This window comes from Sarcophilus harrisii, chromosome 1 (genome assembly GCF_902635505.1).
Source record: "Sarcophilus harrisii chromosome 1, mSarHar1.11, whole genome shotgun sequence".
In the NCBI taxonomy this organism is placed as follows: domain Eukaryota; kingdom Metazoa; phylum Chordata; class Mammalia; order Dasyuromorphia; family Dasyuridae; genus Sarcophilus; species Sarcophilus harrisii.
The window spans coordinates 134,828,980-134,973,158 of record NC_045426.1 but is presented as its reverse complement, the minus strand read 5'-3'; the positions used below and the strand labels follow the sequence as shown (position 1 = coordinate 134,973,158).

General features: G+C 36.0%; 2 protein-coding genes across 3 annotated transcripts; one reads left to right on the top strand and one right to left on the bottom strand.

Moving 5' to 3' along the window:
* Positions 1-25,192: 25,192 nt before the first annotated feature.
* On the top strand, positions 25,193-51,765 carry HMGCS1 (3-hydroxy-3-methylglutaryl-CoA synthase 1). 2 transcript variants are annotated; one of them, XM_012541413.3, is made up of 11 exons: positions 25,194-25,334; positions 34,143-34,203; positions 42,178-42,635; positions 42,955-43,080; positions 43,525-43,689; positions 44,227-44,392; positions 45,737-45,907; positions 47,703-47,809; positions 48,887-49,012; positions 49,224-49,387; positions 49,932-51,765. In XM_012541413.3, the coding sequence occupies exons 3-11, from the start codon at positions 42,188-42,190 to the stop codon at positions 50,019-50,021; spliced, it is 1,563 nt and encodes a 520-aa protein (XP_012396867.1). In that variant the 5' UTR covers positions 25,194-25,334; positions 34,143-34,203; positions 42,178-42,187; the 3' UTR covers positions 50,022-51,765. The 2 variants fall into 2 exon arrangements, with proteins under 2 accessions (XP_012396868.1, XP_012396867.1); XM_012541414.3 differs by lacking the exon at positions 34,143-34,203 and having other exon boundaries at positions 25,193-25,334.
* Positions 51,766-55,491: 3,726 nt separating this feature from the next.
* NIM1K (NIM1 serine/threonine protein kinase) lies at positions 55,492-130,083 on the bottom strand. Its single transcript, XM_003759906.3, has 4 exons — positions 129,488-130,083; positions 74,074-75,098; positions 60,280-60,548; positions 55,492-56,903 (listed from the first exon to the last, which is right to left on the bottom strand). Exons 2-4 carry the CDS (start codon positions 74,360-74,362, stop codon positions 56,154-56,156), a joined length of 1,308 nt encoding a protein of 435 aa, XP_003759954.1. The 5' UTR covers positions 74,363-75,098; positions 129,488-130,083; the 3' UTR covers positions 55,492-56,153.
* Positions 130,084-144,179: the final 14,096 nt, after the last annotated feature.

Genomic DNA, 144,179 nt, shown 5'->3' with positions numbered 1-144,179 from the left:
GACAAAGTCCAAACTTTTGCTTGGCAAAGATACCAAAATAATTTACCATTTCCTTTTCTAGTTTTCAAAACTCTTTTTTAAAAAACTGGGTCAAATATAATTATTTTCTTTGTAATTCTGTAAATTTTATTTTATGCATTCAAAAACATAATTCTCCTTTGTACCAACTAGCTGCCACCAATTAGAAATTGTAATGGGCTGAAGCTCAAGTTGATGCACTGAGGTCCTAAGCACGTGAGGTTAAATAGTAATTGGACCATACTCTATTAATATATATGCTTGGAGAAAGAATGGCCCCCACCCACTCTTTGTGCAAGTCCTGATGTGTTATATAGGAAATGATGTAGGGACAATTTAGGTGGGTGGAGGCAGAGGGGCAGGAGGAGAGGGAGAGAGAGACTGCTAGCTGGCTTCCTGTCACGGCTGCTCACATCGCTAATTCCCCTTCCCCTCCACAGAGAATAAAGATCGAAGATTTTCCCTTAACCTGAATTCCTGACTCTGGCTGATTTTAAAATATGCAGTCATCACAAGAAATGATAATACTCCTGATGGTTTCTGGATTCTTGCTTAATAGATTTAGTGATTCTTAGTTTATATTATTCTGATTTTTAAAAATATGGTTCCCAAGCATGAAAGAATCTGATACCTAGAACCTTCTTCCTACAAGGTCTATAAGCTTTATCAGACTCCCATGGGGGTCCATAATACATTGAGAAGGTTAGGGACCCCTGAACTAGATAATCTCTTGCAGTTCTAAAATTTTGTTATTTCTAGGTCTTGTTACTTATTAATGAGATTTTTGCTCTTCCTGGTGACCCAGGCCACATAGCTGGCAAATCTCTTGCCAATAATTATTTTATGTTAAAAGAGTCATCAGTCAATCAATCAATCCATAAGCACTTATTAAGCATGTATTGTGTTCTATGCATTGGGCTGGGACTTAGAAATGCAACTATAGGAACCAAACTATCAATAATTCTAGGCATGAATCCAGCATCTTGAGAACTCAGCAGTATATACAGTCTCTTTCAATTTCTGTTTCCACTTTACACCTCTATATTACTATCAAATAATATGACTTGAATCTAGACTATTTTTTCCTACTAGAGTCAACAGGAGGCAATAATGAATTATCCAACACAAGTTCAACCCTGCACGTCAGTACCTTTTACTACCTGATGGTTGGGGCATGCAGTATTACTTGGAAATAGAGTGCAGTTAGCTGGTGTAGTGGATAGAGCACTGAGGTTGGAGTTTGGAAAATTCCTCTTCCTGAGTTCAAATTCCAGCCTTAGATATTTCACTAGCTATGTGATCCTGGACAAGTCATTTCACCCTGTTTGCCTCAGTTTCTTCATCTTTAAAATGGGCTGGAGGAGGAAATGGCAAAGCACTCCAGTATTTCTGCCAAGAAAACTCCAGATGGGGTCATGAAGCACTGTACAGAACTGAACAACAACAATAAAGTCCCTGCTAGAGGTGAAACACATTAGAAATTGCTGTGGTCAATATATATAAGAATATATAATATGTAAGATAATATATATATAATATATAAGATAATATATATAATATATAAGAATATATAAGAAGTTTAATTGAGTTCCAAATCTTCACAATTTAAAGGAGGATATGGAGGTCAGGTTCTAGCATGGAGTAGATAAACACAAATAACATCATATTATAGGTCAGAAACAGAACAAGAACAAGAACAAGAACAAGAACAAGAAGAAGAAGAACAAGAAGAAGAGAACAAGAAGAAGAAGAAGAAAAGAAGAACAAGAAGAACAAGAACAAGAAGAACAAGAACAAGAACAAGAAGAAGAGAACAAGAAGAAGAAGAAGAAAAGAAGAACAAGAAGAACAAGAAGAAGAAAAGAACAGGAACAAGAAGAACAAGAAGAAAGAACAGGAGTAGAAGGAGGAAGAGGAAGAGGAGGAGGAGGAGGAGGAGGTTTGCAGGACATTTACATATTTTATCTCTTTTGATCTTCATAATTTTGTGAAGCAGATGTTATTATTCCCATTTTATAGATGTGAGGCTCAAGAAAGCAATATTGCCATCAGTTAGAACTGACAATATTCTTAAGGGCTATGGATTCTTGTTTGATAGCTTTGGTGATTCTTGGTTTATATTATTCTGATTTTTAAAAATATGCCTCCCAAGCAGGAAGGACCTGATACCTAGAACCGTCTTCTTGTGTTAAATCAGCAATACTGTCTGATAGTTACCAATAGATATCAGTTTGAACAATAGGGTATACAGAGAGTCATAACCTAAAACTAAAACATAACCTAAAAAAAAAAAAAAAAAAAAAAAAGAGTGAGGAATAAAGGAGGAAGAGGAAAGTAATTAAACAAAAATAGTTAACACATCTACCTACTTTGCCAGCAGATATTCCCCAACTATAGTCCCCAATTTCTGTAAGTAAAAAGATAAAAGTTGGAGAGTGCATTTTCTCCTATCTTTTCAGAAATAAACTTGATCCTTATAATATAAGGCATGGTTTATTTGGTTATTGTTCCTTCTACTTACACTGTTGTAGTTATTGTGTATTGTGTAAAAATATTCTTTTTAATTTTACTTTGCACCAGTAAATTTAATTCTTCCCATGCTTCTTTATATTCTTTGTCCTCATTCTTATACTGCAGTAATATCCCATTATCATCATGTGTCATGCTATGCTTATCCATTCCCAACTCTATTATCATCTACAAAGGCATTTATGTCAGAGAGAAATAATATTATCTATACTGCAAAGAAAAATAAACTTAAAAGTATTTGTTTCTTTTTATTAAAAAAAAACCCAACAAAACAAAACAATAGGTTACAACTGCCAATCAGGATAGTAATTAAAAGACTAGATGTTGATTGATTCCTCAATCAGCTATATCAGTGGAAAGAGGGAGAAGGGATGTTATTTTCCCTTGGCCCCTTATCTATTTTTGGGATAGTACAAAGAATTATATTGTTTCTCCTCCAGTAGTAAGATAGCAAGTAAAAAAGCAAGCACTCTCATGTTTTTTCCCTCCTCAGAGATATTATCTGTTGATTTTATGGTTTAGGTGTTGTTGTTTTTTTTTAACTAGATACAGATGGAGGAAGTGTCTTGAAGATGTGAATGAAACTGGAGACATCTAAAGCAGGCAAATGAGGACAAATGAAGAGGAACTGCTATTTTATTTTTCAAAATATTTTAGCTGAATTTTTTTTAATATTCTGTGATATAACTGAAGTTCTACAAAGAACTATTATTAACCTCATTTGGAGTTTTCTTGGCAAAGACACTGAAATGGTTTGCCATTTCCCTCTCCAGCTCATTTTACAAATATGGAAACTGAGGCAAATGGGGTTAGGTAACTTGCTCAGGGTCACATAAGTAGTTGGTGTCCAAGGATGGATTCAAACTCAAATCTTCTTGACTTCAGGCCTGTATCTCTATCCTCTTCAATGCCAAAGAAAATCTATCTTTTCTCCATCCAAGTTCTGGCTCTCCCGGATCAGGAAACCATATCAATATGATTAGAGGCTGTCAGAAAACTGTGACAAAGAGAGGCACAATTTAAACCTTGTCCCTGAGATAAAGTTCTGTTTGCTTTCTTTTTTCCTCATCTTTCAGGGAAGGAGTCAGTACCCAGGTAGCTAGTAAGCTTGTTACATCCTACCTTTTTGTGGCAAGGTATGAAGAGGTATCCCAAGCACTTGGTAGTCAACATCTATGTGTTGCAAATTATTGTGGGTAAGGTCAAATGGAAATCTTTGCAATGACACAAATCTAAAAGTGAAAGGTATTTCTTCTGCAGAGGAAGGTATAATAACTTCAATATACCAACTCTTTTAACAATGATCCTCTGTGACTTGTAAAGATGAATGGTACCTGGGATCTTATGGTGAACTACAGGAAGCTGAAAGAAGTCTTCATGCTCAACATTACAAATATTCATGACCTTGTCAATATAGGAGACTGGGTATTTCAGGATCAGGGTAAGTGTTATGGGATTACTGACCCCACCAACACTTTTCCCCTCTATTCCTGTGGCTGAGACAAGTTAGGAATAGTTCACTTTCACTTGGGAAGGAATCAAATATAACAATAATCCTTACCTAGGGCTCCCTGAACTCTCCCTCATATTGCTACATTCTGTTAGGGAGAGACATGAAAAAAGCTTTTCTTTCTAAGTGCCCTGATGTGTACCATTGCACTGATGAAGAATGTTGTCCAGGTTGCATGAAGTCATAGTAGATCAGGCCCTAGGTCAAATGGAATGGACACCATGAGAGACATGCATCTCTTCAACCTAAAAAGGAAGCCTAGAGGCTTATTAGAATCTGAAGATTTGGGAAAATTTATATTCTCCTTCTGGATATACTGATGGCTATTGACCTAGGTATTTTAAAGCTGATCTCTTTTGAAGGGGACCCTGAAGTAGCTACAGGCTCTTGAAGATCTAAAGCAGGCCATTGGGCAGTTTGAGATCCCTATTCATAAAGGCCAGGCTGTATGCATGTTTAGTGGGTACTAGGGAGTGGCCAATATAAGTGACCTTTAGGCATCCGGAGTTTCAAGCTCCCCAAATGGCCTATTACCATACCACTTTTGAAATGCAGTCACTAGGAACAGCTAGATGGCAAAGTACATAGAGTACCAGCTCTGGAGTCAGGAGGACCTGACTTCAAATCCAGCCTCAGACACTTAACATTTCTAAGCTATGTGACCCTGGGCAAGTCACTTAATCCCAATTGTCTCACACACACAAAAAAAGAAATGCAGTCACTAAATTGTTACTGGGTCCTAGTCGTTATTAAATAGACTTGATATAGGGTCATACAATTATCCTTTATCCAGAGTTGATTATGAGTTGGGCAATGTAAAAAAGTCCTTATAACAAGATGTGTAGGACCTCTATACATTCAAAATTCTGTGTACCTGAATCTCTTTATTATCACTGCCCTCATAAATAGATTATGATTATGTTAAAGATGGTGTCCAAACTTTGATACTCTTCCTCCTTTGCTAATTTAATGCATTCCTTTCCCCCTCCCAGGTGGACCTGTCTCCAGAGGAATAACATTTTGCCTGATTTACCCATAACTCTAATCACTAGGAGAGAGATACACTTTGGACTTCAGTGACCTGTCACTGAATGAAGATCTTGGCAAGTCCTCCCAGTAGGCTGAGCCATATCTTGAATGGTATGGTATATGACAGAGTCTCAAAGGCTGGGACAGAGTAAATCTTCATGTATACTGATTCTTAGAAATTGTTTCTGTCATGTGTTCTGGGGCCTGGAAAAAACAAGATATGACAAAGACACTTTCCTTTGGGGTCAGAATTAAAGGAATAAATTTGCCAATGCCTTCCACTGCAAACCATTATTTGAAGAATATGTCAGCAATTATCCAAGACATGATGCGTACTAGTAAACAACCAGATATGAATTATCATAACAGTGACAGAGTTTGAGAACTGCATTCATTACCAACCTGGACACAGGAGCTGTGATTCCATGATGTTCTGAGGGTGGAATCACATGATCTAATTAAGGATGAGACCAACTCTCATCTGGGCCAATTTCTGGCCAACTGGACTCTTGTCACAGTTGAAAGATCCACTAGTTCTCAGTGTTCTATAACCTATACCCAAATAGCAAATTGGCCCTCTTAAATCTAAGTCAGGAGGTTTGTTCTTGTTTATTAACAGCTGCATCATCATACTCTTGTCATAGGTCACATTCCCCACCTCCCAGAAACTATGTCTATTATAAATTAATGCTGCTCTTGAAAGTGGAAGGGCTTTTGGATCCAGTCTCTGGCTTTTTTTTCATTCTTTTCTTGGTGCTAAGTACTGTGAGCTTCAAGATCCTTGCTCCCTCAAAGGGTTTCATACATAGCATCCTAGGAAAATAGCTCAGATCTCTGTCATATAGCAGGCTTCCTTTCCTTTGGGATGATGTATATACAAGTTCTTCTCAGAAAGGGCTTGGGAATGAGTGGGAACCAGAGGTGATAATGTTGGGAGGTATCTTGCCAATATTATGATTAAACTAACGTAACATTATGGCGAATGTGTATTTGCCTGGAAGAAAGGATTTCCTTATCTACTTCTTGGCAGTCCTGGGTGGTAAGCAAAAATTCTTTTGTACTCCTTGAAGAATGAGACATTCTCTGGACAGGCCTCTAAAAAGACGACGATATATCATTCTCCTGATGTGGCTCTCAGGAAGGGGGGGAATATTTGAAAGGTGAACCAAGGATATTAAATGAGTAGAGAGATCCATATCTAATTATCAGGATGGGTCAAATATAGTTCATAACTTATTAGTCTCTTTAGTACAAATTAACTTGCTATCTGATGATGTGTGCCAGAGATATCATTTGTGTTGTGGTGCTTATATTCCTTGTACTACTTATCACTATCTTATATCAAGGGAATCCACACTGTGAACTGCAAATAATTGATATCATCCAAGTACATGGAACATATTGCTCAGATCTTAAAAATGAAGTTTGTTGGTATAAAGGAATAAATAAAAAGCCTCCCTTACATGGTTTGGGACTTTTAATGACCTACATTGATTTTCTTTTTAAAATCTAAAATCTCATGAAATCACAGGCAATTATAGCCAAACTTTAAGGCTTTATTGGAAATGTTTAGTCATTCTAATTAACTGACTCACGAGGTATAAATGTACTCACTGTTTGTCGCAACTGCTTTACAGGCTGCCTGAGCAGCAGATGTATCTTCCTTCTCTGATCTGTCAGCTTTCTCTTAGCAGGTAGTTGGATTTTTTTACTTATTTGCTTATTCAATAAATTATTGAATCATTTATTATTGGGAGGAAGGAGATGAGGCCAATGGAAGTGACATAGTTAGCATGATAGTTATTTTGGTTTAAATATTGAAGTTGGCACATTTAGGTTCACTTATGAGCAATGATTTAGGTATTGCATTTCATTTCTCAATGTTTTAGGTGCTTGGATGTTCTAACAGGCCCCCAAGTAGTTAGGGAATTCATAAAAAAGTAACACTCTTAAGACTTGAGGTTTCCCACATTAGGCAATTCTCCAATGCTCCTGTATGACTATAGACTCCCAAAAATATTTCCCCCAAGTTCTATTTGTTTGTGGATTATGTCTCATTCTGATTTTTAATTCGGAAGTATTTTTAGCAAAGGACAATAGGAAGTTCTCTATAGCTATCAATCAATCAATCATCATGTAATTTATTAAGTAACTATTTGCCAGGAACTGAGTTCCTAGATGATGAAGATAAAAGAACAAAAACAAAATAATCCCTTCTTAAATTCATGTTTACATTTTTATTGGCAACTATAACACACCTATTTGTAGTTTTTTTAATCATAATTTATTTTTATATGCCCTTCATTTCTAAATAAATCTCTTACTTAAGTCCTGCTCCATGAGTCATACCATGACAAAGATGTTAAAAGACAAAAAGTTCATCCAAACTAACAACACATTAGCCATGACTGATGAGTATACAATAGTCTATACATATTTCCCTGCCTTTTTGAAAAGAGAAGGGTAAATATTCTCAAGTACATATTCTCAACTCTTCTCTTGAGGCCAAGATTGCTCATTTTACAATTTAAGTGTTTGGTGACTTTTCAGTTGTCCTTTACATTGACACTGTTGCAGTTTTTGTTTTTGTTGTTGTTGTTGTCTGCTTATTCCACTCTGAATTCCACTCAGTTCATAAAAATCTTTCCATGATTTTCTGAATTCTTCATGCGTTTTTTTTCCTATATTGCAGTCATATTTTTTTATGTACCACAATTTGTTTAGATATTCCTAATCATGAGTCCATAAATTGTTTCCAGATCTTTGCTAACACAAAACGTTCTAGTATGAATATTTTGATACTCATGAGACCTATCTGTCAGTGACTTCCATGAGGTATATGTCTAGCAATCAAATCTCTTAATAAAGAGTAAGGACATTTGGTCTTTTCTTTAACATAATTCTAAATTATCATCTGGAATATATGAACCTTTACCAGGAGGACATTAATATTCCTGTCTTTCTGTAGTGTGCCCAGGGGTGTAAGATGTGTTTGGGGAAGACTAGTACCTTTGGTATGAGGGCCACTTTCTACCTTTGTTGTTCACCTGATTCACGTCTCATCTGTGGCTCCAAGAAGCTGTAGCATACACAGCAGTCTGGTAAACCATTCTGGCAGACAGGCTAAATCTGATTGAGGGTAACTGAGGGGTCTCAAACCCACTGGTTACTTATTTATTTTTAAAACTTATTTGTTTATTTTAACATATATTGCTTTATGAATCATATTGGGAGAGAAAAATCACAGCAAAAGGGAAAAACCATGGGAGAGAAAAAAAACAGAAAAAAGAAGTGAACATAGCATGTGTTGATTTACATTCAGTTTCCTTAATTCTTTTTCTGAATGCAGATGGCATTTTCTATCCAAAGTCTATTGGGAATGCTTTAAATCACTGAACCACTGAGAAGAACCAAGTCTTTCATAGTTGATCATCACACATTCTTGCTGTTTTTGTGTACAATGTATTCCTGGTTCTGCTTGTTTCTGCTCGGCATCAGTTCATGTAAATCTTTTCAGGGCTTTCTAAAATTAGACTGTTCATCATTTTTTTATAGAACAATAATATTTCATTACCTTCATATACCACAATTTATTCAGCTATTCCCCAATTGATGGGCATCTATTCATTTTCCAATTCTTTGTGACCACAAAAAGAGCTGCTACAAATATTTTTGCACATGTGGGTCCTTTTGATTACTTATTTCAAGGAGATATTTACCCCAATTATGTGAAGACTTCCCCTGGGAGAATGGGTGTGTGAAAACAATTTGTCCTAATGGCCACGAAGGTCAGCTGAAACAGGCTGTTGTGGAGTACTTAAGAATCGGTTACACATCAAAGACACCAAGGTCATTCACTACATCTTGAGCTATCACCAGCTGTCTTGATTCTGTCCTGCCACTGGACAGTGATGACTCTAGAAGAGAGAGAGGCTGATGATTTTGTGCAACTCTGCCTCACTTAGATCTAATTTATACAAGAATCACCTATACCATTTTACTGTTTTTACCTATCTCAAAGTCCTGTGGCAAAAAGTAATGATGATGAAGTAGCAGATGAAGAAACATTGGGAGCTGTAGTCATAACCCCGAACATAGCCAGCCAGATCACAAGGTTATCTTTTTGCTGGAAATAGCAGTGGGATTCAGCAGCCTCCTGGATGTCTGAGCAGCCTTTTAAGGATTGCACTGCTCAATTCCTGGTGTGAGGAAGAGGCTAGAAAAAGAAGTTACAAAAGAACAACTGGAGGAGTGAATGTGGTCTGGAAGATGAGAAAGGCAGCCCCACTTACTTAATGATGATGAAGAAAGGAAATGAATGGTGGTTATGGGATGAATATATTATAGGAACCTCAAGTCTTACCAGTTGGGTGACCTGCTTCCTTTTCCTTAGGGTTGCCTACTTGGATCACTGCCCATGACTTTTCTCCCATTATTGAAGTATTACTCTTCCCACTCAAAGATTCCTTTAGTTAACTCTGTTACTTATGAATGAAAACCAACACTCTGAATGGTCTCTTTAAATTTTGCCTCTGCTTCAACCCTGCCCTCCCACCTTATTAATATAATTGGATAGAAGGAGGAAAGTATATATATATATATATATATATATATACAGCTTTTTTGAAAAATTCATTGTCTGCTGACTAATAACTTGTCTCCTCTTTCCCATCCTCTTAAACAAAACAAAACTATTGCAAAGCAATTAACACAAATTCTTCTTTCTTAGAAACAATCCATTTGTTCACCCTAAAAATGTTTCTTTATTCCTATTAAAGTAACATAATTGTTGTTTCTTTAATCTATGTTTCTTAGCTATTTAGCATTTCACTATTCTAGTTGGCTCTTCTAATATCATATCCTGGAAATGTCATTTGAAATATATTAGTGTAGAAGTGCTTAAACCTAACAATTAGTTCTTGATTCCTTTCAGTTCTTACATGTGCATTGATTGTGATTCTGTAATTCTATGATGCATACCAATCAACAAACAATTATTTGTTAAGTGCCTACTATGTGCAAAAACATTGCCAAGAACCAAAAGCTAGTGTTTGGAAATGCAACAGGGAGTTTCACAATACTCCTTCCATCCAACTATATTAATAAGAAGGGAAGGCAGGGTTGAAGTAAAGGCAAAGTGAGCTTAACAGTTAAAAATAATTAAAGTTAAAGCTCTGTTGTGATCAACAAAATTTAAAGCAACCAGAGCCTTGATTTTCATTAATAAGTAACAGAATTAACTTGCTGAAGTTGGAAAAGAAACCCCAAAAGTTTGGGGTCATACACTAGTTTGTTGTGTGGTGTCTCAAAAAAATTTGCAGGTTTGAACCTATCTCCTTGCCAAGGGCCAAAGTTTATTGTAATTGTAATGCTATTACAAGTGGACTGAATTCTAAGAGAATTCAAGAGAGAAACAGAAGGCAGGAGACATATTTATCCAACTTTCTATCATTGACATGCTAATTCTACGGTTCAGGAGTGGTCACATGAATTTGGTTATCACTGAAAAGATTATCACTATTGTCTCAGGAGTTTGGTCCATGGGACTATCCTGAAGCCAGAAGCTATCTGACTGTTAAGGACCATGCCTAGGTGAAGGGGCAGGTCAATTCTCCGAAAGCCTCCATAGCTGTGAATCCATAACATTGGAAGGAGTTGCAAAGCAGCTTTTACTGACAGGTGTTGCTTGTGGACTGGGAATGAAATAAATTGGAGGCAGAGGGAAGAGGAGAGAAATCAGACAAAGCAGCTGCCTCTCCTCCTCCTCTCCTCCTCCCCCTCCCCCTCTCCTCTCCCCTCCTCCTCTCCTCCCCCTCCCCCTCCCCTTCCCCCTCCTCCTCCCCCATCATCATCATCTCACATGAAGAGAACCATTCTACGGGTCTGAGTTAGACTTCCAGAAGCTACTGGTAGATGTGACCCATGTCACAACTGACAGGCAGCAATGAATTAAGGAGTGGTCTATTCATAATCACAAAAATTGCTGCTCTTAGTTTGGGAGTATGGGAAGTCCCTGAGGCAAACTCCAAAGCCAAAACATAACTGATTTAGGAATACTAACTTATTATTAGAACAGAAGCCTCTTTAAAATCAGGGGACCACAAAAATCATATTACATCAAACTGAAACTAGATGTTACCTCTGGGCTTGGAATTGAGAAAATTGAGTTCAAATTCAGCCTTAGAAACTTACTAGTCATTTAAGCTCTGTCTATCTCGGTTTCCTCAACTGAATCAGGAACTGTAGTTGTTTTATAGGGTTGTTGTGAGAATCAAATGTGATATTTGTTAAACTCTTAAATAGTACCTGGTACATAGTAGGCCCCTAAGTACATGTTTCCTTCCTTCCTTTCTATCTACAAGAAAAGAAAACTTAGAATTAGTGTGTGTTTTCAAGACCAAAAAAAAAAAAAAAAAAGTTGCTTCTAAAGTTAGCTTATTGACAATCTTTGCTTTTCAGCTGACTTTATTTAAAATCCTGAAAATACTTCCTGTGTTTAAGGAGTGGGAAATGGCTTTAGGATATGCTACTTATTTCTTTTCTTCTATCACTGTGAGACAAATTCCTCTGAGGATATAAATGGAGAAAATCTCTTAAGATCTCTCTTAGCAGTTCTCATTTGTTTAGGAATAGTGTCTAGTGTCCCCCTGTTTTAGGGTATGAGTTTGGCTTCAAAGACTGTGCTTGCTTGGGGATCTGAACTAGGTACTAAAGTTACAAGATACAGCTGAGTTTTTGCATTATGCTGCTGGATAGTGACATAACAAAGGAAAGCATTCTGGGAAGTCAAAAAAATCAAAAAAAAAAAAAAGAAGAAGAAGAGGGAAAAGAAATAAAAAAGAATGATTTTCATTCATTTCCTTCCTCCACTTGTCCTTCAACCTCAACAATGATTCCTTTCCTACTTTAGTCATTATGCATACAAAATTATTTCCATTCACCAGAACATTGAATCACCAGCCAATTCTATTCTATTTGGCCTTCCATCTTTGACTAGGTGGGCATTTATCTTAAGTCTTAAAAAGGAAAGAAAGAAAGAAACTGACAAGAAATGAAGAAACAAAGAAAGAGAAAGAAAGGAAAAGAAAGAAAGAAAGTGAAGCAGGTTGTGGTCCCTTTAAGAAATTATTCCTTTCAGATTGATTTATTCCTTTCTGATTCCCAAACCCTCCTGGCTGATGCATTATCAATTCAGGAAACTAGGACCTTTGATTCACAAATCCTAGTCAAAAGCATCCCTCTGAATTCCAATAGGAGATCTGGACTTGTCCCAGCCCCCATCAGATGTGAGCCAACTTGGGACTCCACCGATGGGTCCCCTTTAGCTAAATCTCTCATTATAAAAAGAACCAAACTAAAATCCTCTCTTTGCAGAGATTCCAAACATGCTAGCCCTATGCTTGGCACACCAAGGGTCTCTGCCCACTGGAATACTGTTTCCAGTGCTATCTTCTCTTTACCCTCACCTATTTCCTTATCCAGACTTTAATCTTACTTCCAATCCCCATAATAAAACTCTTTAATTGATCTAAGTTTTTGGGTCTGTAAATTCCTTTACAGGGGACTTCTTGTGCCACCAGAAGGGAGTTCCCCCCAAACTCCCTACCCTTGTGCCAAATTCTGAGGGATTGCAGGGGAGCCAAACCCTCCATTTGATTCCCTGAACCCCGAACCTGCCACTAGACCTTATTTAACTCCCTGACCACCAGAAACCCTAATTTCATTTGGGTACCCCAAATCTAAACCTCATCAGAAGGAAGGAAGGAAGGAAAAAAGAAGGGGAAAGAAAGAAAGAAGGAAGAAAGGAAAGGGAAGAAAGAAAAGAAAAAAAAAAAAACAATGTGGAAAGAGACATTTTTTAATATAGTCCAAGGGGATTCTCTTTTTTTTTTTTTTTTTTTTTGCTTGACTATGGCTATTGATTACAAGGCTATTGTTTTTCTTTGCTTCCCCCCCCCCCAAAAATAAGAGGGTGCTAATAGTGTGGAAGGAAGGTAGGAAGAAAGAAAGGGAAGAAAGGAGGGAGGGAGGGAGGGAGGGAGGAAGAAAGAAAAAAGAAAGAGGGCAATTTAAGCACTTAAAAAAAAAGCTTTTTTAGAAAAGAAAAAAAAGTCAAAAAGGAAACCTATTAAGCCAGACAACTTTGATAGTTACATTATCAAAAAAAGTTACATGTTACATTACACATTCAAAAAGATAAGTTAGCTGTATCAATTTCAATCTCTTATATAATCATTTTTTTCTGTCCTAGTTTATGGAAATGCTGCTTTTATTTGGTGTTTGTTAAGTCAAAGTAAAACATATTAATTAAAACTTTTACATTAAAAAAAATTTTTTAAACAATCTGCTATGGTATGAAACACATTTAAATGTTAAGCCATTTGTATCCTTCACTGTTAAAAATACTGTCTCCTGCAGCCTGAACCAGGGGGCACTAGTCTGTCTGTAGAGAAGTCTACATAATCTGTGTTTCTTCCTGTTTTCATGGCATGGGCCACATTTCTAGTCTACTGCTCTATGTTTCATAACATTTCATTGGCTAGGGCCTTTCTGGAAGGACATACACATCAAAGTTGGTTCATGATCATCATCATTAATGTAAGAGTTGGACAAACTCATTTCATGGATGAAAAAATAAGAAGAGTCAAGAAGTATTCATGGAGGGCTCCATCATGAACTTTTCACAGGGAGATGTAATAAGAATTCAGTATTTGGACAAATGGCACAGACAGTGCAATTTGTGCAGCAACAGATTCAGAAAATGGGCTATCTCTTTCTCTCCCTGAGGAGTGAGATTGGATAACTATGTCTTTGAATAGTAACTTTTTTGGTCTACAGGAAATACACTTTCAAAAAGTCCACAATTTCACAAAATATCTTGTCAATGGTGATTAACTTTAGCCCAAAACATAGTACTTGCAGTTTAGAAGACCATTAAGAGAACCTGGTCTGCTTCCTCTTTTGTTAGAATTTAAGCTTCTCTAGGAAAGGGACTGACTATATCTTGTGAGATGCGGTGGGTAGAGTGCTGGACCTGGAATTCAGAAAAACCTGAGTTTTAAACCATCCTCAGACACTTATTGGCTATGACCCTGAGCAAGTTATTTAACCTCTGTCTGCCTCAGTTTCCTATTCTGTAAAATGGAATACCTACCTCCCAGAGTGGTGAGAATCAAATGAGATAATATTTGTAAAGAATTTTATAATCCTTAAAACATACTATATACATTTTAGGTCTTATTATTTTCACTTAGTTGCTAAATGAATGAGATACTGCTTGTGACTGACTTCCCTAGTTTCTGTTATACACACTGGCCTGGATCCCAGGTTGATTCTCTACAGCTATCCTCAAATGGAGAGCCTCTTTGGGATAAAACTTTGCACAATCTGTCTAAATGTTATAATTCCTAATATGGAAAGAGACAAAAGTGGAAAAAAACAATGCACCAACTTAGTCTAATAATATATATGTATTATTTCACCCCCATAGTCCTCCAGTTCAACAAAAGAGGGAGTGGTATTTTTTGAACTCTTCTCCATGACCCAAACTCTTTTGAAATTATAATTACAGTGTCCTGTTTTTAGACCCATTGATTTTACAGAAAAGGAAGCTGTCTTAAAAAAAAAAAAAAAAAGAAAGAAAGAAAGAAAGAAATAGTAAGGAGGAGTCAGAATTCAAGTCCAGATCTTTGATTCCATATCCTGAGAGGATCTTTTATGTGCTCAGATTCAACTTTCCAAAATGTATAACAAGATCAGAAAGTGGCAGGATGCCATACAAAAGAGAGTATTTCTATTAGTTACTAATAGACTAAAAGAAGCTATGTCCTGGTTCACAGGAGGTGAAAACAGAAGCAATGTTCCTGGTTTGCGGGTAAAGGAAAGATAGAGAGAGGTGTCCTGAGCTGAGAAAATAGGGAAAGGAAAGTGAAGGGATACGATTTTTAATTGTTAATCACAATATCAAGGCTGTTTAGTTCTGGAATCAAGGTACAGTATAACAAATAAATACTCTTAAGTTATGGATAATCTTTAGATAATGTGTTCTAAGGTTCCACTGACTATCAACTTCTCTGAAAATATATCTTCTTTATCTAAGACAATGATGAATGATCCACTGACTGAGTAACTTTTAAGGTTCCCAATGATTCATTAGGTCAGAAGAATGTAGATTTAGCGCTCAAAGGTTATCAGGACCAACCTTCTCATTTTCCAAGAAAATAGAAGTCTGCACAAGGACAAATGGCAGAGTTGGGATTCAGAGTCAGATCCTCAAACTAAATCTAGTTATCTTTCCATGTAGAATGATACCTTGCTTTCTATACTCATTATTATTACATGACTTTTGTTTGTATTCTCACAGATAACCAGTGAGGTGATTCCAAAGTTCACAGTTCTATAGGCACAATCTAACTAGGGAGAGAGATAGAGTTTGTTTTTTTGTTTTTGTTTTTACATACTTTCTTTTTGTATATACATTCTGCAAACTATACCTGCTCATGTGTTTCAAAGCTCATGTTTTTTTCATTACAACTAGTATGCCCAATTTGTAGGCCAAATTATGTCTCTTAGATATTTTTAAAGCCATATAATCACAGAATCTTGGAGTTGGAAGTATCTCAAAAGTCATCTAGCAAAATCCATACCTGAATGAAAATCTTCTTTAAAGTCAATTAATTGCCCTAACCCTCAATTTACTCATTTGTAAAATGAAGGGCTTAGAAGAAATGCGTTCTAAGAACCCCTCCATCCCTAGAGTAATAATCCTCTAATATTTGACAATTGCAGTCATTACCTGGAAAACCTTTAGTGGGGGAGGGGGGAGTCACTACCCCCCAAAGTAATCCATTCCACTTCTGGATAACTTAGTCTAATTCTGCCTCTGAGTTATTTGTCCTTCATTGACCCTACTCTAGTCTAGTCTAGACCAAATTTAATATCCCTTTGGTATATTGTTGCACCGTTATCAATCATGTCAGGCTCTGTGTGAACCCATTTGCGGTCTTCTTGGTAAAGATAAGGAAGTGATTTGCCATTCCCTTCTCCACTTCATTTTCCATATGAGAAAACTGAGGTAAATAGAGTTAAGTACCTTGCCCAAGGTCAGATAGCTAGTTAGGTGTCTGACAACGTATTTGAACTCAGGAAGATGAGTCTTTCTGACTCCAAGACTGGTACTCTATCCACTGCACCATCTAGCTGACTTCCCCTTTGATATGACAGTCCTTCAAATTAACAACTATCATATATTAATTCTTCTCTTCTCAACCATCCCCAGTTCTTTCAGCTGAGGCCTATATGAGGTCTCTTGTCCTTGTCTTCCTCCTAATTACTAGTCAATCTTCTTCAAGAGAACAGTATAAAAGATGAGGAAATGGTTTTTAGGTTCCCGATAGGCAGGATTTAGGCTATACTCTGGACCTTTCCACAATGTTCCAGCCACATATTCTTCATAGAAGATTATTTCTATTCAAAAATTCACACCCTCTGCCCCTGATTGGATGACTCCAATTAGAACCTCCATTTAAGGAAGATTCCTGGTCCAATCAATCATCTTATTTCTCAGCAGATTATATTCAGGACTTCATCATGCTTCTGCACTGGACATACCTTCCCCACTACCCCCCCCCCCCAAGCTTCTTTTTAATGTGTTATCTTCCCTCATTAGAATGTGAACATAAAGCTCTTGAGAACAAGGACTAATTTTAATTTTATTTTTATTTGTATTCCCAGTGCTTAGCACAGAGCATGTGGTAAGGTGCTTAATGAATGATTGTTAAATGACTGACAGAATGTCTGGCCTTAGTGTGTATCCCAACAACGCTTTCTTAGGGATACTGAGTATTGTGTTATTTCAGAATCTTGGGACATTTCTGGGTGAGGATCTGTAAACTATCAGCATCCCTCAAAAGGATCTGATTCAGGGCAAAATATGATTGATGCCCTTCTGGTTTGAAATCTGCAAGTTCTTGACCTGGTTTGGGGTCTGAGCAACACACTATTTAGCTTGCCCTTTGCTGAAATTTCAGTAGATCGCCGCTAGACTCAGCTATTATTAGGCAGCTGGAAGAAAGCTCTGGTCATTCAGGGTGGCAGAATCCCCTTTGATTCTGGCTTTCCTGCTCTAGTTATGACCTTTTATGCTTCAGTTTGGTCTTGAAGCTGGAACTCCTCCTGGGATGCCTGTTCTACTTTGTTCCTTGGGTCATACAAGCTGTTGCTTGCTTCTGAATTGTCTCCTTGTTCCATATATAGCTCAAGATCCTTGATCATTCTTTAATTTGAAATGACACCATTAGAAAAAGGTTCCCCCTTCTCAGTCTGCCCTAATTGTGTGACCAGGAACTGGAGAGTGAGCAATATAGGTGTCTGTAGTTCCTCATTCTTGCATTCTGTGCAAGGCTGGGCCCTTCTGTTCTAGATTAGGAACTTTTTTTTTTTTTTGCCCTGTCTTATTCTGGAAGGTTTTTGCTTTGTGAGGCCGTTCCTGTCTTGAGCCCATAGCTTGGTGCTGTTTAGGATTATGTTTCCTACAATTCAATTAAGCTAGTTGGTCTATTTTATATTATATCTGACTCTCTACCCTTGTCTGTTGCTATTGCTTCCCAGTACTTAATAACATGTTAAATTATCTGTTTCATATACATGAAGGTTAATTTAATCAAAAGGTCACTTCAGTTATAACATTCTATGATTATGAAAAATAGCCTCTGATCTTTGGAAAATTAGGTAGTACAAATTGTTCCTCTATAACATCTAGCTAATCATGTCCTATTTTATGCTTGTAGAGTAAGATTTTTCATGTTTTTTGAAGTGTAATTATCTTGTAAAAGTCCTAAATGCACTTCAACTCAAATTCAATCCAGTCTACCTCTGAACATGATTTGTTGGTTTTGTTTTTTAAAAAGTTTTGTTTTTTCATTTTCAGGCTGCCAGCCACTGAGCTATGAAGATCCATTAGTTCCTATGTTCATCTGCTCTCAATTTCTCTTCCATCCACTCTGTTCATTTTTCTCCCCAAATCTTTACAAGAACATTGTGAGAAGGATGGTAAACACCATGACTAATATATTAAAAAGAAATATTGTTAGAGATGAGCCCCAGGGGAACTGTCTACTTCCTTTTAATATTTATTTCTTCTTCTATCTGAGTCCTTCTTTTGGTAATTCTCAAGTTAGGAGAGTGAAAGGAAAAACATCCAGTTAAAGTGGAGAAGGAGTAGAAGGATGGATTGTTAGGAAATGTCTATTAGGCAGATGGTGATGGCCCAGATTATCATGGGCCTCCTATTCTCATTTTTTATTGGAATAAAAATCAATTCCTTTTTTTTTTTCCTGAAAAAAAAATTAACCAGAATCTTATTTATTCATTCAAGATTATGCAAAATATATCCATTCAAATTTATACAGAATTTTAGAATTTTCTCCTGAAAAATACTAATGACTCCCAACCAAACTGATATAATCTGTCAAATGAAGGAACCTTCTCTTTGCTATCATTCAAGCACTATATAAAGATGATAACACTATTTTGTACAGATAACATAGATTTTCTTTTTCTCATACGCTTTTATTGCTAAAAAAAAATTGGTATTAAAAATTGATGATTTATTCTAATCCAATCCAACAAGTATTTATTTGTTCCCACTATGTCTAAGACATCAAATTAGGCTCTAAAGATATTAAGACAAAATTTTTTAAAATGGTTCCTATTCTCATGGAGTTTACATTCTTGGGAGGGGATGCCAAAGGGTGAACATGTAAATAGTTAAGTATATATACATGATTATTTGAAGGAGAGCACTAACAACTAGGGGAATCAGAAGATTGCATATTAATGGGTCCTTGAAGGAAGATCAGGCATTCTCAGGGGCAGAAGGGAGTAAGTAATGAGGTAAGAGATACAAAGTCACTTTAGGAAACAGCAAATAGGGTAGTCTGGATAAAACAGAGAATTTTGAAGACTGAAATAATGGTGGTTCCGTCAACAGAAAAGGGAACTTCAGAAGAGAAACTGGCTTTTGATAATGAGTTGTTTTAGAGATGTTTAATTTTGAGATGCCTAGATGACACACAGTTGGAAATATCTACTTGGCAGTTGGTAATAGAGGATTAGCAGTCACGAAAGAGATTAAGACTGAATGTGTTACTACTGGGCTTATATCCCAAAGAGATACTAAAGAAGGGAAAGGGACCTGTATGTGCACGAATGTTTGTAGCAGCCCTTTTTGAAGTGGCTAGAAACTGGAAACTGAATGGATGCCCATCAGTTGGAGACTGGCTGAATAAACTGTGGTATATGAATATTATGGAATATTACTGTTCTGTAAGAAATGACCAACAGGATGATTTCAGAAAGGCCTGGAGAGACTTACACGAACTAATGCTGAGTGAAATGAGCAGGACCAGGAGATCATTATATACTTCAACAACAATACTATATGATGACCAGTTCTGATGGACCAGGCCATCCTCAGCAACGAGATCAACCAAATCATTTCTAATGGAGCAGTAATGAACTGAACTAGCTATACCCAGAAAAAGAACTCTGGGAGATGACTAAAAACCATTACATTGAATTCCCAATCCCTATATTTATGCACACCTGCATTTTTGATTTCCTTCACAAGCTAATTGTACAATATTTCAGAGTCTGATTCTTTTTGTACAGCAAAATAACGTTTTGGTCATGTATACTTATTGTGTATCTAATTTATATTTTAATATATTTAACATCTACTGGTCATCCTGCCATCTAGGGGAGGGGGTGGGGGGGTAAGAGGTGAAAAATTGGAACAAGAGGTTTGGCAATTGTTAATGCTGTAAAGTTACCCATGCATATAACCTGTAAATAAAAGGCTATTAAATTAAAAAAAAAAAAAAAAAAAGAACTAATGGAGTCACTAAGAGAAGGTACTGAAACAGAAGAGGAGACAGGATAAGACCTATGGAACACACAATTAAGAGGATGGGACACAAAAGTTGATCCAGCAAAGGAAACTATAAAGAAACAATCAGCAGGATGGAAGAAGAATCAAAGGAATATAGTATTGGAGGTGGGGGGAAAAACCCAACAATGGGAAGGGAGAAAGAATAAGCATTTACATAGTACCTACTATGTGCCAAACACTGTGATGAGTGCTTTACAAATATTATCTCATTTGATTCTCACAACAGCTCTGCAAAATAGGTGGTGATTATTATTGCCAATTTACCATTGAGGAAACTGATGCAGCAGGGTTAAACGACTTGTCTAGGGTCATGCAGCTAATAATGATGAGGTCTAGATTTCGGGGTGCCTAGTCAGGGAACCAAATGATGAGGTTAGAGTTCCTGGTGGTCAGGAAGTTAAATGATGAGGTTAGTGTCAAGTTTGGGATTCAGGGAACCAATGAAATCCTCCTAGGATTTGGTGCAGGGTAGAGAGTTGTGGGAACCCCCTTATGGCAGCACAGAGGTCCTTTGTAAAGTAATTTACAAACCCAAAAAGCTAGACTGGTAAAAAGAAGTTTATTATTGGCCATTGGGAAGTCAGCCTTTATTCTGCATGAATAGAAAGACTGAATTCCTTGGTGGCAAGGCCTGACAGAGAAGTAAAGTTTCTAGTAAAGAAATCCCAACAAAGAGATATAAAGTCTTGTTAGGGAAATAGGTGAGAAAGATAAAGAGGGGATAACATTGAAAGAGAATAACATTTCAGCGGGAAAAGGGTTCCTTGGCATATCATGGCATGGCATGGCATGTTAGGTCCTCTGCAAAGAAATGAATTTAAAATTGCTGCTTTTATAAGGAAATATGAGACAGAAGTTTCAACTGAATGACATTCCCTCAATGCTATCACTGCCCCCAGATCTAGATGAGACTCCTTACCGGGAATGGTTTTGAGCCAACAATAGGGATCAATAGAAATTTAGATCTCCAGTTAAATGAGATTACTTCAGCTAGTCCCACCCAGATAAACCACTTTATCTTGATTCCCTGGGTCTCACAGAGGCAGAGTTCAAGGAGAATCCTTCCAGGAGCTTCTCAAGTACTCCTCTCAGTCAGTAATATCTAGTGTCATATTTGAACTCAGGTTTTCCAGACTGCACACCCTGTGCTCTATCCTCTGTGCCAGCTAGAGAATATTCAGAAGATAATGATCAGTAGTATAAAACATTACAGAGATGTCAAGATAAAGACTAAGAAAAAAGCTATCAGATTTAGCAATTAAGAGAACCTTGGAGAAACCTTGGTAACCTTGGAGAAACAATTTCAATGCAGCCTACCAGTGATTGAGAAAGAAGGTAGAGATAGCCATTGCAGATGTTTTTTTTTCCTATAGGTCTGACTTCGAGGAAGACAATTTTAGGATGATGTTTTGAGCAGTGATGGAAAGTTTTAGAAGGATATAGCAAGACTTTGGTATGTTTTGGGACAGCATAGAAAAAGTCACGAGATAGAGACTAAAGTCTGAGACAGGAATTCATTGAGTTCCCTGATGAGACTGGGAGGATTAAAGACATAAATAGAAGGGGCAGTTTTGTTAAGAAAAAGGGCCATCCCTTAGTTAGAAAATGGAGCAGAGGAAGGAATAGATGATATTTTGTGGTTCTGACATAAAATATAAGGGAAAGTCATAATAGATGACCTTTGTTTTCTTGGAAATTTAGGAGGTAAGATTCTTTGGGGGCAAATCTTCCCTTTTCTGGATAAACTCCTTGAGAAAACCATTTACACCAGATCCCTCCACTTCCTTTCTTCATATTTACTTCTCAACTTTTCATGATCTAGATTCCAACCTCATTATGTGCAATTGTGATTCTAATCAAAACTATCTTCAGTCTAGAAGTAAAGTTCAAAGCACAGAGTTCAAATCTGACACTAGATGTTACTGACAAGGGGAGCACTTGAGAAACTCCTTGAAGGAAAGATTCTCCTTTAACCCTATCTCTGTGAGACCCAACCCAGGGAATGAAGATAAAGTGGTTTATCTTGGTGGGACTAGTTGAAGTAATCTCATTTAGCTGGAGATCTAGATTCTAATCAAAACTACTAATGATTTCTTACTTGCCAAATTTAATAGCCTTCATAACATCTTCTCAAAAGCACCCTCTTCTCTCCTCTGACAATCCCAGGGCAAGTTTTCATCATTTCACATCTGAACTACTGAAATTGGTGTTTGGTTTCTCTGCCTTAAGTCTCTTCCCTACTCTCTCTAGTCCCTCCTCCACTCATCTGTCAAAGAGATCTTCCCAAAACACAGATAACCATATTTCCTCCCCTCCCCCTGCCCAATCAATAAACTCATGGACCCCACAATAAAATCTAAAATCTGGTTTGGTTTTAAATTCCTTCATAACCTGGACCCTTCTTACCCTTCCAGGATTCTTAACACTTTACTCCCTTCTATGTACTTTGATTAAGTGATATTGGCCTCCTTGTTGTTCTTCAAACATAAGACTCCATTTCAGCTTCCAGACAGTGTTTTCACTATTCATCCAGATCTATGATGCTCTCCATCCTCATCTCTGCTTCCTAGCTTCCCTGGTTTCCTTCAAAGACTAGCTAAAATTCTATCTTATGCAAGAAGCTTTTGCCAGTCTTCCTTCACTTTAGTGCCTTCCTTCTAAGAGTACTGCTAATTAATCATGAATATATTTTGTTTTTACATAGTTGGTTGTATTTTATCTTCCCATTAAATTGTAAGTTTCTTGAGAAAAGGGACTGGTTTTTGCCTTTCTTGCATTCCCAATGCTTAGCATAATGACTGAGAATTGAATCTGAATGACTAGTAGTGTACTGATTGACTGTTGAGTGGAATGGCAAATTGGGTAGTAGAGAAGACTGGAGAGGAGTAGAAGTTAGGAAAACCTGTGAGGACTGAAATGTTAGTCATTAAGAAAAAAATAAAGTAAATGCTGTGAGGTAGTTACGACCCAGTTCAAAAAAACTTACATGAATTATGCCCATTTGGCATGACTGTGTTTCACTCTGATCTTATTCAGTAGACAACAATGTCTTATTTTTCCTCAGTAAAAGTGTAGCAAAAGGCTTTGCTAAGGATGAGAGATTGGGGAAAGATGTGATGTAAGAAGCTGGAGGACAAAAGAAGTTTAAAATTGTGACTAATGGCCTTGAGGCAGAGTCAATTAGGAAAAAATAAAAAGAATGGCATATAGCTGTGAAGGCCCAGTTAAGGTTAGATAATATAGACACCTAATGTATTTCCACACAGTTGTATGACTTGCTCCAGCAGTGTTCAGCATCATGAAAGAGTATGCTTGGAGAAGTCATGATGATGAGACCACTAGTAACCTAGACCTAGGGTTTAGCAAGGCATGAGGAGATAAGACAAATGGACAACAACTGGAAGATAGCACAGATTTGAAGTAGTTAAGGGAATAGGGGAGAATAGGGAAGAAAATGAGGTTCTAATAAAATTATGAACTGGAAGGAAAGGGATGGTAGAGTGATTGAACATCAAGGTAAGGAACCAGAATAAGTCTAGTAAGATACAATGGAAGGAAAGGACAGAGGGAGGACTCTGGACATGAGATAGATTCACACTGGGAGAATGGTAGCAGGGGAAGAAAGATTTTGTCTAGGGATTAGAAGAGAAAAAGGTGGTAGTTGCTAGCCATAAATAAGGGATGTAGAATAACTGAGGCTAGAATAGAAAGTCATAAGTCTTAAAATGGTCTACCAATTTGCCATTGCATCAGTGAAAAACCACTACAATTAGTTTTTCTCCTAATCAATTCTGTGGCAAAATTTACAATCCTTCCACTGTTACATTTGATCAATTTGTAGGTGAGGTGACATGTAAAAAAACAAAAACAAAAACATGGCTAATAGATGCTTTTGTGGATATGATATAAAATACCTTAGACAGTGAACATAACTTAAGTTTTAGTCCCAAGAGAGTTATTGAACTAAGAAAATATTAACTAACAAATGTACTAAAAGCTTATACTCAAAGAGAACTGTGCTAGGGGAGAAGAGATAGTTTGGTTAAGGCCTGGTCCTTAATCTCATGGAATTTTTTATGATGTGGTAAGAGGAATGTGGTATAAGTATAGAGAAGATACCACGTTACATAATCATTGCATCAGATAAAAATCAATCTACCTTACTGGGCCTTGTTTTTCTCGTTTTTAAATTTAAATTTAAACGGTTGGACTAGTTTTTTCAAAGGACCCTCTTTGGAAATTTGAGAATTGGTCTCACTTCCTGGAAGCTCGTGAAACTTTGAGAGACAGCAAAAGTGTTCAGAGACAAGAATCCCAATAATTTCACACAATCTCCCTGTCGTTTTAACCTAAAAACCAGCCTCTCTGTTTGGATTCAAGTTTTTCCAACGTCAACTCCCTTGTCCAAGTCCCTGTGATTTTTTCATAGAAATATGTTTGCAAGGAAGCATCCCCTGGTCTGGGAATCTTTGAGTCGTCGGATCCTCTCAATGCAGAAGCTCTGGCCCCATCTCTGCTTTAACAAGAGGGCTCAGGAACTTACCCCATCATTGAATCACAGCGCCCCAGAGCCGCCACTTATCCCCTTTTATACACAAGAAACCCTCCTAGGAGAGGTCTGGATTAGAGTAATAGTAATAAGCAGAAGAGAACTGTGGCGGCAGGTGCTAGGGCCATTCTTATCCAGCTCTGGGCAACCGACAATCTAGAGGTTTCATTCAAAGCAGCCAAGGTTTCATCAATCAAGAGGGCGAAGCGAGCTCCGGTTGCCAGGCAACCTGCCTGACTCCCTGGCGGGGACAGGACCACCCCCTCCACCCTCACTATCTCTCCCCAGCGGTGGGACGCATAGTCGCCATTGGCCTCCAAAGCCTCGCGCCGCCCTCCCATTGGCCGGAAGGCGCTCTCTCTCTGCTCCCGTTGGCTCTCGCAGCCTCTCGCCGCTTACCATTGGCCGGCCTGCTCTCGGGCCACACGACGTCACTCCCTCACCCCATTTCCTCTGCTGCCCTATCCTACCCCCGCCTGGACCTGCCGTAAGGGGAAGCCCGCGTGAGACCACACCCCCTCCCGTTCTCTCTGATTGGCGAGAAGGGGCAGGGGAGGCGGGAGCCGCCAGACGGCTGAGCGAGCTGCGATTGGAGGCGGGGGCCGCCGCTCCGCCTTCCTACCGACTCTTAGTTATGAGGGAGTTGGGACAAGCAGGCAAGCTATAAAGGTGCTGGTGGAGGGGGAGCCCCCGCTCACTTTTCTCTTCGTGTCCCGTAGCGTCCGGCTCGAGTCTCCGGTCGCTCCTGGGTGAGTTCCTCGGGCGGGGTTGGGAATCAGCCGAGGGCTAGGGAGGGGATCTAAGCCGGCCCGTGCTGCCGCCGGGGCGGAGGAGAGGGTGGCCAGTGCCCTTGACTAGGCCCCGGGGAGCTGCGGGTGCGAGCAGGGGCGCCGGGGTCAGGCTGCCCCGGGGAGGAGCTGGGGGCGGCCCACGAGAGCCTCCCACCTGCAGCCCGAACGCAGACAGCCTGTCGAAGGCGACGATGCGGACGAGGTTAGGGGGAGAACGAAAAGCCAGCGAGTGAGGATGGAGGGAGGAGTCGCCGCAGAAGAGACGGGAGAGGGACCAGATGAAGGGGGTGGGGTCCATCCTGCAAGTATCGGACGCTTACTCTCTGCCGGGCAGGGGGCTGAGTAGTTGCGGAAGCTGGAGAGATGAGGACGCGATCAGAAATAAGTTATTAAGTGGCTACTATGTGATGGGCTCGGAGAGCGCCCTTGGAGGACCAGGCTTAGATGGAGAGATGGACGGATCAATCAATAAGTAATTGTTTAGTACCTACTACGGCCAAGTCGCCTTAGCTGAAGAGGTAGAGGGATCAGTCAGCAAGTATTTATTAAATGCCCGCTATGAAAAAACTCGTCACGGTGCGGGCCCTGCAGAACGAGGCTTAGCTGGAGAGATGCAGCCATCAATCAATCCGAGTCATTGTTTAGAACCTCTTAGGTACCAGCTGCTGAGTTAAGTGGATGGAGAAACTAGACGTGGACGCAAAGATCGGGTAGTCGGCAGATGTTCTTTACGTGCTTATTGTATGCCAGCTACTGTGCTCTCTGGGCGTGGTGAGTGTGAGAGAGAGAGAGAGGAGGAGGAGATGCTAGCGAGCACAAAGAATGAACCGATCACCTGCGTAAGGAGCTTCTTCCTGATACAAAGACGCATAAAGATGGGTTGGAAGTGAAAGCAAGGGAGAACGGAGGGAAGGATTCAATTGCATTCAACGATCATTTACTAAGCTCCTGTTAGATGGGAAAGGTTCAGGAGATGGATGTGTCTTCCCTCTCTTTGAGGAGTGAATCGGGGTGGAGTTGGAGGGCTGTTGCCTAGCAGGCAGTGTCTTCCCATTGTAGTAGAAAAGTAGGATTCTGGCAAAGAGAGATGTGTAGTAATTTATAGGCTTGTATACTCGAACTCAATACTTCAAAAATAGAACTCGATATTTTCTCTCCCTTACTCTTTTCCTTTTATTGTTGTGAGGGTACCAATATCCTTCCATCACCAGGCTCAAAACCTCCATGTCATCCTGTCAGCCTTCACAAACCAATTCCTTGTCAAATTTTATCCTTTCTGCTACCTTCAAGGTTTTTTCTTGTATTTGTCCCCTTCTCTACATTTAACAAAGCCACCACCCTTAGTACCTAGTTACTTCTCAGCTGGACTGCTTCATAGCTTTCTAACTGGTCCTTGCCTCGAGCTAAGTTCTCTCTATCTACTATTGTCCAATCAGCTACCTAGGAGATTTTCCACAAGTTAGGTCTGACCATGTCATTTCTCCACCCCTTCTCTCATTCTTTCAGCAAACTCCAGGAGGTATCTTTTGTCTGGGAACAAATAAGATTCTTTTGGGGAATGGGGGGAGGGGATTATAGTCTTTTTTTTTTTTTTTTTTTTTTTTTTTTGCAACTTGATTCTTTTTACTTTTTCAGTCTCTTTTTATTTGATTGCACTCTACAAACCCTACTGTCCAGCTACTGGAATTCCCTTTGCTTTCACTGACTGATGGCTCTTTCTTGAAATGTTTCCTCTCATCAGCTCTACCTTCTAGTTCCCTTGATTCATTTCAAATCCCACTCTCTTCCATATAGGTAAAGTGTCCCAGTTTTCTTTCCTTCCTTTTCCCTTACAGATTACTTCTTCTTTCTCCTGTGTGTATCTTGTATATACATAGTTTTTTAAAAATAAGTTGTCGTTAAAATTAGTTCCTTGATGAGAGGGACAGTGTCCTTTTCTTTGTATTCCAGGGTTTATTAAGTTGACTGGTACATAGTAAAAAAAAATCTGTGTGAGGGCTGCTAGGTAGTGCAGTGGATCGAGCACTGACCCTAAAGTCAGGAGGACCCGAGTTAAAATTCCATATCTGACACTATCTGGACAATTCACCTAAGGCCTCAATTTTTTTTTTTTTTTTTTTTTTTGGATGAATGGCACTGATATAAGTTAGGAAGTAAAGCATTTTCAACATAAAAACTTGGAATGTTAATTTGAAAGCTCTTATTTTATACTAAATCTCTCACTCCCACTTAAACTCTGCCTATTCCCTGCAGGTACACTAGTTTCTATTACCACCCTTTTATTCTTTTAACAGGCTTATCCATCATTCTGAAATAGCGCTTCCTTCTTGGCTTTTTTACTTCACTGAAATTATATGTGACTTCTCCCAGAAACGTTACATAGTAGTCTTAGGTACAAATAAGTAATTTTTAAGAAATGTAAATAAATAATCCATTGACATAGTGATAACTTGAAAGGTGGTTTTAATCTCCTAGATAAAAGAAACTTGAAATTTTGGGAGATTTAAATTTTTTTTTTTTTTTTTTTTTTTTTGGATTTGTGTTAGGTGTTTATTTTTCTGCATGCATCTTCTGCAGCCCCTTCCTCTTAGAGTATGTCAACTTATTGTGGCGCTGATATACTCTGAATCTTGTTTTTTATAAGAACTAACATTGTCTAAACAGTATATAGACAATGACAAAGGTCATTACAAATTAAGATAAAAATTCTATAGTGGGGCAGCTAGGTGGTGGAGTGCTTAGAGCGCCAGCCCTGAAGTTAAAAGGATCTGAGTTCAAATGTGACCTCAGACACTTAATACTGCCTAGCTGTGTGACTCTAGGCAAGTCACTTAACCCCAATTGCCTCAGCAAAAATAAATATATATTCTATGGTAATAAAGACAGTATTAGTGTTTATTTGACAAATCTCTTTATTTCAGATGGGATTTTTAAAAACTTTAAACAGAAAGCATTTATTAAGCATCTAGTATGTACCAAACCTCAGCTTAGGAGCTTGTTCAAAGATAAAAATGAAATATCTGGCATTCTATAGACTTGATAACATATTTAATATATACGTATGTAAAAGGTAATAGGAACTAGGGAAGAATTGGCAGCTCGAGGAGCATATAAGATGTCAAATTTGAGCAGAAATCTGAACCAAACTAAAGTGCTAAGAGGCAGAGATGAAGAAGTGTGTTCTACCCATAGTGAACAGCCTCTAAGCAAAAGCACCAAATTGGGAGATGGAACTATGAGAATCACTTTAATTGAATTCTTACTTTAAATATTTAAAACATGAGTTTGTGAAGGTTTTCTCTGAAAGTTCTCTTAGAGCCCCTTCCAAGTCTGCCCCTTTAACATTTAGAGGCCGGTCCAATTCTAAGAGGATATTTGCCTGGTCCTATACCAGGTCCCGTTTGCTACATCCTAGATAAGTCATTGTTGTAAATTTGTTTCACTAGAGTCTGATATTTTTTTTTTTTTTGGTGATCCCAGTTGAGGTTTTTTCCAAGAAGATATTGAAGTGGTTGACTACTTCCTTTTCCAACTCATTTTACAGGTGAAGAAACTGAAACAAAGGGGATTAAGTGACTTGCCCAGGGTCATATAGCTAAGCGGCTGATTGAATTTGAAGACTTGACTCTAGAGCCAGTCTCCACAGTGACACCTAGCTTCTCATTTTAGAAATGCATATTCTTTGAGGGTAGCCAAATGTATAATAGTTTAACCTTTTTTTCCCCAACAAAATGCTTTTTGGTCTTTTTCCTGTTAATTATGGGATGGATTACTGAAATTTTAGTTATAATTGGGGAAGGCATTGGATCTTTAACTCAGAATAAAAATTTTTGTAAAAGGGCTATCTAGTTGGCAGTTAGCCTTCTAGTTAGAAGGAACTGAGTTAAAATCCAGTCTCAAATACTTACTGTGTGATCCCAAGCAAGTCTCTCAGTCCTTTTTGTCTCAGTTTCCATAATTGAAAAATGAGCTGGAGAAGAAAATGACAAACTGAACACTTCAATACTTTTGCCAAGAAGACCCCAAACGGTGTCATGAAGAGTCAAACATTAATGAAAATGACTGAACAACAAAAATGGTAGGAAAAAGCATACCGGTTGGTGAAAGCTTGGGGTTCTTTGGATCAAAGTGAATTTTGGGATTTTGCCTTGGGCTGTACTCCTTTGAGATATTCATTACTTCAAGCATCATTTAACAGGTTATTATAGTAGTTGCATACGGTGACTATAGTTACATCAATCAACATCTACATCCTTTTTAGAAACAAGCTAGCATGTATTCTTTGATCTCAGTTGTTTTCTTTGTGAGATTAATGAATAACCTTGAAAATTTTAGCAGTTAACTAGAGAAAACACGAATATTTACAGTTGGCCATTTACTTTAAGGAATTTAGATTCTTTTTAAAAAAAAAAAATCTGTGTACTTTTTGAGTTAGTTTTTTTCCTTTAACCCACTGGATAGGTGACTTAATGCTGTTTTATTAAATCATAAATCTTTTGTTATGAAAGGATGTTTACAAAAATATTTTAATTGAATAGTGCTTTATTTACACATTTCTATTTTCCAACTTCTTACCAAGTGACTTTTTGAGGAAGTCGCATTACTTGGTGCTTTCATTTAGTAGCATAAAAAAGTCACACAGCAAAGTGTCAGAGGCAGGATTTTTGTCTTCTGACTCTTCACTGCATCTGCCACTACTGTGGTCTTTCCTCCCTATGATTAATTTTTTTACTGAACTAGTAATGGTATTCATATAATTCATATAAATACTTATATTAAGGTTATTTGCTCCTTAGTTGTTTAGAGAGATATTGTAAAGTTGTGTGGAAATGATTGGACTTGGAAATAAAAGATTAGGACTTGACTCCTGTCCCCATCATTTAATAGCTTTCCAATATTAGTCATTTAATCTCTTTGAGGCTCTTTTTTGTATAAAATGTGTGTGGAGAATGGTACTGCTTCTTTTACAGACCTCATAAGGAGTGCAAAGATGGGTAAGAACAAATTGTTGCAGGTTAAGATCATTGAATTTAGGACAAATAAAACATTTATATATTGTCATAGAGTTAGTATTAAGTGATACATGAATGGTTTATCCCCTTGTTAACAACATGGGGAAGAGATGTTGCTTTTTCACTAAGATGTTCAGAAATGCCCCAGGAAAGAATATCAGTTATTCCTTCAGGTATGCATAGGGTATCCAGGTCTTCCGAGTTGTATTTCAGTAGAGGGGAACACATCAGTGTATGCGTGCATTAGAAATACTACATGTTAGAACTGAATTGTTCCCTCCTAGGGAAGGTGTCAGAAAAAAAAAAACATTAATAACAACATAGTGGTCTGTTTTTAGAAACTAGTCTGCCAGAAAGACTTATTTAATAAAGATATTCTCTAAGCAAATCATTTCTAGTTTGAAGAAAAAGATACAAATTATCATGCTTCTGACATTATTATCACGACAGTTTTGTTAACTTTTATAGGAATCTTGAAAAAAGAGGACAAAAATCTTAAAAATCTAATCTGAGTTAACATTCCAAAATTGAGTAATTCTATATCTATCCCCTTCTTCCTAGATCACTCTGTAAAGGATTTCATGGATTCTTCCTTTAGATCTGTATTAAGAATCCAAATTGAATAGATAGCAGTTTGAATGTAAGAGGCTACTTCTTAGGAAATGGTTGCTGTCTGTTCTATTCAGGGGATAGAGGAAGGAGGAAATTGCCCTTATATGGGTCCATATCTTTTTCAGGGATGGGAAAGTTAATGATACTAGTATTTCTAGAGAAACTAAAAGGGATTTTTTTTTTTTTTTTTTTTTTGCAAGGCAAATGGTGTTAAGCAACTTATCCAGAGTCACACAGCTAGTAAGTGTTAAGGGTCTGAGGCTGGATTTAAACTTGGGTCCTCCTGACTTCAGAGCCACTACTCTATCTACTGCACCATCTAGCTTCCGCCTAAAAAGGGAATTTTTAATCAAGCTTCCACAAGGGGAGATTTGTCATTCATTATTGGGTTAATTGCTCAATTGAAGAGTCTTTTCACCTCTAATATACATGGTAAAATGGACAGTACTTTCTTCCCAATCTTTCTCAAAGTTCTTCAGAAACAAGATATTCCAACTTTTAACATTAGATGATATGTTGTCTTTTAAATTTAATTTTTAAATTTAATTGACGAGTAAAAGAAGGTAATTAGCACATTGTATATCTCTCAGAAACTGAGAATAAAATTGGTTATAATTCCTGACTTCAATTTAAATATATTTTTAAAAAGCCTCTTTCAGAGTCAATCATGTATCCAAAAGAAGGAAACCAGAAAAAACCGCTGAAAATCTGATAAAGGCTATGAATTTATATGTAAAGAGGTTAATTAAGTAGGAGATTGGGTAAAAGACTACTATATAAGACTACTACGTAGTCTTATATAGTCTCAGCTTCCTTACTTATTATTGTCATACTTCTCTGTACTCATTATTTCCCCACTTCTATAGTACTTTGTAACTTTAGAGTGACATTGTAGTGAGATTGAAGAAAATTGACTTAACATTTTCAGTTCATCCTCCATCATAATATTTCAAATAAAATTTAGAAGCACAGCTTTATTGACCTGCTTTTGCTACCTAACATTCCTAGTCAGAGCAATTTTAATTATGCTAAAGAACCACAGCTGCCTTGAACTTTAGAAAGGAAAAGAAAATAATTGCAGGAGACCAGGCACTATTGCCTCTCAGAGTAGTATAGGTTGCAAAATCAGGCTTAATTCCTTTCTTCAATGGCATCATAGTCACATATTTTGGATATCTTCCTCTTTTTGTTTTCTCACAGTTTATATAATCAGTATTCAAATGATATGACAATTGAATGAGGGGGAAATGAATGCCTTGAAGTATATGGCCTTTGGATGCCTGAACAAAATTTCTTTAAAAAGAAGTAATACTATTTACTGTTAGGTTGAAATAATTTCTTTGCAATCTGGCTGCCTGTGAAGTCTGTTTATTAGCAATACATAATTTGCAGATTGAATAGAAAGGATTTTTCAACAAAGCTAGAGGAAATCCTCCAGTGGACTCACTTTGGAAGATTTATTGGAGGACATAAACAGGAGTCTGATATTGTAAGAAGAATGAATTAGCTGGTATCTGGTTATTTCATTGTTGTAGTGATAGGATACCTGAAGTAATACAAAGATAAAATTTTTGCTAAAAAAAGATTTTAAATCTTCTGAAGTCATCATGGGTATTAGAGGATAAGAAAAGAAACATTTGTTTTAAGTGCCTTACAAAGATTATCTCATTTGATCCATAGTGTTATATTATCCCCATTTTACAGCTGGGGCAACTGAAGCAGAAGTTAAGTAACTTGCCCAGAGTCACACAGTTAGTAAATATCTGAGGCTGCATTTGAACTCAGGACTTTCTGACTCCAGGCTAATCACTCAATTGAAGATTCTCTTCACCTCTAGTATACATGGGTAGAGTGGACATTACTCTCTCTCCAACCTTCCTCAAAGTTCTTCAGAAACAGGATATTTCAACTGATAACATCAGGTGATATGTTGTTTTTTAAATTTAGTTGATGATCAAAAGAAGATAATTAGCTCACTGTATATTCTTGTAAGGAGTTATTAAATAACTTAAGAACTTGTTATAGTCTTCATATAAATAACTTTTCAGGGAGTTACTTCATGTATTAGATTTGACAGTAATCTTGTGAGGGACCAAGAGAGAACTTAATATTTTTTGAAGATTCTGGCCACTTTTTTCATGTAATTGAAACAGATTGAGTACTGAGCTAAAGAAGTCTAAAGCATTACCTTGCCATTTTATTTCTGCTTAAAACAAGAATGACTCCTGTATCTTGGAGCTGACATAGATGCTGATTCTTACCTCATATTGTCAGGCTTAAAGAAAAGAAAATATGAAATAATTATTCATTGTGGCAGTAATCCACCCCCAAAAAAGACATAAAGATAATAAAGATCTGAACAAATTCTCTTATTTCATTTTGCCCTAAATACTTTATTTAAAAAAATGATGTCCCACAAAAAGTATTACAGTATTCATCTATTAACTAAAAAATTACATTCACAAAGTCACCTAATCTTAGGGCTTAAGGGAACTTCAGAGGTCCTCTATCTAGCCCAATCCCCTATGTTTGAACAAGCAACTTTTCTACTGAATATCCAATAAGTAGTCATTTAGACTTTACCTGAAGACCTCTTCCTGAGCCAGCCCAGTGATTTAGGTCTCATTTGTTGTTTGAAACCCAAATGTGCTTCTTTGTGACTTTTGCCTAAGACCCCCACACAACTACATGACAACCTCAGGTATTTGATCTACATACTTGGATACTACCATGCCCAAGTTAAACCTTTGCAATACTATTCTCTATTTCTGTCCCCTCTCACCACTTGATACATATTTCTTTCTAAGTTCCATCACTCCTTTCTCAGTATCAGGCTGGAGTAATACTCAGTTTTAGAATTGAATCAAATTATTCTTGTTATCAATTTAACAACAACAACAACAAAAATCTACTCTTGGTTGTGGTCTACAGTTATTGTAAATGTAAAATGTGGCTGTACCTCTTGCCCAATTTGTTTAGTAATTGAAATCAAACCATATTTCATGTACTCTAGTTAAACAATGAAGTGTTTATCCTAGCAAAATACTTTGGAATTTGAGGTGGGTGGTGGTGGTGGTGGTTGTGTTTTTTTTTTAATGTGAATGGTAATTTGTGACTTAAAAAAATCTTATGAAATTCCTAGTGCTTGGAAAAGGAGAGAGAGTGACAGACCTGGAGACTGAAATCCTCTATTCCTCAAACAGGTATGTTAGTCCTGCTAATTGGCCAGTGCTTGATAACTCTTCTAAGGTAACAAAAGAAATCCTCTGCTTTTTGAGTAAAGAGGGGAAATAAACATTCATTCTGGAATAGTGACTTATGTATAGATTGCATATGTAATTTTAAAAAGACACAATTGTCACAAGAAAAACCCTTTTGGTTGTTTCCCCTAATCTTAGTATTAATGCATGTTCCATTTATTTAGAATGACTTCTTGTGTTTTTGTTTCTTCTGTTTCTGTTCAGGAGATCATATCTCCAGAAATAGTCCATAAATCATAGTTCCTTACTTTATAGATTAGGAAACTGAGGCTTAGAGGTGACATTTTTACTTCTTAAGGTTCATCTATCAAGGGCATTTACTGAGAGTTCAAAAAAACAAAGGGAACAAAATGTGCACACATATATTATTTGTTCAGTAATATGTGTTTTTTTCCTCTTTGTGTACCATGGGAAACAGTAAGTCAGGCAATCTTACAAGTCACTCTTGTGTTTATTTGTTTTTGTTGTTTTGCTGAGGGGTTAAGAAACTTGCCTTGAATCAGACAGCTAGGAATTATTAAATGTCTGAAACCAAATTTGAACTCGAGGTCCTCGACTTCAGGGCCTGTGTTGTATCCACTGTGCCACCTATCTGCCTCCACAAGTCACTCTTGTGACTTGGACTTTTAAATGTGACCTCAGAATCTTCATTTACTTCACCTTTGAGATAAGTGATTTCTACAATAATGTCTTTTTTTTTTTTTTTTTTTTTGAAATGGTCTTGTTTGTCCTTATAGTTGAATTTTCTTGGATACATTCATCTTTATTCTTTTGTGGATCAGAGGAAACATTGCTTTATGTTATATATAAATAGCAGCTGTACTTTGGGGGTAATGCTTTTGAAGGTAAAGTGATACAAGGACTTTTTGTAGACTATGTATACATGTCCAAAACTACGAGGAAGTTAAATGTGTACATTATGGTTGATCAAACCAGTTATTCAAGTATGTGTTCTCACTGCTTTATGATTGAGTTGAAACATTATTGCTGAAGAACTCTATTCCACAATGTAGTTCTTGTAAAAATCAGCTTCTTGTGTGATTATTTGTTTATGTATGATCTTTGACATATAATGTTGGTTTTAGATTAAGATCTAGATCAGTATTTCCCAACCTTTATAATTTAAAGGAAAATTCCTAATTAGCTACAATCCCCTGTAGAAGGGAGAATGTATCCTCTGGTCCACTGATTAAAAACTGACTTTAGGGAACATGATAAGAATAGTGTTTCAATTGATGATTGTAAACTAAGTGATAGAGAAAGAACATAAAACACAAGACTTGGGGAAATTGATGCCTTGGCTTTTGGCGACAAAGGAGAGGATCTGCTGATCATCTTATTCAAAGTGATTCTACCTTCTCCTGAGCTCAGATTCAAAAAGATTGTTGTTAATTCAGTCATTTTCAGTCATGTCTGACTCTTCATGTGATCCCATTTGAGGTTTTTGTTGGCAAAGATACTAGATGTTAGTATGCTGTTTCCTGTGGCTCATTTTACAAATGAATTAAGTGACTCGTCCTGGAGTCACATAGCTAGTAAGTGTTTGAGGTAAGATTTGAAAGACCCTGTACCCCATCTACTACGTCCCTGCAAGGAAAAACATGAGTTTTTGAGTAGTTTGCTACTCCCATGAGTAGGAAAAGACATGAGTTGTCAAGGAGGTATAAGCTCAAGAGACCTGTCTTGGCTTGGTAGGGAGGAATTAAACCTATGTGGAAAGCCATTCTTGCTTATAGTATTCTTTGAAATGTACTGATGCTCAGATTCACTGCTTGGAAGATATTGTTCTAAATAATGGGAACTTTGCACATTATCCTGTGCTAAAGGAACTTTTAAATAAAGATTGTTAGAGGACTAGGTACTATGATGAAAGATAGTTCTTAGTGACTTTGTTGTTAATATCTTCCTGTACCATTATGTATTAGAATTTGTAAGCCAGAGTTCAATAAATGAGTGAATTTTGATTTAATATTTTTTATGCTTTGCCAAAATCGGTGCTTATGAAATTATATTATTAATTAATATGGGGGTATTTTTTTAAAGTCATGTAGCTTTTAACTTGTTCTTAAAATGTTTAAGGTAGTCTTTCATTGTGCCACAAATGATAAAAATTGTCTGTTAACAGCAGGGGCACTTGTGCCAGGAAAAGGTCCTGTGCTTTCCTGAAAGAGCTGGGTATCTGAAGAAGAGTATTAAGGGGGTTAGGGCAGAACCTGGAAAATTTGGGTGGGGAATAGAAGAGAGTAGAGAGGTTGCCCCCATTAATTGAAGGTTATCCTTACTATCTCTAATCATGGTCCAGAATTTGTCTTTTAGGGGTTCCTGAAATTAAAAATGGATCTTTGCCTTCCCTCCAAAGTAAATCCACAAAAGTAGGAACTGGTATTCAGCAAGTATTTAGAATTAGGGATTCCTCCCCCCCTAAGATACTTATTACTTGGGGTTTTGATAGCCTGGGGTAGGAAAGACCCTATGGTATTATTTAGTCATACTCCTTGTTCATTTCTTTTCTTTATTATTTGCTTCTCTTTTCATTTATATCTGTTGCCTCTAACTAAAGTTTCTCTGTTTCTTGGCCCATTGTGAAGAGCAGTCTCCCAACCTCTCCCAGATTTCTTTGTTTCTGTCCCTGAGATAAGTTCTTAAGTTTTTTGTTTTTTTTTAATAATAACAATAAAACTAAGTCCAAAGGCTTTTTCCACATGTTTCTTATTCTTCCATCTTATTTGGACTTCACAAATATAGATAACAGTCTTTGTTCAACAAGTACTGAATTTTCATCTCAATTCCAGAATAACATTATTCTGTCTTTTCTGAGCCTTTGCTTATAGGTGCTGGTCTCTGGGTGAGGAATTGGGAGGTGGAGGAATAGAGGTCATTCCAAACAATCATTCACCATTTATTAAGCTTCTACAATGTGCTAGGGGCTCTTCTAAGTGTAAGTGCTCATCAGGCAGCAGCCATCAGATGGAAAAGGCTTGAAGAGGAAAAAAAGGATATTCCCAAGGAGGGAATTTCTGTGGTTATACATAGAGGTGCCATGAATAAGTAGAGACTGTTTCTACGACTCCTTTATAACCTTTTCAGCCAATTCTTATTTTTGACCTTTTTAGCATATTATAGGTGATATCTGCATACCTTCAGAGCTGCAACAGACCTCATTTTGAAATGGCTCATTTTGTAGGTGAAATCTTAGAATTAAGTGACTTTTGTATAGTGTTGCAGTGTCAGTAGGAGAGATAGGACCAGCACTTTAACTTCTAAATCAGTCTGCTATATCTATCCCTTTCATTAGGAAAAATATAGATGGTTTCTTCCGAAATCTTAGACCTATTTTAAAAAAAAAAAAAAGAGCCAAACCTGGACTAGAACTCTGATTACATATCTAGGCCTCTTTCTATTATAATAAATTGCTTTCATTAATAATCTTTTTCTTGGGACCCTACCTCACAAGACACATTCTTCTTTAACTAATTACATGGTTCATAGTAGGCAAAAGAATAGGGGAACCAGAGCTCTGGCTTCAGGTATTTCAAGAGTAGCTGATTAGACTTTGAGCAAATAGAATAGATATGTTACAAGGAGGTAGACAGTCATTCAATATAAGGAAAAATGGAATGTCCAGAAAAGAAATAGTTTTCTTTTGAAAACAGTGAATTGCATATTACAGGAAGTCTTCATTAGCCTGGGAGGCTGCTTGTCTTCTGATTCATGATTAAGATATGAGTCGAATACCATATGATCTTTGAATTTCCTTCCAACTCTGAAATTCCATGGCACTCTTAAAAATATTGAGCTGCTGTAAAAAAATTCACAACCCAGAGTTTTTACCTGATAATCCAAGTGTGCATTATGCCAGCAACTCTTACTTGATTTTGATTCCCTTTTTCCTCTTCCTGAAGGAGTAAACCTCCAGATTTATAAGGTACCAGAATCATGAGCCATATTGATTGTCTTTATAGATTTTACCACTGTTAGACAATACAAAGTACTACTGAGGGGGTTGACTTCTAAAATATTTTATTCTTTTTTTTGGGGGGGGGGGGCAAAAGTTACTTCTAATCACCAGGGGAAGTGGATTTATTGATATCAGAAAAGAGGAATGAATTTTAGGGGTGAAAGAGGGATAATTTGCATTTTGTGACATGAAATCCCTTTTTCTTGTCTGCCTCTTTGAAAAGTAAGCAAGAAGAGGATCAGTGCCCTTTGAGAAGTAGGATCAGAGACAAGATGTAAAGTTCAGAGGAATGGGAAATTGTTGTGGGAGAGAAGGCAGTATAAAGAGGATAGTGGAGAACATCCAGGTAGGAGAAAGTGAACCAAAGGTGCCAGGGCAGGAGAAACTGTTGGTAGCAGTGACTATTTTACTTGGAGTGGAAGGTATATAAAAGTTGATCAAACAAGTTAGGGCTTGTTGGGTTTTTTTAATTATAGCTTTTTATTTACAAATTTTTTCAACATTGATCCTTGCAAAACCTTCTGTTCCAACTTTTCCCCTCCTTCACACCATTCCCTCCCCCAGATGGCAGGTAGACCAATACATGTTAAATATGTTAAAGTATATGTTATAGAATATATGTATATATGTCCATACAGTTATTTTGCTATGTGAGAAAAATCAGACTTAGAAATAAGGTAATATTAACCTGAGAAGGAAATAAAAAATGCAAGCCAACGAAAACAGAGGGATTGGAAATGCTATGTTGTGGTTCACACTCAATTCCCAGAGTTCTTTCGCTGGGTATAGCTGGTTCTCTTCATTATTGAACAAAAATGGAATTGATTTGGTTCATCTCATTGTTGAAGAGAGTAGGGCCTGTTCTTGGTGACACTTAATTAAAAGTTTAATTAAAGTTTGGTGAAACTCTGAAACTCATTCCTTAGTATTGGAGGGATTGAGCATGAGAAGATAAAAGAGTAATGTTATATCTAAAGAAGGTATCATAGAAAGCCTTATCATTCATACACTGATAGTATTGAGCTGAACTTAAGGTTTTCTTAAAGGAAATGATTAACCTCTCCCTTTTCATCTCCTTTTGGGACTCTGTTCTACTTTACACCCATTTGGTTTTGTTGCTAATAGCAAAGCTTGTTTGCACTTGTTTTTTTTGTTTGTTTGTTTTGAACTTTGTAGGCCAGAACTAAATAATCTTTAGCTCTGTCATACAATCTGCACTTAACTCTGCTGTTAAAACACTTAAAATTTAAGCAGCAAGGTTTCTAAAATGAAAGATATGTCTTTCACATTTGCATGCGATAGCATAAAACCACCAGAGGGGAATGGTAGAATCGTGTTATTTTAGTTTTAAGATGAAATTTTAGTTATTAAAGAAGTTTTGGTGTTTCTCTCCCCCCCCCCCCCCCCCAGGCAGCTATATAGCACAGTGAATAAAGTGCTAGTTCTGTATACAGGAATACTTGAATCAAATGGACAAATCACTTTAACTCTCTCTGCTCCATTTTTCTCAATTATAAAATGAAGATAAAGATAGCTCACTGTAGAGGTTTATTGTGAGGATCAAATGAGATAATATTTGTAAAGTTCTTAGTACAGTCCCTGGTCCATAGTTGGCACTTTATAAATGCTAGCCATTATCACTTCTCACAGGAAGTAGAGGGGGCGTTTGTTGTGGGGCAGGGAGAGACTCAGATTTGATAGTGGCATTTTTTTTTTTAAAGTATTCTAGCTGATTAATGATAATTTAGAGAGAAAATGTAGTGTAATGATTAGTGGGCTAGACTTGAAGTCATAAAACCTGATTTTAAGTCCTTTATCACTTATTTCACATATTTGCTGGGTGACCATGAATCAACCTCTCTGCCTCAGGCAAATTTCAAGGCTGAAAGTCAGAGACTAGATAGATCTGCAGCTTTATTATGAGTGAGGTTCAGACCACACATAGTCATATGAGTCTTTAATTTTGTAAAGATAGAGATTTACTATGTTCCAGATTTACTATACACATTTTGAGTATTTTGTGTAGGACTTTTGAGTCCCAAAGTTTAGGAGGCCATTTCTACACTATACACACATAACAAGCAAAGAATCATTTTTGTGAAAGTTCTTAGGATTTATACATCACATCATGGGAAAAGTGAAAGGAATCAACTTGGAAAGAATATGAAAAGATGAAAAGGAATGAAGAATTGTTTTCAAGCGCTACCATAGAGAAGAGGGTGAAAAGTTATTTTGTATTCACTTAGAAGGCAGAATTATATTGAAAAGTAGGAAGACTGATGTCTGCTCCTTTATAATGAAAACCATCCAGTAGTGGAACTGGCTAGTCACAAAAGCAGTGAGATCTCACTGTGAGTGCACTCACTGTAGGACCTCTGCACCAGTACCACAGGTAGGTGCAAAATAGGAGAGTACTTGGTTTCAGCTTGGCAGAAACCATCTAGCTGAAAAGACACAGTCCATATACACCAAAAGAGATAAACAATACAAAGGAAGATATGACTAAGTAGCAGATTATAATGGAACAGATCACATATGCTATATAGGTTTTCAAGATGTGCACTGTACCAGAGCAACTGAAAATCAAATTCTGTCTATACTGAACTGACATTCTGTTATGTTGGCTCATCCTTTCATTATATAAATGAAGGGACTAAGATCTAGAAATCTTAAATGATTTTCTCAGAATTGTCTATAGTGACTGAAAGATAATGACACCAATGTGGCATGAGGTTCTGGAACTAAGTAGAAATCTGGCAGAATGGCAATAAATGGCCAAATTTCTTTGTTACCTTAAATTCCCATTTGCCATTGAGAATAGGATTTTCTTGTTAATTGAATATCTTGCTTAATGAAGAATTGACAAACTTCAGATACCTAATAAGAATACGCCAAAAAGAGGAGAAAAGTCATAACATGGAAAGTGCGCTTGGACAACCAAAATGTAGCTTAAATAAAGCATTTAGCTTACACCTAAAAGATTTCAGCTAACCCTGACCATTTGAGGTAATTAACATTAATAGTTTTAAAATATTTTGAATAGTATTGGATATTGCTTTCTCTATAATTTTATTTTTTTAATTCAGAAGGTACTTGAGGGTTTTACAGTATTAACATAGGGAAGGTATAAGAGATTTTTTTTTTTCAAATTTATTTTACTTGAAGAAACAGAATAAGAAAAAAGAAAAACGGAAAATGAACCAAAATAAAAGAGAGCATTGTCATTTGCTCAGCAGAACATCATGGAGGATTCAAAATATAATAACAAATACTAGTTAAAAAGTGTGTGTGTGTGTGTGTAGAAGAAATTATATTCATGAGTGTTCATCTTTACTTCCTTCTAAATTAAGAGTTTTTATTTGAATCTTGTGAGATATCTTGTAAGATTTTTTTTTTTTTTTTTTGGTCTCCGGTGAAGAGTTTGATAAGATAGTATCACCTACAAAGAAGTCTTACTTAGAATACAGCCAGTTAATTAACTCATCCTCAAAATAATGCTTATCACTAGACTTTTGACTTTTGAATTCCAGAAAATGTGAGTTGTTTTGATCTAGCTTGAACTTGTGCTATCGTTATTAAAAATACACAATAGAAACAAACTACTCTTGTCTAGAATAGGATTGAATTTTCATTCTAACATTGTTACATTTCATCTTATTGACTTACTGTAAGAGGTCTTGGTGATTCCTTCTTTCTTTATAGCATAGGAGACATTTTGCTAGACAACCTTTAAAAATGTAATTCCAAGAATCCCCGAGATTTACAATATTCTATATAGATAGGACTTGTATTAAGTAATAGAATTTTTTATGTAAATAGTTAACGTTCTTCACATGGTACTTAAGTTTAAACTTTTTAAAGAGTTAAAATAATAGTTTTTTAGGTTTATTGTATTTATTGTTAAATTTTAAAATTGTTACAAGATACTAAAGTCAGATTTTTTTCCCCCCTTTTTAAAGCTTTTTCACCATGCCTGGGTCCCTCCCTTTGAACGCAGAAGCCTGCTGGCCAAAAGATGTGGGAATAGTTGCCCTGGAGATCTATTTTCCTTCTCAGTATGTCGATCAAGTAGAGTTGGAAAAATATGATGGTGTTGATGCTGGAAAGTATACCATTGGCTTGGGCCAGGCCAAAATGGGTTTCTGTACAGATAGAGAGGACATCAATTCGCTCTGCTTGACTGTAGTACAGAATCTTATGGAGAGAAACAATCTTTCCTATGATTGCATCGGAAGACTAGAAGTTGGAACAGAGACAATCATCGATAAGTCCAAGTCAGTGAAGACAAATTTAATGCAACTATTTGAAGAATCGGGCAATACAGATATAGAAGGAATTGATACAACCAACGCATGCTATGGAGGCACTGCTGCAGTTTTCAATGCTGTTAACTGGATTGAATCTAGTTCCTGGGATGGTATGTTAGTATATTTGGCAAATAGTCCTTGTTGCCTTTTTTATAGAAAAAAGCTGCCTTCAAAATACATATATATATATTGCAGTTACTATTTTAGGATATTAAGAGTGAATTCTACAGACTTTTAGCTCATGTGTTTTTATCTTCATTCATTTGAACAAATAGTCATTTAAAAATTCTGGTAGCAACATTTTTTTGTTATTTTTACAACTTCTTTAGGAAATGTATTTTCTTAAAATAGAGAGTAAATGGGTTTAAATGCATTTAGCTTGTGATAATGATCATTTTTGAAGTTTAACTTTTTAAAATTATATCACAGGACGTTATGCTCTGGTAGTTGCTGGAGATATTGCTGTATATGCCACAGGAAATGCTAGACCAACAGGTGGAGCTGGAGCTGTGGCTATGTTAATTGGCCCAAATGCACCTTTAATATTAGAGCGAGGTGAGTCCATTGGGGTGGGAGGAGGCCTAACTGAAGCTTATCTACATATTTGCAAGTGTTTGGTTAATATGATTTTGTGCTTGAATGTTAATAGTTCTGGTGACTCATTTCCTTTAAATGGATGGAAAAGCATTTGTATTAAATGTTTACTATGTGCTAAAAACTGTAAAGTGAAGGCTGATTTCTTCTTGATGTTACCTTTCAGTTAAATATTCAGTATTTAGCATAGTGGTTGACACATAGTAGGAGCTTAATAAATGCGGGGCAAATTTTTATCTTACAAGTAATTGAACTAATTCTTGGGAGTTAAAGGATTTATATCAAGATTCATATATACTGGGGGTAGAGTGGAAGCACAACATTATCCAGCTGGTCTTTGTTGGTAAATTCTTGAAACATGCATTATGAGAAGCAGAAATAGATGTTCTTTTACTTGTGTCTTAGGACTTCGTGGGACACACATGCAGCATGCTTATGACTTTTACAAGCCTGATATGCTATCTGAATATCCTGTAGTTGATGGTAAATTGTCTATACAGTGCTACCTTAGTGCATTAGATCGCTGCTATGCTGTCTACCGAAATAAGATTCGTGCCAAGTGGCAGAAAGGTATGCTTCATTCTTATTGAGCTTATTTTGCACCTTTTGTGGTGCAACAATAAAAATGATTTGCAGTCCAAAAAATGCACGAGTACCTGAAATGATGTCATAGTATCTGGGTTTCTACAATTGAATGTTCTTTGATAATGTCAAGTGTTACATGAGACACTGTGCTCCTTCTTACTTTTGTATTTGATTCTGAGTAATTTAAGAGAGATATATCAATTCTGTTGTTAATTGCTTGCAATGATCAGGTTGAATACTCCTTACAGTAGGAAGAAAAAGCATTTGTTGGACAGAAAGCAATGTGATAGAAATCACAATGCATTTTATTTTTAACCTGCTTTTAGAGGCATTATTTTTAATGAGCACCTCTAATTAGGTACCTTAAGTAAGATATATAGTTGCTAGTTGCTGTTATTTTCCATTGTGCTGTGGCTAAAACAAAAACAAAACTAAGTTTCAAGTCCCTGTTATGTTAACCAAAATTTAAGAATCATTGACATTTCAATTTCAGACTTTTCTTGGACCATTTCTCTGTTTCAGAAGGAAATGATAGAGATTTTACCTTGAATGACTTTGGCTTCATGATTTTTCATTCACCATATTGTAAACTGGTTCAAAAGTCTCTAGCTCGGTTGTTGCTGAATGACTTCCTCAATGACCAAAACAGGGACAAAAGTGGCATATATAGTAGCCTGGAAGCCTTTGGGTAAGAAGAAATATATTTTTTCTTTTTACATTAGAGCATTAGAATATGCTTAGAGCTTCAGAATATGCTCCAGCACTAGAATTCTAATTTTGCTTTCCTTTACTTTGCATCATTTTGTATATCTTACCATCTTTTTTTGTTCCTATTTGTCATTTCTTATGGTACAGTAATCTATTATTTTCACGAACCACAATTTGTTGAACTATTCCTTTCATATATTTTTAAACCTCACTTTAATCTAGTTTCACCTTAACTATTCATTGGAAATCCTTGAGTAGCTAATAATAACTTCTTAAAGCTGATGGCATAACCTCACATCCTCTCTGAATTGGGCAGTGAACACCCATTATTTTGGGGGAAGTGAAGAACATTTTTGTCTCTTGTATCTCTTTTGTCAGTTATTCTTGTCAAGAGCTCACTTAATCCTCAAAACCTTTTTTCTTATTTTTCTTCTATTGCTTTTGTAAAATGACTCCCAAATCTGTACTTTTAGCCTTGACTTTTCACCTGGACTTGAGTCCTGTTTCCAGTTGTCTAAAAGATCTTGATTTGAATATTCTGAGGTCATCACAGATTTCATCATATCCCAAAAGAATCTCCAGTCCTATACTTCTGCCTCCTCCATTCTCCCAAACAAGAACTGTATTGCTTTCTCTCAAGTGTACCCCATTTGTCAGTATTATCACCGTCCTTCCAGCCTACTCTTTCCAAACTGTTATTTTTGGTAGTCAGAGGAAGTCATAGTATAGAAAGGACTGAGAGAATCCTAGAGCCTGGTTCCTTTTGATGAAGAAATTGATCTTCACTTCATCCTACACACTCTTTTAAAGTTTGCATTATGTTCTTGATCAGGAACCCAAAATGACACTCTCCTTTGCTGCTACATCAGGACAAATGTCCTCCACCTGACCGTAAAGCCTTCTAGGGTCTATCTTCCTTCTCCTTCCCAATTTTAATAGTCAACTATTCCTTTGTTTTTTGTTCAAGCTATCCTTTGCAGTTGGAATGTTTTCTTCACTGTTTAATGCCTAGATTGTACTATACTTTGAGCCCCATCTTATATTTAACAGCCTAAGCATTTCTGAATTTTCTAAATCATGCTGGTTTTATTGCTATTGCTGAACTCCAATTATATTTATAGGTGTTATCACTCAGTTAATCATTTATTCTCTGATTGTTTTGTATATCTTATCTCCCTGACTAAACCCAAACTGCATAGCATATATTTCAAAAAATGTTTTGCGGATTGAGTTAAAAGGAGAATAACTAAATTTCTAAGATATTCTTCTGCGACTTTGTATTTTAATATAACTGAGTTTTTTCTAAACTTTGTTTTCTTCATAGGGATGTTAAACTTGAAGATACCTACTTTGATAGAGATGTGGAAAAGGCATTTATGAAAGCCAGTGCTGATCTCTTTAATCAGAAAACCAAAGCATCTTTACTCGTATCCAATCAAAATGGAAACATGTATACACCTTCAGTTTATGGCTCCCTTGCGTCTGTCCTAGCACAGTAAGCATAAATTCTAGTTTTAAAAATACACTTATGCCAAAATCCAGGATGGCCAGTTATGTTAAAAGGCTATATATTCTTGCTTCTTTATTGCCTTCAGAAAGGCACATATTTTGCCCATTCCTGTCTTTAGACATTTTATTGTTTGAAATCTGAATATAGCTACTGAACAGCTTAGTTACAATCCTTGTGACTCTTGGCCTAGAAGCAATAAACTCTATTCTGGCTGTTGGATATAGAATGAAAGAAATTACTAGTACATGTAATAGGACTAATATTGTCATTAGGAACTTGAAGAAATTTCGACCTAATTGATTTAGAATTAGAATTTTCTTATCTAGTTATCGCATTTGAACTGGGTGAATTTTTTTTCCTTTGGGAAAAAAATATTCCTCAAATTAAATTAGAAAGTATAAAGATTGGTGTGGGTGACATCTGGAAAAGAGACTTTATCAGTAAGAGAAGACTCTGAAATCGAGGCAAGATATATAAAGAAAAAAGCCAAAAACATCAACTCAAACTCAGCCAACTGTCTGTGCTCCTTTAATTTTGGCAGAAGAAAAGATTAAATTCTAACTAATCATAAATTATGATAGATTCTGAAATATTTGTGGTCATACACACATACGAGAAGTTTCTTCCGTAGAACTAACTACTACTAATATCAAATGACTCTATGGTTGCCCTCCGCCATACCACACATTTGAACAACCAGTTTTCATCAAAGCTTAAACAGACAAGAAAGGAAGGAATTGAACCCCCAAAAAGTTGATTTCAAGTCAATCCCATAACCATTATGACTTTCTCCAAAAGATATTAGTAATAACAATTACATAACTTTGCCATAGTTAAATTATAGGTTTAACCCCTGTATATCTTATTATGCCATATCCTATATGGGAAACTCCCCATGCCTGCTTTTCTGACTCAATCCTTCTTTTTCTTTTTCTTTTTTTTCCCCATCTTTTTTTTTATATTTTATTATAGCTTTTTATTTACAAGTTATATGCATGGGTAGTTTACAGCATTGACAATTGCTAAACCTTTTGTTCCAATTTTTTTCGTCCTTCCCCCCATCCCCTCCCCCAGATGGCAGGTTGACCAGTACATGTTAAATATGTTAAAGTATAAATTAAATACAATATAAGTATACATGTCCAAGCAGTTATTTTGCTGTACAAAAAAGAATCGGACTTGGAAATAGTGTACTATTAGCCTGTGAAGGAAATCAAAACTGCAGGTGAACAAAAATATAGGGATTGGGAATTCTATGTAATGGTTCTTGGTCATCTCCCAGAGTTCTTTCACTGGGTTTAGCTGGTTCAATTCATTACTGCTCTATTGGAGCTGATTTGATTCATCTGATTGCTGAGGATGGCCAGGTCCATCAGAATTGATCATCATATAGTATTGTTATTGAAGTATATAATGATCTCCTGGTCCTGCTCATTTCATTCAGCATCAGTTCATGTAAGTCTCTCCAGGCCTTTCTGAAATTCTCCTGCTGCTGACTCATTCATTCTTGAACTTTATTGAAGATAATAGCTTGCTAGACTATAGTACAACTGACTTTTGGAATATAATACTTTATTTAGTCTTAGTAGTAGTTAGATTTTTCAGGAATCAGAAATGGGAAAACTTCCAATCTTCCATTTACAACTTGTTTGCCTTGGAATTACAACATTAAATTCAACCCATAGGTTAATGGATAGGAACATTTGGCCCATATTTCCCCTTTACTTGGGTTTGGGGACAATTGTGTGATTTTGCTAACAGGTTTCTTTCTGCTATGTAGGTTCACACCTCAGCAGTTGGCAGGGCAAAGGATTGGAGTCTTTTCCTATGGTTCTGGCTTTGCTGCTACATTATACTCTCTTAAAGTTACACAAGATGCAACTCCTGGTAAATATTTAATTCATCTTTAAAATTTCACCTACTAAGTGTAAGGTTTAATAGTTGAAAAACACTTGTCCATTTAAAATTATTCACTATAGTAGCAGGTGACATTGACATGTATATAGCTTGGTGTATATCAGGATAAAAAGCATGAAAACAAGATTTTTTTATATATCTTTTTTTTAAGTTTGCATCATTTAGGCAAGAGGGTGATGTTTGAATCACAATGCCTCTCCTACAAACACTTTTTTTCCTGTTTCTGTTTTGATCTTTTTCTTTTCTTAACAAGTTTTTGTGGTGCAGTGCAAGTGCTGTGTGCAACGTATGGATTTCTACAGGCTGCAAATTTACTTGGAAAATCATGTCTTTTATTTTGTGTGTGTGTGTGTGTGTGTGTGTGTGTGTGTAACATGTAAGGGTACATCCCTACACAGAGAGGTATATGCATATATTTGGTTAAATATTTTCCAATTATTTTTTGATCTAGTTCATGTCTGACTCTTTGCTGGTTACAATATAATTATACCACAGGTCCTAGTGTATTAGTTCTTAATCTAGCTGCTTATGCCTTCCAGTATTTAACCACCTTAAAGGAATTATGTGATTCATTTTTATTTAGCTTTCTAGATAGTGAATATGATAGAAGCCAGGCACATCTCTGCTTGCTTTCGTTTTAATTCAGTTCAAGCCCTCTAATTGGGAGATGCAGTTGAGGGTGATGAGATGTCATGTGGTCAGCTTATCCTAGGAGGAGGCCTGATGTTTGCAGACATAGAAGCCAAGCAGGGCTGCAGAATAGGTATCTTTAGTAATCTCTTAACCCTGCACTAATGGTAAACTCTCATGATGTGAATAACCTCTAAAAATATTTTGTTCGATTTGGAGAATGAGTTACCTTACATCTTATGCACTGTGCGTAGGTGTCCATGTTTGTATAACTAATTTGAATACATTCATTTGCCACAAAGGCATTTTAGGAATGTGTGTGGTAGTAAAGGGAAAATTTTGGCCACCATTTATAAGTAGACCAAGAATTGATTCTTGTTGAGCAACTTATTAATGGTAATAATTTTTTTGATGTAGGATCTGCCCTGGATAAACTAACAACGAGCTTATGTGATCTGAAAGCAAGGCTTGACTCAAGAATTTGTGTTGCACCAGATGTTTTTGCTGAAAATATGAAGCTCCGAGAAGAAACTCATCATTTGGGTAAAGATTTTTGTGTTAATAGTTATTTTCTCATTTCAAAAACAACAACAAAAACAGATTGACAGAATGTGCTTTTCTAATCTATTTGAAAATCAGCTAATTGATAAGCAATAGCAGAGAACAGCTACATGATCTTACTATTTAAGATTGAAAGTTGCCTAGTATAAAATGGTTTTTATTGATATTTTAAATTTTCTGTCCCCTTTGGTAGTTAACTACATTCCCCAAGGTTCAGTGGATACTCTTTTTGAGGGAACTTGGTACTTAGTCAGAGTGGATGAAAAGCACCGACGGACTTACGCTCGTCGTCCCTCTCCAAATGATGGCACTCTGGATGCAGGGGCTGGGCTTGTACATTCAAGCACATCAGCTGAGGTAAGGGTTATTGTCACTACTATAAGTAATACTTCTGGGGTGGTCATAAGGGAAGGAGGGAAAAGAGACAAGGAACTTGCATTTAACCTAGCATTTAGCCTCTCTTCTCAAATTTATTATTCTTAAGAAGACAGAATCTGGGGTCTGTGTAAATGAGCACTGGAGTCTTATAAATGTAAACCTTTATCTCCCTCACCCAGGGTTATGAAGTTTCTTTATTTAAAGACCCACAAAACAAGAGTTTTTGTTTTTACTATAATCTGGCCCTCGAGGACCCAGTGAACTGGCCCCCTATTTACCCCTGCTTTAAGCTTTGTTCCTTGACTTTGTTGAAAGGCCAATTTTTTATTATTATTATTTTAGCTTTTTATTTACAAGACATATGCATGGGTAATTTTTTAGTATTATTCAAGTATATATGTGTTTGGTCTGTTTGCATAAAAAAACCTACAAAATTAGTGTCTAAAAGGTAAAGCATTTACTAGGTTTTCTTGTTTTCAGGTGAATTTATGAAAACTAATTTTTCTTTTTTTCTTTTTAAAAGCATATTCCTAGCCCTGCTAAGAAAGTGCCACGACTCCCTACAACGACAGCAGAACCAGAAGCAGCTACCATTAGTAATGGAGAGCACTGAGATACCTCTGTGAGGTGGAAGACTCCAGTGTGGGAAGGGGGAAGGGGAGTGTGGGGAAGGGAAGAAGGGGACATCTGGGAAAAACTTAAAAGGGATTACATATTGCCTAAATTTTGATGTGTCTTACTTGGAGCCTGGAAACTATCGTGTACTTCTGAAAGTCTTTGTTTAGTTCATTTTGCTGACATGCTTCCTGTTGTGATTACATAACACTAAAATAGCATGAATGTATTTGGAATGATGTTAAGGGCTCTGTAAACCTTCATACCTCTTCAACTATTTGTAAGCATCAAGTTCAGCATTTGATGTGGTCAAGGTGAATTGTGTGCTTCTGGCAGAGGAAAATGGAGGTGTCACTAGACACCTTTAATTTTTTAATATTTAAATATTTTAAAATAGTATTAAGTAAGACTGCTAAAAGCACCTTTGGTTTTTGAAATAAAACTTAAGGGTTGATTTTTTTTTTTTTTTAAATATGGTTTATGTAAGACCTAGGAAAATGGCAAAACCAAAAGTGTCCCTTTTCTAAATTTTATAAATATTTTGCTGAGGTAGAAAATGAAGTTTAGGGAAGTAATACTATTGCTCTATTTGAATTGAGCCCAGTAGTGACCAGAAATCAGAATAATGGCCTTTGTGAACTAAAGAATAGGGATCTTGAACAAGCTCCTTCTGGAGAGGACTGTTTGTGACATGTAGCAACTTTGGTAGGAGTAGTTCTTATCTCTGTGCCAGCTCTTTGGTCATTGAGTTTTAATAGTGCTTGAGATCGATAAGGAGGTTTATGCTGTTACAGTTCTTTGTACCTTATTTTAACTTGGGGCTTGTTAGGGGTACAAGAGAAGTACCTTCTATAAGCATGAAATCCTTCTTTGTTAATTTGAATAAAATAGGAGAAGGTAGCAATTTACTAGAGTTACTCTTCAGTATTACAAATTTAACTTCAGACAATCTAAATCCATGGTGATTTTTTTGTCAAAAGTAAAATTGCTGGAATGACCCAAGTTTTTTCCTGGTCCTTGTTTTGACCAGGCCAAAAAATAATTCAGGATTCTCCACTGTCGTGCAGTCTGATTCATGAAGCTTTTCTTTCAAACCTTCACTTAGAAAACTATGTATCCCACAAAGGAAAAATGTCATAGAATGAACAATATGTCAGAATGAACAAAAAGACTTATTGGACAGTTATGTAGGCCCTTTTGGTGCTGAACTACAACATGAGCCTTATTAGGTTATAAAAATACAGAGGTAGTTGGAACTAATGTACAGAACTAATTTTTAATACTTTATTTTGTTAAATTCTGTGAAGTTTCAGTTATCTATTACAAACTTGCACAAACGACATGAAATGTAATGTTTCAGATTACAAGGTAATGCGTAAATGTGTTTGTAAATTATTCTTGTCTAATATTAACTAGTAGCTTTTCTTTTACTTGATTTGTACAGTCAAAAGCAAGTTAAAATGACTTCATTTTAACACCTGATATAGATTAATGATGTAAGTTCTGATTTAAAGATTGATGGGGGAAATGGTGCATGCAGTGCTTTTGCAAAGTGTTGGGGATTAGAAATGTTCTGAAAAGAATAATTTAACTTTTGGGTGCCAAGAGAATTGGGTGAATGAAAAGTTCATTGCCGGCAATGGACAGACCTAGTACCACTGGCACAGAATATTAATTCAATACACTTCATTAAGGATGAGGTGAATAACTTTGAAATAAAGTTTTAAGAAATTTCAAACACATGAAGGTCTTTGGTCTTTTTGTTTTTATTCTACTAAGAAGCATCCTTTCTCTTTTGAGATATGAGATTTCATAGAAGATCACTTGTTTAGGCTTTATTTTATTTTATTTAAAACAATAAAAACTTGGTGATTGCGTGTCAGCTATAATAAATTTCAGTTTACATGTATCAAATAATTTAGGTAGACATAGCAGCTATTTGTCTAAATAACATAACTATATTCTATGGTGTGACTTGGCAATTTGCTAATTTTTGGTAAGCCTTGTAGCAATCGTTTTAATTTCTTTAACTCAGATACTCTTGATTCTGTAAGCAATCATTTCAACAAATGCCTTGTATCTCTTTGAGCTCTGGTTTCCTCAGGCTTCTTCCAGAATTAAAATTCTGTTTAATTCCTTAAGGACCAATTCTATTGCCTTTACCATTTTTGGGCTTAATTTGACTTAGTCCTCAGAATAAATTTGATCTCTATTTAAAATACAACTAAGCTGACCAAACAGATTTTTAAAAGCCCATTTTGAAACTTCATTCCTGGTTTGCAGCCTGTGACTTGTATATAGTGGCCACTGGACAATAGAGTTCACTTAGTATGCATAGCAGATAGCTTTTCAAAAAATTATGGAAAGACAAATAATTTTAAGCCACAAAACCAAAGTTAATCTTAGAAATCTTATGTGTATCATTAACCAAATAATTCCCATAACCCTGCTTTTGCCCTTATTAGGTAAACTGTATTGGTGAATGAGATGTTTTTAACTTCCTCAGTAGTGCTTTTAGAAGTTGGATTTGGGTTAATTTTTTTTATACTGAAAATGACACAATTGCACAATGACACAAGCTTTTGCTTTATGTGGAATTTTCTAGTTCTATATTGTAACATAAAGGAAGTACAACCCAGCTCACAGTAGTAGGTGATTTTAATATAAAAAACCAAACATAAAGATGTATTCTATATCTTTGTTCCACCACCATCATCGTGTAAAAAGCTAGGGAACATTATTTTAACAAAATGTTTCCATTTTTTGAGGGGGAAATTATCATGAAGAATTTGTTGGTTTTACTCAGTTTCTAATACAGTAATGGATTTAAGTTGTAGTTTAGTTGCATGTAGTTCAGGCTGCTAGATGGCACAGTGGATGAAGCCTTCCATCTGGAATCAGGAAGATGATTCTTCCTAAGTTCAAATCTAGCCACCCATACCTCCTCTCTCTGGGACCCTGGGCAAGATATTTAACCCGTTTGCCAAGTTATTCATTTGTAAAATGGCAAAATATTCCAGTATCTTTCCCAAGAAAACTCCCAAATGATGTCATGAAGAGTGGGATATGACTGAAAAAAGCAACTATAACAAACTATGTGAAGAAGTAAGAGATTTTTTTTAAGGTGTTAGATGTAAAAAAAAATGCTCCAAGAAGCTGCTTGAAATACAAGTATAACTGCATAAGATAATTTGAGAAGGGAAAACATCCAAAGAAAGGGTAGGAAGCTTTGAAGAAGAAAGAGGCCCCCAAAAGGCAAAAAGGGAAGAGGAAGGGGGTATGTCTTCAAAAACTCATGTCAACTAATGGGCAAAGGGCCCTGATGAAATAGATGGAAAGTCAAATTTAGGAAATGTCCATAAATCTAATTTGATTAGAATGTAGGAATACATAAAAAGGGAGTAAAATGAAATGGAATTGAAAGGATAGATTGAAATTAGGAGTGTAGAGGACTCTAAATATTAAGCAAGAGGCCTTTTTATTTTAGAGGCAAGTCAAAGCAGCTGAGCTATGTTTTGGAAAAATAAAGAGGGAGAAGAGAGATTTGAAATAGGGAGATCAATCAAGGAATATGGGACAGGATGATTTATCTTGGCTATGTGGATAGAAGTTTGAGATAATATCTACAGGTGTCCACTTCCGTATTAAGGGGATGGAAAATTGGTGGTGATTCAGCAAAGGATACTAGAAGTTTTATAGGTAAGAGGGAGAACTAATTAACCACTTAACACCAGCAGTGTGCCAGGCACTGTGCAAAATAGAAAATGGCCATGGTTGGAGGTTGGCGTTGTGTCAGAAGCTGTCATCACATTGAGTTACTCAGGACTATAGATAAACTTTGAAGAGTGGTTAGTAGTGTAGAAGGGTCAAGCCAGATCTCAAGGGGATGATATGGATGAATTATAGGAGACCATGTGGGATGGAGGAAACCTTTAAAGAGGACAGGGAATTATCTATGTGGCAAACTGGGGAGACACTAAAGGGGTCTGAGACTGAGAACTGTTAAATTGGCTTTGAAATTCCCCCGTTCTTGGTGACTGAGGAGAAGGATATGTAGAATAGGGAAAAAAAATTCTATAGGTGACAAGAACTGGGAGAAGTCGATTATAGAAAGGAATATTAGAGAAGGAGAGGTTGCAGAGAAGAGATGCATCTGAGCTTGAGTGAGGAAGGATAAGGGAAAAGGAGTGGAATGGAGGGGAAACTAGCCCTGGGGTGCATTTTAAGAGATGTGTCCGAGTCTAGATTTCTGGGGAGGGAAAAATATGTGGGGAAAAATACAAGATGAAGAGGACCACCAACTAAACCAGGTTTCTATACTATAATAAAAAGGGAAAGCAGAAGAGAAAAGGATCTGGAGTGGGGAGGAAAGTTCGAATTCAATGAAAGTATAGGTCAGGAAAGTAAAAACAGGAGAAAGGGAATTTCTGGTTACTGAGTTGGCATCATTAATTAATCTAATACCCTATTTTTTAAAAGAGACATATTTGAATTTGGTAGCCTTAGTTTTCTTGAAATGCAAGTTTAGCTAGATCAAGTGATTCCTTCTAAAAATCCTTTTGTTTAGGGGGAGGGAGGAGCTTTTTTGTTTCTTCGTTTTTCTTAAGCTGAAAATTAAATCCATTAGGGGAAAAAAAAAGTTTGTCTTTAAACTTAAACTTTAAACAATATTAAACTTGAATGCCTCCAATAATCACACCATGATTGAACTTTCCACACTCGACAGTTTTTAATCTTCAGGCCTCATTCCTGCAAAGGCCAAAGTTGAGGTGACACAAAACTGTGTTATACTGTTTCTAAGGAACTAAGCTACCTGGAGTCAAAATGAGGAAAAAAGGAGATAATGCTTATTTGACTCCGTATTATGTTAGAAATTAGTTTACCTGGTCATCTGGGATCTGTTTTTGAGGTAACTGGTATTCTATTGAGATTTTTGCACCATGAAAAATCCTCAAACTTGCAGTGAATTCTTTTGGGTCCCTCTCTCTATCTCCAGCCCCAGCCCCAGCCCCACCCCCATCCTTAGGAAATAGGCCTGCTGTAACCTTGATTTGTTCCAACATGTTCACTGTTTCTGACCCCGATTCCCTCCTTTGGTTCAGCTTCTCAGGCTAACTTAAGGCATGTTTGACTACAAAGGGAGGTAGCATCTCTGCCCTATTTAGGCAAATGTTGGAGTTGGGAAATGAAATTTTAAAATTTGATTTGGAAAAGTTCTTTAAACATACAAAACCACTAGTAACAGTGACAGTTCTCAAAGTAGGAACCATGAATTGACCCATTTCATCTGAACCCCAAATCTTGAGTTCAAGTGTGGGAGAGTTCCAACTCTTGGTTTAGATTTGAGAATTGAGAAGAAAATTAGTCTGGAGAGCAAAAAGCCCCCTACTCAGAACGGCTTGGAATTTAAGCAAAGGAACTGTTTAAAGTTAGAGATACACAGTGTCATTTAAATTATATGCTTTTACCCCAGCCAAGAAACCTTTATTTACACAGCTGGAACTTTCTAACTAGGCCATCTCAAATACTGAAGCCAATGTTGAGAAAAAAGATGAACTGAGTAATTCACTTTAACATTAAACCACACAATACAGTAAAGCAAAGAAATAACGAAGGTCATATGCAAGATCAGGCAGAACTAGGAAAGGCTAAATTGGATCATCATAGCCAATTACAACATTTCAGGTATGAAAACTAACAGCATAGAGATGAAACTGATATTTGATGTTGCTTAAGTATTAACCAAGGCTTGCCCGCCTTGGCAAATTGTTTTAGATGAATAATATGACATTCTGTTGGGTTTTGACCTGCACTGTCTATTTTAGCTTAACAAAGCCATAACGTTTTCTTGGGGGCATTATTCCTCAAGAGAAGTTAGGAGTGTGAGTGGTCATTAGGTAAACTGAGTAATAAATACTTGACAAATAACACGTACCACATTCTTAAGATACCCTCAAACCAGAAAATCTAAGTGGGATTTATTGCTTTGTCAGTTTGAAAGAAAAATAGATTGCAAAATTACCATTTGAGTTTATTTAAAATTTAAAAATTGTCATAATCCAAGTTGCTTGTGGAAAATTTTAAAAACAAATCCAAAAACTGTTTAAATTTATTGGCAGTCTAATTGAATTTATAAAATAGAACAAAATTTGGATGTGTGTCGTATGCCCCGGTAGACACGGGATGCTTTCTTTGAGTTTCCTTCCTTGGAGTCTGACAGCGTCATTATTGGGACATTCTCTAAAGCCCTTCTTTTTTGGACTCTGTGCAAAATGATACGGTAGATCCCAGTGATTGAGCTGCGGGCATCTCTCCCTTGGTTATTTCTGATATGCTCTTCAGTAATACCCAGATTTTCTAAGGTATTTTTGACCTCGTTCTCTTCTTCCTTAAGTATGCTTTTTTCTGACAAATACTTGGGGTCCAATTGGAAAGGTTCCAAGGGAGTGGGGTGTAGTACTCCTTGCATCCACTCATTGTCCATGATGTAGTCGATGCCATACCTTTCTGTAGGTATCGGCTGCAGAACGCCACGGATCAGCCTCTGACAGGGGTTAGAGACATAAGGGGGTATGCTGTATGTCCCATCGAGAATACACTTCTTTAGTTTGGCCACTGTCTCTGCTCGAAATGGCATCGTGCCAGTCACCATAAAATATAGCAGGACCCCCAAGGCCCAGATATCCACATAAATGCCCACATAATTTTTATTCCGAAAGAGCTCAGGGGCAGCATATGGAGGAGACCCACAGAAAGTGTTCAGGGTTTCACCTTTTTTGCTTACTGTGCTGAATCCAAAATCACCCACCTTCACACAGGTATTGCTTGTATAAAATACATTTTCCGCCTTCAGATCTCTATGAATAATTTGATTTTCATGCTGTGAATCAAGAAAGGACAAAGTCAATTTAAAAAACTGATTTAAGATAAAAATCTGTGTTAAATATTCAATAATTCTATTTAGACACCTGAATAATCATTTACAGAAGCATGAAGATTCATTTAAACATTACAGAACTTGACTGCTTTAAGCTGTAAGCCCAATGGGCTTTTTAGGTAGTCAATAAACATTTTTAAAAATCCTACCTATGTGCCAGGCACTGGGCTATTATTGAAGGAAAGTTTGTTTTTTGTTACACAGAATCAGAATGATCATTTAAGATTTGGATGGAACCTCAGGCCATCCAATCTAACCTCAAAACAAAGAAATCCTCATTATAACAGCCCTGTCTGAATACTTCCAGAGAAGAAAGTAACTACATTCTGACACATATCGATGAGGAATTGGTCTGAAGGGGAAAATGTGTCTCCTATTTAAGCACTTTAGAGCAGACCTGTTTCAACACAATAACACACTTTCAAAGGACTTATGACGTTATAAGCTACCCATCTCTAGATACAGGGGTGGTGATAAGACTGCACATTGAGGTACTTTTGTTTTCTTGGATAGGGCTGGTGTTGGAACTTTTTCTGTTTGACTACGCGTATTTGCAACTGATTTTATTTTTCTTGCTTTCTCAACAGAAGGAAAGAGAAGATTAAAGGGAGAGAATGGAGCTGAAAATAAAATTGAATTAAAAAAAATTTTAGCTACTGCTTTTGCTGGGCAAAACTATTTAGCTTGATAAATCCTCCCTTGCTTTAGCACTACTGAGGAAAAATAACAGAGTACAGTGAGCCCTTTGGCTGCACTTTCAGCTAATTAACCTTTGTCATAGACCCCACAAAAAAAGATTGAAAATGAAATGTGAATAAGGGCTAGAGCCCAGGACTATAGAGGAATATAACCTTGTAGGTGGCTTCCTTGACCTCAACCAAAACACTATGAAAAATCAGCTTCCAGAAGAAGCTGATCCCAACCTAGCAATCCCCTAACATATACCCCTGAGCCTTGATGTTTGCTTCCAGTCTTGGAGCAGACAATATGGTGTTAATTTAAACAGTACTGGTTTGGGAGTTAAAGGACTTGAGTATAATCAATCTTACTTTTCTTATTTATTCATTGCTTGGGCAATTTTCTTTATTTCCCTGGGACTGTTTCCTCATCTGTCAATCTGTCAAGCTAAGGATGCTGGATTTCAACCTGAGATCTGTCAACTTTAAAAAAAAAAAATTGATAATAATTTATAAACATAATCGATTTTTTGGTAATCTTTTGTATTTTATTAAATTTATGCATTTAAAAACATCATTCTTAGAAGCAGTCCATAGGCTTTGCAGACTTCCAAAGCTGAACACATGCAAAAAGATGAATATCATCAAAATGATCTCTAAGGTCTTTCTAGCTCTGAACCATTCCGTCTTTATATCTGTACCTTAGATGTCAGATTTATTAGAGCTGTCAAGCTCACAAAGAAACAGAGGCACTAACATGTATGTAAGGCTCACTGCAGGCTGTATATTCACTTAGATAACTACATATTAAGTATGTTCTCCTTTTCTTTATTTTGTTGAGTACTTTCTAGTTAGATTTAATCTGCTTGGGTTGTATTGTGGAGTGATACAGAGCAGAACAGTCCAGAGAATTTGGCTTGTCTGCCTTAGTGAACCTGCAATGACTGCCCATCCTTCAAAGGCTATGTGCTTTTATTCCTGGAACCAAATCTGACCCATAATTATTCCCTGCTTTGTCTAGGAGGGACTGCTGGAAAATGGTTGTGTTCTTTTTCTTTGCCCTTCCTCTCTATATAGAGATACAGAAACAAGAATAGCGAGTGCAGTTTTACAGCAATCTACAATGCGCCCTTGGCCAACTGCCCTCAACTCTCTATCACTCATGTGCCTGCTGCTTCTCTTCCTAGTTTTTCCTGCTTTTTTTCTGTGGGTGTACAAGTGAGGAGATGGTGCTTTATGTAAACTAATATATGGAAAGGTTTCTGCCTCAAAGATATAATGCTACCAGGAAACAATCATGGCCCATTCTCCAGCAAAAGAAGGCAACCAGTGCCACTAAGTGGTAACATTACCACTCCAGCCCTTCCAAAAACACAGAAGGAGGGAGGAGAGAGGAGGGAGGGAGAGGGAGAGAGAGAGGGAAGGAGGGAAAAAAGAAAGGGAGGGAAGGAGAGAAAAACAAAGGGAGAGAAGGAGAGGGAGACAGATGGGGCAAACAGATAAACACACACACACACACACACACACACACACACACACACACACACGGAGAGACAGAGAAAATCTTTTATTTTTCTTTTTATCTACCCCATGCCAAATTTCCAATACAAAGGCCTATCAGTAACTGCTTAGGCCACTGATAGCAGTCTAAGCTAAAGAGTTTACTGACCCAGACCATAACTTTACCTCTCTATCCATGAGGAAAGAGGCAGTATTCCCTCCCAAAATACCCCTATACTGGCTGCTCTGAAATAAGCACCAGGCAACCCTCATATAGGCTTTGAACCCAGAAGTTTAAAAATTACCTAGTGTACGTGCCCCATCCTTCCCCTTCCCCCCCACCAAAGGAGAAAGTAATTGGACCAAAGTTACATAGCTAATGAGGACGACAACTAGGATTTAGGCCCAAATCCTCTGACTTCCAACTCATTATTCTTTCTACTATGTCATTCCATTCTTTTTTTTTTTTTTCTGACTGGTTATACCAGTAAATGTGGTTTAGGTGAGGAGATGGTGAACATGTTTGAGACAAGAAGCACGAAAGAATAAGGAAAAGCAAAAAGTATTAAGTACTTTTCAAATGCCTTACACAAAAGGGCAAAGATGAGCCTGAAATTTGCATTCTGGTTTTGGCAATACAATTTATACATGTGGACAAATTAGAGACCAAAACAAGAAAATATAGGACTGCACAATGAAATAATGAAGTGAAAGTTTAGATCTGCTAAATGGCATAATACTGGATATACATGAAAAAAGGAATTCAGAGAAAGGAACATTTAATGTAGGTTAGAATAGTTTGGACAGAGTATATGGAGGAGATGGGGTTTGAGAGAAATCCTAAAGGAAAGAATAGGTTTTTGATTGATGGAATAGAAAGGGAAAGGAAAGTGTTCTGAGCACAAGAGAGAAATGAGAATAGTTTGAGCTGAGCATAAAATACAAGTGATAGACTTTGAGGCAATGTAAGGTCAGAGTCTATTCTCTTTTGGGGATTCCTGTTGACAAAACCATGGGCCCATAATCCTAAATCCTATTGCTAACCTCCACAGAAAGGCTAGATTGGTACCAGGAAGGGGTACTTGGGTCAAGCAGCCCTCGCCAGACCCACTTCTGTCCATGCTCAGAAACATCGAGCTCACCATGTGCTTCACCGCTGACACAATCTGGGAGAAAATGAGCTTGCTTTCCATTTCTGAGAGCTTTCCCTCAGTGCTGATCTTCACATAGAGCTCTCCCCCTCCGGCATATTCCATCACCAGGTGGAGCTTAGAGAGGGTCTCTACAACTTCATACAGGCGGATGATGTTGGGATGGTGAAGTTTTTCCATACTGGAGATCTCACGTGACAGTAACTTTTGGGTTTTCTGGTCTAACTTCGTCTTGTCCAGGATCTTAATAGCCACCTTTTCTGAAAATAAAAAAGGGACAATGGATTAATATGAGCCGTGGAAATTCCTGGCCAACCTCACTGAGTTACACTGAACTGTGTAAAATTTCGTCTCAGAGAGATCAAGGAGCAAAAACTTAAGAAAAAATAAAGGGGGAAGACAGGTAGCTAGGCAGCATAGTGGATAGAGACCCGAGTTCAAATCTGGTCGTAGACACTTAACACTTCCTATCTGTGCGACCCTGGGCTCATCACTTAATCCTAAAGGCCTCACAAAAGAAAAAAGAAAGAAAACAAGGATAATATAAAAAAAGAAAAAGAAGTAATAAAAGCCTGAAGATCATTTGAACTTCAATTGTAGATGATATACCCAGTCATCAAAAATGATTGTTGTTTAACTCATTTTACAGATGAGGAAACTGAGACAGATAGGGTTAAGTGACTCTTCCAGGGTCACACAATTAAGTGTTTGAGGCTGGATATGAACTCAGTTCTTCCTGACACCAAGTTTGGTACTTCATCCACTGCTCACATCACACTGGTAGTAAACTGCAAAGGCGGAATTTGATCCCAGGTTCTAACCGCCCATATCAACAGTGGAGAGAGTGCTGGGTCTGCAGTCAGGAAGATCTGAATTCAAATCCTACCTCAGACACTTAGTAGCTGTATCATCTTAGACAAATCACTTAATGTGTCTCAGCTTTGGTTTCCTCATTTGTAAAATGAGGATGCTAATATCACTGACCTTCCAAGAAGGATTAATCTCTGAGAACTAAATGAGATTAAGAATTGGAAAGTTGCTTGCAAACCTTAAAATGCTAGCTCTTATGCTCACACCACTTTTCTTCAATTATGTACACAGGCAAACTTTATTAATTCATATTCCCATGGTTCCACATTGGCTGGGATTTTATTTATGGATATAACAAGTAATTTGGTTTAGGCTGGAATTGCTTGATCAATGGCAGTTGGCTTCTCAGTTCTATTGTTCTTACAGCAATCTCTTTTATAAATTACTTTTAATAAAAACTCCTTTTGGTAACTTAGAGTAACAAAAAATGATCACAGTTACTATAAATTTGTATTTATTTCAATGTAATGGCTGACAAAGTACAGGATCCCTAGGCATGTGCAGAGCATAGATTCTATAAATCTCTGGAAATAGGGGAGTGTCCCAGTACTTTCTTGTAAAAAAGAGGCAACAGTTTGGAGGAAGCCAGCTTGAGAAGCTTTGTCTTTTACTCTCTCCTTAATACTGTTCTCTGAGCTGAATGGCTCCATAGTGATCCCTTTGAAGTTTTTGAAACTAATATAAAAATAGGTTTACTTGTAACTATATAGTATTTATGTCTTTGTTCTCAAAAAAAAAAATGAGTTGATAATATCTACTCTATTCCTCTGATAGAATAAAAAGGTGAGACTTTTTTTAAAGCAGGAATTGGCTTATTGCTCCTCATTGTTTCTAAATTTCTGGAAAATACTGATTTCTGGGATTCCAGAATAAAAAAAAATCACAGTTCTTGGAAATTCCACAAATCATAAGTTGTTCTGTATTTTTCATAGTATGTAATAATTTTTTGAACAGTAAGTGACCATGATAATAAATTAGGAATGAATTTTCTGGGATAGGGTTATATGATGAGTTTCAGAGGTTTTCTATTTTAAAAGATTTCATGTTAACAATAATATTAGTAATAATAATGTATAATATTTTGATGATGGCAAACTAATATATTATGACAATGATTTAAAAACATTAAAAAAGGAATAATTTGGCAGGCATTCTATGCTAACAATATCATGGGAAGTATATTTAGCCTATGGAGGAGACAGCAATTTAAGGACTTTGATGTTATTATTATTATTCACTGCTGCTACTTATTAATGCATCTAATCTATTTCATTAAAACAGGTCCTAAAGACCTCTAAGGAAGTGAATAGCCAATTTTAAAGTATCTACTATGTGCCAAACTCAGTGCAGATAGTATCTCAATTGAGATTCACTATGAAGGAAATACTATTACTCCTCTTTTTGCAATTGAAATAATTGAGGCAGACAGAGGTTGTAACTTCTCCAACGTTACTGAATTTGAACTCAGAGCTTCCTGAGTACAAGCCTAGTGCCTTATTCACTGTGCTACCTGAGCTATCTACTCTAGCAAATAACAAAACAATAATTAAATTTTTTGAGATTCAGCTAATTCAGACACCAGTGACTAATAATGAAATGACACTAAACTACAAAAGCTAAAAGGAGAGAAGTCAAGGGCTTGAGTAATTCTCATGCTGATAATCTCATCCTGAAGAATCAAGAGGTGACTTAAAAATACTCAAGAATTTCAACATTCATTTCTCTTTAAGTTCTAAAGTCAAAAGCTTTCAAAAGCTTCTTTCTTTACTTAAAGTACAGAGGCTTCTGGTTTTATACAAGAGAAGGGAAAATAAAATCCCTAGATAATTTAGAAATCTTTCATCTGCCTGAAGCTAAAGAGGAGGTTAGTTAAATTGGGAGTAGGAAAGGAGAAGGTGGGTTAGGGGGGATGTCTTCTAACATAACTCCAGTTTGAACCCCAGGAGGTAGGATATCTGAGGACTTTCTAGTTAGTAGAGAAAACATGACTGCTTTGTGTTTATCTTTTGAAAAGGAAAAATAGATAAGGAAAAGAAATGTTTTAAGCTGCCACTAGGTGGTCTGGAAAATAGCTTTCATCTAAACTAATTCCCTCTTAATGAAGCCAAAGCAAATTTAATTCTCTTTCTTTCTCTTTTCTGTCTTCTCGCTCTCTCCTCTCTCTCTCTTTCCCCCTCTCTCTCCTTCCTTCCAGTTTGTCTCTGTCTCTGTCTCTGTGTCTTTTCTCCCCTACTTCTTATCTCCCCCTCCTGAATTCTGCACAGCTTGAAGTTGTTTTCTTAGTAGTACGTATAGATTTATGATTGTTTTTCCACAATTCGTGGCTCAGTTCTCCAAGAGATCCCTAGTCCCAAGGCCATGAACTAGAGCCAAGCTGACCAATTTATGTGAAGACGGATACTTTGATCTTGAACAACTTTAACCAACAACCAAGCTGACTGCCTACAAACCAAACTTGTCCAATATGAATCATTCTTTACAAGAGACTGCCAAGCACCTCCTTGTATAGTGGGGTTTGTGATGTGTATTTTTGGTTTGTTTTTAATGAAACAACTATTTTTTGAGTTTTTTCCTGGCTTCCATGTTGAACAAGGCCCTCAGAGTACATGCCAGACACCAGAATGAATTCAGGGCCACCCTGATTATTTGGTTAAGACTATAAGGGAATTGAAAAGGCCAAATTAGTCTTGTCCAGGAGAGCTCCTAGTATGGAAGATGCCACAGATTGTCCCTGAAGTGGCTCTGAATTGGTCCTGAGATGGATCTGTTCCCCAACCAGTTATTCCCACTGTTCTGGAATTCTGAATCAGGACTGGCTCTGAGACACAGAACTTAAAAGATAGCTAGATAGTTTTGTTTTTTTTTTTTTAACATCAAGTTCATTTATGAACATAATTTCCACTCCTAAACCCAAAAAGCTAGCCCTTGTTCTGAAGAAGAAAAAAGAGAAAGAAAAATCAGTTGATAAAAACTAGCCAACACATTCACCAAGTCTAACAGAACAGATAAAAATAAATGCATTTCTCCCCTCATATTTGGGAATAAATTTGGTTATTATAGTGAAATAGCTTTCAATTGCTTTTTTTAATTTAATTTTTTTTCTATTTACATTGTTGTAGTCATGTGTATTATTTCCTTGGTTCCATTTATTTCACTCTTATTCAATTCATGGAAAACTCATGTCTCTCTGAATTCATGTTCAGCAATATACTAATCCATCCAAGCACCACAGTTTAGCCATTCCCCAGTCAATGAGCTTCTCTGAACTTATGGAGTCACTCTAGGATTTGGTATGTGGGCTGATGTCGACTGTAGACAAAAATCAGCTACTAGGCAAAGGAATTCAGAGTGTGGGAAGGAAGAAGGGAAGAAAGGAGGAAAAGGAATTGCTTATTCCTTCAAAGACAACAGGGAGTCCTTGAGACAATGGTTATCTACATGGACAGTTAAACAAAATAATGATCTCCCAAGCTTAATCAAACATTGCTATCTATTTGGGTGATTATAGGCAATCCTTCATTCACTATCAATTTAAGAGTGACCTACACACATGAATAGTCATTCTCCTAGCAATGTGTCTCATTCTACCTCAGTTTGTATGCCCTGCTACTAAATATTGAGCCTTCTCTGGCTTTGATGTCTCCTTCTCCAGAATCACACTTAATGGATCTAGAAAAGACCTTCTCACCAAAGTCACACTTTGTGTTGTATAGCTGCTGTCCATCTTGTTGGTACTGGAATCTCCTCTTTGTACTTACCTGTCATAGAAACTATCGCGCTCATTTGCTGTATCTTACATTCTCTGCTTTAAAGCTCAGGCTTCAAAAAGGCTTAAGAATTCAGAAAGTTTTGTTTCAGAGAACTTAAATACTCAGTATTACTATCAGTACAATTTCATCATAAATCTATATATCCAGCCCTAATCACTCTCCTGAGCTCCAGTCCCACATTTCCAACTGTTTATTAGACATTTCAAACCAGATGTCCTACAGACAACTAAATATGTCCAAAACAGAACTAATTTCCCTCTCAAACAACTTATTCCTCTTCTGAATTTCCCTATTTCCATCAAAGAACACTGTTCTCCCTTTTATCTTGTTTCAAAGCTTTGTAGTCCCTAAATCTACATATCCATTCAAGTTGCCTGACATTGTTGTTCCTATCTCCACAACATCTCATAGCTTACTTTTCCCTCTACTCTCACACAACCTTCTCCTTACTCCTTTAAGTTGTTCATCACCTCTTGCCTGGACTATTTCAATATCCTCCTAATTTGTCTCTCTCTTCAGTTCAAAACATCTTCCACATAGCTGCCAAAATGATATTTCCTTTTTAAACAATTTATTTTATTTTGAACTTAAATGAAACAAGCGCTTCTGTAACACAGTAAAAAAGAAAAAAATATATATGATTGCAGATAAAATTCCAAATCTATTGTTTACAACTTGCTATATGTTTTAAATATATAATAAAATTATTATGAAACTTTCCTTTTTTTTCTTCCTTTCCCCTAACATACGAATGGTTAATATAAAGCTATTCTATACATACTTTTTTCTCTGGATTTATATAGTATCTTCCTTCATATGAAGGAAGTCTTTCATAACATGAAGTCAATTTGGTATTTGTAGTTAATTTGGATATTTGAAATAGTCAAAATGACTTGCTCAAAGTTGTTCTTAAAACAATTATTCTTGTTATTTTACAATGTTCTCTTGGTTTTGTTCATTTCAATCTTTATTTCATACAAGCCTATTCATGTTTTTGTAAGATCATCAAGCTTTCTTATACCACAGTAGTATTTCCTTACAATTATATACCACAACTTGTTCAGCTATTCCCCAATTGATGGACATCCCCACAATTTCCAGTTCTTTGATATTTCTAAAGCATAGATCTGTTCTCATTGTTCTCCTTCCCAAAAAGCCTTAGTGGGTATCTATTGATTTTTAAGATCAAACAGAACTTCCTCTGTTTTTCTTGTAAAATGGGAACACCTAAAGCTATTGCCTAAATAATAATACCTATAAAGGTTTTTGTGAGGCTTCTATGAGGTAATCCATGTAAAGTATTTTGCAAACCTTAAAGAGTTATGTGTGTCTATTATTATTACTTTGAACTTAGGCTGGTTTTTCTCTTGAGAAAGAACCAGCACAGAGAAAATATTATTTCTTATTTTTCAGTGACAAGTAGAATTGCTGTAAACCTAAATTTTTTATTTATTTTATTTTATTCTTTTTTTTATTTAATAGCCTTTTATTTACAAGTTATATGCATGGGTAACTTTACAGCATTAACAATCGCCAAACCTCTTGTTCCAATTTTTCACCTCTTACCCCCCCCCACTCCCTCCCCTAGATGGCAGGATGACTAGTAGATGTTAAATACATTAAAATATAAATTAGATACACAATAAGTATATATGACCAAAACGTTATTTTGCTGTACAAAAAGAATCAGACTTTGAAATATTGTACAATTAGCTTGTGAAGGCAATCAAAAATGCAGGTGGGCATAAATATAGGGATTGGGAATTCAATGTAATGGTTTTTAGTCATCTCCCAGAGTTCTTTCTCTGGGCGTAGCTAAACCTAAATTTAAAAAAAAAAAAAAAAAACAAATTTTAAGGGTTTGGTGTCCTTTAGAAGAATGTATTATCATATGTGACCTGAGTCAAGTTATTTCCCTTCATTAAGACTAATTTAGACTAGAAAACTGAAGTTCCTTCCAGATCTAGTAGTCTGTGAAGACAGCAACTTTGAATTCTATTTTAAAAGACAATCTGACTGAGTTGTGTCCCATATCATCTATTCAAAGAGACTGACTATGTTTAGGAGACCACACTGTTTACAGGAGGGAGAAAGAAAGCCAATCTTCCAGTCTAGAAAGAAAGTCTTTGGCTTATCAATAAGGAATGGTCAGAGAGAGAGAGTGGCTAAGGGAGAAGAGAGCCAGGGAGGGAAGCTTATTTGACATGAGGTAGATACACAATTTAATTTCAAATTCCAATCATCTCTGTTTCTCATATATCAAATTTAAAATTAAATAGGATTGATCAAAAAACTGCTTAATAAACAAATAGGCATATGGGATACCACACTTTATACTTCTCAGATTGGCTAAGATGTCAGCAAAAAGATAATGATAAATATTACGGAAAAGAGGGAAATTGGGATACTAGTGCATTGTTGGTGGAGTTGTGAACTAATCCAACCATTCTGGAGAGCAGTTTGAAACTATGTCCAAAAGGCTGTGCATCCCTTTAATCCAGCAGTGTTCTACTAGGTCTGTATCCCAAAGAGATCATAAAAGAGAGAAAAGCACCCACATGTACAAAAATGTAGCAACCCTTTTTTGCAGTGGCAAGGAACTAGAAATTGAATGGATACCAGTCAGCTAGGAAATGGCTGAATAAGTTATGGAATATGAATGTAATAGAATATTACTAGTCTATGAGAAATGATGAGCAGGCTAATCAGAAAAGTCTGGAAAGAATTACATGAACTGATGCTGAGTGAAGTGAGCAGAACCAAGAGAACACAGTAACAAGATTATTTGATGATCAGCTGTGATGAACTTGGCTCTTTTCAACAACGTGGTGATTCAAGGCAATTCCAACAGACTTCAGATGGAAAGTGCCATCTGCATCCAGAGAAGGAACTCTGAAGACTGAACATGAATCCAAGCAGAGTATTTTCAGCTTTGTTGCTGCTGTTACTGTTTTTTTTTTTGTTTGTTTCCTTGTTTTTTTTTTTTTTTTCCTTTCTCATGTTTTTTCCCTTTTGATCTGATCTTTCTTGCACAGCAGGACTAATATGGAAAAATATTTAGAAGATTTGCACATATTTAGCCTATATCAGATTTCTTGCTGGCTTGAAGAGGAAGGCAAAGGAAGAGAGAGAATTTTGTAACACAAAGTTTTGCAAAGGTGAATGTTGAAAACTATCTTTTCATGCATTTAGAAAAATAAAACACTAACGAATAAAATTAACAATCTGGCATTTATCAACATGGAAATGTATAGAGAAAAATGTGCAGCTTCTAATGGTCTTCCTGGGCACCAAACTGAAATAAATAGATAATACTGCAAAAAACCAGGCATTATAATTTGACCGATTTTGGTATGTTGCTGAGCAAAATCCTGGAGAGGAGAGATCAATTTCTATTACTTCTCCTCAGAATACTAAAAAATATTCCCCATCTGTGGGTGCTCAACAAACAATATTTGTATGATTAACTTCAAATCAAAGTAATACTGTATATTGGCTGCTCTACAGCCTGAATATGGCCTTGGAGGCTTAGAAAGCTAGAGCATCTTCAAAGTATCCTATGAAGGGGAAATAAGGTGGTGGACCAATGGTGACCTATCCTGCTACCTCGTTGATATTCATTTTAAGCCAACTGGAGAGAGTGAGGAAGAACAGTAAATAGTACATTGGTACCACTAGGAGATCAATCAATAAGCATTTATTAAGACCCACAATGTGATGGGCATAAAAATACTATGTGGCGAGTATAAAAATACTAAAAAGAAATGATCTTTTCCTTCAAGAAGCTTATATACTATCTGGGAAAAGTGACAGATATGCAGTGAAGGGAGACAAAGGAATTCATAGGAAGGGAGAAGAGGGAAAGCAGGAGAAAGGGGGAGGAAGTAAGAGAAGGGGAGATATAAAGGGAGAGAAGGGAAGAAAGGATAAGCTCCAAGCATTTGCAGTAAGACCAGCAGAACATCAAGGATCTGATAACTTTGAAATGATCTGGTTAGGTTCACTTTAAAGTTTTACTGACAACTTTGAGGTGTTCTGGTTATGTTATGAACTAAACCTACGGTGATATGGATCAGTTAATCTATATCTAAAACCCTATAAAATGAGACTTCAAACTGCTCTGCTCCCCATTGTTCTGAACTCTAATCCATGGTTCCACAAGTGATCATCTCTGTCCTTTTCCCCACATAGCCCGCCTCCTTCGCTATCCTATCCCTGTTCTCACCCCATCTGCTTCTGCACTACTCCTTTATCTCCTTAAATCTGAGCTTTCTGTGCCTGTTCATCCAGACACCCTCTGTACCTTATTAAAGTGTGATTACAATCTCTCACTTCCTGATGCCATCATGGTCTTTATCATCAAGTACCCAAAGAATTCAACACATCTGCCCCACTCTATAATTTTATACATTAATAATTTAGGAATAATGTACAACAAACCTAGAAATGTAGACTGGGGTCAGATTGTGAAGGGTTTTAAATGCCAAATGGAAGAGCTTCTATTTTATCTGAGAAGCAATAAAAGGATCTATTGGAGTTTTTGAACAGAGGATGACAGGTTCAGAATTGTGGATATTTAGGAATATCATTTCTTCAACTGAATGGTGGATGGATTGAAAAGGGGAAAGACTAATGACAGGGAAGCTAATTAAGAGGCTATTTTAATAATCCAGGATTATTGGGTAAAGCACTGAGTCTAAAATCAAAGAGACCTGATACTTCCCAACTCTGTGATGTTGGGCAAATCACTTAACCTGTTTGTCTCAGTTTCCTCATCTGTAAAATGGAAATAATAATAGCACATACCTCCCAGGATTGTTGTGAGAGGATCAAATAACATTTTAATTGTAAAGTGCTTAGCACAGTGCCTGGCATGCAATGCGGTGCTATATAAGCATTAGTTATTTGTTATTATTATTATTCCAAATGTGAAGTACTTTCAGGCCTTAAAGACAAATAAGGCTGTAGCCACCTGGAGCAACCCACAATTCCTGGGATCAAAGTTTCCAGATAATCTAAGACAGAAAAGGGAGGGAACAAAATTAATCCCACCCCTGGGCATAGCAGACCCAAGTTTGGGAAGCAAGAAGGTTATGAGCAAATATGAGATTCAGTCAATGTACCCAGTTTCCCAGGTATTTTAAGGGATCACCCACAGGATGGATCTACAGTGTTCTAGCTTTATCATAGAATGTAGAGCCGAAAGGGACTATCAGAGACCATCTTTATCTTTGTACAGATGAAGAAACCACAACCCAGAGAGATTGTTATTTGCCCATTGCCACACAGATACTGAAATCTCAGAGGTTGATTATGAATTCAGATTTTTTCATTCTAGATTGACACAAGGATTCCTAAAATCAATTACATGATTTGCAGGAAGAATTAGTACAAAATCGAATGAGGTATATCTATATGTTCCTCGAAATCAAATAACAGAATCAAAATTCATTATGCATCTTCCATCAACTGACTTCTCCTTGACTATTTGCTCATATTGTGCTTTGTTTTGGTTATACCTTTCACAGATCAGACAACTAGAGTAAATGGAAGATAAACAGAGATATTTTAATATATTTAACATCTACTGGTCATCCTGCCATTTAGGGGAGGGGGTGGGGGGGTAAGAGGTGAAAAATTGGAACAAGAGGTTTGGCAATTGTTAATGCTGTAAAGTTACCCATGTATATATCCTGTAAATAAAAGGCTATTAAATAAAAAAAAATAAAATAAAAAAAAAAAAAAAAGGAAGATAAACAGAGAGGGGAAGGTAAAAGGTGATTGGAGGTGGGGGTAGAAGGAGGATTTGGATAAGCCTTTTTTGGAAGATGGCCCTTGGGCCGAGTCTTCAAGTAAATCAGGAAAATCAAGACAATGGGGCAGCTCAGAAAATTTCAGGCACAGAGGGCACACAATGGCACAGAGAAGGGAGATAGACAATCATGGCCACGGAAAAGAAAGCTGTCAGTTTAGCTAAATTATAGAGAATATAGAAGAGACTAAATACTAGACAGAAGACACTGTATTTGATCTTCAAGGTAATGGGGAGCAACCGAAATGGCTATATGAACTGCAAAGGAACTTTTTTTAAGTGCTGACTGAGCAAGGGAAGGTGACATAAATCTGTGTTTTAGAAAAATCACTTTTAGATCAGAAAGGGGAGAAATCAGCAGGGAAACCAGTTAGAAGTTCATAACCCAGAACTCAAGCTACTGTGCCAACTAGCTGGTCTCATCTACTCCATACACACACACACACACACACACACACACACACACACATATATCTTATATGGACTTAGTTATTTGCTTCTGGTCTCCTCCAACTAGAGAGGCAGGTCCAGAGGAGAGAACAACCACCATTCTGTGGGATCTTAAAGTGACTTGGAGAAATGCAAAGCTGGACCTCTAGGAAAGGGGCCAGATGGTGAAGGACTTTAAAAGCCTGACACAGGATTCTATAATCCCCAAAACCTGCACAAGGGGAGCTGCCCATATGCTCAGGGTTTGGGGCATAAATGGAGGCAAGCCATTAGCCCCTTTCTTGACAGACAGTATGCCTGTTAATATAATGCATTTTATTATGCTCATAAAAAAAAAAAATTAGAGGAAAGGCAGAACTGTTTCACTAGAGAACAAATAGACTGTTTTCTATCTATCTGTCTTTAACTTTCCTTGTGTCTGTCTCTCTCTCTCCCTCTCTCTTGCCTCTCTCTGTCTCTGTCTCTGTGTCTCTATCTCTCTCTGTGATGATCCCTAGTACGTAACACAATCCCTGGCATATAGTAAGCACTTAAAAAAATACTTGTTGATTGACAACTTGTTTTTGGCAATTCAACTTTTAATTTTAATAAATTCAGAATATGCACAATGCATACAGTGCTAGTATCTAAACTAATACAATAAGCAATTGCCAAACATACAGTGACTTGAAGTTAATTCAGTACTTTTGGCAAGCAAAAAACTGTTTAGAATTTTTGCCACTATTTTCTCTCCTCTTGTTCACTTCTCAGTCTCTTACAATCTGATTTTCAGCTTCAACTCTCCTCTGAAATGGCTCTTGCCAGTTGCCCCTGACCTTTCAGTTTCTCAATCAGATGGCCTTATTGCAGGTTCTCATGCTTCTTGATCTTTCTGTAGTATCTGATATTGCAAATAGAGCAGATGTCTCTGATGACACGAAAATCTCTTGGTCAGAAGCACATGTGCCCCATGCTGGGAAGCATTTCCTTTCCTCCTGCATCTCAGGAATGCCTGATTTCCTTAAAGACTGAGCTTAAGAACCACTTTCTACTTGAGATCTTTTCTAATCCCCCAGTTAGAAATACTGCTTCCCTCCACTGCCTCGTACCTATTTAGTATACTATCTGTGGATGTGTTATTTGCTTCATTACAATGCAAGGTCCTCAAAAATTACTTGAGAACAGTGAAAGTTGTGTTTGTCTTAGTATCCTAAGGATCTAACACACCTGGAATAGAATAGGTGCTTAATAAATGTTTGTTGGTGAATTAATTCAAGGCTTCCTATGATGTAGCATCAAAATACAGTTCTATCTCATGTCATAGTACTTGCCCTCATTCACTCAGGTGAACTGGACTACTGGGGGCCCCACAAGTTCCTGATGCTATACCTTAGCCCATTCACTTCCCTCCAACTAAAAGGCCCTTTCTCTTCATCTCTGCCTTTCCAGATTTTGCCCATCTACTCAAATGCCATTTAAATTATATTTGCCATTTTGGTCTGATTTTTCTCTTCCAACATGATTCATAAGGAAATGTATATTTTTTAAAATGAATGTACATGTTTAACTGGAAAAATAAAATTATAATAAAAATAATTATATTTACCAAGAAAGTTTTGCTGATTGTGACTCCTTCCTCTTCTGAATGGTCATAGTATTTTGTACTATGCCTTTAGCAAGGCTCACATTTCTAGGGCATTTCACTATTCTCAAAGTGCTTTCCCCAACTGAGCACTATGAAGAAAATGGGAATTTGCCTAAAATCCCATTTTATAGATCTAAAAGGAAGCTGTGACTTTGTTTAAAATCAATAAGTCAAACAGGATGATTTCAGAAAAGCCTGAAGAGACTTACACGAACTGATGCTGAGTGAAACGAGCAGGGCCAGGAGATCATTATATACTTCAACAACAATACTATATGATGATCAGTTCTGATGGATGTGGCCATCTTAGCAATGAGATGAACCAAATCAGTTCCAATGGAGCAGTAATGAATTGAACCAGCTACACCCAGTGAAAGAACTCTGGGAGATGATTATGAACCATTACATAGGATTCCCAATCCCTATATTTTTGCCCACCTGCATTTTTTTGATCTCCTTCACAGGCTAATTATACAATATTTCAGAGTCTGATTCTTTTTGCACAGCAAAATAACGGTTTGGACATGTATAATTATTTTGTATTTAATTTATACTTTAACAAATTTAACATGTATTGGTCATCCTGCCATCTAGGAAGGGGGGGGGGAAGGAGGGGAAAAATTGGAACAAAAGGTTTGGCAATGCTGTAAAATTACCTATGCATATAACTTGTAAATAAAAAGCTATTAAAATTTTTTAAAAAATCAATAGGTCAATAAAGATCTTTTGATTCAAGTTCAATGCTTTCCTGATGACATTATTTCACAAAGTTAAAAAAAAAAAATCTTGTTTTTCCCTTCACTATATTGTGAGTTCCTTGAGAACATAAATTGGATCTTTTTCTTGATTGCCTCTGTTTTCCCACAGTATATAACACAAAATGTTTTGTAATAGCAGATACCAAGTAAATTTATTTATTCTAATGAATTAATGAATGTTAATGATTTAATGAACTGATATTAGCAAAATCAATTTTATAAGCTTAATCTATTAAACCAAGCACATGATCCACAAAAAAATTTTCAAATATAAATTATTTCTGGATTATTTTAACTGTTCAAGACTCTTTTGGGCCATTGCTAATACATATGCAAAAATAAGATATTAATTGATATGAATTTCAGAAATGGGTTGCTTTGAGACAACAATACACAAACTCCAATTAATCATTTCTAGAAAATCCAGCATTATTATGTCACTATGATTGTGCTTGGTTCCCAAATATCATGAGGGTTTCATCCTGAAAAGTAAAACCCTACCTTTGGTTAGGGAGTGAATTCCAAGCTTCACCTGGGAGAAGTTTCCACTTCCAATTTCCCCTCGGACCCTGTAGAAGCCGATTCTTTTCCCAAGTGTAATTTCTCTCACCACCTTCTCATCCTTTGACATGTCCCGCGTGAGTTTCTCAAATGGTGTCAGCTTATGCTGCTGCCCTTCTGCATCTCCCTGGTAGTGCTCAGTCTGGCCATAGTCCTCAAAGCTCTCCCGGCGATTCCACCTGGCATAGCGGGGGTTCCCCAGGCCTCCATTCACATACACTGTGGTCATCGTCCAGGGGAGGCTCACGTCTCCATTGTGATATCCAAAGGGTGTTAGCCAGTTTTTAAGAGTTCAGTGGGCTGGGCAAGGTTCTACACGGAAAATAACTTGACTTTGGATTCAGAACTACTTGCTTAGCCCAGAGGATGGTCATTCAACATGAGCAATTTCAGTTTCTCAATTTTACTGTGAAGACTATCAAAGTTATCATGGTATAATGTATTCAGTAAAACAGAAAGCTGCTCATTTCATGTGAGAAGTTCCAAACATTTTCCTGTGGGTATAAAGTATAGGCTTTCATTGACTGTGGGGTCTAGGACCATAACCAGCTGCTCATGTAGGGACTCTGGTCACTTTCAGATCCCACTGAATAAACCATAGCATCTTCTTATCATGCCGAAGATCAAAGACCCCAAACTGCTATTTCCTGTGATTCATCTTCTAGTCTCAGTGAACTTTTCATTTCAGCATATACAAGGTTTCTTCTGCTCACAAAGTCCTGGTTCTTTGGATACCTCTTTGATTCTCTCCATTTCTAACTGTTGCCAATTGAATAACTGCCCATGAGTTCTAGAGCTTGTAATTTGGCTCCAATGAAAGGGGAAACTTACAGATAGATCTTGCTTTAGTCACATGGGAAACCAGAGAAGGATTCAAGCACTACAATGTCATTTTAACATACATTTATTTATATGAGCCTTCTTCTATTGAGTCTTCTCAAAAATTTGGCAGATGCCTGTTCATCCTAAGAGTAGAAATGAAGATCATTAGCTTGTTTATATTATTGAATAGTTTTATTACATTTTTAATATATAATATATATTTAAGGAAGGAGATGGTATATACATTCACACACATATACATATATATATACACACATTTCAGCATTTATAGAATGTCAGAATCATTTTGGTTTAACTTGTGCCTAAATACACACACACTCATTCATATTAACAATTTGAAACTGTTATATTCTAGTAAAGTACAAATCCCACTTCTTAAAGTTTAGGGGAAAATATATATTGTCTTCTCTTTTAAGGAATCCTCGGTAGTTTAAACCACTGGTGTCAAACTCAATTAGAAATGGGAGCCACTAAATAACTTGTCAGGATCCCTGCAGATTCATACTGATTTTGAAAACTACACATTAACAATATAGACATTTTATTGGATTTTTATTTATTAAATATTTCCCAGTTATATTTTAATATGGTTCAGGCCACACTCAAGGAATGTTGAAGACTGCATTGTGGGCTGTGTGTTTGACACCTTTGGCTTAGACAACACATAAGACAACTCAAGATAAGAATGAAACTCAAAAGACTATCACATTGATTGAATAAGCATCCAAGAGGTCATTTTTCTATTCTTAGCAATCTCAAGAGTTGCAAGATACCTTGCTGAGATTCTAATCTTGTTTCCCAATGGAAAATGGAGTCTGATTCAAATTGTTAAGGTAAATTTGGATGAATAACCATAGACTATGTGTTGGAAGTGTTAGCTTGGAATCCATCAAAGGCAAAACAAATGTCTGATAAAATGATACCAAACTAACTATCCAGACCATAACTATGACTGGGGACATGTTGCTGCCTTCCATCCACAGAGATGAACCTGTGGTGTTGCCATCTATAGCAATGAAGATTCACATTCTTGCCCACTCAAGAAATAAGGACTAGGTGTCCTAGTCAGGAAAAGGAGAGAGCAGGATATGGGGGTATCAAGTGGAGACTTAGCTTTATTAGCACCACACTCTAATCAATTCAATTAAATGTGATGATTCTTCTTTAGTAGTTTCTGACTCTTTGGGACCCTATCTGGAGTTTTCTTGGAAAAGATAATAGTTTGCCATTTCTTTCTCCAGCTCATTTATAAATGAAGCAAACAGGGTCAAGTGACTTATCCAAACCACAAAGGCAGTTAAGTGTTTGAGACCAGATTTGAACTGTGGAAGATGAGTCTTTCTGAGCACTCAATCCACTTGCACCATCTAATATTATGCTAATGACTTAGTAATGTTCAATACAACAATTTATAGTGGTAGGTGCCAAATAAATATTTGAAGGTGAATTCTTTGTCAATTCATTTGAACAAACTTTTATTAAGTTTATGAGAACAATCCAAGGATTTCTTGCTTCAATAAACCATAGAACTTAAGTGGAAAGGACCTGAAAAGTCATCTAGTCAAAGCCCCTTTTTGTACAGATGAAGAAGAGACTCAAAGTGACTCCCAGAGTGGATGACATGCCTAGGGCTTTTAGGGTAATAGAGAGTGGAGGCTAAATAATCTCCATCTTCAAATTCCAGAGCCAATAATCCTCCCACTATACTAGACTGCCTCTCCAGCTCGAATATATTACTACCTAAACTCGCTGTAAACACTATTTTAAAATAAATCAAGCTAGCATGGCAGAAACAGAGTTTAGACCAAATTGTCCATCATACACCAAGACAAGTTCAGAGATGAGCACATGATTTAGGTGTAAAGGATGACATCATAATCAAATTAGATGAACATGGAAGAAAATATTTGTTGGTACTATAGAGAAGGGAAGAATTAATGACCAAACAAGAATAGAGAGGTTCACAGAAAGTAAAATGGACAATTTTGACTATATGAAGTAAAAAATGTTTGTATAGAAGCAAAACCAATTCAGCTAAAATTAAAAGAAAATTGGGAGACAAAATTTGCATCATTTAATAAATGTCTCATTTCTTAAATATATAGGGAATTGAATCAAATTTATAAACGTAAGAACCATTCTTCAACTGATAAGTAATCAATGGATATAAATAAGCAGTTTTCAAAGGAAGAAACCCAAGCTATCAATAGCCATATGAAAAAAATTTTCTAAATCACTATTAGAGAAATGCAAATTAAAATAACTCTGAGGGAGCACTTTATACCTATCAGATTGGCAAAGTTAACAACAAAGGAGAACGAACAAATGCTAGAAGGGCTGTGGGAAAATGTACCTTAATGCACAGTTGGTGAACTATGATCTGGTCCAACCATTCTAGAAAGCAATTTGGAAGCATGCTCCCAAATCTATTTAATTGTCCATTCTCTTTCACTCAGCAACACTGATAATAAAGCTATTTTCCAAAGAGATAACAGAAAGAGAGAAAGGACCCAATATGTACAAAAATATTTATAGCAGCCTTATTGTCATGGCAAAGAATTAGAAACTGAGGGTATACCTATCAATTAAGAAAAGAATGAACAAATTCTAGCAACAGAAGCATGTGAAGTGATAAAATGCTATTGTGCTATAAGAAATGATGGACTTTTATTATTACATATGCTTTCTTGAAATGGAAACTTATTCTTACAGATTTTGAATCCTTCCTGATGTTTTGTTAGGCACTTGACAATGCTTTTCCCCCATTTTCTGTTCTTTTTCCATTTTTTTTCTTATTTTGCATTTAAGTTTTAAATAAATACATTTTTTTAAAGAGAGAAAAAAAGAAATGACAAAGAGGATAGTTTCAGAGAAACCTGGGAAGACTCATATGAGCTAATATAAAATGAAATGATCAGAACTAAGAGAGCAATTTATTTACTAACAATATTTCAAAAGACAAACAAATATTGTAAATTAGAGAAAAAAGCCCTATTGAGATTGACATATTTTGGTCAGTTGTGGGGTTTCTCTTGTTTTAGTTTTAAAGGCCTTTATTAAATGTTTGAAAACTGAAACATCATAAATTTAGAGCTAGAAGCGGCCTGTGAAGTCTACTTCAGTTTCTTCATTTTTCAAATGACTTAAAACCATATTTTCTTTTTTGCTTTCTATTTCGGGGGTTGAGGGAGGAAGGGGAAATGTAGCTTATGCAGAAATTTATTTTGCATGATCATATATATATTTTTAAGGGTTTTGTTTTTCTTGCCTTCTCAATGAGTGAAGTAATGGGGAAAGGTGGGAGAGAATTAGGAACTAGAAATTAAATAAAATTAATTACAAAACAAAGTTCTTTCTAGATCTTAGCCTATGATCCCATGGCTGGTTTGTTTCCACAATGTATAACAAATAATACAGTAGCTGCTAGCTATTAGATAAATGTTTGTTGAATTGGATAAATCTGAGATCCTTGGGTCTAGGGATGCCAAATAGAAAACCATTACAGTATAAGTTCTTGCTGATCACCCTCCACAAGTTCCTCAGTCAATGATGTGACTTATGGTGTGGAATTTGGTACCAAAATTAGGGTTCAGTCATGTGAAAAATTCACAATGACCATTCTCTTTGACAAAAGGTAGATTTATTTAGGGAAGAGGTTATAGAGAAAATGGAAGGATACAATAGACCCTGGGAATGGTAAATATGAAATAGAATGGGAGAACATATGAAAGACAAGTTCCTCAGTGAAACTCACAATACCCATAAAAAGGGAGCATCCTATAAGGCAGGGGCGTAACCTTAGCTGGCAGGCTAAATCCCAAAAGGGACTTGGCACCCTAAAAGGTTGGTGAGCTGTAATGAGGAGAAATGGGGTTGGGAAGCATAGTAGAGTTAGAGGAGATACCATGTGGCACAGGGGAAGGGGAAGCGAGACTGGTACCATGGTGAGCTGATCCAAAGGAAGATACCTGCCATGGGATGGCTCACAACTAGGTTTTATAGGGAAAATTTAAGCTCAGGGAGATGACTGGGATTTCTGACAGGGCGTGACAAATTGAAACTGCTGGAGATCTCTATAGAGCATGGGTTCTCAGGGGTTTAACATAACTTGGATTTCAGACTGGACCACCTCCCCAAAGGATGGGACCATGGAGATAAACTGATCTCTATCAGAACCTTCCATCTGCTTGCCTCAGAGATCAATGATCCAAAATAATATCCAGGATCTCATCACTCAAGACTCCATATGGTATGGAGGGGACCCTGGGTTCTAGATAGATAGTCTAACATAGCTTAAACTCTGGCACATTCTGCCATCCTTTGAGTATGGCCCCAGTAGCAGACCTAATCTGTTTCTTGGCTAACTATAGAGATGCATGACCTCAGACAGGCCAACTGGTGGTGCATTTTTTTGGCCATAGCAGTCCAAGAAACAATTAGTAATTTTAGCAGTCTTAAAAATGACTCTCAGTTCTGTTTTATTCCCTTTTGTTTCTTCAGTGGCTATGGCAGAGGAGCCAGAAAGAAGGCAGAAGGCACTCAGATGAAAAGTTTTTAGACAACCAAGAAACTTCTGAGATCCTTGTCCAATGACCAGTGAGTATAAAAATAGAGAGATGAGAAATGTATGCTTAAAAAGATATTTACCATTGTGATGAAAAAGATCCAATACAAAGAGGGCTGTAGGAGAATTCCCTGGGAATGTTGAAGTTTTCCCAGATGCTCCAATTAACAGAGGATGCTGAATCAATTAAACTATGCCCCAGTACACTGCAGAGGGTTGTGGAAGACCTTTGTATTCACTGAAAGGTATTTAGTCTGACCATCTATACAGGAAAGACCAAGTGGATAATGAATATCTATTATCCAGATTTCAGCAAACATTTGATGGTCAATATTTTCTCTGAGACAGACAATACTGATGGACAATAAAGAGGGCCAGAGTTGAACAACCGAAAGGAAGGCTGTATTACATTCAGAAAGTTGTGGAGCTCATCAAACATTGCATGAAAGCAAAGGTTCAACTTTTAAACAAGTTAGTAAATAACATACTACCAGGACTGCTAAATGTCGGTGAGACATGAAACACAATAACTACCACAATATATTAAGGTTGAGTCTGTCTCTCTCCACCTCCATCTGCCCGTTCTCCCTAAATTTGAAAACTGTTAAGAGAACCACTGCCCACTTCTAGATACTTTTAGTTTCCAATTACATATGAAATGTTTCATTTTCCCCCCTTTAATTCCTACTTGGTCAAAAAATTCAGGAAGATAAATTTGAGAACACTTACATATGTGTTTGTACTTTTACAATGGATTGAATTGAACTGATATAGGAAAGGGAAAATGTGATGAAGGTTAGGTTAGCTCCTCTCTTTTAAGGGAAAGATCAACTTCTTCATTATCCTTTCTCCTTAGGTTACTTGAAAAGACACACAAACACACACACACACACACACACACACACACACACACACACACACAGAGTTTTCCCCTTAATATAACATAATGTCCTTGACTGAATTGTTTTATTTTGGGTCTTTATAGCCCCATTACCCGTCACCTAGTAGGTGGCTAATAAATGTTTATTGATTGATATTTTAAAAAAAAAATAAAAGAAAAAAAGTCAATTGAATTTTTTATTTTTTAAACTCTTTTTAAAATACAAAAAAAGAAAGTAAAAAGCAAAACAAAACAAAAAAACACTCCAAAAAAAAAAAGAAATTCATAAGGGGGCACAAAGTCAATTTCTTTACTATTAACGTTAAAATTAATAAGAACTTTTAAATGCTATACATAATCAAATCCATAGTTTCGTATGCAATTCGTTTCTGTTTCTCTTTGTAGAAACATAATATTCCCATGTTCCTCAATATTTCAGTTCATAATCAAAAAGATTCTCTTAAAAAGAAAAAGAGAAAGAGAAATTCTCAAGAACTGTGGAAGTGGAAGTAGGAAGACTGAAGAGACAGAGACAGTGATAGAGATAGAGAGAAACAGAGAGGGAGGTAGTATGGATCAAACAGAGCATGAAAATGTTTACCTTGCTCATTAAAAAAAAAAAATCAACATTATTTCTGATTTAATGGGATACCAAGAAAATCTTTACTTCTACTTTTTTAGGTATGTAAACTACTTTGTAAATGTAAAGTATCATTATTATATATAAAACAAATCTGTCTCCCCAATAGATAAACAAGAATTTATATATTACCTCCTATATGCCAGGCATGGGCTAGGGACTGGGGCTACCAAGACAAAAAAGAAACAGTCCTTAAAGAATTTACATTCTCTAGGGGGAGATTATCTGTCTGTATGTTCGCAAAATAAACACAAGCCAAGTTTTACAGGAAGGTTAGAGCAGCTAGGGAAGTAGCTTGGTGATACAGAGTAGAGTCCCTGGGCTTGGAGTCGGGAAGATTTGAATTTAAATATGAACTCAGACACTCACTAACTTGTGTGAGTCTGGACAAACCACTTAATCTGCCGGAGAAGGAAACGGCAAACTATTCTGGTATCTTTGCCAAGAAAACCCTAAATGAGGTCACAAGAGTCTGACATGACTGAACACGAATAATAACAAGCAAGTACAGGGATCAGGAAATGCTCCATATAGAAGATGATACTTGAGCTGAGCTTTTAAACAAACTATGAAGTGCAAGAAATAAAGATTAAAAGGAAATTCACTCCAGCCATGGGAGAACACCTGTACAAAGGCACCGGGGTGGAATGGGAGATGGGACCTCATGTATGAAGAACTACAGTGACGTTTTGGCTGGATCAAAGACCATACGAAAGAGAGGAATGTACAATAAGGTTGGAGAAAATAGATTGGAGGTAGGTATTTCCTCCCCCACCCTGTGTTTCTTCTAATTGTTCCTTGAGACAGTATTAGGTTAAACTGAATAGTCTAGTCTAAGTATCTCAATGAAAAATGAAGGATTTGAAAGAGAAATAGTCACTGGGAGTCTAGATGAGGTTGAAGGCAGAGGTTGGCAGTCCTATAGACCCAAGAGAGACCTGAAATCTATATGGGATCTAAAATTGCTGGACCTTATACACAAGAAGATTTAAGGATAATGAAGTTTATTTTTATTTTTATTTTTTTGCTCTTAGTTTTGTTGTTTTTTTGCAGTTGGGGTTAAGTGACTTGACCAGGGTCACCCAGCTAGGAAGTGTTAAGTCTGAGATCAAATTTGAACTCAGACCTTCCTGACTTTAGGGCTAGTGCTTTATCTTGCTATTAATTTTTGAGCTATTAAAGTATTTGAAGCTTTTCCCCTAAGGGCTTGTCTTAGTAGTGGAAAGGCCCCTAGGAAAGGCAAACTATGCCATCTGCAGGAGGATAAAGAAAATGACAGAGTTGCAGAGGACTGAAGCGAGCCTGAGGAAAAAGCAAAGTATTTTGTACTAGAAAAGAGGGAAAAGGAGATAAAATAAGGGAAATTACATCTCACAGAGAAAAATAAAATATAACAAAAGAATCAATCCTTCCCCTGCCCCCCCAAAAAAAGCATATGTTAGGCAAGAGCTGTGAGGGATACAAGATAGTAAAATGGAAGGTACATCATTTTGTAGGGAGCTGAGGAAAATTTCACGAAGAAAAGTTCTGGCGAATGGAAACAAGGAGTATGTTTGATAACTCCACAAAAAAAGTAAATAAAACAGTAGTTATGCAGATATAGGAACCCTCAAAAACAGTTAAGGGGCAAAAATCATAACCAACTTACTTAATCACCTTACACATTTGTATAGATAATGTTGTTCATTGTTAAATACCATTACTTCTTATAGATCCACATGTCAATTCTATTTGTTTCTAACAACTCACAAATAAAACCATTATGTTTTGAGCCTTGTAAACCATTGTGCTTGTAAAGGGGAAATAGTGACTATTGTTAAGGGATTCAAATACTGAAATTTCCAGATGATATAAATGGGACCAACAGGTGGCAACAGTGAGAGGTCATCAAAAGTTTCCTTAAGTTCTTTGTGTCAAAAGAGACGCCCCAAAACAAAGATTTTGTTGTTTTTCTTAATAAAGTGTTTTGTAGGGTTTTTTATGTTTTATTTATAAAACATTACAAGTTGAAAATTATAATTATTTGGTATGTCACGAATGGAAATTTCATTTTTCTATACATATAATGAACTTATATTTCCAAAAATCATTAATACTTTGACCAAATTTTCATTATTTTAAAACCTCATCATGACACATATTGCTACCCCTTCATGCTTTCTTTTACTGTACTTTTCTTATCCATGGCTCCCCATAAATCACTGACAAGTAGCAAGTGACAGCCAGGATTTGAACCCTGGAACTTTGATTACACTTTCAGGACTTTTTCCATTGTATCATGCTGTCTCTATCATTGAAAATATTCTGAAATTCTTCAAATGCCATCTAGTTCAATATCCTCTTGCTTATCCTGGGCCATACGCATTTTCTATTTGTAGCTATTGTCCAATTGATGAAATTTAAAATTGTAAGAAATGTTAAGGGTAGAAGTTTGGGAAAATGGATAGTGTACTGGACTTGGATCATGAAGCCATGGGTTTAAATCCTGCTTTATTAGCTGTCTGATTAACACTGAGGCAACTCACTTAGCCTCTCTGTACCTCAGTTTCCTGTTCTGTAAGATGAAAATCAAAGAGTAGAATACTTCACAAGGCTAGTCTAAGAATCATGAGAATACATGCAAAATATCTTACAAAACTTTAAATAGCTATATGGATATATCAATCATTGTGATTGAAAGCAGTCAATACTAAATACTAAATATAAATACTAAAACCGTCCTTCTATCATGGATTACTCTTACCAGGAATAGACATTCTGTAATTCCCCTAGTAATTCTATACTTCATAAAACAAATGTCTCAGTTTTTGTTTCCTTCTAATTTTCTGGCATTTCCTTCCTAACTTTGTGTATGTAATTATGTATATTTCTGATAAGTAATTTTTAGGGACATATATATATATATATATACTTATGTATGTATAAATGTATATGTATATATACTTATGTATACTTATATACGTATATATATATACTTATATATATTATGTAAATGTATATGTATATATATTGACTATTTTTATGTTTTTTTTTCCCAATTAAGTCAATCTAATTCATTTCAGTTAAAATCTACAAGGCAGGGTTGGGTAGAGAGATAGAAACAAAAATAACCATGCCTTATCATAATAGGTCTTAATAAATTTTTGTTAAATTAAATTGAAGTCCTTCCCCCAAAAAAGAGGATAACAGCACAGCATTTTATTACTTTACATCAATATAGGTTTTTTAACCCAAAGGTGACTCTTTTCTTTAGCACTGATAATTTACCTTGTAAAAGGAATCATGGAATAATGTTAAGTCCTTTGAGACAAAAAGTAAGTATATACTCTAGAAGAGACTATTGTCCTTAAATTATTAGTAACCCTGGGTTCAAACCTAGACAATAGCATAAGACTCCCTTCATTGGTGGGCAGAATGATTACTAGAGTTTTATCAAGTTAACTAACCACCATTCTCTCTATCAATGAGGAGATAAAGGTGGAGATCATTCCACCAAGGAGTCAAATATTGTGCATTTGCCTAGGCTTCAATCTCAGGTAACACTATCATCAATGCATCATGGATTAATCTTCCCCTCCCATCAATAAGAAGGTTTTTTTTACTGAGTACTTAATGTACCTTTTATTAGAAAGACCATTAGAGTAGGAAGGCTATTTAGGTAGCCCAATGGCACCAAAATAAGGGCCAATAAACCATACATAAGGATCCCTGTGGGTCACATATTGACTTAGAAAGCCATGTATTAATATTATCGGTATTTTTATTTATTTCTTAAATATTTTTTCTACTTATGTATTAATTTGGTTTGGGCACACTCAGAAGTGTTGTGGGACATACAGAGCCCATAGGTCATGTTTGACATCTCTGATCTTGTCCAAAACTGTCATTTTATATATGAAGAAAATGTGACTTGTCTAGTCTCACAAATAACAAGAATAAGGATTAAAATCCAAGTTTCCAAATTCCAAATCTAGCAACTCTTACCACTACCCCTTCCCTAGTACAATGGAAAGGTAACAACAGCAGATTTGAAATGAGAGGACCTAAATTTAAATCCCAGAAATTACTTCACCCCCAAGGGACTCAGTTCCTTATTGGTAAAATAAGAGATTGGATTGAATGGCCTTCAGTGGTCCTTCTAGATTTAAATCTAAACTTCTGTCTTATCCAAAGTTGCATAATAAGTAAGTTTCTAAGTAGGCTACAGAAACCAGTTTTCTGATGCCAAATCTAGCACTCTTCCCACCAAATTAAAGTTGGCCAGCCTGCTGTTGGGATCTGGAAGTCATGTGGTGATGTTGAATGTGCTCTATAATCTCTAAGAATGAATATATGTGCAGATCTAAGATAATTGCAGAAACAGAACATGTCATTTCATGGGGGTGACAAGTCTGTATTCGAGGCGCCAACAAAAGAAAAGGGGACCAAGGAAACACAGTAACTGGAGTCTTAGCTTTCAGGAATGACCATAAAAGGAATCCAGACAAGCTGTCTACTGTATCTTTCAGATCCCTATAAAAACACTACAAAAAGAATCTTTCATGATGTTGCTATTTTACATGATAAAACCAACTGGGAAACAGTCTTTAATTAATGTTTTGAACTGTTCTCCCATTTACATTAGAAACATCACCTTTTTCTAGCTTTTGTTTCTCAAACCCATTGATCTGCCAGTGCTTTGAAATCCTTGGCAGGAATTCACTCACATCAGTGCTATTTTCAAAGAAAAGAACCCTCTTTCCAGCTCTCTAAATTAAATTTCCACTAGGCTCAAAACCTGGACCACCTTTTTAGTTGTTTTTCTTCAGAGGTAAGAGAAGCTCTTATTAAGTAGCCAAATGAAACAAATGAACATGAAATTAGAACTCCAGTTGTGAAGAATGAGATTTTATTTTAAAGGAGTCTGAATAATCCAAGAATTTAAAAGATTTAGACTTTTAAGGTTTCATGGAAATTTACTATTTAGTCCTTCAAGTTTTCATTCTTTAGGAAATCAGTTTTTATAACAACGAAATAGATATATTTTTCCTTTTCTATCTTTCTGGGGCCAGGGCTCAAAAATTTCTACAAGGGAAAGAAGAAAGTTGGGAAACAATCTTTACAAGTGTCTCTGATATAGGCCTCATTTCTCAAATACATAAAAATGGAATCAAATTTATAAGATTGCAAGCCATTCCCCAATTGATAAATGATCAAAGGATATGAATAAGAAGTTTTCAGATGAAGAAATCAAAGCTATCTATGGGCTTATGAAGAAGTGCTCTAACTCATGTTTGATTAGAGAAATGCAAATTAAACAACTCTGAGAAACCACCTCACATCTATCAGAAAGGCCAAGCTTTCAAACAAGGAAACTTCAAATATAGTCCTGGGGAATATCAATTACAGGAGATACAAAGGCAGACTGATTTCAATCTCAGGAGCAGCCAATTTACTACTACTTTATTTCATTCAAGGAGTTATGAAGATTGAAATAATTCCTCAGATACCTTTTTCTCTTTACATTTTACCTTGCTTCAACTATTCAGTATCTAAGTTACTGACTTTTAATCTGTATGTTTGACCCATTTCCAAATGTTTGTTGAATACTGGTTCACATGAATGTCCAAAATGCTTCCTTTTCCCTCAAAACACTTGCACATTTCCTTCTAATTACCTTGTTTTTATAATTGCAACACCACATTTCCAGGCTTATGGGATACAAAAATTATGGGGGTCATCTTTGTCTCTTCTTAGGCATTAAGTTCTGTTGATACTACCTTTCTAAAACACAGCTGCCCTTCTCTTCAATACCAACATTAACTCTCCCATTAATTCTTGCCTAAATCTTTTCTTGGATAAAATTCCCACTCTTTATCCTGGCATCCACAGACTTTCATCACCTGGCCTAATTTACCTTTCCAAACTTTTTCCCCCTATGACTTCCTTTCATAGCCCAGGCTATGTGAATTTCATCCAGAGCCATCTCCAGTCTTCTTGATCTGTAATTTGCTATTGGACCCAGATGGCTCTGGAGGAGAAAGTGAGATAGCTGGGTGACCTTGCCCAGCCCCAGCTCACTTAAATCCAATCTACTTGCACATCATAGCATCACTCCCTGATATCATGGTCCTATTCGAAAACAAAGGACAAATACAATCACCAAACAACTTTTTAAGCCTCTCTCATCCCCTACTTCCTATCTTACTTAATTATAAATTTGCTTTATCTACTCTGATCTTACTAAACTGGAGTTCTGTTCTAATCTTGCTCAAAATGCACAAAATCTGCCTCCCTTCCTCCTCCATGTTCCCTTACACTTAATGATTTCCTCAGTATTTCTGACTCACTTACACATGAGCTCTCTCTCCTCTGCCTTCTCTCTGCCCTTTGCCTTTTCTATTTGTAACTGAGATCACAGGGAATTCCCTTCTTATGTCTTTTTTTCCTCTTTCTCTTAGATTATAATTCCTTCTGACCCCCAATTTGATTTCATTTCTTTGTTGCTGTCTTCTTTTATTGCATTCTCTATTTAGAAGTTCTTTCTTTCTACAGTTAGTTACCTATAGTAGCTTCAACTGTCTCCTGCATGAATTTCCCAAAAGCTCTTTCCCTTGGGGAAATTTTTAAAAATTATTCTCTTTTGGGTTCTCTAATAATATTAACAAATCATATTTCTCTTGCTGCTAGATTGTGAGTTCTTTGGGGACAAAGACTATCTTTTGCCTTTCTTTGAATCACTAGTGCTTAACACAGTGCCTAGCGGACTTTGTTTTAATTGTTCTGTCATTTCAATCTTGCCCGACTTTTCATATCTCCATTTGGGGTTTTCTTGGCAAAAATACTGGTGTATTTGTCATTTTCTTCTCTAGTTCATTTTACAGTTTAGGAAACTGAGGAAAGTGGGTTAACTGACTTACCCAGGGTCACCTAAGAAATGTCTAAGGACAGATTTGAACTCAAGATGGAGTCTTTTTGACTCCAAGATCAGTCTTCTATCTACTATGTTATCTAGCTGCTCTAGCACATGGTAGTTGCTTAGAAAATGCTAGTTAATTGACTACTGACTAAAACTTTTTTCAGATTTTCCTCTTGAGAAAGAGCTAAGTACAAAAGCTAAGGTCCTCTTTTAAAATGAATTAATGGTGATAATCAAGCTTCATACTTATTTAGAAGACTACTTTCCCCACAGTCATCCAGAGTGATTGGTACTAACACCTAAGGAGAAAGAATTCTTTTTTTGAAATTCAAGGTTATGACATTGATTACAGGAATTCTTAAGGGGAGGTTGTCCATGAAGAAAGTGAATGGTGACTAATTTGGAATGTTAACCCCAAACTATATTTTAACATATTATGAAATTTTCCTTGTTCGAAATTCCTGCAAATGTTACCTGAAACCATCTTGGGGCAGAGAATCATGTTAAAAGGTATGGGAGACTACACCAGTTTGATATTTCTCCCCAAGCTAGACATATAATTTGGTTATATATATATATATATATATGTACATGTATATATATATATAAAATTTATATTAAAGTAGATAAAATTATTTCTGGCAGACTCAAAACTAAATCACAAAATACTAATATTAAGCTTTTTTCAAGAAGAAAATGTCAAGTTAAAATGAAAGGCATTTTACCATAGAAAGGAGAATTCTTCTGACAAATTGACACACAAGTTCCTAGGGTCTGACATTTCTAGGAAAAAGAAAACTTGCCTGGTTCAGAATAAAAGCAGACTAATTTACGCTGCAAGAGTAGAGAACTCCAAATACTCTCTGTGGCTTCCTCTTACTGAGCTAAGGCTAACCACGGAATATGGAAGAAAGGGATAGGATCAGGAGGGACCTCCTTGAGGGATGATGAGAAATCCCAGATGAAATAAGCATAACTGACTGTAATTAGAGAAGGCTTTCTTCTCCCCGGAGCAGGAACTGATTTAGGAACTAAGAAGTAATTACACTACTTCAGGGTGGCAGAATGAGGGAGGGGTACTACAGAAAAGAGAAGAATGTCAAGGAGCTAGGGGTCTGGCAGGCTCAGAGACCAGCAAAGGGGGGGAGGAGCCCTCTGAGAATAGTGTGCTGTTCTCTTATGCCAGTTAATTGACGTTTTCCCCAAAGAGAGGCGAGGGAATGTTGATAATGAGGACCTTTCTCCAAGGAGAAAGAGGGAAAAGGTCTCAGTTGAAGAGATGGTGAATCATTTAAAGGAGGAAAAAATGCTAGAGAATCACAGATGACAAATGGAACTTTCTTCCTGAAACATCCAAGTGATTTCTACAATGTTTTTTTTTTCCTGATGCTAGTTTATTTTCAATTTTATGGATACTTTAAATGGCAAAAACTAACCAGAGACTCCTACAATGTGCACATTTCTACAAGCTTTTTCATAGAAGATATTGTTTATTGACTAAGAGCCTATGTATGAAAATATACAAGTATGTGTACCTAAACATAGCATAAAAAGGCTTTCATTGAGTAAGTGCTAAAAACAGGATGGTGTAGTATGAGAAGCAGAGTGGTTGAGGGGAGGGGAATTCGGCCTCAAAATCAGGAGATTTAGTTCCTATTTCTGGTTTAGGCAATCCCTATTGGTGTGACTATAAACAAATCACTTAATGTCTAGGAGTCTCTGTTTCCCTAATAGCAAAATGAAGAGGTAAGACTACATGACTTTTAAGGTTCCTTTAGATCTAATTCTATAACCTAATGATCCTATGGAGTTAGACTTGATAAAATCAATTAGGCCATCAATGAAGGACTTCCCAACTGGAAATCCAATGGCTTCCTCTCAGCCCAAATCCTACTCCAGCTTTCCTCAGGATTTGGTAATGTTGACTACTCCTTCCTCCTTGATTCTTTTTCCTCCTTTGGGTTCTATGACTTTGCCCCTCATTTAAGTTCTCCTCTTAGCACTTTGACTTATTCTTTTTATTCCCTTATTGTTCTTCCTCTTGTTCCCTAAGTGTGGCTATTCTTAAAAGCTGTCAGGTCTCTTCTCTCACTATATGCTCTCTTGGAAATCTCATCTACTCTATTATCATTTCTACTCAGAGGACTTTCAAATCTCTCCAGCCCTGGCTAATTTCCTAGTCTTTCATTCTAATTAACTGCTGATGTACAATAAGAAGTCTCACTAACACCTCAAATTCAACCTGTCTAAACCTGAACTCAAGTTTGAACTCATATGGCACAGTGGATAGAATATGAGACTCGAAGTAAAAAGATTCCAAGTTCAAATTCTATCTCTGACACTAGCTTTGTGAGCCAGGGCAAGTTACCCACTCTGTGTGCCATGTTTCCTTATCTATAAAATAGAGATAACAAAAATACCTACCTTCCATTATGAGGAGCAAATGAATTAACTTATGTAAAGTGCTTTGAAAACCTTTGAAATGTGTGATACAAGAATGCTATTTATATTTATAATTTTATATAATAATTATTTATAACATTATTATTCTTCATCCTAAGTCTGCCTAGCTTTCTCATCCTAACTTTTCTACTCCTGTTGATGAAGCCACCCTTATTCCAATCATTCAGGATCAAATATCAGAAATGTTCTTGACTCTTTACCTCACTACCCTCTACAGTCAAATCAGTTGATAAATCATGTTAATTCAATTTCTCAATTTTTTATAACATCCATCCCCATCCTGCCCACTGTCACAACTTTTGAATGATTAAGTCCCTAGAGGTAATCAGTGGACCTGTGGATTGTTGATGGCATAATTCTGTGGAGTATTATTTTTATTAATTATTGTTATTATTCTTTGCAATATGCTTAGAAAATGTCCTCAAATAATTTGCATTTGCTCTTATGTATATACAATGTATATAGAAATGTAACTTCACAATCTAAAAATTTGTACCATAAGTTTATTGATTGTTTTGGTTTATACTCTCAAATGGCTCTGAAGAAAGCATACCACATTTTTCTAGGCAAAGAAAAAAGTGTATTTTAATATATTATAATATTTTGTTTATATTTATTTTTGTTTATTAATATATTATATTATTATTTAGTATATTATATATAATGTTTTAATATATAAGTATATTTAATGTAAAAGTATATTTTAAAATGATCTCTTCAGTTATGCCATTTGCAAAAAATAGAAATAAAATTGAATTTACCCAAAAACATCAGACCCCAGTTTTCTCACCTTTAAAATGAGAAGATTAGACTAGATGATTTTTAATATCTTTTCCAAGTTCTGATTTAGAATGAATCCTTCTCTGGTTTTAAACAAACAAAAATAATAATACCATAACTATTAGTTTTGCCTTAATAAAATCAGTCTGGTGTTTTGAGTAACCAGAGGAACAAGAGGAAAGGACAGTATAGTGAAAGAAACAGGGGCAACGAGGTGGCTTAGTCGATTGAGCACCAGCATAGGAATATAGGGGATCTGAGTTCAAATTCAGCCTTAGACACTTATTGTCTATATGATCCTGAACAAGTCACTTAAATCTGATTGTCTCAAAAGAAAAAAAGAGGAGATAGCGCTTGAAATCAAAATACCTAGATTTTCCATTAATTAATCTGTGACCTTGGGAATGTCATTGAATTCAAACTGGAAGGAATTTGGGAGATTTAGTCCAACTTTCTAATGTTAAGGTGAGTGAATTTAAGCCTTTAAACAGAAATGGCTTGCCCATGGATTCTAGATTCAGAGTTCCTTCCAGGTTGCCACTTCAGTCACCACATTTGGAAAATGAGGAACGTGGAGATAGATCTCTATGGTTTATTCCAACTCTGACATGGTAGAATTCTGTAAGAAAATGCAAATTTTTTTTTCTTGCAATCACCACAGGCCTTTTACGACTCCACTCACTAGAAATACCTCTGACTGGAAAATGTCTGCAGTCTTGTGGGTTCAGTAGAAGCTGTCCCATGGAATACATCATAAATGGGGAGGAACATTCCAAAGAAGCCTAACTGTTTGAATTGGAAATGTGTAGAATATTCACAGGACAGCTTTCACACTAACCCACAGACAATAAAAACAAACCAGATTATGGCTTCACCTTGGGGTGGTTCTCCAAGTTTCAATAAGCATACTCAAAGACCATAAAGGCTGCATTTTCTCCTGCTTTTTATTTTTAGCCAGTAATGTGTTTGCAACCATTCCTCTACTGACATTGGGAACTTTATTTTCAAGTATAAAAAATAATCACAGCTCTATTTTCATGACCTTTCCTGCAACTCTTTATTTCTCTAAAGGCACATGCAAATAAACAAACCCAAAGTCTTTCCCTGTACCCTCCTCTTTCTTTCCTTTTTTTTTTTTTGCTGAGGCAATTGGGGTTAAGCGACTTGCCCAGGGTCACATAGCTAGGAAGTGTTAAGTATCTGAGGTCACATTTGAACTCATGTCCTCTTGACTTTAGAACTGGTACTCTGTTCACTGCACCATCGAGCTGCCCCTACCCTCCTCTTTCTTTAGGTTAACACTTCCATGACAAAGCACAAAGTAATGACTAAAATTCTGCCTCTAGAATTCCTGTCATTGTAGAACATAAAGAGTGTATGGAGGTCAGTGTTAATTGAAGTTGGATATAACTATTATGCAGGGCAGCTAAATGGCACAGTGGATAGAGTGCTCATCCTGAAAGTCAAGAAGTTCCTGTCTGCCTTACTCACTGTGTGATCCCGAGCAAGTCACTTAACCCATTTGCCTCAGTTTCCTCATCTGTAAAATGATCTAGAGAAGGAAATGGCAAATCACTTCAGTATCTTTGCCAAGAAAACTCCAGGTGGGGTTGCAAAGAATCCAACACAACTGAAAAACAACTGAATAACAACTACAAGAACAGCAAATGACCTTATTAGACTAATGATGAAGCATACCTCATCCTGGCAAAAAGAAGAGGAGGTCTAGAGATGCAGAATGAGACCTATTTTCACATAACTTACAATACTCTGGGTTGCTTTGCTTGACAATAATTATTTGTTACAAAATTTGTTGTGATGGAGGTGAGATAATGGATGGTAAAAAAAAAAAAAAAAGATGTGAAAAAGAGAAAGAAAGAAGGGAAGAGCATCAATAAAATATTTTAGAAATTGTAGCATTTCCTCTGGACTACTGTCCTGACTCATATTTTCACACTTAGAAGGTTGGGTCCTGTTACCTTGAGTTCTAAAGGTAACCCAGTAGTGTCTATTCCTATAATTATAATTCATGGGTTTCCACCAGTGCGTTTCCTATCAGCAACCAAACAGCAGACAAAATTAGTTCTTAGGAAAGGCATTTACCAAGTTAGAAAAGAAGCAACAGTAGTTATAAAATGTTCTTTTCATAAATCTGGAGTGTACTTTCCTACAAATAAACATAGCATTATAAGAAGAGTAAGCACAAACTTTAAAAATACAATAATAATAAATGACATGTATAAGATACATATGTAGTAAAGATGATACATAATTTCTAGTCTGATAGAATCCTCATATCATGTTCCGAAGGTTATTCCTTTCCATAGGTGTAAAACATCTTTCTCCCTCTGGTGACTCTATATCCCAATCTATCTGGAGTATATATCTTTCCTTCCTCAATTATGCCTTGAGCTCTCAATCTGTAGAAGGGTATCTATTTCTAGACAAATTGCTATTAGATACTATGACTGATGGGGTAGGAAGAAGAGAAGAAAATTCTGTGCTCTCCTTTTTTCATGCATCTCTTCTCTATCCTGACTGCCTCAAGTTCCTTAGGGCTTAGTTATTTAATGCTCCCAGAGGTATGTGTGGCTAATTTGTTTTCTGTCAATAACATTATTCCTTCTTGACTCAAAAGGAAATGATACCAAATAAAAGGATCAGGGAACTGATGCATCTCTACAATTACATTAATACTTTGTAGTTACATCTGAGTTTTCTAAATTGTATCATCTGAATTGTGTGTGAGAATCTCCTCCCCTATTAAATATACAGGGAAAAAAAAAAAACAACCAAAAATTCGGAAGGGGACACAAACAGGGCAACTTTATTACTATCTTGTTAAATTTAATATATATATTTTTTTTGGGGGGGGGAAATGTACATAATGAAAGTTCAAGGATTCATATACAATCCTCTTTTTGTTTTTTTTATTTTTAAATGTTTCTTGATGATTGAGATAATAAAAACATTTTTAAAATTTGTAATTTGAGTCATTTCTAATTCTGCTCCCTCCAACTCTTAAATTGTCCTTTACAATCCAGATCTGAAATAGTTTTGACTATTCCCCCAGTGATTAGACTTTTGTTCACATCTAGACATCTAGATGTAATGAGAGGATCATGTGTCTAGAATTGAAAGGCACCTTGGAGATCATCTAATTTTGTAATGGTCAAAGGAGGCTATAACCTGCCCTGGAGAGAACTACAGCCTTATCCTGAAAGCAAGGGATGTGGAATCAACCAATCAGAAGATGAAAAGATGGGTCAACATCCTATCCACCCTTCTTATAAGCTGGACATAACCCCAATGCTTGCCTTTATTCTTTTCTCGTTCTTCCCTTCTCTCTATTGTGAAAACTCTTAATCCTTTGCCACTTCAGAGCCCAGAACAGGTATAACATATCCTTTACCTACTTATATAGCAAGCAGCATCAGTGAATGTGCCATTGAGAACATTTCAACCCTACCTCAAGCATTGCCAAATTCATTTCTCAATTTGTACCCACCACAGGTGCTTCTATTGTAAGATTCCTAACAATCCCTTTTTCGAACTCTGGGAGATGACTAAAAACCATTACATTGAATTCCCAGTCCCTATATTTATGCACACCTGCATCTTTGATTTCCTTCACAAGCTAATTGTACAATAATTCAGAGTCTGATTCTTTTTGTACAGCAAAATAATGTTTTGGTCATGTATACTTATTGTGTATCTAAGTTATATTTTAATATATTTAACATCTACTGGTCATCCTGCCATTTAGGGGAGGGGGTGGGGGGGGGTAAGAGGTGAAAAATTGGAACAAGAGGTTTGGCAATTGTTAATGCTGTAAAGTTACCCATGTATATATCCTGTAAATTAAAGGCTATTAAATAAAAAAAAAAAAAAAAAAAAAAAATCCCTTTTTCATTTTGTGTGAAACAGAATAAGTTGCAGGTATTTTTCAATATGCATATCACAAATTTCCTTATATTATCTTTTCCCCCAAGCCCACCCTTTTTCCAACCTTTCCTATTACCCTCCAGGTCACTACTATTCTTCCAGTCACCCACATCCACAACTTGTGTGATTATACCCTAATTCCTTGATTTTCCTCCCCCATACATAGTCAATTAATTAGTTGAGATAAATCTTTATTTCTCTCTATATTAACATCTTTTGCATTAGACCCACTTTCTGTAGTCCCACAGACACCACCCTAGCTCAGTCCCTCATCACCACTTGTAATAACTTCCTAATTGGTCTGTGAAGTGATTTTCCTAAAACATTAGTCTGATCATATCACTTCCTTGCTTAGCAAACTTCAGTGACTCCCTATAGACTCTCAGACTAAATACACTATCTTCTACACAAAGTATTTTCTGAGCTCAACAATTATTGCTCTTCTTCTCAAACTACCTTGTATTTAATTATTGACAGTTATTCTGCATATACTTACAAATAAATTTTGTCTTCCCTGTTAGAATATAAGCTTCTTGAGAGCAGGAATTGTTTCATTCTTTGTATTTGCAACACTAGCATCTAGTACAATGCCTGGCCCATGATAGGCACTTAAAAAATAATGATGAGTTGATGAATTGATTATTATCTTTAGCTTATCCTTTTAAAATTTATATTTCTGTGTTTTGAAATACATAATGATTAGTCCATTCTAAGTAAATACATGTATACGTATAAAAATATATTAAACATAAATGAATATATGTACACATATACATATATAAATATGCATATATTTGTGTTAAAAAAATTTACCGATGAGGTATATGATCAAAAAATTTTGGAGATGCCAAATATAATATAATCCTTTAATCTCAAGATGAAAGAACTGGGACCCAGAAGAGTTAAATAATTTGATCATACAATTCAAGCAGATAGTAAGTAGCAGAATTGTGATTTGAACCTCAGTTTAATATGAAATACATTATTATCTTTAGCATTCTTCTTGTCATTAGAGCTCAAAGACCTAAGGAACAAAGGTAATTGAGGCAATAAGTCATTAATCTCAGTAGCTTCATAGGAACATATAATAGCAGAAACCGTAGACTGAACTAAATTAGAAATAGGAAAAGTGAGGAACCCAAGCTGGATGCCAGACCAGTACAAAAGCTCAGGCTACTTGATGGAAAAGCTGCTGAAAATTTAGCAGGTCAGATTTATGCTTTAAGCAATGAAAAGGTTAAAAGGATCAGAGGGAAAAACCCCCACCTAATCGTGTTGTTATTGAACAAACCAACCTCAGTTCACAGCAGGTCTCAGCATGACTTATTAGCTCAGGGCCACCTGCTGGGTGATATTTGCCATCAGAAGGTTGGAAGCCTGATCCTTTAGAAATCTGTTCATTTAAATCTGACTCATGAATAAAAGAAAATCCAGGCCATTGCATTTTATTTTGGTCCTCAAATATTGATCATCTTTCAATATGTTGATTCAATGTGCATAGATGGATCTCTTTTTTAATTATAAGACTTTTATCTGTAACCTGCCTCTTCCATATGCCCACCCTTCAATGTGAGTCCTTGAAGGGTTTACTCAAGTTCAAGGCTCATTAACTGAATGTAAACTCATTCAGAGCAGAAATTGTTTTGCTTTGTATTTCTAGGGACAAGCACAATGCTTAATTAAGGCTTGATGATTGATTTTCATTTGACATCTATGCCAAAATTTAGATCACAAATTGCCTTCCAATATATCATTCTATGAGGCAAAACTAGAAGACAGGTTAAAAAATAGTCCATTACTAAATGAGTATTTGATTACTAGAGAAAACTAGAAAGGTAAATACAGTGGAACAATTGTATGAATCAGTGTTTATATCCTAATAGAGGGAGAAAAACAATCGTCTTAGAACTGTATTATTTTCACAGATCAGAGAGGGAGTAAAATAAGACAAACATAGGACCTTGGGATAATGTTATTATGTTTTGATGTTATTAAGTGAAGAAAGAAAAGAGATTAAAATTATTAAATTATTATTAATAAATAATTATTTTAAAAGCAATTATCAAGTAAAATCTCTTCTTCATTCATATACTTCTCCTCCCTACTCTAAAATGCATAGCAGTATATTCTTTTGTGTTGCTGGTAGAAAAAGGAACATGTCAGCAGCCCAAACAACTACATTCCTAGGATTGTGTCCCATCTGAAACACATTGCTGCTGCCAATGCTGCTGTTTCCCTTAGCCAATGCTGGTGTCACCTACACATCTATTTTCCCTCCTGAGCATCAAGCTATCATATCCTCTGGGCTTCTTTCTCCTCTAGGCTACCAACTGTTTGTTCTTTGTTGGATGCTACTTCCTGCTGCTGATTCTCAATCAAAGCTTCTGAGATATCTCCTGAACTGCAACTGTTATGCTGACTCTTTTCTTCCAAGGAATGACACTTTTTGGAAAGATAGACTATAACAGACTTTTAGTCAAGATGGTGAAATGAATAGGAGCAGAACCATGCAGTGCTCACAGATGCATTCCAGAAAAGAAAAACAAAAGAGTATAGGACTGAGTAATGATGAAAAATCTCAGGAAAAAAACAAATAAGCAAAGAAGAAATAACAAATATCTTACACTATATGTCAAGATAAGCTCCAAGTAAGTATATAACTTAGATAGAAAGAATGGTATTATAAATGAATTAGAGAAGACAAGGAGGAAATTATATGTCCAGATCGATGAATAAGGTCAGAATATATAATTGAACAAGGAAGGATTATAGAAAGTAAAATGGATGAATACAAAAAAAAAAAAAAATTTAAGTCGTTACACAAAAAAAATGAATGCAACTAAAACAAAAAGAGAAATAGATAAATGGGGGGGGGGGAGAAATCTTTGCATTGTTTTATAAAAATATCATTTCTAAGATAACTTATTAAAATGTTTAAGAATAGCAACTGATAAATGGCAAAAGGTAGGAATAGGCAGTTTGTGGAAGGGATATATAAGCTATCAATACGCATATTAAAACGTTTTAAATTACTAATAAAGAAAAAGGAACATTAAAACAACTCAAGTTTCATCTTACACCTATCACCTATAAAACTGATAAAGTTGACAAAAATGGAAAATGAGAAATGTTTGGGTTACTGTCAGATACATATAAATAAACATATATATGATATAATTTAGTATAAAAATAGATATATTATTCTACTTTTGGAGTAGCTATAAATTAGTCCAGATATTCTGGAAAATAATTTGGAATTATATTCAAAAAGTTATTAAACTGTGTATACTCTTTGATCTAGCAATACAACTAATAGATCTATATTCTAAAGAGATCAAAGAGGAAAAAAAAAACCCATGTGTACAAAAATATTCATATAAGCTTTTTTTTTTTTTTGGTAATAGCAAAATGGTTAGAAACTAAGGGGATGTCTATCATTTGGGAAATGGATGAACATATTATGGTTTATGAATGGATTAAAATTTAACTGCTGTAAGAAATTATGTTGGGGATGGTTTCAAAGACTTGTATCGAAGTCTTGAGAAAATTGAGAGGAATTGTATGAATTGATATGAAGTGAAGTGATCAGAACTAGAATTGTGTATCTAATAATACCAATATTATAAACACAAGTATCTTTGAAAGACTGAAGGACTCATAATGAAAAATACTACCTACCTCCTGACAAAGAGCTGATGGATTTCAGATTTGAAATGTATGTGGTTTTTGGGGAGGCTTTTGGACATGGACATTGCAGGGATTTGTTTTGCTTGACTATCCATATTTATAACAAGCTTTTGTCTTTTTTCCAGGGGACGAGAAAGTAAGAGGAAGAGAAGGTAGATTTACATTAATTTTTAAAATAAACTTTAATTTAAATTAACTTTAATTTTTAAAAACATATATAAAAAGATTAATTACCTTCACTTAGCCAAAAGTCAGCAAAAAAGAAACACTTAAAAGCCCACAGGCAATAAAAAGGGAACCCAGCTAGAAAAGTTAAATTGAAGCAATCACATCACTGAGACCCCAACCATGCCTTGATCCAGGGTCTAGAAGGCTTCAGTGATCCTCTGAGGAGGTCCCCATGGTAAATAAAGACCCTTTAGAGATGTAGGTCTGGATGTAGGAATCAGCTCATCAAAACTACAATTCTTCTGGGAATAGGGCAGCAATCAGTGCATTAGCAGTCACTAAGAAACTCACAAGAAACACCCAAGAACTCAGAAAATTTGTAGTAAATTGACATGAGCTGTTTTAAATGATTTTGAAAAGTTCAGTACTCTGTACTTAGAAGATACTGGGAAGTCTTGGGTCTATTAATACTCAATGCACTAACATATACCAGTTAAAGGAAGGAACTGTGGGAGAACCCAGACAATATACATCATGAATGAACAGAGGCCCCTCATCTCACTGAAGTTTGTGAGAGAAGTTGGAGCCTGGCCCTTACAAAATGTCCCACTTCTGGGAGTAAACCTAGAAATAAGAATAAACAGAAGAATAAGTAAAATTATAATATGTATTAAGAGGCATATAGAATATAAGTTTAATAAAAGAAGATAATAATAGCTATTTATATGATGCTTACTATATTGTGCTAAGCATTTAACAATTATCTCATTTGAGCCTCACAACAACCCTGGGAGGTAGACACTATTCTTATTCCCCCCTTTTATATATAAGGAAATTGAGGCACAGCGCTGAATTTGAATACAGGTCTTCTTGATTCCAGACCTGTTGCCCTAGATCTGTATCACCTATCTGCCAAGTAATTTCAAAGAGACTATAGGCAGAACTAAATATGATTTGGCTAAAGTCTATTATAATTCCTGGAAAAGATAAAATAAGAGATTAAAAGGATATTATAAATGAAATGAAATTTCTAAAGGAAAGATTTGGAAAAAGAATAAAGAATTTAGTACAGGAAATACAAAATCTTATCCAAGTAATATTGCCTACATACATACTTGAAGGAAATGCTAAATTTCAATAAGAGGATAGCAAAAATAAACATATAATAAAGGCCAAGGTCTCCTACTGCATCCTGGGATCTTGCCATTGGATTTTGATGATTCTGGAAGAGAGAGTGAGGCTGATGATGACATTGTCCAAATCTGCCTCACTTAAACCCAATTCATGAGCAAGTCAGGATATCACCTGTGATGTCATTGGTCCTCTTTGAAAACAAAGGCCATACCAAAGAGATCATAAAAGAGAGGAAAGGACCCATAAAAGGACCCATATGTGCAAAAATGTTTGTAGCAGCCCTTTTTGTAGTGGCAAGAAACTGGAAACTGAGTGGATGCCCCTCAGCTGGAGAATGGCTGAGTAAATTATGGCATGTGAATGTTATGGAATATTTTTGTTCTATGAGAAATGATGAGCAGGGTAATTTCAGAAAAGTCTGGAAAGACTTATATGAACTGATGTTGAGAGAAGTAAGCAAAATCAAGAGAATATTGTACACAGTAGCAGCAAGATTATATGATCAACTATAATAGACTTGGTTCCTCTCAACAATATCTTGATCCAAGAAAATTCCAATAAACTTGGAATGGAAAATAATATCTGCATCCAGAGAGAGAATTATGGAGACTGAACATTGATTGAAACATGGTATTTTCATTTTCTTTTGTTTGCTTTTTCTTTCTTGTGGTTTTTTTCCCCCTTTTGGTCTGAAATTTCTTGTACAGCATGATAACTATAAAAATGTGTTTAAAAGGATTGTACATGTTTAACCTATATCAGATTGCTTACTGTCTTGAGGAGGGAGACAGAAAGGAAGGGAAGGAGAAAAATTTGGAACACAAAATTTTACAAAAATGAATGTCGGAAATTATATGTGTATTTGGAAAAATAAAATACTATTGAAGACAAAAAAAAAAAAAAAAAAGAGCAGCCTTTCCTTCCTTCAAAAAACAAAGGACATAGAATAACAACAACAATTTCTTTTTCCCCATTCAAGTTCATATAACCCATGAAATGCATTTATGGATTAAAAACTCCTACAGTTGACTCTGTGGTTACTGATCCATAGAATGATTCAAACCTTTCATGACTTTGGAGAAGGTATATATACACATGAGGGGAATGACCCATTACTATCTTGGCACTGAGTCATCAAAGAAAGCTAATAATTGGCATAGGAGAGACAGTGACTTGGTTCAAATTCCCCATATGAAAACCAGCAACATGTGCATTTTAAAAATATCACATTAGAAGAGAATCAAAGACTAGTTAATAGTACAAGTAGAGCGTAGTGCCCTTGGCTCTGGTTTTTTAACATCAAAAGAGTGCTACTCTCAGCCTGCTTTGAGTTCTATATTTTCTAATTGCTGAATAGTTCCTTTGAGGAACTAGATAAAAGAAATGTTCGTTGCACTTCCATTGGAAGTTAGGTGTGGTAACCCATCTAGATCACTGCAAACCGACAAAGCAAGGATTTTCCCTCAAGCTCATGGATATCATGCTTTAAATGACAGGTTAGCCTCCAATGCAGCCTAATTATAAACCCTTTCCTCTGTCATTCAGTTAAAGACTAGAGAATGAATTTGGCATTTATTAAAAAAAAAAAAAAAAACCCATCGGAATAATTGGATCATTTTCATTGAAAACTACCACACACAGATATAAACACTGCTCAGTTTGATAGTATAAAGCAGATGAATATTTTGTAACCCTAGATATGCTTTGTGGAAATAATTGTAAAGTGCTTAGTAGTAACAGTGCCTAGCTATAAGTCTTATATAAATATTAGCTATCATTATTACTATTGTTATTGAACATGGATAAAATATTTTAATCTCTTCTGCTTCAATTTGCTGTTTTTATTGTTGTCTTTTTAATTTGGGTATGACTCTTTATGATCCTATTTGGGGTTTTCTTGGCAGAAATACTGGAGGTTTGCCATTTCCTTCTCCATGTCATTTTACTGATGAGGAAACTGAAGCAAATAAAGTTAAATGATTTGCTAATAAGTGTCTGGGACAAAATTTGAGTTCAAGAAAACAAATCTTCCTGACTCCAAGCCTGGCATTCTATGCACTATGGCATCACCTAGTAGCTGACTGCCTAGCCACCTAATACTTAGTAAATAATTTGTTGATTGACTGACTAAAAGTGAAATAGTATGACATCTATGCAGCTATTTGTTATGGGAAGCTTACCTTCCTTAGGCCTCTATTTCTTTATTGCAAAATGAAGGGATTAGTTGAGATGACCTTTGAGTTCTTTCACCTCTTTAGCTTTTTTTTTTCTCTTCTAAATTTCTAAGCAGCAATTTTTTCTGCCCCAAAGTCGCTGTATCTTTGTTTTTTGGTCTTAAATTAGATTTTTGTTTTTGACACTTTGGATTTCTCTTTTTTGGTTTTACTATCACCAGTAACTAGCACAATATATTATCCCTAATGACATTAAATAAATACTTGTTGTTGAATCTGTATGACATGTGTCAACAATACAATTATTGATTGTATTTTTTAAAATTAAAAATTTGCGCTTTTGTATTACAAGACAGTAAAGTACTGAAAGCACCTTACAGGCATAATTGATCCATGGTTAACTCTATGCTTTCCTATGCCTTTAATTGGAAATAATCACTATCTCAATTTACAGTTTTGTATCTGTGTAATGATTCATGTTTTAAAATATACATAAGTCTTTGACAGGAACAAGCTGCATACTAAAATGGTCCTGAACCAAACATTTAAAATCATTCAAAACAATAAGGACTTTTCTTTAGACCTGAGTTAGTCAGGGGAAAAAAAATCCTCCTTATAAGTAGGAATTTCTTTATCTGTCTTTTTCTACCTTCAGAAGTTCAAGAATTTCCAAAAAGTCAATTGTTTTGCTTAGTTGCTAAAATCAGGATAACTTGCTAGTATCTCTGTCCATGGCTTATACTTCAGTTGGTCTTGAATGGCCCTAAAGCAGGGGTTCTTGTAATGCTGAAGAAACTGAGCAAGACAGAAATTAGAGAGAAATTCAATAGTTTATTAAGTGGAGAGAAATACTGAGACCAATGGATCCATGGTTGATCCCAGGGCTAGACAAGGCTATCATTTCAAAGAGTCCAGCCCTGAAGCATCAGAGCTCAAGTCTTTCAAAGGATAACAAGAACAAGGACACAATGGGGGAGGCACCTGGGTGGCGATAACCCAATGGAGGGGAGGCCCCTAGGATGACACAAGGAAGGGAAGTACTGGAGGGGTTACTGATATTCTAATGACATCTAAAGTGGATAAACCTTTATCCTGTCAAACATTAGGAAGGAATGTCTATAACCTAAAGATATAAAACCTTTATCTCATCAACCATTTAAGAGGGAATGAAGATAGCCTGGGGTTTTGGGGCAGAGCAACTGGGGTAGATCTTATCTCATTAAGAGGGAAAAGTTATAATCTAAGGCAGAAAAACTAAATAAGACAATTGGAGAAACTGGGTCACGACATTAAAAGGAAACTTTGGCAGGACATTCTTAAGCTGGGGTCTATAAACTTGTTTTTGTTTTTAAACTATTGTGACAACTGTATTTTAGTATAAAGGCAGCTATAAGGCATAATGGAACTCAGTAAGAGTTCACATCTAGCCTCAGACACTGACTAGCTGTGAAACCTGGGCAAGTCACTTAGCCCTGTTTGCTTCAGTTTCCCCATCTGTAAAATGAGTTGGAGAAGAATATGGCACTTCATCTCCAGTATGATTGCCAGGAAAACTGCAAATGGCATTATAAAGAGACAAACATGACTAATAACAATTGAACAACAAAATTATGACTCACAAAATTATGCCATTCCATCACCTAGTCCTGTTGATTCTGCCACATTTTTAAAATCAAGACTTGGCCTTGTTAAAGTGACTCTCCAACTAGAGCAATTGCATCAATTCTGTGGCCCTGTGGTCATTTAGGGTTTGACACACCTAAGAAGCCCTCCCTTATCCTAAGTTGCAGATGTTAGTTTCTCTTTCTTCAGTAAATTACTTTGTATTTACTTATCTATGTGCATATTGCAAAATTCCAAGCAGAACCTGAGTTCCTTGAAAGCAGGGATGGTCTCATTTTTAAGTCTCTGCATGTTCCTTTCATTGTGTGCACTCAGACAACTGACAAATATTTACAAATATTTAAATACTTGCTATTGCCAGACATTGAAGATACAAGTTAAAAACATAATACAGATCCTGCCCTTGAGATACTAGGGATACACAGCATGTTGACAGGTAAGTAAATAAATTTTACATGCAAATTAAATACACCATGTTTATTGGATGGAGCTAGTGAGTTGGAAGGCAGAGATCAAAAACTGAGTTGGAAGGTAGAGAAGCATTTAGAAAAGGCTTTTTAAGGAAGTTGGCCACTTCATCAGGGATTCAGTAGTCAATCAAACTAAAGATGAAAAGAAATGGCAAATAATTTCAACAGCTTCAATCTGATGCATTCAAATGAGTTGTTCATGCCAAAAGCTGGGAAAGGGAAAAAGGCAATTGATATTGACCTTTATTATTACTATTTATTGTAAGTTTCATCAATGTACAGCAGTTACCCAAGGAAAAGGCCAAAAATTAACTTAACCAAAGAACATTTGATCTCTTTGCCAAGTGGTGAGAGATGGTAGCCAAGGACAACATTTGTTCAGAATGAAAACCCATTTGTGAAACACTGTGGAGGATGGTAGAAGATCATGAATTTTATAAAGCCCTAACTTATAAAACCACAAAAAGCAATGGGAACAAAAAGAAGTCTTTTAAGATTGTGGGATGACATCCAAATGAGACGCTTCATTCCCAAAACATTCAGAGATGAAATTAGCAGGACAATAAATAGATACAAAAGGGGACAAATCTGTCAAAGTTTCCATAAAAACTATTTTCATCATCAATGACAGAGGAACCACCACATTTGGATTCTAACTTCTCAGTCTCCAGAGTGTCATGTGAAGAAGGAGAAAATAGCATCTGGAATATAAGTTGGGAAGAATGTCTGGATCAAACCAAGTATAAATCAAGGAAATACTTGCTAAAGGAAGCGCTATCTTGAAAGAAATGAAGGTTAGCTTTAGAAGTTATCTTACTTATCCCAAAAGAATGTGGGGAAATCATATACAAAAGGAATACCCAAAAAAAACTACTGAAAAAAAGTCAGTAAATATTGATCCATAGTTTCACATTTTGTAGAATCTTTATGGTAAAGATATGAGTATCCAGGGTATCATCAGTAAAAATATGAGAAGGAAACAGATATTTACAAGCAATATTCTCTGTGAGATCATACCTTTACAGTTACATAATTGTCCAAAAGTTATCTGTGATTAAAAAAAAAAAAACCATTTTAATTCATATGGCAATATAGCCTTAAAGGATCCCTTCACTAAAAAGTTTCTCATGCATAAAGATAATACAAGAATCCTTGAGAAATGCAACCACAGGCACAAAACCTAGAGACTTCCAATACATTACATGGATCTTCTGTGGGAAAATGGAAGAGCATAGACAAGAATTCCTTAGGATAACAAGGTATGGACAGAGTTGGGAACTATGCAGAAGGAAAAAGTTCCAAAAGATCACAAATCCATGAAAGCATTCCCAATACTGGCAGAGTGTCTTAAATATAGTAGGTACTAAATACACATTTGTTGAAATTGAACAATGAAATTCTGCATAAATTGTATAAAAGATGAGACACCAACAAGCTATAAAACTGAAGATTTAATACCATCATTGGATACAATTCACAAGAATTTCCATATTCTCTTGAAAAACCATATTATTAAAAAGGAAGACCACTCAAACCTGAAAGATTAGAATCACGAAACTAGGCTAAATTGTGAGGCCACAAGATGGTACAGTAGATAGGGTGCTTCACCTAAAGTCAAGAAAATCTGAGTTCAATCCAACTTCAGACTTCCTAGCTGTGTGACCCTGGGCAAGTCATATAGACTTTGTTTACTTTAATTTCTTCAACTGTAAAAAAAGTATAATAACAATATCTACTTCCCAAGATTGTTGTGAGGACCAAATGAGATAATAGTTATAAAATGTTTAGTACTGTAATTTTTGTAAATATTTGTAAAATATTTAGTATTATATACCAGTGCCTGGTAGTTAGTATTATGTGAATGTTTATTCTCTTCTCTTTCAAGAAAATTATTAACCAATTTGAAAGACCAGACTTTTGATAAATGAGAATGTGGAAGAGTTTAGAAAATATGTAATGACTTGCTAATGTTCACTTCATAAATCATTGGAAGCATGGGACCTGAGCTCTCTCAAGACAATTAAAGCTTAATACTGTCCTAACTGGAAAGATTCAAATGTTTGTAATCACAGTATTTTTTCTTCCCAAAAGTCTAAAGCCAATAATATTGTCATTCTTAAAAAATTATTCTTACACTGTAGTCCATCGTGTGATAGCTCTCAAGATACAAAGGATAAATGAATTTATCATTTTATCAATTTATTAATTTTTTGGCATTTTAAAATATTTTATTATTTAAAAATTATTTTATTATTTAAAATATTTTATTGATGCCTTTTCTATTTATATTAGTTATTTCCTGCTTCTCCACTGAAAACTTACTTGTGACCAAAAAAAAAACCCCAAACAAACAAACAATTGAGGAAATTCTCTTGGTTGGTCTGATTTTCATCTGCATCTGTTCATGCACGTTTTTTCCCCTCATTCCTCCAAATAGATTCCTCCTTTGTTATTACATAATAACATCACATTATAGTAATATACCTTAGGATTTTTTTTAGCCATTTCCCAATCCTTCAGAACCCTCTTTAAGTCTCTGCCACTATAGAGTACTACAATGGAATATATTTGGCATTTTCTATTTCCAACTTCTTGGAGTATTCCCCATGGGATTTTAAATGTCATTAAACTCAGCCACATACTTAAGTCCTTTTTTAAGATGGTAGAAAGACACCGTATTATAAATAAAAAGAAATACTAGATGTGGTGTCAAAGGCTCTGCCTTCAGATCTTGCCTATCTGTGTGAGCTTGGACAAATGACTTAGATTTTTGCAGGCTTCAGTGTAATCATGTAAGACTTCAGTGTAAAATGGAGAGATGAGCTTTTGTTATTAAGTCACTTTTCAGTCATGTCTGATTTTTTGTGACCCCATTCGGGATTCCCTTGACAAAGATACTGGAGTGGTTTGCCATTTTCTTCTTCAGCTTATTTTATAGATGAGGAAACTGAAACAAATAGGGATAAGTGATTTGTCCAGAAAGTATCTGAGGCCAGATTTGGAATCATAGGATCGAGTCTTCCTAAGATCAGGCCTGGCACTCTATCCAATGTCCCTCTATCCTTAAGGATGAGCTAAATGGTCTCAAAGATATTTTTTCATCTCTAAAGATTTCATGTCTAGATAAAAATGAGCTTTTCAAGATAATGAAAAAAAATCAGGGATTGTCTCCTGTACATTCTAAAAATTAGAATAAGTATCAGAATACTAACAAATGTGATATTGCATTTAGAAATGGGGCATCAGGTGGGAAATTAAAACAGGCTCCATTAGCCAAAGAATGAAGGCTGTGGAATGGAGACACAGACTGAGTTCAGAAGGAGGGAATCAACAATAACAGTTTAAATTTAAACTCCAGAGCCCCAAGCAAAACTTTATAAAACAGCCTTCATTCTTTGCTGGCATTTGCAGAAATGTCTTTTGAGTATTGCACTTGTGTTGGGATCTCTTTTGTCTATGTTATAAAATAAAGCCAGGATACCTTGGTAGAATTCTCACTCATGGTTAAGTTGAGGCAAGTCATTACTAAATGCAGACTGTGCCTAGAATAAGGAGATAAATATGATGGTCCTACTGTGGCTAGCTATAACTAGCCATTGTGATGCCCAGGGAAAGCACCACAAAACTGGGCAAAGGAAAAGTTCCTTTGAATCAACTTTTAAAAGATAAATCTAATGGAGAAGGAAATGGAAGACTTCTGAGAAACTTCATGACATGACACCAGCCTGAAAAGAAAGATACAAGACCCTCGAATACCACTTCTAGAGAAGCCGCTATTGGAGAAGAGACTGAGATAGGACTAGGCAGAGAAGGAAATTACCTGGAGTGTAGCTGCCAGGATAATCACTCAAAAAGCATTTAAGTATTTGCTGTGTGTTATGTATTATGATAAAGGTTAAAAATACAAAGAAAGGCCAAAAAAAAATTGGAATTTGGGAGGGGACTAAAGGAGGAAGTTGCTCTGTAGTAGCATTCTATTTTAACTTCTTGTTAGTTAAATGCTAAGCTCAACTTTTTCTACCTGCTGAAACTGCTGTTGGCTTTAAAGTTTGATACAAACTGAGACCTGGGAAAGGCCTTAGTTTAGAAACACTAAGGGCATCCATTGCTTTCTGGGCCATTGTCAGTCATCTTGCCAATGGACTGCTAGAACAAACTCAGGTGACAGTGAGACCAATAACTCTGCCTCACTTAAATCCAGTAAACACATGAGTCAAGCCATATCTCTTGATGTTATTGATCCTCTGAAAATGATGAACAGCAATAACAACCACCAAAGTAGATGTACAGATAGACCAGTTCTATCCACCTGTATGGTTTGAACAAGTGGCATTTTTCATCAAATTTGCTTTTCCCATATAGATAGATAACTATACAAAAAGTCTTTTGAGTAGTTATATAAGGTTTGCTTTGTGTCCTAGGTTACCATGCATAGAGAATGTATGTACCTGGGTTCTTCCCCTTCCCCCCTGCACCATGAGAGTAGGCTAGTTTTTCCCTGAAAAGGTGTCCAGGAACTTAATCTGGGATAGATAAGAATCAAGCTGTGGTTGTACTGCTATGCTTCTTGGTCACCTAAGGACATAAAAAGACCCACCCACATGGAGTCAAAGCTACTGCCTTACTGAACTGATGGATTTCACATGGAGGGAGGCAACAGTCTGTCCACTCCATGCTAAGAGCTGGAATAGCTTAGTTGAATATACTTTCTATGTTAGAGTTAAGTAAACATCCTTTTGTTATCTATTACATGGTCTATAAGTATTTTGTTTCATTCTGTAAACTAATCTACCAGGGGATTGACCTCCGTCAGATCTGCCCCTAATATCACCACCAAAAGAATTCATCCTTTGGTGGTCAGGTAAGTGGTGATGATTTTTTCCAAATTTAGATAAGTTAAACCTTAAAAATAGGTACAATAAGTCAGAGAACTCATACCCCACATTTTTTCAGCATGAGAGACCATACCAAAATTTGTACCCTCCTGGAATAGTCTTCAGGAATCAAAGTCCCCTCCATGTCACAATGAGAGGACTGAGTAGTTTTATGGAAGGCTTTATACATGTTTAGACCCTTAATAAATATCCATTTAACTTGAATGCAAATATATATGTATATATACACATACATATATTTTTAATTTTTCTTGTATAGGTAACCTATCTTTGTAGTTGGATTTTAAGCATCTTAAAGCTAAGAGAAGGTAGTTCCTATTTTTTATGACATTGCTAGAAATGAATATGTAAGACTTTGCAATTGAATATAAAGGACATTGAATTTTACTTCTGAATATTTGAGGAATGGCTTTCCATTGGACTTCTCAGATACACTGCCTCTCAAATCTGGCTATGGGGGGAGATAGAAAAAAAGTAAAGACAGAGAAAAGTAAAATGATAGAAAATGAGTCCCATTTTCTTATGTATTGCATGACCCTTATATAACATGTGCTTATGCTGTCTTACCAGTAATTGAGGGAAACGCTAGACAAAAAAGGATGGCTGAATTTATGGAATGGTGCAGAAAATGGTGGAATGAGACCTGCTTCAAAGTTATCAGTCATTTAGAGCTGACAGGTCTGTGGCTCAGATAAAAATATAAAATTCTTGCACAAGCAACCAGTTAAATAGACTGGTAAAACCTGATGTTGCCAAAAGTGGGAACCTCTGGTATCATCTTGTATCTCCAGCATTTATTAGAATGAAGTCAATAACTTTACCCAGATTGTGATGGTTGGGAATCCATATAAATGAATATGAAAACATGGGAGAATTAAATGATTACTGTTTTAAAAGAATAAAATCCTCTCAATAATTGTCAGAATATTATATTACTCAAGTGTGGACCTAGTAAGATGATCTGTTATTTGAATCTCATTTTTAAGACTGATTTGTATCATTTTTAGGTACCTTTTTCATTCCAAAACAAGTTTAAATCAGGTTCGTTGCATTTTTTTCTGCTTTATAGCAACAACTCAGGAGTTTTGCAACCAAACCCTTTTTTATTTGTTTCATTTTTTGAGCTGCATTTCTCCTTATAAATAGTTGATTAATAGATACCATTTTAACATATAGCTTTCTTAATGAATTCTTAAGCCAGATGAAAATGAACTATTTTTCTTCACTTTGGGAATCTCTTCTTCCAAAAACTGACATTCAGTTAAACACCAACAAGAGATCATTTTTACAGTTATATGCAATAGAACCCAACAGAATGAAATCTATTATTAGAACCCACCCCAATGGATTATTCACTGCTCTCAGGAGGTATTTGTTATATTATTTAAAAAATAATATCCAAAATGCTATTATATCACCTGTAAAAGACAGATTATAGACATTATTATATTATATTATGTATACCTATAAAGATAGATAACCTGTAAGACAGGTTAAGTTATATAATGATATTGGTGATAAAATGGAAAGAGCCCTGAATTTAGAATTAGATCTGAATTCCAATCCTGGTTTAGCTATTTACCATATAATTATATGACTTTGGGCATGTCACTTTAACCTATCTGGATTTCAGTCTTCATCCATAAAGTGGAAAGGTTGAAATGATCTAAAGATTTCTTTTAACTCTTAAAAATCCAATGATCTATTTATAAAGTCCAAAGGAAAACGGGAGTGTTTGCAATTAATTATCCACTATAAAGATAGCCAACTCAGATAAGCCTTTCCTGGACATAGGAGTGGGAAATCAAAACAATTAAACCCTAGGGGAAGAGTCCACAGACTAGAGACCTCCCACCTGACTTTTCACTTCATCTTCTGCAACAGGGAAGGAGAGTAAAGCAACAAAGTCTAAATTCCATCTAGTTCCAGCTAAAAGAGAATGTGGTCTGGGCAAGGAGAAACCCAGAGTTTCAAGTTTGATGGGCCATGGCCACTTTGCCTCATTGCATTGCTCCCAAGTCCTCACTAGATCGTTTTTTGAGTTCTCTATCTTAAACAGTTGCCATCCTTCCCCAACACCACAACACATACATATACACACACACACACACACACACACATACACACAAACACATCCTTCACCCCTTCATCACTATAGTATCCCTATCCTATCAAAGAAATCTCCTTATCTTTGCCTGCCTCAGTTTTCTGGCTGGGAACTCTTATAATGAATTTGAATTTATCTAAGACCTCTGACAGTCCACTGCGGTAATCCTGAGCTTTTCCTGTTCATGCTTAAATAGTCCAATAGTGTTTTCTTTCTACCAACAAACATCTACTTACACAGTATATATGAGAAATGTTAATCCCCCACCTCCATCCTCACCCCCCCAAAAAAGAGGTAGGTAGTGAATAGATTTGCTCGACTGGAATGAAAGTTATATGCTGGAGAATATTCAGAAGTAAAATTCAATGTCCTTTATATTCAATTGCAAAGTCTTGCATATTCAATAAATGTTCACCTTAAGAGAAAATAATGTTAATTTAAAAAGAAGTAAAATTCAACAGTAGTATGGGGCTTGATTGTGGAGGATCGAGAAAACCAGACTTTAAAGGTATTAGATTTGGGAGTTGAGACTCAAGTCATTCAGAATCATAGAATCACTAAATTTGAAAGTTGGAAGGGACTTTTTAGCAGCCATTTAGCCCAAACTAAAGGAATTCACTCTATAATCTACTTAACTAGCAGTCATTCAGCTTCTGCTTGAAGAGCTCCATGTCAGAGGAATCTACCATCCATTCCACAATTCTAATAGAAGTTTTGTCATGACATGAAGGTTCAATTTTCTTTCTTTGCAAATTCAACTCATTGTTCTTGATTTTGTCAGATGGGACTAAATGGAACAAACCTAATCCCTCTTCTAAAGAACAGCATTTCAGATATTTGAATACATCTCAACTTCACTGAGTCTTCTCTTCTCTTGGTTAGACATCTGCAGTTCTTCATATTACACAGATTCAAAACCTATTTCACCCTTCTTCCCCTTCTTATCTCTGTCCTTCTTAAACTGTGGTTTCCAGAACTGAACATAATACTCAAGCTGAGATTTGATGCAGGCAGGGTACAGTGGGACTGACATTTCATTTCTGGAAGCTATACCTCTCATTCTTATTGATGTTGTTGTTTTTAATTTCAGTCATTAGTAATTATTTTTTTAAAAATCACTTCAATGGAATATTTCAGCTACATCAATGCTGAATTCTAGCCATCTATCTCCCCCTAGCCAGATTTGAGAGGCAGTGTATCTGAGAAAGTCCAATGGAAAGCCATTTCTCAAATATCCTTGATATTGAACTTGGCCTTGTCTATAGATGTCTTGGGAATTTGGAAACCTCAAACTAGGGAAAGGTCAGATCACAAAAATGACAACTGGAATAAAACACTATTAATTAGGTGTTCATCTCTTTAGGTTTTATTCTCTATTTAATTAAAGGTTTGAGATATTTAGAATGTGGGCAACTAAGTTTGAATTTTGGCTCTGACATTGATTCCACCTGTACAATCTTGAGCAAGTTAATTATGTGAGCCTCAGTTTCCTTACTTGTAAAATGAGATGATTGGCTTCAAACATCTCTTTTAGCTCTATAATTTACAGTCCCTATGCAAACTGACCTCATCAGGAGTATCCATTTATTCCCCTAAACACTTGTTAAGCACTGCCTCTATGCAAAATCCTGGATTAGGTTTGGGGAAATATTCAGAAATAAGAAAAACTCAATTTTTGATCTTAAGAAGCTGGCTTTCATGTAGGGGTAACAGGACATGAAATCAGAGAGAATAATCTCGTACAATGGGAACAGTGTTGTTCTGGAAGTCACAAGATTTGTATTCTAATGGTGGCTCTGTCAGTTACTATTTCTCTGACTTTAGGCAGGCCATCTAACCTCACAGAACTTCAATCTCTTCTTTGTAAAAGAGAAAAAGGATAGGATTGTATGACTTTTCAAGTTCCTTCCTTTTCACCACTGAATGTATAATCCTGAGATTGCAATAGTATAATGCCAATTAGTGCATGATAAGTGCATGCATGTTTGAGGCACAACGTAGATGCTGGAAGAATTCAAAGGACTATTTCTGACTGGGAGAAATCCATGAAGGCTTCACAGAGAGGGTAACATTCTGGCTAGGATTTTCACAGGTAAAGGTAAGAGAGTAAAGGTGTGAGAGAGAAGTATGGGGAGAGGGGGACAGAAAAAGATAGAAAAGCCAGGAACATATTTGGTGGTCTCATTTTGATTAGAACATATAATATATGAAGAAGAGAAATATGAAATAAGGCTAGAAAGAAGAACAGCTAGGTGGCTCGGTGAATAGAACATTGGTCCTGGAATCAGAAGGAGCTGTGTTCAAATCCAGCCTCAGGCATTTACTAGTTGTGTACAACCCTGGGCAAATCATTTAATCCCATTGCCTCCAAAAAGAAAAAAAAAAAAAAGTTTAAAAAGGGACTAATAGATTGGGGGGGTGGGGGTGGAGGAGTGGCAGAATGAAGCCAGGAAGCTGCTCTAGTTCTCCCACTTTCTCTTGAAAAATCCCTTGAAATCAAGCGTCTGAACAGAGTCTGATGGAATAAAACTACTCCCCAGCTCAAGATAGATTGGAAGGATTTCAAGAAAGGTCAGTCTCACTGGGGTGAAAGGGATGTGTTCAGCCCAGCTCAGGCAGTGTCTGGGAAAACTAATGAAAGAGTCTAAATCACAGCAGAAACTAAGACCCTCAATTTTGGCTCAATAATAGAGCAGACCAATGGAACAGCTTCCAATCTCAGCTCAGAAGACACATTGCCAGCCTGGGAAACTAGGCTGTTGCCTGGAAAGAATACATAGGGGTACTCCCTGTTGTGAGCCAGACAAACATAAAAGGCCTCTATGCTGAAAGCCAAGGGGCTCAGAGCTGCACAGGAAGCTTAGGGCAGTGTTCTTTATACTCCAGGAGCAGAGTTCAACTTTAAAAGTCACAAAATATGAAAAAAGAAAGAAAATGAGCAAAAGACAGAAAAGAACCTTAACCATAGAAAGCTACTATGGTAATAAAAAAGGCCAAAATACCAATTCAGAAAAGGACAAAATGCCCACATGGGATATCTCAAAGGGTGTTATAAATTGGTCTCAAGTCCAAAGAAATTTCTTGGAAGCACTCATGAAGGATTTTTAAAGACAAATAAGAGAGGCAGAAGAAAAAATGAGGGGAAAAAGAGGTATGCAAAAGAGAGTCAACAGCTTGAAAAAAGAAGGGAAAAAACTGACTAAACAATTCCTTTAAAAAAAAATACAATTGGCCAAATGAAAAAACAAAAAACAAAAAACAAATTCCATCAAAGAAATCAATACCTTAAAAAACAGAAGAGGTCAAATGTAAAAAATAAACTCCATCAAAGAAGAAAACAAAGAAGAAAAAGGTAGAATTATTTAAATAGAAAAAGAGATACAAAAGCTAACTGAAAAAAAAATCACACATTAAAAATTAGAACTGGGCAAATGGAAACTAATGAGATTATGAGAAATCAAAATCAGTTAAACAAAAAAGAATGGAAAAATGGAAGAAAATATAAAATACCTCAATGGAAAAATAGACAACCTAGAAAATAGAACCAGGAGAGACAATTTAAAAATTATTGGTCTACTTGAAAGCCACGACCAAACCCCCCCCCCCCAAAAAAAAAAAAAAAACAAAAAAAAAACTATGAATTGAATAGGATGAACTCTTAAAAACAAAAACAGAGAGCTGAGTGGACTCAGACTTCCTACAATGTTATTCATAAGAAAAACATTTGAAACAAATACATACAGAGAAAAGATAAAAGGCTGGAGCAGAATTTATTAAGCTTTAGCTGAAGTTAAAAAAAAAAAAAGCAGGGGTAGCAATTCTGATCACAGATAAAATAAAAGCAAAAATTAGATCTAACTAAAAGAGATGGGGGGAGGTACCAATAAATTATAGGATTTATACTTTATTTGATAGGCATTTAGGAAATATTGGGACAGCTAGGTGGCTTAGTGGATAGAATGCTGCTAGGTGGATTCCCTTTATCTTGCTGGTATTGTTATGCCACAGTTCTCTTTTATTGTCCTGACTCAGTTTCCCTAATTATCTTGACCCAATCCTGCCTCAGTTTATAATTGTCCTGCAAAACCTCTCCCTCCCTCCTCTCCCCCCCCCCCGCCCCCGCGCTTTATCAGAATATTTGATAAGGATAAAAGATCTTGTGTTTTAGAATATCATAATGCCTCTCCCCATCCCAAGCTATCAGAATGTCAGATACCATCTTATCAAGATACCTCTCCCCATCTCCTGGGTGCCTCCCCCTCTTATGTCATCCTCATCTCCAGTGGCTCCCCCCACCCTGTCAGAGTCCAGTTCCCACTCTCAGCACCCGGACTCTGCCCCTGACTCATTCTGCCCCCTGAGTCTGAGCCATGTGTATATATGTCATTGAGAACTCACATTGTTGGCTGGATTCTTGGAGACAATAGTCTCATTCAGCCCTGGGACCAAACCATAAATCCATTTGGTCCCAGTAAATCTCTCCCTTTTAAGCAAATTATTAAATATTCTCTAATCTCTATCTTGCCTCACTTTCTCCGGCATTACAGTATCCTTTTTATTATTATAGTTTATTGAAAAACTCTTCATTCCCTTGAATAAATCTGTGTTGTACAATAATAAATAAATAAATGTAAACTTTCTTACTTAAAAAAAAGTTAGCTTTTTTTTTTTTTCTTTAAGTAGACAGCATCAAAACAAAGATTTAGTCGCCCAAGTTGCCTGATATGGACAAAACTAATCTTGGAAACTGGCATATAGGTAGTGCAGTGGATAGACTTCCAGGCAGGAATATTCCTCTTCATGAATTCAAATCTGGCCTCCGACATTTACTAGCTGTGTGACCCTGGGCAAGCCAATTAACCCTATTTGCTTCCATTTCCTCATCTGTAAAATGAGCTGGAGAAGGAAATAGCAAAACACTCCAGTATTTTTGCCAAGAAAAGCCCAAATAGGGTTATAACTGAAACAACTGAATAACAATAAAATCTTTTAAATACATTAATTTGCATAGATTCAGCTGACTTTGCTATCCAATCAGTAGGGTTGTGATTGTCATAATGATCCACAGACACTATGCTATGCTAATTTTCTCTGTAGCATTGAGGACTCATTGTAATTTTATTATAGATGACTCCATTGTAACTTAATCTTGACTAAGAAATAGGTTTTTTGTTACTTCCTTATGAGTGTTGGGACTGCCTAGAGATTGGTAACCAAATAGTACAGATTTTCCCCCTGTAAAATTGTAACAGTGTGAAATGTAATTGAGATAAATGGAAAGTCTTGCATATAGTTGCAACCAACTACATGAGTGAAACAGTTATTTTAGAAGACATGGGGGCTTTAATGAATTCTAAGCTCTTCATGATTCAAAAGTGTGTTTCAGAAGCCCAAGAAATTGACTTATTGTTGGATTGCTGAAATAATGGCAACAGAATGACAGAATTGGGACACAATCTTTTTGCACTCAACTGTAACCAACTTAGGTTCCTTTTTCCTCCATTCACTAAATGTTAGGTACATCTTCTTAACAAAGCTTTTGACTATGGAATACATGAATGGAAAAAGCATTGAAGTGTTTGTTCACCATGTGCCAGACACTGCTAAGTATTGGGAATCAAATACAAAAGTGAGACAGTCCTTGCCCTCGAGCAACTTACAATCTCTAGAGTGTTGGAATGTGTACTCTTTTTGGAATATGCCATTAGAATACACTATAAAACTATGTGTTACCTACTGAATGGAATATTAAATAAACTATTGTTGCTAACATTCAAGTCCCTCCATGATCTGGCTCCAACCCAAATTTGTAGTCAATCTCACATAGCACCAGTTAATGTATTCTAGATTCCCGAGAAATCAGGTTATTCCCCATCCCCAGTCTCATTCTTACTTCTTCTGTTCCTTAACCTTTGTATATATTCACCATATTCTAGGCCTGGAATGCATTATAGGATTCCATCTGCTCATTGAAATCCTTTAACTCTGCCCACTGAAATCTCCCTTCCTTTGAGATTAATGTAAGGACCTACTTTCTCCATTAAAACTTCCTGATCCCCTCAGCTGGAAGTGACTCTCTGCTCAAGTTTTCATAATACTTCAGCACTTTGGGGAGCCTCTCCTGTGTACTTAAATTCTAGTATATGTTATTTATATTGCTATATCATTTATGTTTTTCATTATGTATGCATTTATATATTTCCAAAACATCTTGGGTCAAAGACCGCTTCCTTCTCTCTCCCCCTCCCCCCCCCTTTTTTTAAACTTAAATACAAAAGAGGAAAAGGAAAAAAAAAATTTATCTCAGAGAAGATTCAAAATAAAAAGCAATAAATCTCCATTTTAAGAAGACCTATTATAATAAATACTACACCTTGTGTTTAGAGCTGTCCATTTTTCTTTGCTTCCTTGAAAGTCTTCTTTTATTTTTCTGGTGTGCACTTTTTACTTATTCTTTTCCTCTTTATTCCCTGCCCCCAAGAAGGCTACAATTAAGTACAGATGCACACTTACATACATATCCATATTCATATCCTTATATACACATATACCTTCATATGCATCTATGTAAGACCATACTATATATTTAGTTGTCTTCTGTTTCTCTGAAAGTGGATAATATCTTCCTTCCTAAGTTTGTCTTTCTATATTTTTCTAAGTCCACCAACTCATCATTTCTTATACCACAGGACTATTCCAACCTTATACCATCTAATTATTTTAAATAGTGTAAAACAATATTGAGTAATATGGCTGACATATAATGTAGTTTCCCTATTTTTCTCTTTTTATAAAATCTATAATTATTTACTTATCTTGAATAATTATAGAAATTTTATATGAAGCTTTTCCCCCATTCAACTGCTTTACTTTTTTACTTGCCTTGCTTTTTAAAAATATGTAATAAAATCAACACATTATTTTCTTTCTATTTTCTTCCTTGAATTTAACCCTCTTCAACTGAGTGGGTCTTTTTTTAATTTTTATTGGCATCATTATTGTTATCATTAACCCTTTTCCTTCAATTAACCAAAAGAAAAGGGAACATGTTCATTGTTATTCAAGCAAAATGTATCCACAAAGTTGCCTTTTTGTCTTTTATTACCTCTCTTTCAGAAGGGGCAGTATATACTTCATATGCCCTCTGGGCTCATGGTTGGTCACTGCTTTGACCAGAGTTCTTAAGTCTTCCAAAAGTTTTTCTTTATGTTGTTGTTGCCCTTGTGTAAATTATTCACCTGGTTCTGCTCACTTCATTCTGCATCAGTTCATACTGCCATGTTTGAAATAATTTCTTTCATTTGTTAATGATACAGTGAAATTTCATTACATTCATATACAAGAATTTGGTCAACTATTTCTTTAAAAGGCAAGTTAAAGCACTCCCTTCTATACTTTTCTGTCCTTTTTCAGAATCAGGAATTTGTTTTACTTGTGACTATTCCCTCTCCAAATTATCTTTTCTTTTAACCTCCTCATCCCCTTTATTTAGGTGTTGGGTTTGATGTGTTTCTTCACTATATGAATAGTCTCATCATTTGTTGTCTATTTTGGAGAAGTGAGAGCCATCTGTCCACTCGCCCAACTTCCTTCTTGTTTGCATATTATTAATATACCCACCACTGTAAGCCATCTCCAGTCATCTTGATTTATAGCTGGTCACTGGACCCAGATGACTCTAGAGGGTAAAGTGAGGCAGGTGATCTTTCACAGCTTTGCAGTCCTCCCTTACTTAAATCTAATTCACTTGGATGTTATAGCATTACTTCTCTGATGACATGATCCACTTCAAGAATGAAGGACAAACAACAATTTTAGCTTTAACTTTGTCTAAAATTGTGATTATTATCCCTCCTTTTTTTTTTTTTTAATATAATGAAATCTACTACTGATCTTTATCTTATGTGTGTGTATCTTATTTGCTATCATTTTTGTGTCTTTTATAAATGCACATATGTCTGTGTGTGTGTGTGTTTGTGTTTGGCTTTTATATGTACATCTTGTGCATTATTTTCCTTTTAAGGAATTTAAGCTTTTTGAGGGAAGGGGGACTGTCTTTATACTACTGGAGTCTAGGGCAAGGTTTACATAAAGTAGTCATTTAATAAATGTTTCTCCTGCTCTCCTCCTTAAGATACTTTAACTTTACCACTAAAAATTAAGTCCCTTGAGTTAATACATTGTTTATCTTATGGAAATATTCCCCCATTGGTAAGAAGTCAAAGAATATGAACAGATAGTTCTTAAAAGTAGAATGAAAAGAAAATTCAATGTAAGGATGCTGAAATTCACTAACAATAAGAGAAATGCAAAACAAAACAACCCTAAGGTCTTACTTCACCCCACACCAAGATGGCAAAGATGACAAAAGAAGAGAAAAGCAAAGGTTGAAAGGGAAGTAGAAAGAAAGACCCCTTAGTGCATTGGTGAAACTTTAAATCAGTACAATTATTTGGAAAACAATTTGGAATTCTAAAAATAAATTGAATAAAATGTTTCTATTCTTTGAACCAAAGCTTCCACTCCTATTAGATTTATAAAAAGACAAGCCATTCCTCATTTGATAAATGGTCAGAGGATATGAATAAACAATTTTCAGATGAAGAAATTAAAGCGATTTCTAGTGATATGAAAAAATGCTCTAAATCACTATTGATTAGAGAAATGCAAATTAAGACAACTCTGAGGTACCACTTCAGAGATGTCTTAATTTGCATTTCTCTAATCAATAGTGGCTAGATTGGCTAAGATGACAGGAAAAAATAATGATAAATGTTGGAGAGGGTGGAACTGGAAAAACACTGATACATTGTTGGTAGAGTTGTGAAATGATACAACCATTTTGGAGAGCAATGCCCAAAGGGCTATAAAATTGTGCCTTTTGGTCCAGCAGTCTCACTGGGTCTGTATCCCAAAGAGATAATAAAAAAAGAAAAAAGTACCCATATATACAAAAATGTTTATAGCAGCTCTTTTTGTAGAAGCAAGGAACTGGAAATTGTTTGAATGACCAACAATTAGGGTATGACTGAATGAGTGATGGCAAATGAAAGTAATGGAATATTATTATTCTATAAGAAAAAATGAGCAGAAAAAGCTTGGACTTACATGAATTGTTGCTGAGTGAAATGAGCATAACTAGGAGAACACCGTACACAATAAAAACAAGATTATGTGATGATCAACTGCGATGAATTTGACTTGTCTCAGCAATGCAGGTATTCAAAGCAATTCCAATAGACTTGGGATGGAAAATCCCAATCACATCCAGAGAGAGAACTATAGAGATTGAATGGAGATCAAAGCATAGTATTTTATTTTCACCTCCTTCTTTCTCACAGTTTTTTTTTTTTTTCTTTCGGTCTGATTTTTCTTATACAACATGACAAATATGGACATATGTTTCAAAGGATTGTACATATTTAATCCATATTAGATTGTTTGCTATCTTAGAGAGGAAAGAGGGAAGGGAAGAGAGGAAGAAAAATTTTGAACACAAAGTTTTACAAAAAAAATGTATGTTGTAAAATATCTTTACATGTATTTGAAATTTTATTTTTTCAAAATAATATTGAATAAAAAAGAATAAAAAACAAAAATAAAATAAACTTAACTCCAAGAAAAGATCTAAGAAGACATATACATCTTACACTGTGTATATTTTTCTAGATCTTTTCTGCATATTAGTTAGCTTTGCTGATTTTTTTCTTCCTGTCTTTTTTTCTTAAAAAAAATATAATTTATTCTAAGGAATAATTTCTTGAGAATAGGAAAAGAGGAATACTTGGGGATATTTTACTGATATTAAAAAATGCATCATAAAAATTTGTTTTAAAAAATAAATAAGAACTACCTTATGAATGAACAATATATTACACCTCTAACATCATTTAAATCTTAAATCAAATATTAATTCCTGAGTTTACCACTTAAAATTCTTAATAATCTGCCCCAAAATTAAATATCCAGTTTTATTGACCATGTACATTGTAGTTTTACTAAATTGGATTTTTTGTTGTTCACACATTACCTCCATCTCCTTTTTCTGTCTCACTTCTTGATGCCTTTATATCATCCATTGCAGTGTCTGGAATACATGTTATCTTTCTCTTTGTCTCTATCTCTTCTCTTTATACCTTAGTTTCATATCATTATTAGCTCAAGTGCCACCTTCTATGTGAGGACCATTTTGTCACAGTTAATTTCTGTTCTATTTCCTTTGATATTTAGTTTATACATATATACATGTATTATATATGTGTGTATGTCTACATGTATGTGTGTGTATAGTCCTCCCAACTTAAACTGAACTCGTTGAAATTTGAATCCTTTTACATTTGTATTTGTATCTCAAGCATCTAGCACAGTGCCTGGCACGTAGTAGGAACTTAATGAATGTTTATTAATTCACTGATTAATATGAATTAGTTTCCTGGGCAAGCAACGTATTTGAGAGGAGGTTGACATGGGAGGTAGAAGATCAATGAACTAATCTAGAGTTTCTACCACTGCTAAATTTTATCATCATTCACAACATGATGTAAGTTACCTAATGTCCACTAGCCTTTTTTCCTCCAATGGAGTCAATAATACTTAGGCTACCAACATTAAGAGGTGGTAGGGTTGGGAAGATAACTAAGCTAATGAATGTAAAGGACACTATGAGGTTTTTTTGGCCTGATAAAGAGGGATCTTTAATTTGTTCAACATGAATATTCCATCCACTGTGTGCAAATGAGAATTCCTTCATGCCTTTTTATACGCAACAACTTTAATTACAACAAATAATAAGTGGCCAGTATACATAAAATGGCATTGAGAGAAAATACAAAATTCACTTAAGATGTGTCCCCTTCCTTCAAAAAGTTTATAGTCCCAAAGAGGAATTATGTATCAACACAATTATAACAATGCATTAGAAATAGATAAATGCATTGGAGTTACAAAACAAAATGTTATGAGTAGGAAATCATCATTATCAAGGAAAGCAGGAAAAGCAAGGAAGGCTGCATTCATATCCTATAAATCCTCCATAGAGATATCCAATAAATATTTTTTTTCTTTTATTTACTACTATTATTGAAAGTACCAACGTATTGCACATACTATTCCATTTGATTCAGCAATTAAACAGTACATAAGACTTTAGGACTCAGAAGAGACTGGTATTGTCCATCTATTACTTCTCATTCTTGCTACATTTTTGAATTATCTTTTCTGATGATACATATTCTTGCTTATGAACGTCTCATAACAAAATTTAGATACAATAATAATAATGTTTTTGCCTAGCAAGTTTTAGTTTTGCAAAATTCTTTACTAATATCACTTCTTTTGTTCCTCACAATAATCTTGTAAAATAGATTATCTTTCTTTGCAGATGGGAAAATTGAGAAAACCAGAGGTAAAGGTATTTGTAGAAGCTCACCCAAGGAGAAAAGGAGGTGATGCATATTTATAATAGCACCCTACTATATGCTAGGCGCTATGCTAAGCTCTTTTTACAAATATTATTTCACTTGATTCTTAAAATAATATCATTTCCATTTTACAATTGGGATAACTGAGGCAAAAAAAAGAGATTAAGTGATTTGCCCAGGCTCATACCTATTAATCGCCTGAGCCAAGATTCAAACTGAAGTCTTCCTGACTCCAAGTATAGCATTTTGTCCACTACGCTCCATTTCTTTGCTGCTACTAACATCTAATTATATTCAACTGACATCTTTCTATCTTCTTTCAAGACTTCTATGATTTGGGTCCTTCTGAAGTTTTTTGACATTTCATGATTGGAATGCATATATTTGCAGCATCATAGTGGGAATAGGGTGTGGGAAGGTGTGGTATTAGCCTTTAAAAGAGGTGTTTTTCTGGGACATTAATGCATTGTTGGTGGAGTTGTGAACGAATCCAACCATTTTGGAGAGTAGTTTGGAACTATGCTCAAAAAGCTATAAAACTGTGTATATCCTTTGATCCAGCAGTGCTGCTACTGGGCTTATATCCCAAAGAGATTTTTAAAGAAGGGAAAGGGACCTGTATGTGCATGAATGTTTGTGGCAGCCCTCTTTGTAGTGGCCAGAAACTGGAAACTGAGTAGATGCCTATCAATTGGAGAATGGTTGAATAAATTGTGGTATATGAATATTATGGAATATTACTGTTCTGTAAGAAATGACCAACAGGATGATTTTAGAAAGGCCTGGAGAGACTTACATGAACTGATGCTGAGTGAAATGAGCAGGACCAGGAGATCATTATATACTTCAACAACAATACTATATGATGACCGGTTCTGATGGACCTGGCCACCCTCAGCAACGAGATCAACCAAATCATTTCCAATGGAGCAGTAATGAACTGAACCAGCTACGCTCAGAGAAAGAACTCTGGGTGATGACTAAAAACCATTACATTGAATTCCCAATCCCTATATTTATGCCCACCTGCATTTTTGATTTCCTTCACAAGCTAATTGTACAATATTTCAGAGTCTGATTCTTTTTGTACAGCAAAATGACGTTTTGGTCATGTATACTTATTGTGTATCTAATTTATATTTTAATGTATTTAACGTCTACTGGTCATCCTGCCATCTAGGGGAGGGGGTGGGGGGTAAGAGGTGAAAAATTGGAACAAGAGGTTTGGCAATTGTTAATGCTGTAAAGTTACCCATGCATATAACCTGGAAATAAAAGGCTATTAAATAAAAATAAATAAATAAATAAATAAAAGCGGTGTTTTTATAGCAAAGAGCTATAGTATACTTCAAAGGGCTACACAATTAATTTCTCACATATAGGGAAGTCTATCATTACTTTAAAAAAAAAAAAAAAGATTACATGGCCTAGCAAGTATCTTTTCAATTTTTCTACCTAGGGATTAACATTTTTTAGAATTTCAAGTCTAGTGTTTGATTGGGGGTTTTAAATTTGCTCTTTTTCTAGCTTTTTTAGTTGCAAACCTAATTCATTGATTTTCTCTTTCTCCATTTTATGCAAGTAGACCTCTAGAGATATAAAATTTCCCTTTATTACCACTTTGGCTGCATCCTGCATATTTTGGTATGTCATCTAATTATCATTCTCTTGGGTGAAATTATTAATTGTGTCTATGACTTGATGTTTCACCCATTCATTCTTTAGGATGAGATTATTTAGCTTCCAATTACTTTTTGATCTGTTTTCCCCTGGCTTTTTATTGAATGTAATTTTTATTGCATCATGATGTGAAAAGGATGCATTAACTGTGTTTCTGCCTTTCTGCATTTGAATTTGAGGTCTTTATGTCCTAATATATGGTCAATTTTTGTATAGGTTCCATGAATTGCTGAGAAGAAAGTGTACTACTGTCTATCTCCATTTAATTTTCTCCAGAGATCTATCATATCTAACTTTTCTAGTATTCTATTTACCTCTTTAACTTCTTTCTTATTTATTTTGTGGTTTGATTTATCTAGTTCTGATAGTGCAAGGCCGAGATCTCCCATTATTATAGTGTCTATAATACTGTCTATTTTGCTGTCTGTTTCTTCTTGCAGCTCTCTTAACTTCTCCTTTAGGAATTTAGATGCTATACCACTTGGTGCATATATGTTTAGTATTGATATTGCTTCATTATCTATGCTACCCTTTAGCAAGATATAGTGCCCTTCCTTATCTCTTTTAATTAGATCAATTTTTGCTTTTGCTTGATCTGTTTTCAGGATGGCAACCTCTGCTTTTTTTTACTTCACCTGAAGCATAATAGATTCTGCTCCAGTCTTTTACCTTTACTCAGTATGTATCTCCCTGCTTTAAATGTGTTTCCTGTAAACAACATATTGTAGGGTTCTGACTTCTAATCCAGTCTGCTATATGCCTCCACTTTATCCCATTCACATTTATGGTTAAAATTACTAATTCTGTATTTCCTGCCATTTTGTTAATCCCAGATTATATTTTTCTCGTTCCTTTCCCCTTACCCCTGTCCCCAGTATTAAATTTATGAGCATTACTTGCTTCCAGCAGTCCTCCCTCTTTAGGATCCTTCCCCCTCCTTAGAGTCCCTTCCCTTTTCTTAAATCTTTCCCTTACAATTTCTGCATTCCCTTCTATTTAGCCTACTCCTTCCCTAGGGATTAACCTTAAGGGCAATAAAAAAAAAGTAGATCAACTCATTACAAAGACATCACAACTAGTCATACAGACTACAACCAACCAAACAAAAAACTACTTCAAGCAATTTGGATCATCTACCATCTCAATTCAGTCAAATGAAATTCCTAATTTGGCTGTGCTTCATGATTTCAAATAGGTTACTTCACAGTCTCTGCATTAAACATTAATTACATGCTTAAGGGCCATTAGATGGGATGAATAATCAATTCAGCAGATGGGTCTATTAAAAGCAGAATCTTTTAAGTGGTATAAGAAGATAAAGGCTCTGGTCAATTTTCCATTAGTGCATCTGGGAATCACGACTGTCCCACTGGGTGCCACTGGCAGCTGGAAGGATTGAGACACTTGCTCCTGGAACTCTTGTGGGTTCCCTCAATTCCAATTAGTATAAATCAGGTAATAGCTACTAGGAATATACTATATGCTTGGTTTTCTATGAGGGGAGGAGGATAAAGGGGAAAGAGATCTTTACAAAAGAAGTATAAGGCATACTTTATCAAACTGCTTTAACAAACTAGGAATTTACATTCCAACTGGGAAAATTAACTACATACATAAAGAATTTAGTGAATAAGACACTGCTAAAAGGACTTTAGAGGTCATCTAGGCAAGACCTGCATTTACAGATGGCTTGTTCAAAGCAGAAGTGAGTAATCAGAAAAAGCCAGGTTTGAATCTGGGTCTCTCCCTCCAATTCCAAGGCTCTTAATAAATTGGTTAACAATAATTGCAAAAGGGATTAAAGAAGGAAGGGTGCAATTTAAACTGAAATTATCAGCAAAGTCTATAAAAGCAGGAAAATTATCCTTAAACATTAAGACTTTCCCCTTATGTTAGCATAAGAAATTAAATGGGATTTTGGAGGGAGTTTTGTGGAAGCTGCAAATAGAAGAAAAGTTCAGAAACTCAGAAATGCATAAAATATATCTATAGTATTGTATAATAACATTTTTTTTTCAAATATCATGTTTTTTTTCTTTTAATACTATAATAAGTCAGATGAAGAAAGGGTCAAAAACATTTGTGAGAATTTTCCAGATTTTTGAGACTGAGAATGGGGGTGCCCATATACTCTTCGCATCCAGTCCCTAAACTATGGAAGGGATAACTGTTCTCTGTTGATTTAAGGTCTGGATAATTGTGGCTTATTTAGCCTTGAATTGTATATCTTCCCCCCTGTATACCTAGTGTGTTGGGCTTCCCTGACCCCTCAGAAATTTAGCCTCCCATCCAGGTTCTCAAGATAATAGGGCTTTTTGAGGAGAAGGGTAAAGCAGGCCATTTTTTATTGGTCAGTTATTTTTCAGTCATATTCAACTTTTCATGACCCCATTTGGGGTTTTCTTGGCAAAGATACTCTAGGGTTTGCCATTTCCTTTTCCAGTTCATTATACAGATGAGGAAACTGAGGCAGAGTTAAATGACTTATTACCTAGTAAGTATCTGAAGCTATATTTGAACTCATTTTCCTGTTTCTGGGTCTGGTACTTTAATCCACTGAAACATTTAACTGTCATACTTAATTTTGTGAATGAAATAATATTGGCCTACCTATAAATATGTATACTTATATTCCACTCATTCACTGGCTTAGAACTCTTATAATTTCTTGAAGAAAAATTAAAAAAAAACCTCCTTTCAAAGAAGGAAGAATGAAAAACAGGTGAGTTAAAGCATTTCTAGATTCAGGAGGAATAACATAAATCAGATTCAAATTACATACTTTGGAGTAAGAAGAAATAATATGATTTCATTTTTAAGCTCCATTTAAATACAAATATCTTACTATATACCTTGTATTATGTTTCTACTTATTTACATGTTATTTTTCTTATTAAAATGTTAGTTTCTGGAGGGCAAAGACCCTTTTTGTTTTGTTTTGTTTTCTTGTATTCTAAACAGGTACCACAGTGCCTGCATCTAGTAAGTGCTTAAATATTTATTGATTGATCAATTGCTTTCCCGACATATAACAAGAGTGTTCCCTCTTCAAAAATACTTCAGTGAAAGAGTTTTGGAGCTTTGAAAAAAAAAAAATACATTCATGCTTCACGGATATATGTATAGGACCAAAGGATTCAAAGATCAGAAATGACCTGAGTTCACATGTGTAAATATCTATGCATGTTAAGAAGTACTGATTTTTAAAAAATGAACATTGGTATTTTGAAATGGCAATTGGTTCCCCAGACTCAAATAAGAGTACAAGGAGCCTTTTAGGTGATCTGTAAAGATTACTTTGTACACTTGGGTTTGCAGAATAACAGGAAATTTTGATTCTGCCCAAACTACATATACAAAAAAACTACATATAAAATTAAAATGTAGACATTTAAAGACAGACTTAAGCTTCTAGATACAGAAAAAGTATTCTGTTTAGGTTTGTCCAGTCTCACCACTTGCCTGTGGCTGAGCCAAAAATAAAACCTTTGAATTTTGTGCTAACCAAAGTTTAAACAACATCCAGAAAACCCAGAGTTATATACTACTTCCAGCATGCCTCAGTCCTTTTGGCTTCCCCCCATTCGTAACTGAATTAGAAAGGTAATTAGGGTTCCTAAATTAAACACTAAATGGGACAATTTGGCTTCAGGCCACATTTTCTTGTGAATCAAACATTCTTTTTGAAGAGAAAGAAGAATGGTGGGAAGGGAGATGGGGGAGGCAGTACTATTTCAATCTTTTTTGTTTGTTTCAGTGTTTATTCTCATTTGGCAGAGAGAAAACATCTATAGTGCAAACTGCAAGCCCCAAAAGAGATTTAAATTCATAAAAACAAAACACATACACATACCACCACATCAGAAAAAAAGTTTTTTTAGCATTTTTGTAGGGGAGAGTTTTGGTTTTGTTTTTTTAAGGTGAATATCGACATTGACAATCTCTTCAGGAACAGGTCATAGTTTCAGCTAAGGAGTCTTTCAAGAACAATTTTTTAAAATTACTTTTTAAAGTTGCCATAATACGTTGCAAAACTACACACAGACACATTTTTGAAGCTGTTGTATGAATCATATTTGATAGTGATGCTGTAAACTTGAGGGGATTTTTTTTTAAAAGTTTTTCTTTAAAAAAAAAAAAAGCAAACATTCATCACACTATCACTTCCACAAGTTGTGCTTAAGCGCCCGAAATAGGACTGAATGAAAGATTACATCCCAAGGATTTGTAACCGCTAGCCATACTGGGACGCTTTTGCAGAATTGTTTCCATTTAGATGCTCGAACTGCAAATACGATTTGTTTAATTTCTTAACTTATCTTCAAAGTCTGCATTACACTCACGAGTGAGTGCCTAGAATGTGATTTATTCTTGTTAAGAGATGAAAATCGGGTTAGTAAGGAGATCAGGAAGTCTAACAGAGATCTCATCTGTTCAAATCTAGAGAACAAAAACGCCACGGGGCGGGGGGGAAGGGGGAGGAGAAGAGGGAGGTAACCCACCACAAGCCTGAAGACAGTCTCGGCAACCAGAAGTCCGAAGGGATGTTTCAGTGCCCATACTTTGCTTTCCCCGCAAGCTGTTAGCCATCTCCTCTTGCCTCGCCACAGTAGTGGCAACTACACAGGAGCTCGGTCCGAGTCACCTTTAAAAAACTTAAGACCTTTTCCCTTTAAGAGTATGGAAGACCATATTTTTACACCCCACCTCTCCCCACAGAAACAAGTTGCCAGGAAGCTGCAGTTCTCTCAAAGGATCACCTCCCATCCCTTTGCAAATAAAGCTTTGGAATACGGTTTCTATGCATAGCATCTCTTCAGAGGCTGTCCCCCAGCTTCGAACGCCACCACACTCATGAACCCCCCTTTAGAACCCAGGAAGGATGGCTTGCCCTGGATACATCCTACTCTTTCCAAACATTACAGGCTTTTTACCTACTAGTCCAAGGATGCTGCCCAGAGCAGGGTGCTCCTTCCCACCTACCTCCACGTCCTTAGAATACATTTCTTGTCTTCAGTAGGCGCACCTGCCTCGGCGGTCCTCCAACTCTTTAATCTCTGCTGGCTCAACTTCCCGCCCTGCTCGCAGCTAAACTGAGCCCAGAAGGTTGACGGGTCAGGCAGAGCCAAGGAACACTTCATTCTTCGAGAAGTCCTTACCTGCCCTTCCGCTCCACGGGGCCAGGCTCTGGAGTCACCCTGCTCCTGTGACCCAATCTCCCATGCCTAAGAGGCGAGCTTGGGCAAGAAAAAGGGAGGGGGGAGCGAGGCAGGGGCGGCCCTGAGCACTGATGCCTTCCCCACCCCCCACCTCTAAGGAGGAGGGTCCCAAAAGAGGCGGTCCTCTAGTCCCTTGAGTCTGGTCCTTCTCTAGACCACCCTTATCCGGTATTGAAGAATTTTCTTAAGGCTGACGGGCGGCTGTCAGGGGCAGAGGCACTGGAAGCAGAGTGGGGTGAGGGGATGAGTAACCGAGGGAGCTGTGGAGTAAAAGGATCAGCGGCGGCAAACACAGGACAAATTCAGGCTGAAGCCCACGCCCGTGTACTCCTGCCTTTACTCTTCCATCCTTAGCTCTCGGAGCTTTGCACTCGGACTGAGTTCTGAGGCAGCTTTTATGGGAGAACCAATCCCGTGCTGGGGGCTGGGCCCTGGAGAGAAGTGGAAGCGAAGAGGGGAAAGCGAAGAGGGGACCTGAATGCAAGGGGAGGAAGCAGGACTGAGAGGGAGATGAGACTTTGGCTGGAGACCCGTTGGGTTAGTTTCCATAGCAGTGGGCAAGGAGAGAAATTAACTAAACAGAAGTTGGGGGCAGAGGGATAGGACTGAAGCGGGGGAGGGATTTTGGGAAAGCAGATTAAGAGGGAGGTCGGGCTGATAGCAGGGACACAGGTCAGACATTCTTTAAGACTTTTCATGGTCCAGGAATGATCTAAAGGAATTTTCCCCCCCAGGAGTCATGAAAAACTTACATTCCCCCATGTCCGAAGCTGTGAACAATCACAAATACCTAAGACCAAGATTTCAACAAGAGTTATATAGGGAAAACCACCCTGACACAACTTCTTGAGTCTAGGGCATCGTACGCCAAAAGAACAAGGGGTCAAGGGATCGAATGACATCTATTTTAAATATTTCTCTAGCTGAGCTTCCCAAGGAACTTTCTTCTTTTCTTCATCACTGAACCCGAGTTCTTTGACCTATATGGTTCCGAGAAAATAGCCCCTAGAGTTCCAATTCCCCTTCAGGGTGGTTATCATTCTCCAGTTAAAAGTAAATGCCAGATATTATTCCCGCCTTTTTTTTTTTTTTTTTTTTTTTTGGTGGTACCTATGATTTTATTGATACTTCAGGATAAGCTTACTCTAAAGATAACCAACATTTTTGAAATTTGCCTGGGGCACTGAGAGGCAAAATGATTTGTATAGAGTTGTATGTATGTATCAGTATATATCAGAAGTGGGACATGAATTCAGGTCCTCATTTCCCCATTTTACAACTTGATAAGATTAATATGATTTTGATGACTCTTATGAAGACAAGATCAAACTTACTGATTTCACAGAGTATACAGGGAAAATATCATCTCATTGCTACTTACTACAAGACTATTATTTATGAAGCATTTTGTATTCAGATTAAAAAAAAAAACTGGCAAATTTGGAATATAACCCGACAGATGTAAGGATCCAAAATAAGGAGATACTTTTATTTTGGAATACAAAATTTTATGACAATTGCTCATCAAGAAATGAATTAAAACCTTGGACAGCTCCAATGAACTTTAAGACTGCCAAAGCAACCCACAGAAAGAAGAGATTTATCATAATTTATAAAATAACTATAAATTACTGTGAAAATTTTAGCAGGATTTAGCCATCTCTCCAAAAATCAGTAGAAAAACATTAAAATGCTGCAGCTAATTTTCTTTTTTTTAATTAATAAAATTTTATTGACAGAACCCATGCCAGGGTAATTTTTTACAACATTATCCCTTGCATTCACTTCTGTTCTGATTTTTCCCCTCCCTCCTTCCACCCCTTCCTCCAGATGGCAGGCAGTCCTATACATGTTAAATAGGTTACAGTAGATCTTAGATACAATATATGTGTGCAGAACCCAACAGTTATCTTGTTGCTCAGGGAGAATTGAATTTAGAAGGTATAAATAACCCGGGAAAAAAAACAAAAATGCAAGCCGTTTACATTCATTTTCTAGTGTTCTTTCTTTGCTTCTGTCCATTCTTGATCAATTGAAACTGAGTTAGATCTTCTCTTTGTCGAAGAGGTCCACAGAATACATCCTCATACAGTATCGTTGTTGAAGTATATAATGATCTCCTAGTTCTGCTCATTTCACTTAGCTGAATCAGTTCATGTAAGTCTCTCCAAGCCTCTCTGTATTCATCCTGCTGGTTATTTCTTACAGAATAATAATATTCCATAACATTCATATACCACAATTTACTCAACTATTCTCCAGCTGATGGGCATCCATTCATTTTCCAGTTTTGGCCACTACAAAGAGGGCTGCCACAAACATTTTGGCACATACAGGTCCCTTTCCCTTCTTTAGTATCTCTTGGGGTATAAGCCCAGTAATAGCACTTCTGGGTCAAAGGGTATGCACAATTTGATAACTTTTTGAGCATAGCTCCAAATTGCTCTCCAGAATGGCTGGATATATTCACAAATCCACCAACAATGTATCAGTGTCCCTGTTTTCCCACATCCCCTCCAACATTCTGTATTATCTTTTCCTATCATTCTAGCCAATCTGACAGGTGTGTAGTAGTATCTCAGAGTTGTCTGAATTTGCATTTCTCTGATCAATAGTGATTTGGAACACTCTTTCATATGAGTGGTAATAGTTTCAATCTCATCATCTGAAAATTGTTCATATCCTTTGACCATTTATCAATTGGAGAATGGCTTGATTTCTTATAAATTAGAGTCAATTCTCTATATATTTTGGAAATGAGGCCTTTATCAGAACCTTTGACTGTAAAAATGTTTTCCCATTTTATTGTTTCCCTTCTAATCTTGCCTGCATTAGTTTTGTTTGTACAAAACCTTTTCAATTTGATATAATCAAACTTTTCTATTTTGTAGTCAATAGTGATCTCTAGTTCTTCTTTGGTCATAAATTCCTTCCTCTTCCACAGGTCTGAGAGGTAAACTATCCTATGCTCTTCCAATTTATTTATAATCTCATTCTTTATGCCTAGGTCATGAACCCATTTTGACCTTATCTTCATGTAAGGTGTTAAGTGTGGGTTGCAGCTAGTTTTCAATGGGCATAGAAAATGAAAATGTGCATTCCTGGAAACCAGTATAAAACACTAACTTTAAAAGGGGAAGGATAAATGTATTTATTAATCACTTATTCTGTACTGGGCACTATGCTAAGCACTTTACAACAATCTCACAACTATAGCTGTGAAGCTATACAGCACCTATTTCAACAGGACACTGTAAGGATCACATGAGGGAATAGTTTTAAAGCTCTTAGCCCGGTGTGCTAGCACATAGTAGGTGCTTATAAATGCTATTGTTACATTATTATGATGTAAGTGCTATTATTATTTCATTTTACAGTTGAGGAAATTGATGGAGACAGAAGTTAGTGACTTTAGGGTCACACAGCTAGGAAATGCCTGAGGCTAGATTTAAACTCAGATCTTCCTGACTCCAGGTTCTGAGTTCTATCCACTATGCCACCCATTAACTTCAGAATAACCATATTACATGGAAAACAATATGCTTCCTGTGGAAGAAGAAGGAATTTATGACCAAAGAAGAACTAGAGATCATTACTGATTGTAAAATAGAAAAATTTGATTATATCAAATTGAAAAGTTTTTGTACAACCAAAACTAATGCAGACACGTTTAGAAGGAAAGCAGTAAACTGGGAAAACATTTTTACCGTCAAGGGTTCTGATAAAGGCCTTATTTCCAAAATATATAGAGAATTGACTAATTTATAAGAAATCAAGCCATTCTCCAATTGATAAATGATCAAAGGATATGAACAGACAATTCTCAGATGAAGAAATTGAAACTATTTCTAGCCATATGAAAAAGATACTCCAAGTCATTATTAATCAGAGAAATGCAAATTAAGACAACTCAGATACCACTACACACCTGTCAGATTGGCTAGAATGACAGGGGAAGATAATGCGGAATGTTGGAGGGGATGTGGGAAAACAGGGACACTGATACATTGTTGGTGGAGCTGTGAACAGATCTGTGTGGTTCAGAAATGGTGAAGGATCACCATTTAATAAAAAAAGCTGGAGAGATCTCTAGAAGCAAAGCAAAGTTTATTATGCATTCTCTCAAGAAGGGTGTCTCACCCATCCAGCAGATAATCGAAGGGAGGAAGCTCCTGAGGGGGCAGGGTCAACACTTTTAATCCCTAATGCAAATACCTCCTCCCACCACTGACCCTTATCCTTATTGGCTGAGGATCTTACATTCTAAACTCGGGAACTACCTAAGAAATTGAACTTGACCAATAAGTACATAGTTGCCCATATTTGACTGAAATAGGGAGACACTGATGTCATGGGAGGATAGCAGGAAGGGGACTTAAGTATGCCCTTGATTCAATGCTTAAAGTCCTTCAGGTCTACTCAAACTCTGAAGTAGATGAAGTCTTACTGGATTTTCACAACTGTCTTGAAAGATCTCACCTCCTCTGGTTCAGATCCAACCATTCTGGAGAGCAATTTGGAACTATGCTCAAAAAGCTATAAAACTGTGTATATCCTTTGATCCAGCAGTGCTGCTACTGGGCTTATATCCCAAAGAGATTTTTAAAGAAGGGAAAGGGACCAGTATGTGCATGAATGTTTGTGGCAGCCCTCTTTGTAGTGGCCAGAAACTGGAAACTGAGTAGATGCCTATCAATTGGAGAATGGCTGAATAAATTGTGGTATATGAATATTATGGAATATTATTGTTCTGTAAGAAATGACCAACAGGATGATTTCAGAAAGGCCTGGAGAGACTTACATGAACTGATACTGAGTGAAATGAGCAGGACCAGAAGATCATTATATACTTCAACAACAATACTATATGATGATCAATTCTGATGGATGTGGCCTTCTTCAATAATGAGATCAACCAAATCAGTTCCAGTAGAGCAGTAATGAACAGCTACACCCAGGGAAAAAACTCTGGGAGATGACTATGAACCACTACATAGAATTCCTAATCCCTCTATTTTTGTCCACCTGCATTTTTGATTTCCTTCACAGGCTAATTGTACACTATTTCAAAGTCCGACTCTTTTTATATAGCAAAATAACAATTTGGACATGTATACATATATTGTATTTAACTTATAGTTTAACATATTTAACATGTATTGGTCAACCTGCCATGTGGGGGAAGGGGTGGGGAGAAGGAAGGAAAAAGTTGGAACAAAAAGATTTGCAACTGTCAATGCTGAAAAATTACCTATGTATATATCTTGTAAATAAAAAGCTATAATTAAAAAAAAAAAAGAAAACTATATGCTTGGGAAATCCATTTCACTAAGATGACAGGGTATCTATATGCAAATTAATCAGCTTCAAAAATAACAAATATCTCAGTACACGAATCATAAAAAAAGGAGGGAAAAGATGCTCCATGTTAGTAGAATGGGCACTGATTAGAAGTCGGGAATCCATGCTGGATGAGACCTTGATGTTCATACCTGAACAAAAATACCCTTTACCCAATAATTTGGAAAATGAGTCATCCACCATTTGCTTGAATTCTCCCTATGATATCCCTAAAAAGGAATCATTCAGCCTTGTTCTAGTGAAGAAGCCATTGCTTTTCAAGGTAACTCATTCCACTTTGGGGTAGCTCAAATTCAAAAATTTGACTTTTTGAAATTTCTACTCATTGCTCCTATTTTTGCCATTTGAAGCCAAGGATTCAAGTCTAATCTCTTCCATGTGACAGATTTTAAATACTTAAAAGACAGCTATCATGTTCCCTAAGTCTTTTTTTTCCTCCTCTAGGTTAAACATCCCCAATTCTTTCAATCCAACATGTACTCCAGGCTACCATTATGATTTCTCTTTTTCAGATATTGCAGTTTACCAATGTCCTTCTTAATCTATAGTACACAAAACTGAACACAGTACTATAAAGATGGTCTGACCATTAGCAGAATATAGTAGAATATTCTGTTCTGGATACTTGCTTTTATTATGCCTAAAATTGCCTACAGGTACATTTTTCCCCTATGTGAACTGTTGGATTCCAGACCCGAGTTCTGATTGTAGTTCTACCCTTGACTATGACTTTGAGCAAATTAGTTAACTTTCATGGAGCTCAGTTTCCTTCTCTCTAAAATAATATTTAGACTAAATGAACTATTAGGTCCTTTTAAGTTCTAAAGTTATTGTTTTGCCACAGTTCTCAGTTTCCCTAAATATCCTGACCCAGTGCTGACTCAATTTCAAAGCTCAGTCCTGCAAAACCTCTACTCCCTCTTCATCAGAATATTTGATAAGGATAAAAGATCTTATGTTTTAGAATATCAGAATGCCTCATCCCAAGCTATCAGAATGTTAGATATGTTCTTATCAAGATGCCTCCCCCCATCTCCGGTGGCTCACCCCACCCTGTCACAATCCAGTTCCTCAATCTACCCTGAGTTTGAGCCACGTGTATATATGTCATTGAGAACTCACATTGTTTGCTGGATTCTTGGAGATGATAGTCTCATTCAGTCCTGGGACCAAACCATGGATCCATTTGATCCTAGTAAATCTCTCCCATTTATTAAATTATTAAATACTCTCCAATCTCTATTTTGTCTCAGTTTCTCTGGCATTAGATTATATTGTTAGTGTTTTTGTTTTGACTAATGTCACAGGGTAAAGTTGAAATAGAAATATATGATTCTGAGACCAGCTATGCCATTTAGCTCATTTATTTCCCAGAAGTTGTATAGCAGATGATAATTCTTTCCATTGGCAATCATCAAAAGAGAGCAATGGATGGAGAACTTGGATTTCCAGGTTCCTTCTGAGATATTTGCAACAGTTGCACAGCCCCTAATATGTGCATCAATAGTCAAAGATTATAGCCTACTTTAATCTTTTAATTAATTTTTTAGATTTAAAAAATGATCATCAGTGTGTTGTCCTTTATACCTTAATCTTTTGACTTAACATGATTCCACTATTCAAGGCACTCATTTTACATGGAGACTGTTTGATTTCTAACTTTGTATTCCTAGCACCTACAGTGCCCAGGCTATAGTAGATGTTTTGTACTTGATTGATGCTTATAGAAAATGCCTATCATTCCATCAACATGCTAATTGCTTTATTTTGAAAAATTAAAGTATTTTTACCTAAAGATTTAGGATTAATCAATACAATTTGCTTAATCACTAATTTCAAGGTATAAAATGGACCAATTTTTGAATCACTCCTAAGTCTTCATTAAGATTTTTAGTCCAGTCATTCTTGTTCAATTTTCCTCTTATGTGGGAATGAATATTTTCTGGTTCTACCTTTTTTCCACTTTGATATACATATTATACTAATACTATGGACAGAGCACAACAGAAAGGAAACTGTCAATACAAACAAAACACATATTCTGCATCTGGGTAGGTCAGTATTCACTCTAGAACAGTGGTCCTCAAAGTGTAGTCTAAAGAATTGTTGGGGTCTCTGAAACCCTTTCAGAGGGTCTACAAATTCAAAATCATTTTTTATTTCTAATATAGTAAATAGCTATAAATATAACCCATGTGAACAAAAACTCTTTGAACAGATCAATAATTTTTTAACAACATGAAGATACTGAGAACAAAAGTTTGAGAACCACTGCTCTAGAATCTTGTATTCATTCCAGGGCACCAAATTTTAAGAACTGTATTAAGAGTATTAAAAAGAGTATCCTCCCAGAAAAAGATAGCCAGGATAGTGAAGAGTGACCAATGGAAACTAAGGTTCGTATCTTACAGAAGACTAAATGGACACAATCTGATGGTGCTGGCTGTCAAATATTTGAAGGGTTGCCATGTAATTGATTAAAATTTTCTATGGGCTGCCAGAGGTCCAGATCAGGAGCAATGGAGGTTGCAGGCAGTTAGATTTTGATTTGACACATAGACCTGTTCAAAATTAACTTCTTAAAAAAAAATGTTTTACAATTTGAAGAGTTCCAACGGGGACTAGATAATTTTGTGGTAGAAAGAATTTCTGTTTCTAGTGAAAAGTTAAACAGGAAATATGTCAAAGTGTTCTCTAAAATTGTATAATTTCAATACAAAACAGAAAAGGGTAATGAAATCAGCTAAAATGATTAAAGGAGAAAGTGACAAATGTTGAAGGGGATGTGGAAAAATTGGGACACTAATTTATTGTTGGAATTGTAAACTGATCTAACCATTTTGGAGAGCAATCTGGAATTATACCCCAAAAATTCTAAAACTACCTATGCTTTTTGACCCAGAATAAAGGAAGACTTCAATTAGGGCAAGAGTGAGTAGGGAATTGCTTGGTAGTGATAATTCAAAAGTTAAAAAAAAAAGAGAGAGAAAGGCATCAAGGAATACTAAAAACTAACTATCCAAACTATGTGGTTCTGAAAAAGAAACAAAAGGTAGATTAGTGGAACATAGTAGATATACATTTACAGCAGCAAATGAATATAGTAATTTTATATTTGACAAGCATAAAGACTTAATTTGGGGGAATAAGAAATCATTATTTAGTAAAAATTGTTGGGAAAACTAGAAACTATTCTAATGGAAATTGGACATAAACTAATATTTTATACCACTTACCAAACTTAGGACAAAATGGATACATGATCCAGACATAAAGAGAAATATTTCAAGAAAATTTGAAGAACACAGAACATATTATCCATCAGACGTATGGATAGATGAACAATTTGAGATGGCAGTATGAAGTGTAAAATGGAAAATTTTGATAACATTAAAACAAAAGGGTTTTGTACAAATAAAACAAATGTATCCAAGATCAGAAAGAAAGAAAAAAATTGGGGAGGAGAGAATTTATACAATTTCTCAAATAAAGTTCTATTATTTCAAATATATTAAGAAGTTTGTCAGATCTACATATGTATACAAGTCACTACTCAATTAACAAATGGTCAAAGGATATGAAAAAGTATATTTTCTGATGAAGAAATCAAAATAATTTATATCCATATGGAAAAAAATGCTCTAAATCATTATTGATTAGAGAAATGTACATTAAGATGACCTTGAGATAACATTTTAATTTATCAGATATAATTTTAAAAATAGGATGTCATTAATTTTAATTGTTCTAGATGTTTAATAAAGTACACATTAGTTAATGGGCTCAGATTCCTCCAACTATGCTTAAAAAAAAATACAATACTTGTAGACAAATGTAAACACACATACTTGTAGACAAATGTGAACACATTATATATTCATACATAAATAAATTTATAAATTATTTTCTAGATATGCTAATAGACAAATACCTTTATCATTTCCCCTAAAATAACAAAAATCCATAGCCACTATTGTAATTCTGATGAAATCTTATTTGGCTAAATCTTGTAATGGGCTGAGGTTTGAGTTGATGCACTGAGGTCCCAAGTACGTGAGGCTAAATAGTAATTGGGCTATACTCTATTAATATACATGATTGGATAAAGAATGGTCCCTGCCCACTCTCCGTGCAAGTCCTGATGTGTTGCATAGGAAATGACGATTTTGGTGGGTGGAGGCAGAGAGAGAGACAGGAAGAGAAGCTGGGAGAGATTGGGCCTGGGTTCGAGACTCGGAGCTGCTGGTTGTGTGGCTGCTGGTCGAGCTAGCTTCTTGACTCAGCTGCACACATTGCTATCGCCGATTCTCTTCCACTTCCGATCCTTCTTCACTGAGAATAAAGACTGACGATTTTCCCCTAACCTGAATTCCTGACTCCTGCTGCTGATTTAAAAATACACGATCTTCACAAAATCTGGCATCTAGTTTATATCAGCATCAGGGAATGATAATGGACAAGGTATGAATTTAGAATTTAACAAGTATTTATTCAGCTTATTGACATTCCAGGCACTGTGGATATTAAAAAACAAAAATGGCAATCCTTATTTTCAAGGAACTACTGGAACTAAGAGACCCAGCATCAGTGGAAAACCTGTTTCCAGTGAATTCACAAATTTGCATTTAGTTCACGGTCAGCCATTAACTAGCATCTTCAGTGTTAAATAACAAGTGTAAACTTGAATTTAGAATAAAGGTGAAGCAATAAACTTGGAAAACATCTTTACAACTCAAGGTTCTGAGAAAGACCTCATTTCCAAAATATATACAGAATTGACTCAAATTTATAAGAAATCAAGCCATTCTCCAATTGATAAATGGTCAAAGGATATGAACAATTTTGAGATGATGAAATTCTACCCATTTGAAAAGGTGTTCCAAATCCTTGATTAGAGAAATGCAAATTAAGACAACTCTGAGATACCACTACACACCTCTGAGATTGGCTAAGATGACAGGAAAAGATAGTGACAAATGTTGGAGGGGATGTGGGGAAACTGGGACACTGATACATTGTTGGTGGAACTGTGAATACATCCAGCCATTCTGAAGAGCAATTTGGAACTATGCTAAAAAAGTTATCAAACTGTGCCTTTGACCCAGCAGTATTCCTACTGGTTTTATATCCCAAAGAGATCTTAAAAGAAGGGAAAGGAACCTGTATGTACAAAAATGTTTGTGGCAGCCCTTTTTGTAGTGGCTAGAAACTGGAAATTGAATGGGTTATCATCAATTGGAGAATGGCTGGGTAAATTATGGTATATGAATGTAATGGAATATTATTGTTCTGTAAGAAATGACCAGCAGGATGAATACAGAGAGGCTTGGAGAGACTTACATGAATTGAAGTGAAATGAGCAGAACCAGGAAATCATTATATACTTCAACAATACTATATAAGGATCAGGTCTGATGGAAGTGACTCTCTTCAACAATGAGAGGATCCAAATCAGTTCCAATTGATCAATGATGGACAGAACCAGTTACACCCAGCGAAAGAACTATGGGAAATGAGTGTAGACCACAACATAGCACTTCTACTGTTATTGTTTGCTTGCACTTTTGTTTTTCTTCTTAGGATATTTTTACCTTCTAAATCTGATTGTTTGTGTGTGTGTGTGTGTGTGTAGCAGGATAACTGTATAAATATGTATACATATACTGTATTTAACATATACTTTTAACATATTTACCATGTATGGGACTACCTGCCATCTAAGGGAGAGGGTGGAGAAAAGGGGAAAAGTTGGAACATAAGATTTTGCAAGGGTCAATGTTGAAAAATTAACCATGCATATGTTGTCAAATAAAAAGCTATTTTAAAAAATCAATTTGAAATCAATAGAGCAGATTCTGGTTTTCTTTTATCATCTTTTTATATTTAAAAGGCAGTATTCTATTTCAAAAACCTTCTAGAAGTTTTTGTTTGTTTTTAAAGACCAGACCTCTGATGTTATTACTATCTCAAACTCCAGGCAAGGAAACTTCTACCAATACAAAGCAGCAACTTTTCTGCAACTTCAATTAAGACAAGCTTATTGAAAATCAGTGAAATTTTGAAATTGGAAGAAATCTTTGAGGTCATAGTTAAATGGCATCACAGGAAACAGTCAGAGAAGTGGCTTATCCAAGATCACAATTACTAGCTCACAGGTAAGGGCATCTAGATATGATTTCCTACAAAAAATTAAATATGGTCACTTCTCACATTTGATGAGCTTCCTTTATTGATCTCCCTGTTTTCCCCATAGTATTCTCCAAATGAAGAGCAACTATGTTCTTTTCATTCTTAAAATATAAAGATATTTGTTATCAATGTTGATTCTTTCCAGTTCAGATTTTTAGAATGATTGTGATGACTTTAGTGGTAATGTTATGCATGCCATTCATTAGCCATGTGAAATTTAATTATAGGAAAACATGAAGACCAGTATTATTCATTTGATATGGCAGATTAGGGGAAGAGGATCTTCTACCTGTTACCTACATCTTGGAGATGCTAATCTAAATGCTCTAAATTTAACTGTCAAGCACCAGTTATGTCAAGGCAGCTAATTTGATGAAGTTTGTTTTCAGTTTGAATCCTTGTACCACCACCGTTTAGGCTGCTTTACTATTATACATGAAAGGATTAGCAATAAGCCTCAAATAGAGTTTGCAGTTCTTATCAGATTCAGCTAGTGGCAGCTAAGTGGTACAGTGGATAGAGTACTAGGGCCTGAGAAGTCAGGAAAGCTTCTTTCTGAGTTCATATCTCACTTCATAGGGCTGTGTGGTCCTAGACAAGTCACCTAAGCTGTTTGCCTAACCTGCTCATCTGTAAAAATAAAGTGGAGAAGAAAATAGCAAACTACTATCTTTATCAAGAAGACTAAATGAATGTTATTGTTCGGTAAGAAATAACCAACAGGATGATTTCAGAAAGGCCTGAAGAGACTTACACGAACTGATGCTGAGTGAAACGAGCAGGACCAGATCATTATATACTTCAACAACAATACTATATGATGACCAGTTCTGATGGACCTGGCCATCCTCAGCAATGAGATCAACCAAATCATTCCCAATGGAGCAGTAATGAACTGAACTAGCTATGCCCAGAAAAAGAACTCTGGGAGATGACTAAAAACCATTACATTGAATTCCCAATTCCTATATTTATGCCCACCTGCAGTTTGGATTTCCTTCACAAGCTAATTGTACAATATTTCAGAGTCTGATTCTTTTTGTACAGCAAAATAACGGTTTGGTCATGTATACTTATTGTATATCTAATTTATATTTTAATATATTTAACATCTACTGGTCATCCTGCCATCTGGGGGAGGGGATGGGGGTGGATAAGAGGTGAAAAATTGGAACAAGAGGTTTGGTAATTGTTAATGTTGTAAAGTTACCCATACATATAACCTGTAAATAAAAGGCTATTAAATAAAAAAACAAAAAAAAAAATACTATATGATGATCAATTCTGATGGACATGGCCATCTCCAGCAGAGATATGAATCAAATCAGTTCCAATAGAGCAGTAATGAATTGAACTAACTACACCCAGGGAAAGAACTCTGGGAGATGACTATGAACCATTACATAGAATTCCCAAACCCCATATTTTTGTCGGCCTGCATTTTTGATTTCCTTCACAGGCTAATAGTACACTATTTCAAAGTCCGATTCTTTTTGTACAGCAAAGTAAGTGTTAGGACATATATACTTATATTGCATTTAATTTATACTTTAACATATTTAACATGTATTGGTCAACCTGCCATTGGAGGGAGGGGATGTGGGGGAAGGAGGGGAAAAATTGGAACAAAAGGTTTGGCAATTGTCAATGCTGTAAAATTACCCATGCATATAACTTGTAAATAAAAAGCTATTGGGAAAAAAAAAAAGACGACTCCAAATAAAGTTACAAAGAGTCAAACACAACTGAACATCAAATTCAAATTAGAATTTAATTTTAACTTACCTGAATAAAAATGACTCCACACTTGAAATGAGGTAAAGTGTTAATATGAGCACCTCTGGCTCTGCTGCCTGACCAGTATGAATTTCTTTAAGTCATTTCCATCCTGAGGCCTTAGTTTCCTCATTTGTGAAATAAAGTTGGACCAGCTGACCTTAAAGGTACCTTCCAATTTTAGATCCTAGTATCCTCAAAACTGTAAGGCAGAATCTTAATAATGTAACAGGTGAAACTCTCATGACTTTCTATAGCCAAGAGGATTCCTGTAATAGTCTAATTCATTTCTTCTAACTCCACCCTCTTCACAGCAGCCAAACTGCCCTTCTTAGTATACGAATGGGCCAAGTTCCCTTCTCTCAATCTTTCAATGGACCCTTATCTTTTCAGGATAGAATACAGTATCATCAGCCTAATAAATTAATATTCTCCATAACCAGGCTCCTAATTTACCTTTCCAATTATATTTTGTATTATCCCCCTGCACATACATTCTGATCCAAACTACATCATTCATGATACATTATACGACATTTCTTACCATACTTTTTGTGGATCCCAAAGATCTTGATGTGAACTCCCTCTTGCCTGCACCTTAAGAATTTCTAGCTTCCTGCAGAGCAAGCCTTAGGTGGTATTTCCTATAGGGTCTTTTCCCTTTCTTGATTCCATAAATATTCACTCTCCTGAATTGACTTATTTGCATAGATGTAATATACATATTGCACCCCAGGAAGGTCTAATAAAACACTTTGCGCAAAATAAATGTTTGGATTTAGCATATGTAATAAATAAGATTTAATTACATTTATCTTCTCATGTTAGGTAAACATTTAACAACACTGTCAACAGACTCCATTGCTAGGTGGTACAGTGCTGGGCCTAGAGTCAGGAAGACCCAAGTTTAAATCCAGTCTCAGACATTTGTAATCCTGAGCAAGTCACTTAATCATTTCTTACTTCCCCAGATGTAAAATGAACTGGAGAAGAAAACAAACATTTCAGTCTCTTTGCCCAAAAAAAGCCAATAGTTACAAAGAATTGGACTTGACTAAATAACAAAACAACTACTATTAAGTTTCTCTGCCCTTTTTTGTGTGTAAAAGGCATTTTTGATTTACTTTCAA

Excerpts from the sequence above, each read along its gene's own strand:
- HMGCS1 (XM_012541414.3), top strand. The coding sequence starts at position 42,188 with ATGCCTGGGTCCCTCCCTTTGAACGCAGAAGCCTGCTGGCCAAAAGAT. Across the intron at positions 44,393-45,736 it reads AGTAGCCTGGAAGCCTTTGG|GGATGTTAAACTTGAAGATA; the intron begins GTAAGAAGAAAT and ends TTTTCTTCATAG. Across the intron at positions 49,388-49,931 it reads ATTCAAGCACATCAGCTGAG|CATATTCCTAGCCCTGCTAA; the intron begins GTAAGGGTTATT and ends TCTTTTTAAAAG.
- NIM1K (XM_003759906.3), bottom strand. The coding sequence starts at position 74,362 with ATGACCACAGTGTATGTGAATGGAGGCCTGGGGAACCCCCGCTATGCC. Across the intron at positions 60,549-74,073 it reads AATTCACTCCCTAACCAAAG|AAAAGGTGGCTATTAAGATC; the intron begins GTAGGGTTTTAC and ends TTTTATTTTCAG. Across the intron at positions 56,904-60,279 it reads TGTCAGCGGTGAAGCACATG|CATGAAAATCAAATTATTCA; the intron begins GTGAGCTCGATG and ends CTTGATTCACAG.